The sequence below is a fragment of the Manis javanica genome, chromosome X, assembly GCF_040802235.1.
Source record: "Manis javanica isolate MJ-LG chromosome X, MJ_LKY, whole genome shotgun sequence".
Lineage (NCBI taxonomy): Eukaryota > Metazoa > Chordata > Mammalia > Pholidota > Manidae > Manis > Manis javanica.
In genome coordinates this window covers 128,758,364-128,902,542 of record NC_133174.1, presented here as the reverse complement: position 1 = coordinate 128,902,542, position 144,179 = coordinate 128,758,364, and the positions used below count along the sequence as shown (strand labels likewise).

Sequence of the window (144,179 nt, the reverse complement as noted above, 5' to 3'; positions counted from 1 at the left end):
AAGGAAGTGTCTTTTATTTTCCCATTTTCTTATGTTTTCAAATAGAATCTTTGTAAAACATGTAAACAATACACAGGCCCTTAAAGGAACAACTTGAAGTCTCGCCTGTGCCTAGCCCCGTCCTACTCTCCCGAGACAAGCACTGCCAACGGTTGGGGTTCATGGACGTGGGAACTTTTCTATGGCTATAGAAGAATCAGTTCAATTCAACAAACACTTATTGATCACCTCCTATGTGCTAGACAGTGTTGGGATATTTCAGTGAACAGACCAGACAAAAGCCCCTGCCTTCAGGAAGCTTATTTCTAACTGGTGAGAACATAATAAAGAGTCCACATATATCTATAGGTATTTTACCAAACTGGGATCATACCCATATGTTGATCTCAGCTTGCATTTGAATGTGTTTATTTAACAATGTCATTATGAAATTTTTTGATACACACCAGAGTACAGGAAACATAAGACGCATAATAAAAAATCATTTCATTACATTATTTAAAGAATTTCCTCTCATAGAACACAAAGAGGTTACTGTATCTTTTCAGCAGGAAGAAAGCATTTGCCCAGTTTTGTCTTAGTGGGCTTATAGTTTAAATAAACCCATGAAGAAGCTGGTATGCATTCTTTACACAGTTGTTCACATTGCTTATCTGAATAAGTAGATAAAATTTTATTTAATCTTTTCTTGCTGTATTTCCTTGATACAGACTGGGCTGATTCATACTGAGACCACCTCCAGCTACTCAGGAAATTAGTTAACATTAAAATGAGATTCTAATATATACATTATTTTAAAAGCAGGTCAGTGTTTGTCTGAAATATATGGATGTAAAGAGGCAATGGCTTTAAAATATGATTTCAGTGTCACCATTATTACTTTAATTTCTTGATAGTCAAACGATCTCTTCCTCATTTAGTAAGAAGTGGAAGTTTGACTTTTAAAGAACCTAGTTTTTACTTCCCACCCACCAAAGAGTTCCATGAAAACATTTTCTTCACTGGAAATCAAGTTTTAAAATGAAGTTACATATACACGTCATACATGTGTGCATATATATAATATACACATTTTATGTAAGTTGCTAATGATTTTCTTCATAAAGCTTCTAGACAAAATGGAAAGCTTGTAGATGGTACTGAAATATCAATTTTGAAAAACGTTGAGGCCAGAGGATCTGGTCGTGGTTGAGCTGCCTCTTCAGATACACTCTGACTGGGTTGGCATCAGCTGCTGCCATCAGCCAGGAGGGTTCTTCATATTCAGGGGCACTGGGGTACTCTGTTCATCAAGGCTTCATTTGCACCCTTGTGCTACTGTTAGTGGGAGTATTAGCTGTTCAATACATAATCTGATGGTAAGAAAAACTGTAGGAGTTATTTTAAATAATACTGCCTCTATTTAAGCTGAAATGATGTGATTAGGTATTCTTAGATTCTTTGATGACACTTAAAAATAATATGCATATTTGAGGGACATCTTTGAGTTTGCAGTTGCAAGCCGTATCATGTGATGAGTCACAGAGCAAAGGCAGCAGCCCTGTTTCTTTGCCATTTTGCACTTGTCAGTTTACAGTTTTGCTTCTTTAGTTAACACATTCCAAGGACCATGTGTGTTCTTCTGCCTGCTTAATAAGCTAAAGTGAGTCATTTTAATCAGCTTTACCATTGCGGTTGCTGTATATTTCAAAATTAGATTTCCTGAGTTCAAGAAGAAACAAATAGCCATGGAATAGGTGATCTGGCATTAGTCATATGTCTACATGGATATTGAGAGTTCTGACATTAGTGGGTCATCTTGTCTACTTCTATAGCTTGTGCTTTAAATAGCTGTTCTCAAAAAGCCTGATGTTATCATCAAAATTTAAGAAGAAACTAATGTGAATATTTACCTGTTGCTAAGCTAGTGTGTTTAGAATTGTCTAGTGGTGGCTGTGGCTGTAGTGGTTGGGGGCTGTCATTTTGTCTTTGAGCTCACGTTCCAGCATGTCCCTGCTCATTTGCCCTGTGGGTATTGAATGAGGATGATTTGGATGAATTAAGTAATGCCCCTTTGATTTACATGCCTTTTCCCCAAATTTCTACTGTTAAGAAATAATCTGGAAGATTCAAATTGCGTGTGATGACTTTTTTTTTTCTGTTTTCAGAAGTACCCGAGGAAGCTAATTCTGAAAGATATTTTTTTCATAACAGATAATGTATCATTTTGAAGATGATGCTGATACATTTTTAAAAGTCCTTTTACCCTAGATTTGGAGCTTTGCAAAAAGACTGTGTCAAATTTCTGGATTGGAAATTTTAAAAGACCCATGACTGAGCCACAGAAGTGCTTTAGCCCTGGTGAAGAGTAACAGAAGGCCCCACGCTGCCGTTTCTGCCTCTTCCTATCCATGTCATCTTCTTCACGTGGCATATTGATTTTAAAGATGGAAGAATGAACTTCTAAAACCAGCCATTTTACTTTCAGTACTTCATATTTCCATATTTGTGCACTGTACATGTGCACATAGACACATAAACATTGGTGTCTGCAAAAGTTACAGAAGTGAGTAGTTCCCCTTTATTTGCGGCACGGACAACTATATCTGATCCATGAAAAGGTGAGGGAGCTTGCTCCCTAACTGCTTCCCTCCTTGGAAGCAGGTCAGAGTCCACTGACCTTAGTATGACCTTGAGTCATGACCTGAAACTCATATTGGAAGTGAGTCCCAGGACATAGTTGGCATAGGTTAAGCTAAAAAAAAGTGGTTTTTTTTTTTTCATTTTTTAGACTTCATCTGTTTTGCCAGTTGAATGCTAGATGTTCTTTCTCTGTATGCTCTGGCATCCTGGGCTTCCCACTGTTGGAACCCTTAGCACTCTGGGCTGAACTGCCCCCTGCTCCAGGCCGGTGCTTTAACTGATTTCTTTGTCCCTAGCACAGCACAGGGCCTGGCAGAAGATGGAGTTTCACCAAAGATGAAATATATGAATGATTAGAGTGGCTGATAGATAAATGAAAGACACGTAAAGTCATGTTGAAATGGGGATTCCTGTTTGGTATGCTTGTTCTTTCCTTCCACCCTTCCATTTCTTCCTTCCATTTCCCATCTTCCCCTGGAATCTACTTCGTGCTACTGGGGGTAAAATCATGTCACAGTTCCTTCCTTCAAAGCACAATTGAAAGGTTGAACATCTGAGGCCAGCCAGGTCTGTGGACGTTCTTCCCTGAATTGGAGCCTATCCATTATTACATGCTGTGTAAGTCACTGGTCAACAACACTGAGGACACTGAGTGGGTACCGAGCCACTCAGGCAACACTTCCAAATGTTTGATTTGGCATTACGCGTGTCTTGAACCTGAGTTCCTTTGATCTTTGTAACCGCATCTAACTGGTGTTTTATTTCCATTTTAGACTGTGTCAAGTCACCACATTTGCCCTTCAGTTCTATCAGGGTAAAACTCTTACCTGATATGTTTTCTTTTGGTTCTCACTTAACAGTTTTTAAGGTGGTCTTTCAAAATGAATGCTTCATGAACAAATCTGTGGTAAGAGCTAAGGCCCAAACCAAAACAGACAAATAATGATTATGTTGTCATGCATAGGTGTTTGCTAATGTCAGTTTTTAAAATTGTTGCTTAAGTAGTGGGTATAAAAGATTATCTTACTGTCCTTGAATTTTGCATTTCCCACATTGCAAATGCAGTGGAGGATCTTTTCAAATGTTGATCGGCCATTGCTGTTTCCTCTTCTGTGAAATGCCCGTCTGTGTTTCTTTCCATTTTTCTCTTAGGCAGTTTGCTTTTTTAAAAAAAAAAAAAAGACCTGATTTATAATCTTTTAAATATCCTTGATACTATTTGTTTATCACTTATATGTGTTGCAGATATCTACACCCGGTCTGTGGCTTGTCTCATCATTTTCTTTATGATGTCTATTGATGAAAGAAAAACTTAAATTTAATGTAGCCTAAACTCTCAGTCTTTTCCTTTATGCTTTGTGCTTGTCTGCTGCTTAAACTACCCTGTCCTACCCATGCTCTATACAGATAATCTCCTGTATTTTCTCTGATCTGATACCCCATGCTGTGGGCTTTGAGTCTTCACCAATATGTGACCATTAGAACCTAGGTCTGAGTCACCTGGGAATTGGAGATGCCATGGGGCAACTGCTCTTCTCAGTTGGCTTCTCGCTCGGGATATTTGCCCTTGTAGTGGTTTTGGCCTCTGAGGATTTCCTTGTCTTTTCCTGCCAGCTCAGTCATGCATTTGAAAGGAATTAACTTTCTTCTTCCTGCCATGTTTTTGTGTTTTATAGCAGGAAGGTTTTTCAGGGTTTTTAATCCCCCGGGTGACCAAAAAGGGAGGCTTCTCTGTGTTTTGCAAACTTGAAAGTTCACTTTTTGTATTCAGATGTGATAGCATCCAAGAGTTTTCCTTGTATACAAGACCTGAGATATGGATATGGAACCATGATCTATTTCCTGATTCTTCGCAGATGAAGGAAAAGATGAGAGTGGTATTGTGGCCTGAAGCAGCTGTGACTGGGGAAAGTGAGAATTAACTCTTTGCAGAATCGTAACACTAACCAGTCATTGTCTGTCACTGGCTGAATACTCACTTGTACACTAAACCTTTTAAATTACAATGTTCTTTTGTCTTTATTCTATACAATGGCCAACATTTATGGAGTACTTACCATATACTAGGCAATGTTTCTAGTCTTGGCGTGTATTAACAACTTTACTTATTACAATAACCCTAGGAAATAAGTACTGTCATTTCCCCCCTTTTCCTAATAAAGGATACTGAAGCACAGAGTGTAAGCAGCCTGTCCAAGGCCATACAACTTGGCAAATGGCAGCACTGGAATTGAAATCCAGGCAGTCTGTCTCTGGAGCATGCACTTGGAAATACTATGGTATCACCTCTATAAGAAATATCTACTTGTGTAAAAAAATCAGAATTTCATGTTTTACATCACGAAAAAGAACACCCAAATATAACCACTGTGTTGACTTACTGGTTCTGTGGTTGATTTTTATGCACAATCATTGTGGTTTACCTTTATGCACAGCCTTCATCTTTTTTTTTCTTAACATACATTCCCCAAAGTTGAGCCACTTGTATTTGATTTTCATGATTGAATTCATTTGGATGGAGAAGTAGAAGTTATCCTTTACTCAAATGAACTTTCCTTACAAACACCAATTCTTTCCTTGATTTGTTTTTTGGTAATAGCCTAATTAAGGTATAATTCACATACCATACAATTTACCCATTTCAAGTGTAAAATTCAGTGTTTTCAGTCCATGCACAGATGTATAACTGTTATTGCTATTGGGGGACAGTTCCTCATCCTAAAAGAAATCTTGTCCCCTTCAGCCATCATCTCCCCCCCACCCATTCCTGTAGCCCTGAGCACTCACTAATCTACTCTGTGTCTCTCTATATTTTATATAAATGAAATAATATAATTTGGGGGTTCTTTTCCTTAGCAAAATGTTTTCAAGATCCATCCATGTTGTAGCATGTATCAGTCCTTCATTACTCTTTATTGCCATTGTATGGATACACTCCATTTTGCTTATCCATTCTTCAGCTCATTGGATGTGTTTCCACCCTGTACATTCCTGTACATGTTTTTGTGTAGACATATGTTTTCATTTCTTTTGGGTGTGTACCTAGGAGTAGAATTGCTGGGTCATATGGTAACTCTCTGTTTAAGTGTTTGAGGAATTGCACAGCTGTTTTGCACAGGGGCTGAGTGATTGTACATTCCCATGAGCAGTATATGAGGGTTCTCATCTGTCCACATACTTGCTAACACTTGTTATTGTCCATCTTTTTTTATAGCCATCCCCAAGGTGTGATGTATGTCATTATGGTCTTGATATGCATTTCTATAGTGACTACATGATTTTGGGCATCTTTGTATGTGCTTATTGGCCATTTTTATATTTTCTTTGGAGATTCAGATCCCTTATGTATTTTTAGTTGTGTTGTTTGCCTTTTATATTATTGATTAGTAAGTGTTCTTTATGTATACTAGGTATATATTCCTTAACAGATAAATGATTTGCAATGATATTCTCCCTTTTTCTGTGGATTGCCTTTTCACTTTCTTGTTAGTATTCTTTGAAGCATGAAAGTGTAAATTTTGACAAAGTCTTTTTTCCCTTTGTTGCTTGTGCTTTTGTTGTCATACATATATGAAGGCTTTGCTTAATGCAAGATCATAAAGATTTATTCCTGTACTTTATTTTAAAGGTTTTATTGTTTTAGCTCTTATGTTTCAGTGTTTGATTAATTTTGAGTTAATTTTTGTATATGGTGTAAGGTAGGGGTCTAACTTCATTCTTTTGAATGTAGATATTTTGTTCTATCACCACTTGACAAAAAGACCATTCTTTCCTCATTGAATTGTCTTGTCCTTGTTAAAAATCAGTTGATAATGATGTGTCAGTGTAGTTTTGTCAATTGTAATATGTACCACTCTGGTGGGGGATGTTCACAATGGGAAAAGCTATGCATACATAGGAGCAGGAGTATATGGGAAATCTCTGAACTTCCCTTCAGTTTTGCTGTAAACCTAGAACTGCTAAAAAAAAAAAGTTAAAAAAAGTCTGTGTGATCATTGCAAAAAAAGTGAAAAATGTACCAAAAAGTCAATTTTATGTCTAGTGGAACAAGTGTATTAACATTGAAGTATATTTCCTTGAAGATTTTTTTTTTGTTTTGTTAAATAGATATATTGTTGACATTATCCTGAATAGACAGTTTTGTATTCTGCTTTTTTCATGCCACATTATCCTGTATTTGTATAAGACATCTAAAATGACAAGTCATGAAATCTAATGACATATGTGTACATATATATCTACATACCTCAACTACAAAAAGGCTGGGAATTTATTGTTAAATTAACTTCCTATTTTTCCTTTTTATGGTAATTGAAATGTTCCAAGTTACTTAGTATAGGGTTTTGGATGGAAAAATGAAAGACTGTAAAAAATGTGATAGTAAATCTAAGACACCTCCAGATTTCAGAAATGTTAACATTTGGAAAAAAAAATGAGCATCTTAGAAAAGTACCAAGTTTAATTGGGAGTTTATAACACACAAAAGAGGGACTTTCACTTCCCTTACCTCATTCCCTTCCCGCACATTTTGTTACATAGGTACTTAGAAAGCAACCTGAGTCATAGGGAGCTTCAGTGAATGGCCTGAGGTTTTACCAAGTTGGTAGCTAATTGATTGTAGGATCCACCAGTTTCTCCATCCCTGCCTTTGTGTTGCAGGAGTTGCCTGCTTGGAAAATACCTTTGTGTTTTGTCAGTGATCCTAGATCAGAGGCATTCCAGGAGCCTGCTCTCCTCCTCTGCAGGCCCGCACAGCTGTCTGTACCCTATTTGCCTCTAGTCTTGCTTTCTAGATTTAGCTGGGCTGTTTTGCTCTACCCTCAAACTGCATCAGGCCATACACAGGCCCTTGTTCCTTAACCTCATCCTGCCTTGGTGCCTTGGTCTTTCACTGGGTGCGCCCTCTGTAGCCCCCATCCATGAATTTGAGTCCTAATCAGTTTTCAAGGCCCAGCTCAGATACTAGATCACCGATGGAACTTTCCTTTTACTCACTCTCTCAATTTAGATGTAATAATCTCTCCCCTCTCTGTACCTTATATCGTATATTGCTATTGTAGCACATAACTGTACTGTATGTTATGGCCGGTTGTTATTATGTCATATCTTCTGTTAATTTTTAAGCTGTTTAAGGTGAGAAATGGGTAGATATTTGGTGAATTGAATTACAGTGAGTTGGAAGGAGGCTCTAGCATGTTGTTATCACGAGGATTTAGCAAGAATCTTGGTTTCCGTTTGTTGGTACAGAATTCTACAGGTCTTTTATAACATACGTTTATTACAGAACAAAATACTGCATTGTTTTTTCTCCTGTATTCTAATGGGAATTTTGTGATGGTGCAGAATTACCCTCTTGTTTGTTCTACCTTTTAAAGCATAACACTTGTCAAGACAGCACTTCAGTTTCTTGCATGTGCTAAGTCATAACTCTTTACAGGTGGATACTATGTCCGACATTCATATTGAAAGGGAAAACTCATAGAACCCCAACTGCCTTGCCACAGGATCTAGGACTGGAAATAAAACCTAATTTTAATCTGAGTCCTGCACATCAGCAGTAAGGAACTGTCAAAGAGATGATTGCCTGAGAATCATCATTGTTAAGAATTTCAAGCTGTAAAAATAATGAGGTTTCTTGCAAAAGATTGTTTATAAACATTCTTGATATGATTTGGGATGAAACTCTTCCTGGAAGATAATGGGAGATTATGGAGACATCTAGTAGCTAGGAATTTGAATTTACATTAGAGCTAATTGAGTGTAATCTTCTAAATGCCCATTTTCCTTTACCTGTCTCAAGGCTAGGGAGCCCAATCGATGACACCATAAAAGCTTCTCAGTCTAACAGATTTTTTTTTCTGTTTTGGTATCATTAATCTACAATTACATGAGCAACATTATGTTTACTAGACTCCCCCCATCATCAAGTTCCCCCCACATACCCCTTTACAGTCACTGTCCATCAGTGTAGTAAGATGCTATAAAATCACTACTTGTCTTCTCTGTGTTGTACAGCCCTCCCTGTGCCCCCCACTACACTACATTATGTGTGCTAATCATAATGCCCCTTTCCCCCCTTAGCCCTCCCTTCCCACCCATCCTCCCCAGTCCCTTTCTCTTTGGTAACTGTTAGTCCATTCTTGGGGTCTGTGAGTCTGCTGCTGTTTTGTTCCTTCAGTTTTTGCTTTGTTCTTATACTCCACAGATGAGTGAAATCATTTGATACTTGTCTTTTTCACTGAGCATAATACCCTCTAGCTCCATCTGTGTTGTTGCAAATGGTAGGATTTGTTTTCTTCTTATGGCTGAATAATATTCCATTGTGTATGCCACTACTTAACTTCCTAAATTATCATTTTCCCTACAAGAGTCATTAATAAACTCAGTAGAATTTAAAGTCCTTGCAATGGTAATCACACTCAAATCATGCAGGCATGGACTCTCGGAGGAGTAGGACATGAAAGATCATTTATTACAACCCAATTACATGCTCAGTTGTCCTCCCTAGCCTCCTTGTTACAGGGCTGCTTGGCCTTTGATCAAACGTGATTTTTTTTAAGAATGTCTTTTAATCTGAAAGGAAGATAAAAATCACAATATCAGATGCTGCAATACTGGAATTTAGAAAAAAGTATCTACATGCCTGTAGTATTAAGAATAAAGAAAAGCAAACTATATGACAAGAATTTAGAATGGAATAAAGTTCAAAATAAGAAATATGTGGATTTCTGTTTCTTTGTGTTTCAGCTGGTAAGTTTGACATTTCTAGGAATGTCTGGTTTATTTAATCTTTTGGCTTACAGATGTAGATAGTATTGTTAAATTATTTTTCATTCTGTAGAATCAGTGGTCCTGTCCTGTCTTTCATTTCTGATTTTAGCAATTTGCATCTTCTCCTTTTTTCTTTGTCCATTTAGCTTAGAGTTTCAATTGTGTTAAGGTTTTCACAGAAGGTTTTTTAGCCTTTTCACTGATTTTTCTCTATTGTTTTTCCATTTTCTTTTTATCACTGCTGATCGAAGGCTGTTTGCAATTGGAAAGGCATTTTTCACCTGCAGGAAGTTCTGACTTTTAGAATGAAGTGCTGACTCACATGGAGTCTGTGTAGCTCTTTCTGTTGATGTCTGTTTTTTTCTGTTTGTCTTCTCTTTTTCTCTTTCTCTGAGGGAAAAACCAACCAACTACCCAGCCAACCAAAGGAATACCTGATCAAATAGGTCAGGGAGCCACTGTGGACATGGCCTGCACCCATGGAGTTGCAGTGTGTGTGTGCATATATGCTGGGGGAGTGTTGTAGTATGCTTAACCCCCAATATTTCACAAACTTAATTGAATCGTGAACCCTTACTTTTACCTAGACATTTTTCTACAACTTGGAACAGTGTCTGGGTACATAGTAGGAGCTCAATAAATGCTTGTTTAAAAAAGTGAATGAATGCAAAATAAATCTTCGAAAACTATAAAGGGCAGCCTTGTATCAAGGTGACAAGCATTCTCCATCACTGCAAGTGACAGAGCCAAAGTGGATCAACTGATTGGATGGGTGTACCTTCCACTCTGTGAACCATCCTAAGTATATGATTTATTTGCACACCTTTTTTTTTTTTTAGGACTTCTAAATTCTTTGTATTTGAATTCTGAGCTTGTATCCTTGTTTGTACCACCACCTTTTATATTACAAGAGAAATAGTAGCAATAAGTTTTCAATGTATGGTCAAGGCAGTAAAAGCGTGCGTGTCTCTTGCTTCCTGATCACGTGTATGGAATGAGTGAATTGGCAAGCACTTTTCCTGTCTTTTGTTTTCAGTTTGCGCCCAATTGTGTTTGACTGTACAAGCACATGGGTCTAAAGCAGAGCCCTTATATAAAGAGCTGCTCCGTCAGGGTGTTTTTAGGGTGCTTGTCAGATTACCTATTGAGTTAGTGCCCCTTTTTTGGCTTCCCAACCAGCCCTTGTTGGGTTTGCAAGTAGTCCAAAGTCAGGAGAACACACTCTTCATTTGTGAGTGATTAAGCTTGCCACGTATGTGAATCTGCTCAGCCAGGAACATGTGCTCATGTGGAACTTGATCCAGCTTTGGTGATCCAGGCTTATTTCTCATGCTCTAGAGTAAACGAATCTAGAAGTCAGCAAGAGAAACATGAAAGTTGTATTTGTTCTCTCTTTTATATTTTGGGATGAAACCTGTGTGGAAATTCAAGAGAGTCAGATATGAAGCTGGGTGTAACTCAAGTGTCAGCTTTCTCCAAAGTCAGTACTCTCTCCCTCTGGTCTCAGTGCCAGGCAGGCTTACCTTGTTTTTTATGGCTGCTCGGTGATCTCCCCATGGCTTTTGTTCTTTTCCTGGGTCATCTCTTCTCCCTTCAGTGTGTTTCCAACCTAGAACTTGATCATTTTTTAAAGTAGTAACGTCTTCCCTTTTAACCATTTGTTCATCCTTTCTAGTTAGAATGGAAATGTTATTTTGGTGGCACAGTTGTGGGAGACATATTAAGACAGAAACAGTAGTGTGTTTTTCGTATATCTGTGGATTTTTATCTGATGTTGGATCTCATGGAATGTAAGGGCCTTAGAAAGCATGTGTTCATGTTGCCCTCACTGCTAAAATGGGGGTCCTGAGGTGAGCAGGGTGGGGAGTGCTCCAGATCACAGAGCTATTTGGTAACTGAGCCACCCCTGGGCCCGCATTGTCCCATTCCCAGGCCCTCGGCCTTTTATTTTATGCCCTGATGCCTCTCTTATTACATGAGTGGATTCAAACAATTATAGAGTAAGTGCACGTAGTTTCCGTAGCTTTGTAAGAGCCCGAGTCATGGCAGGAATCAAGCTGCCGAAGTTAGTACTTCTGGATCTGCCATCTGATATGAAATGCATCAATTTACCTTGAAAACATTCCTACTGATCAAAGCAGGGGACAAATTTGGGGCTTATTTTGTAGGAATATTTTAATGCCTAATGCTCTCTCATCTAAATGGTAGAACACATTTGGGCCATTGCCACTTCTGCAGGCCTCTAAGGACAGAGAATTCTAGTCCTATTATCCCGATTCTTGACCTTCCTCCATGTCTCCATACCTAAACATGTTAGTGCACGGCCCATGTTTGTGACTGTCAGAAGCACATTCTTTAATCTGAGGAAACATGCAGTATTAACAAAATGACTGTGTTTGGAACTCTGGATATAAAGACACAAAAGTGTAAATGTGCATGCCTTGGCCTGGGACACAGAGACGTCTTGAGGAATGGATTTCTATGTCCCAACAGATGGCAGGTTTGTAATGGCATGTGTTTGATGACAATGAGTTTGTCAATTTCTTTATGTTTAAAATATGGGCTGTGTATGTGAGGGGTGGGTCATTCTGCAACAGATAGATAGCCTATTCCACTGTCTAGTGTGGCCCCACTGAGAACTTGTTTTTGTAGTGCCCTCAAGCAGGATTGGCTCTGGAAAGCCACATCCATATGGTATGATTTGAGGAACACCAAGAAGGGTAATGTGTCATCACCCTGACACCACTAGAGATTAGGTCTTTGAAAGCCCTTTGTATCAGACAGCAGTGGAAAATGGGGCTTCTATAAGAGATGTGGAACCACAGGCATTAACACCAACAATCCAAAATAGCCTAGTTTGATAACCCATTTTCTTTTAAAAAGTTATCCTTGCTTATAGACCAGAGGCAGGAGGTGGACTTTGATTTTAGTCCCTGTAGAATTCACTAGAATTGAACATTACAAATTAGCACTTAAAATCTGGGACAATGAAAACATATTGAACAATGCATGGGTGTTGTTTCACCTATAATAATGAAAGATGGGTTAATGTGCTACCATTTATTGAGCACCAACCATTATGCCAGTTATTTTGCATTTAGTTGGCACAGCACCCTGTGAGGTAGATGTTATGATGTCCAGTTTACAAGTAAGGAAACTCAAGGTTCAGAGGAGATAAGTAACTTGCACCTGTTTGTACAGCCAATAAATTCAACATGCTGAGATTTGAATCCAGGTCTATCTAACGACACAGTATTCCCTCTCTGACTCTTTTCCCAACTTACAAGATGGGATGGTAATACCTTCCTCAAGATTATTTTAAGGATCCAATAAGATAAAAGAACTGGGAAGCACTTTGTAATAGCTAATAAAGCTTTGCAGAATGAAAGGCGTTATCAGAAATAGAAGACAATCTACTCCAGTGTTTCTATATGACTCTCTACCCTTGAAATAAATCTGGAAGTCCTGGAGTTTGGACCCCTACCCCTGGCTTTCTGGTAATGAGAGTAGTTTATGTCCTGAGCACAGGTTCTGAGCACGAGGATACTAGTCCTACTTACTGGAGAGATTTTCAAGAGTGTGATTTCCTTGCCGTGTAGCTGAGAGGCATAAAGAGGAGCTCAGTGTGTCTGCATGCAGAGCAGCAGGACCCCCCAGAGTTCTTTTCAGCACAGTGAGAAATCTCGTGTCTGTTTCTAGCGGTATTCTAACATGGATGTTGTTTCTTTCCCTTTCTCATCTGTCATAGAAACTGAGCTGCTTCTCCGTGTAAAGGACATCAGTCATTTCTTGATGCAGAATATCGCCTTCTTGTCTGGTAAGCAGACCTTTTCACATATTTAAACCAGATAAATGTATGACTATATTAACAAAGTTAGTTTGGTCCTTATTTTATATGTATATATATAATATAACCAAATACATAAAAATAAATATATAGTATGTATAATTATAAAATATATATATTTTATAATTATACATATTGTAATAATAATATGTGTGTGTATATATATATAGTTTGAGAAGCACTATTTTAATAAATATTTATACATTGTGCATGTAGTTGTTAAACAAATCGACATTTAGAGAATACTTAGAGGTTTTAAATGTGTTTAGATATGTGATTAAAACAATCTTACCACCCTTGTACATTTGATTTCAGCAAGCCTTTAGGAGTCCATGATGGATGAGAATAGAATCTGTCTCCTAGTGGGTGCTGGCTGAGTGACAGGGGAAAACTGAGGAGGTCTTCTTTGAGATTTTCTCTTCCACCATTAGCTCTGAGTGTTTTTTTGCAAAAGCTGTCAAGTCACCCTAATTAAACAGCATGTACTAAGTTTTCTTTTTCTTTTTAGGATTTCACTTATACATGATAAAGTTTACTGTTCTGAAATATGTGTATGTATTTGGATATGTATATGCATTTGTATATATTTTTTAAGATTCTAGTAAAATGCACAATTGACTCTCCTAAGCATTTTTAGGTGTACAGTTCAGTAACATTAAGTACATTCACATTGTTCTGCACCTGTCACCACCACCAATCTCCAGAGCTCTCCATCAATCTCCAGAACACTTCATCTTGTAAAACTAAAACTGTATCCACTGAAAAATAACTCCCCATTCCCTCCTCCCTAGCCCCTAGTAACCACCATTCTGCTCTTTGTCTCAAGGTATTTGACTAGGGACCTCATAGAAGTGGAATCACAGTGTCTTTTTGTGACTGGCTCATTTCACATAGCATAATGTCCTCAAGGTTCATCCATACCATACCACGTGTCAGAATTTCCTTCTTTTTTAAGGCTCAATAATATTCCACATTTTGTTTGTCTGTTCATCTGTTGATGGATACTTGGGTTGCTTCCAACTTTTGGCTATTGCAAATAATGCTGCTCAATAACATACATAATTTTAGAGACATAACTGTAGTAAACCCGTCTTTTTTTTTGTTAAAGTCTCATTGATATACAATCTTATGAAAGTTTCACATGAGCAACATTCTGGTTTCAACATTCACCCATATTATCAAGTCCCCCCACCACCCCATTGCAATCTCTCCCATGGGACAGCTGTCCATCTCACTGTCCATCAGCGTAGTAAGATGCTATACAGACATTACTTGTCTTCTCCGTGTTATACTGCCTTCCCCATGACCTACCTATATTGTGAGTGCTAATTATAGTGCCCCTTAATCCCCTTCTCCCTTTCTCCCCACCCACCCTCCCATACCTCTTCCCTTTGAACCGCTAGCCCCTTCTTCGAGTTTGTGAATCTGCTGCTGTTTTGTTCCCTCAGTTTTGCTTTGTTGTTATACTCCACAAATGAGTGAAATCATTTGGTACTTGTTTTTCTCCACTTGGCTTATTTCACTGAGCGTAATACCCTCTAGCTCCATCCATGTTGTTGCAAATGGTAGGACTTGTTTTCTTCTTATGCTGAGTAATATCCCATTGTGTATATGTACCACCTCTTATTTATCCATTCATCTACTGATGGACACTTAGGTTGCTTCCATATCTTGGCTATTATAAATAGTGCTGCAATACACATAGGGGTGCATATGTCTTTTTGAATCTGAGAAATTATATTCTTTGGGTAAATTCCTAGGAGTGGAATTCCTGGGTCAAATGGAATTTCAATTTTTAGTTTTTTGAGGAACCTCCATATTGCTTCCCACAATGGTAGAACTAGTTTACATTCCCACCAGCAGTGTAGGAAAACCCCTCTCTTTTTGATGTGATCAGATATCTAGGGAAAGTTTTGCTTAAAGATAAGCAAATACTGTTCAGATATTAGAGTGATTTGAACTATACCATTAAATATTATATATTATATTAAATAGATAAGAAAAGTTTAGGAGTATAGGCATTGTTTGCATGAAAATGGATGCCTGTTACATGTTGAGTACAAGAAATGAACAGTATGTTGTTTAATTATTTCTCCTAAAGTGATGCTTAGATGTTCAGTTTACTAACCAGGCATTTAATTTATAATGATCCTAATTGGACACTTCAATCTGGCCTCTGCTTTAATGATTATAATTAATGGTAATTGTGAATTAGTAGAGATTTAATATAGTTTTATGTTTTATATGTAGTGTGTGTGACATACTGTCACTCCTGAGATTCAGAGATTTTACTGAAACTCATAAATGTTTTTCAAATTGTGTTCCAAATAGAATAGACCTCAGGGCTTGTTCTCCCCCGCAGATCCCTTTTCACGATTTCCTTGCTTATCTGCTTTTTGTAGTTTTCAGAATGTTTCTTCATGTGGTTTCTTTTGAAGAAAGGGTTTCTATTGGGAAAAGTGATTCAAACCTCCCAATTTAGAATATAAATCTCTCTTCTTTTCTCACAAATTTACTACCTGGTGCAGTGTTTATAGATACTCAATGGTAATAACAGTTTGTAGGTTAGTCAATGATAATTTACCCTTATAAGAGCCTTGCATTCTTTCCTTTGATAGGTATAGCTTGCCCAAGTGCTAGGCGGTCTGTCCTTGACTAGAGTGCTTACCAGCTTGCTTGGCAAGTCTAAGTTATGCGATATATAGTATATATGTTGCATTATATGCTACATATTATTTATATTGCTAGTTCTACACCAAACCCCATCTAGAGAGGCCCTTTGTTTAATGACTTTGCTAAATCTCTTGGTTCAGAATTGTACAGTTTCTCCTTTGAGTACCTTTAAAGCCTCTTGGGTGGATGCCATCATTCTCCTTGATTATCTTCATCCTACTCTTTAAGTCTAGGAGATGATAAAGTGAAGATTTATCATCATTTGATTTAACACCTTGGACTAGTTTGATTGAAAAGATGATTTGGGAATAGACTCCCCTCAAGTTTCCCTGTAAAGATGAAGGAAGGAATAAATTTGATCTCTTTCTAAGTGCACGAGAGAAGAATATGTATTTGGCTTTTGTTAAATGGAGTGTTTTTTCAATGTCAACGAGGTCATGTTGATTGAGATTGTTTAGATATATACCTGCAGATTCCTGTCTCAAGAGAGGAGTGGTGAAATTTCTGACTCAGATTGTGGATTTGTCTATATCTCCTAGCAGTTCTGTCAGTTTTGTTTCACATATTTTGAAGCTCTGTTATCAGGTACATAGCTTTAGGATTGTTACATCATCTTGATGAAGTTACTACTTTTAATTATCAAATGACCTTACTATGTAGTAATATTCTTGTCTCTGAAATAGACTTTGTCTAAAATCAACTTCCTTTTGACTAATACTAGCATGATGTATCTTTTTCCATCCTTGTCCTTTTAATGCATTTGTACCTTTATGTTTAAAATGTATTTTTGTAGGCATTGTCTAGTTGGGTCTTGATTTTTTTATCCAATTTGATGATCTCTAACTTTAAATTGGGGCATGTAGATCATTTACATTAGTGTGGTTATTCATATGGCTGAGTTGAAATCTACCATGTTAATATTTGTTTTCTATTTGTTCCTTTGGTTCTCTTTTTTCTCCCCTGTACTTCTCTCTTTTGGGCAGTTTTTATCATTCCCCTTTCTCTCCTTGGCCATTGTCATGATTTTATTGCAAATAGAATTGTTTTTTTTTAGTTTGGTATCATTAATCTACAATTACATGAGCAACATTATGTTTACTAGACTCCCCCCATCATCAAGTCCCCACCACATACCCCATTACAGTCACTGTCCATCAGCGTAGTAAGATGCTGTAGAATCACTACTTGTCTTCTCTATGTTGTACAGCCTTCCCCGTGCCCCACCTCCACATTATGTCTGCTATTCATAATGCCCCATTTTCCCCCTTATCCCTCCCTTCCCACCCATCCTCCCCAGTCCCTTTCCCTTTGGTAACTGTTAGTCCATTCTTGGGTTCTGTGAGTCTGCTGCTGTTTTGTTCCTTCAGTTTTTTCTTTGTTCTTATACTCCACAGATGAGTGAAATCATTTGGTACTTGTCTTTCTCGACCTGCCTTATTTCACTGAGCATAATACCCTCTAGCTCCATCCATGTTGTTGCAAATGGTAGGATTTCTTTTCTTCTTATGGCTGAATAATATTCCATTGTATATATGTACCCCCTCTTCTTTATCCATTCATCTACTGATGAACACTTAGGTTGCTTCCATTTCTTGGTGATTGTAAATAGTGCTGTGATAAGCATAGGGGTGCTTATGTCTTTTTCAAACTGGGCTGCTGCATTCTTAGGGTGAATTTGTAGGAGTGGGATTCCTGGGTCAAATGGTATTTCTATTTTGAGTTTTTTGAGAAACCTCCATACTGCTTTCCACAAGGTTGAACTAGTTTACATTCCCACCAGCAGTGTAGGAGGGTTCCCCTTTCTCCACATCCTCACCAACATTTATTGTTGTTTGTCTTTTGGATGGTGGCGATCCTTACTGGTGTGAGGTGATATCTCCTTGTGGTTTTAATTTGCCTTTCTTTGATGATTAGTGATGTGGAGCATCTTTTCATGTGTCTGTTGGCCATCTGAATTTCTTCTTTAGAGAACTGTCTATTCAGCTCCTCTGCCCATTTTTTAATTGGATTATTTGCTTTTTGTTTGTTGAGGTACGTGAGCTCTTTATATATTTTGGATGTCAACCCTTTATAGGATCTGTCATTTATGAATATATTCTCCCATTATGTAGGATACCTTCTTGTTCTGTTGATGGTGCCCTTTGCTGTACAGAAGCTATTCAGCTTGATATAGTCCCACTTGTTCATTTTTGCTTTTGTTTCCCTTGCCCAGGGAGATATGTTCATAAAGAAGTTGCTCATGTTTATATCCAAGAGATTTTTGCCTGTGTGTTTTCCTAAGAGTTTTATGGTTTCATGATTTACATTCAGGTCTTTGATCCATTTCGAATATACTTTTGTGTATGGGGTTAGACAATGATCCAGTTTCATTCTCTTACATGTAGCTGTCCAGTTTTGCCAACACCAGCTGTTGAAGAGGCTGTCATTTCCCCATTGTATGTTCATGGCTCCTTTATCATACATTGATTGACCATATATGCTTAGGTTTATATCTGGACTCTCTATTCTGTTCTGCTGTTCTGTGGGTCTGTTCTTGTGCCAGTACCAAATTGTCTTGATTACTGTGGCTTTGTAGTAGAGCTTGAAGTTGGGAAGCGAGATCCCCTCTGTGTTATTCTTCCTTCTCAGGATTGCTTTGGCTTGAATTTTTTAAATTAAAGTATCATTGGCATACAATCTTATGAAGAAGGTTTCACATGAACAACATTGTGATTTCAACATTCACCCATATTATCAAGTCCTAACCCCTCACCATTGCAGTCGCTGTCAGCGCAGTAAGATGCTATAGAGTTACTACTTGTCTTCTTTGTACTATACTGCCTTCTCTGTGACCTACCTATATTGTGATTGTGAATTATAGTGCCCCTTAATCCCCTACATTGAATATTTTTAATATATCCTTATATATTTATTCACTTAAATTCAGCCAAATATGAATTATGACTAAAAGTCTTAAAAAAATTCTATTAGCAAGTTAAATGTAAAGGACACCCCACAACTTTTCTACTAAAAATAATCCTTCAGCTTCCATTTACAACTAAATATTTATCGAATACCTATTCTGTGCCCAGGTATTAGGCAGCTGTAGGAGGGACCTTAAACATATGTCAGGCTCATCTGTACACTTAGATAACTTTCATTCTCAGTGTTTCTCATCCTCCAGACTGTGCAGAGGGCTGTGGAGTGTGGTGTATACTGAATTTTAACCCACAGAAATTTTATGGTCTTTCTTTGCATTAGCAAGATTCCTATTCCATTGTTCCTGTCACTGCTTATGTTGTTCCTTCCATAGACCCATTAGAGTATCACTTACTTCCTATAGTTTGTCACCTTTATTCTCTTAAGCTCCCTATGACTGTAAGAGGTTGATTATATGAAGGTTTCCACTTGCTTTCAAGTTGTTAATTACCCCTTTTGAGTTTAAGCCCATAGCACTGTTAAAGAAATAGCTATTTCCTAATACCCTTGGTTGGCCAATATGAGGGATCAGCTTTTTTTTCCAACTTGTTATACACATACCTTGACATTTTCTTCTGACTGTATTCACTGATTTTGCCTTCTTGTTCCTTCATTGTTTTTTCATTTAGAAACCATTCTGCCATTTTTTCACTTAGGATCATAGTGCCATTCTGGTTTATGTAGAGATCATCCTTTATAAAAGTTACTTTGGCTCCAAACTGCCTTCTAACATCCCGTCTCAAATCTAAAATCCTTTTTCTTGCATTGTTGCCACATAAATTGTTAATTCAGCTGTTTTTTTTAATACTATTTTAGGAGGTCGGGGGAAGGACAATGCTTGGATCATTACGTTTCCAGAAAATTGTAATTTCAGATGTATACCAGAAGATGTGATAGCAAAAGTGCTGACTTATTTGATGTCAGTTGCGAGGTACAGCATTTCACTACATTTGTTTTCAATTTGTTTTATATCAGAGACCCTTTTGAAGGTAACAAGAGGAAAATGGCTTTTTAGTATGGCTGTTACTGTAATAAATGATCATATGACTCACCGTCAGAGTAGATGAAGGGGAAACTGAATGCTACCTCCTAAATTGCTATAAAAACTATACCAAGGATCTATGAAAACAAAATTAGGGGTCTAGAAGTATTTGTCCCCATGAAGAAAAGCTTAGGTTGAAAATGACGATCATACATAAAGCCTTTAATTTGCCTAACAGGAAATATTACCAGCAAGAGTCCAGACAGCTATTCTTCATTTCGTCTAGGGATAAAATAAGAAGACCGAATATTATGTATGTAAAAAGTGACATGGACTATATTAGGAAGAACTTCTTGATATTAGAAGTCATTTGAGACTAGAGTGCTTTAAAAGAGAAAGTTTCAAATGCTTCCTTAAAGATTTTATTTAGGTTGAAAACAAATTTTTTGAAGGAAACATTTTCCAGTTACTAACTCTGAAGACTAAGAGGGCACATCTAGGATGCTAAAATTGTGAAGAGTCTCATGAATGAAAATCAAATCCCAGAAAACAAAATTTACAGTACACCCCCTAAAGCTTGAAAGTGGTCTTTTTAGGGCAAATACAAATTCTATTATCCATTAAACTGCCTTCCCTCAAGGAGCAGACAAGAGATAAAAACCTGTTTAACTGTATTCTTCTTCTGAATGAAAGGACCATTGGCTCATCATGATGGATTGCCCTGAAAAGTTAAATTTGATGTAATGAATAACAGCTGTCTATAAGGTTTCCCCATACCCAAGGTCTCAGTATTCCAGATTTATTTTAGTGACTTATCTGCATTACACAATCACTTGCCTATTTAAACAATTGACATTGATGCCAAAAAAAAATTCTAAATAGTGAGTAACAGAATATGGAATTAAATTGATTTTCCAATGTGGTGCTTTGTGATAGCTTTCCAAATTTGTCTTCAGATGTTAAATGTATATGAAATAATAAGAAATAAGGACATATTTAGCAAATTTGGTCTAATTACAAAGAAAAACATATTATTTCCTCTTACCTTTCAGGCAAAATGGATCTGACTCCCGGTTTACCCTTATCGTTGATCGACGATTGGATACATGGTTTTCCCTCAAAATCTCTCTCCAAAAAATCTCGGTTAAGTACCAATGCATTCTACAGTAACTTATTATTTTTGTTTCACATTATACTTTATGTGGGAGTATGAATGATTTTGATACAGTTAGAGATAAGAAAAATGGGTGGGATGGTGAAGTGGCTAAGTAGGAAGAAGAGCTGGTATGGGAGGGTGAGGTGAACAGCTCTACCCAAAATCAAGCCTAACGGAGTGGATGAGTAGTTAATAGTTCAAGTTTTGAGCGAGAGGAGACTCATGGTTCCCTACACCTTTCAAAGCATGGTGCTTTTTTAAAAAAATGGAAATAGCTGTGTTGTTGACTTACTGTGTATGGAAAAGTATAAAGTTGACGACAATAGTCAATAATCCAACCATCCAGAAATAATCATTTCCTAACATTTTGATGTGTATGTTTCTAGAATTTATTCTCCTGGGACAGAGTAGGGAAGTGAGTCACCTGCAGTATGACACATCTCCCCTATTGGAATCTAGTCCCCAGATTCCCAAGAACCAGATAGAGGAAATGGTTTCCCTAAAGGAAACAGTATGAGAGATGCAGTCCTGGCCTCAGTCAAGATGATTTTTTACACTATTAGGCTCACCTGAATATAGTGGCATTGTCTGACACTTTTCTTTCATAAAAGAGGGGGGAAGTGAAGAACCCATAAGATTACAGAGCTGGCAAGATTGAGGATGCCCAAGAAGTACCATGGGGCCAGACCAACTTCTTCTATCAGATCAGAGTAACTCTGAATCAATATATTTTTTTCTTCGAGAGTCCAGCATCATAACCATCTGAAATTATTTGTGTCCTGACACAGGAGGCCACTTCCACCAGAGGAATTTGATTTAATTGTGAAGGCAAGACAAAAATGTAGGTTGTTGGATTCTGAGCCAGCATTCCTTTTGCTACACTAACTTGCTAACGAGTGTAGGAAGTATCTTGGGAACCCATCGTAAAAATGAAGGAGATCATTATTCTTTTCAGACCATTATTCCTCATTTCAAGCAAATCAGCAAAGTGTTTATTTTTTTAACAGAGGTATTTGATCACAAGCAATGGAGAGAAGAGTGAACACCACATTGACACAGATACTAAAATAGAATAGCAAAACCTTGACTTTGCATAATACAGTTTTGCTTTTTCAAAAGCATTTACATTTATTAAGTAATGTGATTCTCTTTATTTCCTGATGAAGTACTAAGTGCAGACATCATTATAATTACAATTACATGGATACGCACACTTTGCAAAGGTTTTGTGATGAATCCAGGGTCAAATAGCTAAGTAACAGAAAGAGCTGGAGCAAGAATCGAATTTTCATGAATTCCAATTGGTGTCTTTTCCACCTGCTGCTTTCTGTCATTTTCCAAATGATTTGTAGGTAGACAAATAAATTCAGTGTTCTTAGAAAAAGGTAAACTTCCTTTGGTGAGAGTGAATCTGCTCTCCATATATGATTGAGCCCTAATATATAGTAATGGGGCTAAAAGAATTAAAAGCTATTTACCTTGCTCTGGCCATTTAGGATCAGTCCTTGGACCTGCTGAGCACACTTCAGGATATGACAATAATCATTTTTTTAATACTAAATATAGCATTTGTTACAATAAAACATTTTTTATCCCCAGCCAGCTTCTTTCTTTTGGTCAAAAAATACCTGCTTGGTTAGTTTTCATTTAGTGACTGTTTGGCAGATTGAATCAGTTTTTGTTATTTTTATTAATCAAATAGTTTGCTTGAAACAGAGGTCTTGTTTTTCCTAAAAGAGAAACAATAAGATTTGCTATTGATCCTACTGATTTGGGGTCAGCAGAGCAATAATGCATTTTTTAGGGGGGAGGTGACAGTTCCCTGTTTTCCTAGAGATGTTATCTCAGTGGCAAGTATGAACCAAAGAGCTTAGCACTCAGGGTCCCTTTCTCCTCAGAACTGCCAAATTCATGGTGCAGGGCAGGATGGGGGTATAGGTGGTCATGATATGTAACTAAATATGTAGAGTATTTTAAGTGTTGTTTCTTTTTATCATTTTAAATGTTTCTGCTTGTAGTAAAGTTTCCAAACCCATAGTCAAGAGCACATGAATTATATCTCAACCATTAATTGCCATTGGGTACTGTTTGCAATAAATATAAATATTGAATACAAGCTAATTTCAGGAGCCAAAGTTGGCAGTCAAAAAGCATTTGTGATGAAATTACCATTGTGTAGATAGGTGTAACTGTCTTTAGTATATTATATCAAACAAGTGTCTGTGAAATAATTGTACAATACAGTTTGAAGACATTAGTTTGTAGATTCCAAAATAAGTTATGCATTTAATTTATACTTCATAATTAATGAGAGGAGACAAGATTTTTTTTAGTTATACATTTTGGGGAAATGTTAATTTGGAAGAGAATCCTATCCATGTTAGAAATTTTGCATGGTATGTTCTTTCCAGATTATCATTGGATGAAATCTCACAAACGACTAACCTTTCACAAGGCTTAAACTCAGAACAGAATTTAATTAACAATAACAAAAAAAGCAGCAAGCTGGAATTGAATTTTAAATTACAGACAGATAGGACAAGAATTAAGGTATCAGATATTACTACCTTCACGAAGATTCTTAGCATTCCACCTTAAAACCTCAAACTACGTGGAGGAGAAAGCCAGTTCCCATCAAGCCCCTGAGAGGAGAGTCCTTGTTTTTTCCTTCGTAGCCTCTTAAGACAGGCCTGATCCTCTTGAGCAGTCCAGCGCAAACTAATCCAGGAGGTTCAGTCAGGCTCAGTAATTGGGAGAATGTGTCAACTGAATAACAATGAGCAGCGGGATGGCTCTGTCAGCTGACTAATCGGGGATAGTGGGCTGATTTTTTGCGGAGCTGCCACGGTGGTAATGGAAGCAGCTGTGGTAGCTTTCTTTGATAGAGATTTTGGGCTGCCGCTTTTAAATACTACCTACGAAGCAGCTCAGATTTCATCAATGTTGCACTAACAGTTGGAAAAGAAGAGTGTTACTGTGTATAGGCGAGATGGCAGAAGCAACTCCCCCGAGAGACAAGAGGAGGTTCCGAAGGAATGCGGTAAGGGCTCTGCTTGCAGTCATGGAAAGCCTATTCCCGAGCTCAAGTGCGGAGATGCTGCAGCACAGTGCATAGCACAACCTGCGGAATGGGCCTTTTAAGGATGAATGGAGAGAATGGAGACTCGGCTTTGCGGAGAATGCATTGATGTGATTACTGTGATAGTGGCGTAAGGAAATGTCGGGGAGGAGGGAGAATGTAATTTCAAAATATAATGTGCTCAAGTTTATGAGGAAGCACCATTAGTCATGTTACTTGCTTAAGATTGTATGAACAATTTCTGAATCATTTGGCCCCAAAATAGCTTTAAATCTTTCATTGTATGTCTAACAAAAGGGTCCAGCCTTCCTTCCACCAGGGTCAAGTAGAGTGTGATGCCATGCACTGGTCTGGAGATGACTTCATTAGCGTTCCAGACAGGCAGCCCTTCCTGGGTGTTCCTGTACAAGTGAAAAATTTTAAGGGCAAAGGATTTGAAATCCTTCTGATTTCAGTTTTTCTCCAAATTCAAACTTTAAAGATGCCAAATTCTAGCCTGTTGACAGCTCCATTTTTTTTTTAAGGAAAAAAAAGTGACTCCATTTTCTTTATAGGCTAGAAATCAGAAATCTCTCCTTTCAGATTCGTTTCAAACACTTTTCTAACTAGGATTTTTCCTTTCTTGGCTCACTTTTATACTAAATTCCCAGAAAATTTCTAAAGTGATATTTAGATGTATTTTGGAGAAATCTGAAATAACACTAGCTAATTTAATGACTAACTGGCCACCTGTAAGGCTTTAAATGCCACTCTTTTTCTTTAAAAATGTAAGACAATGTTTTTGATGTTAGGATTTAAAATATAATACTTGCTCATTAAAAAAATTGAGATGACACACAAAAAAATTCAAGAAAGTAAAAATCAGCCTTAGGAAAAGATGGCATTTGGAATCAGAAGTAATGTTAGGGAGTAAACCAGTAAGAATTTTATTGTTGTTGACAGTTAACATGACTAGGTGAGTAAATGATTTATTTCCTGATAAAGCTCTAGGCACAGAATGGCAATTTAAAAAATTAGTTTAGATAGGAATCTTTTTATTTTGACAAAATTGTATCTTCAGCCCTACATATGATTTTGTATTATGGATATAATAGCTTCAGACTTTATTTATTAAGGTATCATTGATATACAATCTTATGCTCGGATTTCACACGAGCAGCATTGTGGTTACTACACTCCCCGTATTATCAAGTCCCCACCACATACCCCATTACAGTCACTGTTCATCACCTTAGTAAGATGTTGTAGAGTCATTACTTGTCTTCTCTGTGCTATACTGCCTTCCCTGTGACCACCCCCCCATATTATATGTGCTAATCATAATGCCCCTTAATTCCCTTATCCCTCCCTTCCCACAAACACTCCCCAGTCCCTTTCCCTATGGTAAATGTTTGTCCATTCTTGGGTTCTGTGATTCTGCTGCTGTTTTGTTCCTTCAGTTTTTCTTTGTTCTTATACTCCACATATGAGTGAAATCATTTGGTACTTGTCTTTCTCTGGCTGGCTTATTTCACTGAGCATAATACCCTCTAGCTCCATCCATGTTGTTACAAATGGTAGGATTTGTTTTCTTCTTATGGCTGAATAATATTCCATTGTGTATATGTACCACATCTTCTATATCCATGCATCTACTGATGGACACTTAGGTTGCTTCCATTTCTTGGCTATTGTAAACAAGGGGTGCATCTGTCTTTTTCAAACTGGGCTGCTGCATTCTTAGGGTAAATTCCTAGAAGTGGAATTCCTGGTTCAAATGGTATTTCTATTTTGAGCATTTTGAGGAACCTCCATACTGCTTTCCACAAGGATTGAACTAATTTACATTCTTACCAGCAGTGTAGGAGGGTTCCTCTTTCTCCACAACTTTGCCAACATTTGTTATTGTTTGTCTTTTGGATGGTAGCGATCCTTACTGGTGTGAGGTGATATCTCCTTGTGGTTTTAATTTACATTTCTCTGATGATTAGCAATGTGGAGCATCTTTTCATGTGCCGGTTGGCCATCTGAATTTCTTCTTTAGAAAACTCTCTATTCAGCTCCTCTGCCCATTTTTTAATTGGATTATTTGCTTTTTGTTTGTTGAGGTACGTGAGCTCTTTATATATTTTGGATGTCAACCCTTTATTGGATCTGTCATTTATGAGTATATTCTCCATACTGTAGGGTACCTTTTTGTTCTATTGATGGTGTCCTTTGCTGTACAGCTTGATATAGTCCCACTTGTTCATTTTTGCTTTTGTTTCCCTTGCCCGGGGAGATATGTTCATGAAGAAGTTGCTCATGTTTATGTCCATGAGATTTTTGCCTATGTTTTCTTCTAGGAGTTTTATGGTTTCATGACTTACATTCAGGCCTTTGATCCATTTCAAATTTACTTTTGTGTATGGGGTTAGACAGTGATCCAGTTTCATTCTCTTACATGTAGCTGTCCAGTTTTGCCAGCACCATCTGTTGAGGAGACTGTCATTTCCCCATTGTATGTCCATGGCTCCTTTATCGTATATTAATTGGGCATATATGTTTGGGTTAATGTCTGGAGTCTCTATTCTGTTCCACTGGTCTGTGGCTCTGTTCTTGTGCCAGTACCAAATTGTCTTGATTACTGTGGCTTTGTAGTAGAGCTTCAATTTGGGGAGCGAGATCCCCCCCACTTTATTCTTCCTTCTCAGGATTGCGTTGACTATTCGGGGACTTGGACGGTTCCATATGAATTTTAGAACTATTTGTTCCAGTTCATTGAAGAATGCTGTTGGTAGGTTGATAGGGATTGCATCGAATCTGTATATTGCTTTGGGCAGGATGGCCATTTTGACGATATTAATTCTTCCTAGCCAGGAGCATGGGATGAGTTTCCATTTGTTAGTGTTCCCTTTAATTTCTCTTAAGAGTGTCTTATAGTTTTCAGGGTATAGGTCTTTCACTTTCTTGGTTAGGTTTATTCCTAGGTATTTTATTCTTTTTGATGCTATTGTGAATGGAATTGTTTTCCTGATTTCTCTTTCTATTAGGTCATTGTTAGTGTATAGGAAAGCCACAAATTTCTGTGTATTAATTTTGTATCCTGCAACTTTGCTGTATTCTGATATTAGTTCTAGTAGTTTTGGAGTGGATTCTTTAGGGTTTTTTATTTCCAATCTCATGTCATCTGCAAATAGTGACAGTTTGACTTCTTCTTTATCTATCTGGATTCCTTGTATTTCTTTGTTTTGTCTGATTGCTGTGGCTAGGACCTCCAGTACTATGTTGAATAACAGTTGGGAGAGTGGCCATCCCCTGTCTTGTTCCCGACCTTAGGGGAAAAGCTTTCAGCTTCTCACTATTCAGTATGATGTTGGCTGTGGGTTTTGTCATGTATTCCCTTTATTATGTTGAGGTACTTGCCCTCTATACCCATTTTGTTGAGAGTTTTTATCATGAATGGATGTTGAATTTTGTTGAATGCTTTTTCAGCATCTATGTAAATGATCATGTGATTTTTGTCCTTCTTTTTGTTGATGTGGTGGATGATGTTGATGGATTTTTTAATGTTGTACCATCCTTGCATCCTTGTGATGAATCCCACTTGATCATGGTGCATGATCCTCTTGATGTATTTTTGAATTCGGTTTGCTAATATTTTGTTGAGTATTTTTGCATATATGTTCATCAGGGTTATTGGTCTGTAATTATCTTCGTTTGTGGTGTCTTTGCCTGGTGTTGGTGTTAGAGTGATGCTGGTTTCATAGAATGAGTTTGGAAGTATTCCCTCCTCTTCTATTTTTTGGAAAACTTTAAGGAGGATGGGTATTATGTCTTCTCTATATGTCTGATAAAATTCAGCGGTAAATCCATCTGCCCCGGGGGTTTTGTTCTTGGGTAGTTTTTTGATTGCCGCTTCAATTTCATTGTTGGTAATTGGTCTGTTTAGATTTTGTGTTTCTTTCTTGGTCAGTCTTGGAATGTTGTATTTTTCTAGGAGTTGTCCATTTCTTCTAGGTTTTCCAGCTTGTTAGCATACAGATTTTCATAGTATTCTCTAATAATTTTTTGTATTTCTGTGTGGTCTGTTGTGATTTTTCCTTTCACATTTCTGATTCTGTTTATGTGTGTAGATTCTCTTTTTCTCTTAATAAATCTGGCAAGGGGTTTATCTATTTTGTTTATTTTCTCAAAGAACCAGCTCTTGGTTTCATTGATTTTTTTCTATTGTTTTATTCTTCTCAATTTTATTTATTTTTTCTCTGATCTTTATTACGTCCCTCCTTCTGCTCACTTTTGGCCTCAGTTGTTCTTCTTTTTCTAGTTTCAATAATTGTGACCTGAGAGTATTCATTTGGGATTGTTCTTCCTTCTTTAAATAGGCCTGGATTGCTATATACTTTCCTCTTAAAACTGCCTTTTCTACGTCCCACAGAATTTGGGGCTTTGTGCTTTTTGTGTCATTTGTCTCCATATATTGCTTGATCTCTATTTTAATTTGGTCATTGATCCATTGGTTATGTAGGAGCATGTTGTTAAGCCTCCATGTGTTTGTCAGCCTTTTTGCTTTCTTTGTACGATATATTTCTAGTTGTATACCTTTGTGATCTGAGAAGTTGGTTGGTAGAATTTCAATCTTTTAAAATTTACTGAGGTTCTTTTTGTGGACTAGTATGTGGTCTATTCTGGAAATGTTCCATGTGCACTTGAGAAGAATTTGTGTTTTGCTGCTTTTGGGTGTACAGTTCTGTAGATGTCTATTGGGTCCTTCTGTTCTAGTGTGTTGTTCAATGCCTCTGTGTCCTTACTTATTTTCTGTCTGGTGGATCTGTCCTTTGGAGTGAGTGGTGTGTTGAAGGCTCCTAAAATGAATGCATTGCATTCTATTTCCTCCTTTAATTCTGTTAGTATTTGTTTCACATATGTCAGTGAAACATATGTGAAGCCAAGCTGAAGGAGCTCTCAACCTACAAGGAAGGAAGGGCACATTCATAACTATTATGAAAGAACTTCTAGCTGGTGGGGAAAGCTCCTGTCTTGGGTGCATATATGTTTATAATTGTTATATCCTCTTGTTGGACTGAGCCCTTTATCATTATGTAATGTCCTTCTTTATCTATTGTTCTTTCTTTGTTCTGAAGTCTATTTTGCCTGATACAAGTACTGCAACACCTGCTTTTTTCTCCCTATTGTTTGCATGAAGTATCTTTTTGCATCGCTTCACTTTTAGTCTGTGTATGTCTTTGTTTTTCAGGTGAGTCTCTTGTAAGCAGCATGTAGATGGGTCTTGCTTTTTTATCCATTCTATTACTCTGTGTCTTCTGATTGGTGCTCTCAGTACATTTACATTTAGGGTGATTATCAATAGATATGTACTTATTGCCATTGCAGGCTTTGGATTTGTGTTTGCCAAATGTTCAAGGGCAGGTTCTTTACTGTCTAGCAGTCTACCTTATCTCACTTATTATGCTATGATAACCACAGTCTGATGATTTTTTCCCCTCCCTTCTTTTTCTTTCTTCTCTACTCTTTATTTGTTAGGTGTCATATTCTGTAGTCTTTGTGTATCCCTTGACTGACTTTGTGGGTAGCTGATTTAATTTAGCATTTGGTTAGAATTTAATTGGTTTACTTCCTTTACTGTGGTTTTATTTTCTGTGGTGACAGCTATTTAGCCTTAGGCACACTTCCATCTAGATCAGTCCCTTTAAATACCCTGTATAAATGGTTTGTGGGAGGCAAATTCCCTCAACTCTTGCTTATCTGAGAATTGTTTCATCCCTCCTCTAAATTTAAATGAATCTTTCTGGGTGGAGTATTCTTCGTTTGAGGCCCTTCTTTTTCATTGCATTGAATATATCATGCCACTTCCTTTTGGCATGTAAGCTTTTTGCTGAGAAGTCTGTTGATAGCTTGATGGGTTTTCCTATGTAGGTGATCTTTTTCCTCTCTCTGGCTGCTTTTAATACTCTGTTATTGTCCTTGATCTTTTCCATTTTAATTATTTTATGTTTTGGTGTTGTACTCCTGGGGTCCCTTGTGTTGGGAAATCGGTGGACTTCCATGGTCTGAGAGAGTATTTCCTTCCCCAAATAGGGGAAGTTTTCAGCAATTGTTTCTTCAAAGACGTTTTCTATCCCTTTTTCTCTTTCTTCTTCTGGCACCCCTATAATGTGAATTTTTTCTGTTTGGATTGGTCACACAGTTCTCTTTAATATTCTTTCATTCCTAGAGATCCTTTTTTCTGTCTGTGCCTCAGCTTCTCTGTATTCCTGTTCTCTCATTTCTATTCCATTTACAGTCTCCTCTACCTCATCAAATCTGCCTTTAAGTCCCTCCATTGTTTGTTTCATTTCTGGTATCTCCCTCCTGAATTTGTCTCTTAACTCTTGAGTATTTTTCAGTAGCTCCATTAACATACTTATGACTTTTATTTTGAATTCTCTTTCTTGAATATTTGTGATTTCAACCTCACCGAGCCCTCTTTCTGGTGTTTGAGGGATTTTGTATTGAACAAGGTTCTTCTGCCTTTTCATAGTCCTGGAGTGATGGGAGTGGTTGCAAGCGAGCAGCGTGGGTGTCAGCTCTGAGGATGAAGTCCCTTTCTGCTTCCCAGTCATAGTTCCTGTCTCCACTATCTGTTGGTTAACTGCACAGAGGGAAAAAACTGTGGGTTGATCCCCAGGCTCCCGTGGGTGGGGCGGCCCTCAGGATGGCCTAGAGGTATGGCAGGGTTCACAGATGTGCTGTGCAGTAATCTGCCATGAGGACAAAGCCCTTTCATGCTTCCCAATCACCATGCTTGTCTCCACTGTCTTGGCCGGTTTGCCGTGCACAGGGAGAAGTCTCTGCATTAAGCTGTGCACGTGCACTAGGTGGTGCTGCCTTCTGGCTGGTCTGCAGCAATGGTGCGGACAGTGGGTTTGTGCCCAGGTACTGGCAGTGAGGAGGGAGCAGCAGGCTGCTTATTGTGGTGGGGGACCTAGGGGCTGCATTGCCAACCAGAGGAATGGAGCCTGTCATTTCAGACTTTTAACAAACGGCGAATTCATGGTATGCAAGAAATGCCTCAGTATGTGCTTTGCAGTATCGGGTGCGACTAAATGTGCGACTGACATTAGTACTTTCACTATCAATAGGAACTGACTTAAGCTTTCAGAAAGTTCCTAATTCCTTTAGACAGAGATCTTTTCTCAGTGCCAAACTTAGTTTCATCCACGTACATGTGCATTAATATACACACAGATAAATATGGCACACAAGTACTCACTGAGTAGGCATATCTGCGACTGTGCTACATACCATCCAGGTTACAAAGGCAAATATGGATTGGCTACCAAGCTGAAGGAGCTCTCAACCTACAAGGAAGGAAGGGCACATTCATAACTATTATGAAAGAACTTCTAGCTGGTGGGGAAAGCTTCCTAAAGAAGATGACATTTGTTTGGACCTTAAGAAAGAGCTTGGGTTTCTGGTACCTTTCTTTGTTTCTTTCCTCCATTTTTCTGTTAAATGAGTTACTTTAACTGGAGCCTAAGAACAGATAGCTTGCAATGAAATTGATTGGATGAAGTCCAAAGCTCAGAAGTATAATGGAAGACATATTCGTTCTGCTTACATGGATAGGGCTTGAGCAGAGTGAAAATGTGAAACTTAACTGGTGATACAGTGGTTTCACATTGAAGGATCTCTAGTGTTGGGCTGATTCTGGAAGCTATGATAGCTAATGCAGTAGGTTTAAAGTCCAAAGAGAGGATTAAGCTGGCTACTTGGTGGAAATTACAATGACTGTCACCAAGTGAGAGGAAGGGGAGGAGAATAGATTGAAGACAAGAAGTGCAAACCATGGCAAGGAGTGTTGCCTAGGACCATCCTCTCCCTGATGTCACTTGGCACATTGTTTTGTGATCTGTGGAGTAACTCATGCTCTCTTTACTCTTTAAGGGATGGGTATAGAGGAAGAGTATGGAAGGAGCTCATGGCATTGGAAACTGTTCTTGATAGTTTGATATCATGATGTTTTTCCCAGTATATTGTAAAGAGATAGTTCAGACCTTATCATAGTTGATCACATGCCAAAAATTCAACATTATGATATTAGATTATAATAGTTTTTGTTCATTAGACTCTATGGTGCTAAATTTTTCCCAACAATTTGTTTTGACTGTTAATATTTGTCCCATTTTGTAGGTCGAGTCATTCCTAAGCAGCAAGTCTGAGTGTGCTTTCAGTCTATGCATTGTTAAGTATCCGTCCTGAAGAGGGTCAGGTGTACTGGAAGGATCTTGCCTTTAGGATGCAGATAAGCCTGGGTGCCCCTGCTCTGGGGCAGGTTGCTACACCACCTTATGCTTTAGTTTGGCCATCTGTAAAAAAGACCCTAACACCTACTGCCCTGCAATATTACGAAGACCTAATAGGGTAATCTATATAAAAAGCCTGGCACTAACATAACAGGCTTTCAGTCAAGGGTTCCCTCTTATTGTTACTGCACTTTTTTTTCTCTACAGATTAAAAAAAGAAAAGCTATAGGATTATAAATCACTTTATATTCAGTACAAATTGATAGTAGCCAAAAATTTATGTTGTATAAGCCACTTTAAACATTTTTAAAGAAATAACTAGAATATCTGAAAAGCACAGGGTGTGTGAATTTCATCTTAGACACCACACAAAAGAATATTCCAGCCTTTAGTAGTAGGGTCTTGACTCAAGTTTATGCCTTTTCTTGTTACTATCGTAAGGCCATACAACTGGACCATCTGAGGGTATGCATGAGGAGAAGGGAGTAAATCTCTTCCTTAGTGGGAAAGGTGAGAGATAACTACTTCTGTGCCCATTAACTTGAATAACAGTAAGAGCTGCCACAGTGCACTGGGAGTGGGGGGTGTGCACACTGATTGGAGAAATAAATGTCTCTGAGCCCTATCAAGGTGGGCAGCATAGTCATTTTCCCTGAGGTGCCTTTAAGCAGTTTCATGTCGGAGCTCCAAAAAAAGTGCCTGGAAGAAGCTAATGTCAGTGCTATTTCCTCTGTCATGCTTTTTTTTTTCTGTAAAAAGTAAAAAAAGTAAACACAGCTTACCTTTGCCCACATCCCTTTGCTTTTTTGACAGGTTCTTAAAAGCGATTTATAGTTTTCAAATCTAGGGTTTGATGTTGGAGAAGATAGAAACTGTGCTTTTTCATGTTTACATAACCAGACAGATTAGAGAGCCTTAAGCAGCATAGCAAAGAATTTAGAAAAGTATTATCCCCAAACCAAAATAGAAAAGCTCAGCTGAGGTTTTTTTTGTTCTGTAAGATACATGCATTCAATGCTGTTCATGATACGTGGCATGCTGTTGGTCCTTCATTTAAGTACTGGCTTTAAAATGGATTATCTTGAGACTTTTGGTTATAGAAATACCTGTATATAGAGAAGAAGCGAAGAAGCCCTCTCTCTCTCTATATGTACGTTTGCAAGCAAACACGTGCAAACTGATCTTAAATCCATATGAACTTGCAGGTTAAAATTTGTCAAGGGTGCTTTGTTCCCTCCAGGTTCTCATAGCCAGCGATCCCAGGGAGAAAAGTGTTCATATTATTGATATTGGCCCATGTTCAGATAAAGGAAGCTTCAGTTCAGAGGTTGCAAACTGGTAGTCCATAGATGTGTTTTGTTCAGACCATACGTTTTAACAAACTTTCCATTTGTTTCCACTCTCTCAAAATCGTGAGGTTTCACACACAAATCTGGATTTCTGGCTTCTTTGAGAAATTACAGATTTGGCAGCCCTGGACCCACCTTCCCACATGACAACATTAAGTTGGAACTGACTAGTGAGTCACACTCTGCCCCCCTATGCCTTCCATTTCACCACAGTCCCCGCCATTTTCTCTTACTCCTTGTCATCTAGGAAGAGTGTAAATTGCTGTTTCTAGCTCATTCAGGCTTTTAATTTAATTAAACCCTACCTATACCATGCATTTATATTATCACCCTGACACGTGGTAGGCATTCATGTTTCTTCCCTTTGCTTTAGGTTTACACTCTTGAACTTTAACCTGATCTTTGAACTATCTTTGCTATGCTTGTCTAAATTCCTCCTATTGCTCTCTCTTCTCTCCATTAAGAGTTTTTTAGAGGAAGGAAAGCTGAAATGAAAAAACATATATTTGTTTTATTTTTTAATTACAGCTTGTTTAAAAGTCTGGCTTGGTGGGGCCAGGAAGAGGTGGGGGCCAAAAAAAAAAAGAGTCAGGCTCTGCAGTCAGGTGAATCTGGGTTTTAATTCTACCACTCAACAAGCTGGAAGTTCTTGAAAAATTACTTAACCTCATCAAACCTCAGTATATTAGTTCTGTACTGCTGTTGTAATGAATTAGCACAAGAGTAGGGCTCAAACATCACGAATGTATTCTATTACAGTTCTGGACTTGAGAAGTCCAAAATGAGTCTCACTGGGCTAAAAGGAAGGTGTCAGCAGGGCTGTGTTCCTTCCGGAACCTCTACAGGAGACTTGGGTTCCCAGACTTTTCCATCTTATAGAAGCTTCCCACGTTCCTTGGCTCATGGCCCTGCATCACTCTGCCCTCTGCTTCTGTTCTCACATCTTCTCTGACTCTCCTGCCTTCCTCTTTGTCTACTAAGGATCCTGTGATTATACTGTTCCTGCCCTGATAAGCCACGAACATGGCTGATAAGCCCTCCCTCTCAAGATCATTAACTTAATCATATTTACAAAGTCCCTTTTGCCTGGTAAGGTAGTATACTTACAGGTTCCAGGGCTTAGGATGTGGACATTTTTGAGGAGTCATTATGCTGTTGCTTGCACTCAGTTTCTCCTGTTGTGAAATGAGGTTAAAAATAGAACATGTTGCATGTAAAGTACTTAGCACAATGTCATAATAATGCTCATGATGAGCATAATTCTTATAATAGGCGCTCAATAAAACACGACACTTCCATCCACGGGCTAACTAGCTAATCTCCTTTCCCTACCTTAAGGCTTTGAGAGGTCCTGAATATATATATATACATGTATGTGTGCGTGCGTGTGTGTGTTGTGTGTATACACTTTTTTTTTGCTAGAGAGAAATTATGAAAAGTAGTCATTCATGTTAGGTGGTGGCTTCATTATAATCAGGTAGTATGACAAGCAACTATTTGGGTTTAGGATAAGTGAACGGCCCTGGGGTTGAAAAATCAAATATATCTGATTCATGCATGAGATTTAATGGGTATGAGGGATAGAAACTATACATAGTCTGAACTGTATGATTTCATTTTCTAAACAAAATAACTGACCAGTCAAATGAATTATTTGAATGCCAATTGTTTAGTAGTTGTATAGCTATTGCTTACAAGTCCAAATGGCTGTAAAATTTGAGAGTAGCTGTTTACAGAAGCTATGTGTTCTGGGAAGATTTGCGTGGTAGCTCAATAAAGATCCTAAAATTACCCTATAAATGCAAAACATTGTAAATCTAATTATGCAGGCAATGAATGAAGTTTCCATCCTTGATAGTGAATTTTGTTTAAAAATACAAACTTTTGTGAACTTGTTGTAACAAAGGGATCACTAAGCATTTTAAAGGAATTAGAGAAAGGAGAATGTGTGTAAAATAACCAGAAAGTTTTACATAAGAATGATCTGATTCGAATGTAGAATATCTTTAGAAGCATTTTATACAGCTGTCAATGTTTTGGATAAACCACTTTATCAAATAGAGGCAATTACTGATTCAGTAACAGCCAACATAAAATCCCTGACTTACGAGCAGCTGAACTGGCTTCCCTGTGGACTTTGTGGTCAGTGACTCTACTTCTTTCTCCTTTCTCCTTTGTTCCTTGATGTGTGATCAGCTCACCCTGATCCTGCCTTCTGGGATGCCCTTGCTCTCCTGGGAACGAACGGCGGGGGAGAGACCAGGGCCTTATCCCAGGCAGAGGTGCCACATGGCCTTCTCTCTTCCCATAGCATCCTCCCCGACCCGCTGTCCCCACAATTTTGGAGATTGGTGAGCATTCCAGGCTCTAAGTTGGTTAGCCCTAGGGTCTTGCATCTAGAGGTTTCCTATGAAGTACCAGAGAATATGACATTAAGGAAAGTCAGACAGAAAAGATGAGACCAAACCAACCTAGGATCCATGGAAGAAGAAAAGCAATTTTGCTTTAAGGATTGGCAACAGTGTGGTGCTGTCAGTTTCATCCCCAAGTGAGGAGAGGGAAGGGCTTAACTCCTCCTAAAGGGAATGAGGAAGAAACAGATTCAGTGATCTTAATCTACACATAGTAGGTCCAGAGTTTTCTCAAGCCCGTCAGCCCCCTTAAGCAGCCATATTCATATCCTGACAGCTTTCTTCCTAAACCTGCTTGTCCTTTGGTCCAAGAATCCAAGGTAAATTTAAAACACTGTCTTATTATTGTTTTAGAGTTTGCAAAGGTACTTTAGTATTCATTATTTTTTTAAATTCTTGCAGCAACTGGGGGGAGTTTGTATCATGCTTAGCATAGCATAAAATATCCATTATGTACATAATAGAATAGATAATGTATACACTGTTACTGCCCTGATAAGCCACGATCATTAGGAATCCCCGGCTCACCTTCTGCTTCTCTATACATGATGGCTTTTGCTCTTTGAAATGAGCTTTCTCTAGCTGCAGAGCACCCCCAAAGTATCCTTCTCTCAGCACTAGGGTGAGAAATCCTAGGGCAGAACTTCAAGAGTCCTACTTGCATTAAAATTTCATCCCACTACTAATCATTGTGTGTTGGGAGGGCGTGGTCACATAGAAAAATAACAGTTCTCATTTGGAACCAATATTCAGCATAATAAGAGGCTGTCTTAGTCCATTCGGGCTGCTATAACAGAATACCAGAGACTGGGTGGCTTATAAACAACAGAAATTTATTCATCACAGTTCCAGAGGCTGGAAGTATAAGATCAAGGTGCTGGCAGATTCGGTGTCTGGTGAGAGCCTGCCTCCTGGTTCATGCCCCGCTCTTTCCCTGTGCCCTCCTGTGGCAGGAGGGTGAGGCCATCCTGGGTCTCCTGTGCAGGCAGCCTTCACTCTCATGGGCCATTCACCTCACCTCTTAATACCATGACACTGGGGATTAGTTTCAGCATATGAATTTGGGAGGAGGGACCTAAACATTAAGTGTATAGCAGAGGCGAAGAAGTTTCTCATGAAGGGAGAGGGCAGCACAGACACGGCCGCCTGGGGTCCTAGGAGTTGGATAACCATCCCAATTCATGTCTCCTTACAACTGTTTAATTTATGGATTGAATTTTGTGCTCTTTTCTTTTACCCATCTGTGAGGCTTACCACTATCACCCTCCGTCCTCGTTCCCTTGCTCTGGTTCTCATTGCCACTTAACTGTTGTGTTTTGTCACCGTCTCAGATTGAATTTTAAAAATCCCCAGTTTTAAATGTCATTTCCCCAAGAGTCTAAGTCTTGCACCTCAGTGAAGGTTTCTCTTAATTTTTAATAGGCTTTATTTTTTAGAGCAGGTTTAGGTTCACAGCAAGTTGAGCAGGAATTGTAGAGTTCCTGTATATCCCTGTCCTCACAATATCTTATTAATTTTTGTATCATGGTCTTATTCAATTATCAATATTTCAACATGCCTGAAAGATGATTGTATTTGAAACATTTCTGACATATTTTGCTTTCATATGCTTTAATTTACTGTTTTGAGGCTGACGACTCTCATCCCTACATTCCCAGTCAAGACTTCCTTCCCTCCTTACTTGTACATACATTTCTCTGATAGGCATCATCTGGATGGCTTGCTGATCCTTCCAGCCAGCATTTCCAGAATGGGAATCAGTATCTTATCCCCCTCCTTAAAAATCTGCCTTTTTTATGTTTCCTGTTCCTATGTCAATGAGGGTTGTGCACACCTCGTTACTCCAGCCAGAAATCTGGAGATTGATTGTCTTGGGTGAGTCCCTTCTTTCTCCCCAGACTCATTCAATTGCCATGTCTTGCAGATTGTACCTCCTAAGTTCTACCCTCATCGTTGCTATTGGTTCTCCAGTAAAGAACTCAGTATCCCTGGCTTGGTTTACTGTACCAGCCTCCTAGCTCATCTGTCTGCTCTCACTCTTGTCCAAATCCAGTCCTTTCCCAAAGCTAGAGTGATTCTTCCAAAATGCAAATCTGATTGTCTTGCTCTGTACTTAAAACCTCTTAGAGTTTCCCCTTGCCTCCAGGAAGAAAACCCCTTTTTTCCCCTGAGGTCTTTCCTGAGCTGGCACCTGCACCATCACCCCTCTACACCCAACCAGCTGTGTTTTCCTCTAGCTTTCCTGGCTGGGACCTCCTGAAGGGGCGGGGTAGTATAGGGTTTAAGAGTACTGACTCAGGTGCACAGTAAGGCTTCACCAGCTGGGGCACATTATACTTAACTCTCTGAGCCTCTATTTGTAAAAGAAGATAGCCTAACTATTCATGGGATTATTATGAAGAGGGGCTGTGATAATATTCACAAAGTATTTGGCACAGAGTAAGCCTTTGCTATGTGGCAGTTTATTATTAGTATCAGGTCATGTTATTCCTATGCTCATTAATTTTGCATTGTGCTTGTCATAGCTTGCATTCTTTCAATTAGCAATTACGTCCTGACCACCTATGATGTGCCAGTATTCTAGAAGCTGGGGAAACATTGGTACCCCAGAATGATATTCTGATCCAATTAATTTCTCTTTATGCTTCCAGACCTTTTTGACTTTCCTAGGTCTAGGATGCTCTGTGCTCCCACTTCCCGTGTATTCCTTTGTTTCACTTAACAGTTTCCGGTGCTGTGGGGGAAATGGAAATTGCTATGGCCAGGAGGACCCTCACCTGACCCTAAACTACTTGATGATATAATTGGCCTCCTGCTAGGCTAATAATGCTTCCAGGCCTGTTAGCAGTGAGCTATTACTGACTGAGTCCCTATATAAAGAGCTCCGCTCAGTTCTCTGAACAGAGGCAGAGATGGAGGTAGATTACGGGCCTGCAGACTGCTGGATACAGATGTGATTCTAGTGCTCGACCTACTGCCAGGAGAATAAAGCCGGGTATAAACCCTTTTATCCCAAGAACTTTCCATTGTCATTTCTTGGTCTCACCGAATCCATGGTGAACTTGCCTGGGGCTAAAACCCTCAGGCAAGACAGGTGCTGAAGACTTAATGATTGCTGGTGAACTCTACCATTAGACTGTCATTTTCTTGCAAACCAGGTAGGGGCTATATTTTATTAATTTGTGTACACTGAATTGTGTAACAGTGCCTGATGATCATTCACTTAAATACATGGAGTGGACACATAAAAGATAATCAGTGGGTGTTGCTTGGATAAAAATAAGTGTGATTCCATAACATAATTTTCTTCCACTGTTCAGTGCAAGTACACAGTTTTTCAGCTTGCTTTGGCTGTTAGGGCTGTCTTAGGAACCTGCCTCCCAATTCTGTTTTACAGGGAATAAATGCAATTTGAATACAAATCACTAACTTTCAAATAAAGCGTTAGAGTATATTTCTTTGTAACTTGGGATTTACTTTAGTGTGAGAAAATTCCTGGCCATGAGCAAGAATCTGACCTGATGACCTTACATTAGTTATATTTGTTTCCACGGCTTTAGATTTTATCAATATCCATTTTTAAAGTTTTGTCCTTTCAGTGGCTTTTATGACCTTAAAATCTGTTTCCTTTAATTACATATTTTGTGATATGTGCTTAGTTGAGTTTATGTTATGACAATTTTTTTCTTTCTTTCCTGTGTTCTTTCTTTCCACAGGCTTCCTTCCCTGGGAACTTGCACTTGGTTTTGGTTCTGCGTCCTACCGGTTTTCTTCAACGAACTTTCACAGACATTGGATTTCGACGTAGTCAGGAAGATTTCATGCTCAAATTACCGGTAAGAGTATATTATTGAATGCTTTGTGTCTTTTATTCTCATGAAGACTTCGCACCATGCTGTTGATGTTTTACATGTGTTCATGAAGCACTTAAAAGAACATATATATTTGTCTTCCGAAAATGTAAATCTGAAATCATAAAAGTCTTTGGCTTCTAATGTTAAAATAAAGGAACAGATTAACTTTGTAACAAAACAATTCCATCTGAAAAAGATATTTGTTGTGTGTGTGTGTGTGTGTGTGTGTGTGTATAAAATCAGGATGTTTTATTTTTAGAAAAAGAGTGTTCATTTACATATTTCAGCTCCCATGAACTTACATCCTGAGCTAGTTTAGAGTACACTTTCTTTTTTTTAAAAGATATTTTTATACTTCTTTAGGGTTAGGAGTAGAGTGCTCATAAACTTCAATGCTTTTGCAAAGATCATTCCCTCCTGATAAAGTATAACTTACTACATAAAACCCTTTTACTTAGTTGTACGTGTAACATTGTTTCAAAAGGTTGACTATAAACAGTGCAAAATTTTAGATAAAGGAGAATGAGATGTCTGGGTTTCTGCAGAGATAAATTTTGCTTTACAGAGAAATCTTTTTAAAGTGAAAGCTGTTATTACCCAAAGAAGGAAGTGCATACATGTGTGTGGGGATGTATAGGAGAGAATTGTTAAGAACCATTTTGAAAAGATAATTTTCTAAGTGAATGCTGAAGTTCATAATATAGTTGAATGGAGGGATGCCACAAAGGGCAGTTAACAATATCTGTCTTATTTCTTTTAAAGGTTGTTATGCTGAGCTCAGTTAGTGATTTGCGGACATACGTTGATGACAAGCAGTTAACCCCCGAGTTAGGCGGCACCTTGCAGTACTGCCACAGTGAATGGATCATCTTCAGAAATGTATGTTTCTTTTGCCCTTACTGTAGAGCCTGTAGTTCATGTTAGCCTTTAAGTCTATTTTGGACTGCTTTTCCTCTTTGGTAAAAACTGATTTCTGGGGCTTGTATTTTTCAAAAAACATACATAATTCAACATGTTGATTTTCTTTGATAGGAAATATCTAGAAATGGTGAAGAGTCAATGAGGATGGCAATTGAAGGGGAGGTCTAGGGAATAAGGAGATCATTCCCTGCTGACCTCCACCTGTGGCCATGTAGTAACTTGAAGAAACAAAGGGTTTGGGTTCAAGTCCTAGCACTGCTACATAACCCTGTGCAAGTTGTATCACCTCTGTGAACTTGTTTCCCCATTTGTGAAATAGGAATAATAATACTTTACCTCACAGGGGAATTGGGAAGATTAAATGAGATAACAAATGTAAGATGTTTGACACAGTGCCTGGCATTTGGCAAGCCCTTGAAAAATGCAGGTAATAGTATTAATCTCATCATCCTAGTGATGCTTCTGAGGCAGTTAAATTATATCAAGGATTCTTTCTATTCTAGAAATTCACAAATAGGCAAGGGCCCTGAACCTCACAGGTGGAAGCTTGTGGTATCAGAATCTTTCCTCCAAAGCCCAGAGATCACAGAATGCTTCTGCAGGAGATGATCCTTAAGTAAACAAGGATTCTATTTTCCTCATCCTTGTTCTTTATTCAGCAGTCTTAGTCATTCATATGAAAGTATATTGGCAAAATTAGCAGTGGCTAGCCTTTAATAACCTACAAAGCTACAAACAAGAGAGCAGATACCTTGAGCTACATGGTAAACAGAGGGTTCATGTGGTCTGTACATGTTGTTCTTCTTTCTATGAGTTACTGGTTTTGTAAACAAAATAGCACAAATTTACTTGACATTTTAGAGCAACAGTTTGGCATTCCAGCTTCAAATCTGCAAGAATGCCTGAAATGAACTGTATGATTAATTTTTCCCCCATCACCTTAGTCAGTGACCTTGTTTGGAAAACTGTATGTTGTTATCATAAAAGATAATAAAGAACTATAAAGTGGCTTTATTCTCATCTGTCTTTGGAAGTAAAGGTATTATAAAACAATTTCATGGTTGCATAGTTAGATTCATGATAACCCTATGTTTTTAAAGGGCATAAAACAAATTACTCAGTACATGGCACCTTTAAGAAAGAGTTTTCATCAGTGTCCAAGAAATAAGATTAGGAATTTACATAAAAGACATTCAAGAAGACATTTCCCCTCACTTAGTCTCTTAAGTGGGTTATTGCCAAGGCCAGTGCCAACCTTCTTTAGCAGAGGGGAGGTCATAGTAGATGTATTTGTTGTCATACTTGAGTACAAGTAAATACAATTACTGATCCAGGTATTGATATGCTGGCAGAATTTCCATGGAATTAAAAGAATCACTGGTTCTCTGCAGGCTATAGAGAATTTTGCCCTTACAGTGAAAGAAATGGCTCAAATGTTACAGTCCTTTGGAGCTGAAATTGCTGAGACAGAACTACCAGATGATATTCCTTCAACAGAAGAAATTCTCGCAGTTCGTGCTGAAAGGTATCACCTGTTAAAGGTATGTCTGATAGAGTGGACAGATAAGAGTTTTGCATTATCTTGTCTTCTTTAGAGAGGTGTTCAGTGAATCCATTTCACACTGATAGGTCGGTAGGGAGACAAATGATATATTTATGTATTATACAGCATACAAAAAATAATACAGGAGAAGAATGTCCTGGATACAGTGAATCTAAGTGTCCTCTTTGTAAATGGTGCATTCTCCTGAGAAGGTGTGTATTTGTAGATAGGATAGTCTGTAATAATGCTCTAGAATAAGGAGTCCATGGTCATTTTTGTTACCATGAATTCCTTATCTTTTGGAAGGGCTCTCTCTTTGGAAGCAGCAGTGAGAATCAAGAGGCAGATTGGCATTCTAGTTTAACATCCAGCACAGGTACAACATGAAGTGGAGAGCTTGATGGGGAGTCAGAAGACCTGGCTCCTTGTCCCACTTCTGCCATTCACTAGCATTATGATTGAGGCCACCATTGCTGAACTGATCACAAGCTTGGTTTTCCAAAGAGTACTAGTTCTTGATGTTTCCAACAATCGACCACAGATGGAAGGTGATTTTGATCTCCCACACAGTCGTCTGGATTGTTGGGTCGTGAGAGATACTGAGTCACAATTCAGACAATGAACAAAATACTTCTAGGTTCCCTTTCTCTGCAAATTTAAGAGTGACCTGAATAAGCATTAGGCATCCCTGTGTAACTCAGGTCTTTCGTGTGCTAATACACATGCTGAGGGTACCGATAGGTACAAACTCTAGGTAGAGATGACATTTTTAAATTAAGAAGAAGAGAGAAACAAATTTTGAATCATAATCTAAAAACAAAACTCTGTTCAAGGAAAGAAAGCTCTGTCCCTCACAAGGTGTATGATTGGGTAATTTGCTTACCCTCTGTGTGTTTCAGTTTCCTTGTGTGTACCATGAGGTGGCGATGCTGATGGTACATGCATACCTTGTAGGGCAATCTTGAGGATGAAATGAAGTATGTGATGTATTTATAACAGTGTTTGGCCCATAATTGGCACTTCCTAAATATTAGCTGTTACGTTTATGTTCTTATTCATGTTGGTGGTGGCGTCATGGAACCTATTCCTGGACAAATACTTGTGCACCCAAGTTGTGCTTAAAATTTCAGAGGGCCCTTGGATCTCTTGAAGAAAGTCATAGATCACTCATAGATGCCTTAAAGAATCTAGTGTCCAAGGTTAAGACCTTCTGAATAGAAGCATATGCTTCATGGTGGATTACTTAATCCAAATGTGAACTAATGTAATACTTCAGGTAAGCAGTGATTGGTAACAGTCCAGGACTACTAGGAAGGCATCTAACTGTATTTGAATATACATTAAATATTATTTGTAACTGTATACTTTCTAGTGTCATAGTATTTAGTATGCTACTCTTGCTTTATTGGAGCGCATTAAAAATATTAGTGTACTAGAATAAAATAAATTAGAACTTTCTGCCAGGATGAGAAGAAGGCTGTAGATGGAACATTGGGTACTTCTGCCTGTAAGGATCTTAGAAAAATAGTGATTACAATATCCATCTTAACAGGCAATGACTATTCTAGAACTGCTGTTCCTATTCTGCATGCTGTAGGTGTATGCTGCCTTCTCTTGAAGTCATTCAAATTAGGTTACTAGTAGGCTGATATATTCTATTGTGCCTTTGTACAGAATAATATTACAACTATAACTGAAGAAGGAAAACTTCTGCTTACAAATCTGGAAGCATCTGACACTGAAGAAGCTGTCAGTTCAGGAGTTGAACATTTTGAACAAATAAACAGTGACTGGCACACCATTAATAAGTGAGTACTCTCTGTTGGTTTAGGATTCCTTATTTTATACTTTTGAGAGGGAATTAGACTTTTTTTGCTGCAGTCTGTTAAGTGTGGAAGTATTCCTGGACCTCTGAGTTGTCTCACAGAGATTAGCTTGTAGAAGAGTTTCTAGAAAGACATTGATGGTCTCTAGCCGGGCCAAGTGTCAATAGGGCTATGACTGCTTATAATTCTTAATGTCCAGACCAAGTTTATGTACATACCTACAAAGCAAGCTGTTGTTGTAAAGGAATTCTGTGATTTTTTTTTTTTGTTAAGATTGCTGTCTCAATTACATGATATGGAAACAGCTTTTGATAGATTCTGGGAAAAACACCAAGTAAAAATGGAGCAGTATCTGCAACTATGGAAATTTGAGCAGAATTTTCACAAGGTCAGTTAAAACATTCCTTTGTACATTTCTTTTCATTATGTTAGAGGTTCTTACTCTTGGGAAATGATATTAAAGACCAAGATCTGGATACCAGGTTTGCTGATTGCTACTGAAGAGTCTAGGATCATTCATGATTGAGCTAGGGAATATATATGCAAGTATATATACACATGCATACTTCCATAAACCTTCACATATATATGCCTGCACATCATATTTTATAAATCACAAACACTGTTATCTAGGATATTAAGTTTTAATAGATTATAATCAATTTTTGTGAGTAAAATAACTGAAAATATTTTCCATATGTGCAATTTTCCCATATTGATGTCCTTATTTAATAGTGTTTCCTGCAAAACTTTATTATTAAGAGAAATTGCTTAGTAATTTGTATGCTTTTAAGATTTACTTTTTCCTATTTTTAGCTTGTGAGTGAAATTGAACTTCTGTTAAACCAACAAGCAGAGTTAGCAGATTTAACGGGAAATATAGTTGAAGTAAAACAAAAAATAAAAAAGTTGGAAAACATAGATGACAGTTCTCAGGTAAGATTACATTTCAGATGTTCACTGTATTTATAGAGTAGAATAGTTACATTTTGACGGTTTTCAGTAGTGTAAATACTCATTATCTTTAATCTCTCATAGCAGCAATCTATATAATTGGTTGAATAATACTGGTCTCTCTTCCGTTTTGTTCCATGTGGGGCCAGAGGTCACAATGCAGAAATGTGTACTTGTAATGGGAGACTTCTGAGATAATGGTGTGAACTATTTTAGGCACACCTGTAGGAATAAGAACCTACATCATTTTGCAGGAGCTCAAAAAATGTCCATCAGGAATGCTACTTGATACTTGGAAATGAGGGTAATAAACAAGAGCATAATTCCTTAAACGCCCATCATTTGATACTTGGAGTCAAACCAAACATGGATTCCATTCATACAGAGATCTACTTAGTTTTACTAGCTGTGTGACATTGGGAAAATTGATTAAATTTTCTAAGCCTCAGTGTCTTCATTTATGAATTGGGGGTGAGATAACCTACTTCGCAGAGTGATTGGGAGGATTCGTTTAGATGTAGGTAAAACACTCAGCACAGTACCTGAGATGTGTGATATATAGTAAATGGTCAAAAGGAGCCAGCTGTCATTATTCTGCTCTCAGAGCTTGAACTCTTGGCTTTAACAAACTGGCTTTACTCTCCTGTCTTGTAGGTGAGAGCAAGACCATTGTTTTTAAGGTGTGTTCTCAGCAAACACATAGGTTGAATGGATACACCACAGGCTTCTAAAAACAAACATTGAGAGGTAGCAGTTGTGATGACCAGTTCTGGAGTTATGTGTGTAGATCTTTGTGACTGTGGGGCAATTTACAAATCTCCATTAGAACAGTAGAAAGAGAAGGCACACTGGCTTGGGAAACTAGGGGGCTTTGCCTTTTTTGTCTGTTTATTATTTTGTTTAGTTTTTACGTTTTTTTTTGTTTTAATTGTGTCAAAAAACACTCAAAGTTTTACCACTTCGGCCATTTTTAAATGTATAGTTCAATAGTTTTAACTGTAGTAATACTGTTGTTGAACAGATTGCCAGAACTTTTTCATCTTGCAAAACTGAAACTCCATACCTACAAAACAACAACTCTGTCTGTTAATTCTGGTTTTCCATCTAGCTAGATAGGCTAGTAACTTCATTTTTCTGGGTTTTATTGTTTTGTTTCGTTTTGTTTTGTTTCTTAATCTGGATAAATATTCCTTGGACTCCTACCATGTTACACTCACCATCCTGGCTTGGGGGGGAGGGGCAGGTGGTGTCATGAGTTGATAGATTGGAGGCAAGAGCATAGATCCTTGCTGACTTGGAGGCCATGTGGTGTTCACCGCAGCTAAGGGCTCAGAAGATGACAACTCTAAAGACCTTTCCAAAGCTGAGATGATGGGAAATCTAGCAGCTTTCATTTGGCTGGTGTGCCCCTCATTTGATAATATGTAAGTTCTGTTCTAAATCTGTACATACCAGGAGATGCAAATCTTATCCACATTCTGTGTGGGCTGGTTAATTTTCTGTTTCTGGTACCAGAAATGGTGAGCTTCTGATGACATCCCTGCCATAGCTAATTGCTGTAACTATAAGCTTTTTTACAGCCTATAGAAGTATGATATTAAATCATATTGTTGGCACTGTGTCTCCCTTGCTCCACCAATTTGCTTCTTAATTACTTTCTATTTCCTTCCTCTGTTCCAACAGAGATCATGCAGTTACTGTTTTCCTTCTTTGTTAAAATCAGGATCTGTTAGCAAAGACCCAGTTTGTGATATCACACGGCCACAAACTTACAGCAGATCACCATTATGCACTTGATTTGATCTGCCAGCAGTGCCATGAGCTACGTTACTTTTCTGATACATTGGTTAATGAGATCAAAGCCAGACGGATACACCTCAGCAGGACCTTCAAAATGCATCAATTCCTACAGCAGGTAATGTCATGGGACATAATGTATTTCTGAAAAAGAAGATACATTTTTTTCCTGGGTCCTTCTCAGAGGGTATATCAGGGTCTGAGATAGCTTTGGAATTGAACTTAGAAGAAGTTGAAGGATTGAGTTTGATTATATTTGATTACATGTACTTAACCAGCTGCCTCTGTAGAATTTGGGCCACTATTCTGAGTACTGAGATCGAGGTTGTGGTGGCTTCCTTTCTATTTTGGGTACATCTCTGAGTCCGCCCCTCTGCTGACAGTTTGCACTCAGAATGCTTTTAGAATAGAAGCCCTGGGGGCATTTTGCTAAAGCCTGAAACTCCTTTGACATTTCATAGTTATAGCAATAAAAAATTAAACAGTGACTGGAAAATATTCCTCCATCTGTGAGTCTGACCCCTTTCAGAATTAGGCAGTGAAGAGAAGACCTGGACTTGGCAGCAGAATTTAAAATAGTGGCCTCTCTCGCGTGCATCCTACCTGAGCATGAGCATTTTAAGCTGTCTGTCGCCTTCTCTGGCAAGGAAGCCTTTTATCCTATATTGTACTTGGTATTTTGATAGTTTCATGTTTCAGTTATTGATTTGGGGAAAATAGCATGCAGCCGAAGTGTTAGTTTCTAGAAAATGGTCGGATTCCTGATGCCGAATGAACTCCTTGTTATACAGTTAAATGCAGTGCTTCCCAGTCTTGGCTGAGCATCAGAAATACCTGTGGAGCTCTGTTAAAATAGAAAGGCCTGGCTTCTGGCTCAGAGCTACTAAATCAGAATTTCTGGGGCACAGAACCCATAGGTTTCTATTTTGATTAAACAGCTTTGAAAGCGACTCATAGAAGCCAAGGCTGGTGAACACTCTTAAGGGACAAAACGCATTTCCTCTTTATTCATTCATGGTGTGTGTGTGTGTGTCCATCTATGTGTCTGTGTGTGTGACTGACTCCCTTGTCAGGCTCAGCAGTGCTGTGATGAAGGAGAATATGTTCTAGCTACTCAGGAAGTAGATACATTTCAGTCTAAAGAAGATGCTGAGAAAGCCCTCAAAGACGTTGAAAATTTTATTGAAATGGCCCTGCCCTTCACAAATTATGATCCTGAAGCTCTGCAGTATGAATTTGGTATAATTTTATCTCCTGAACTCAAGGTAAGAGGCTTTTTAAAAATCAAATAGACAAATTTTAAAAACCTATAATTGTAGTAGAATTGGTTAAAGTGTTACCAGTTTACAGCTAACTTTATGTCAAGTTGCAATTATGCCATTCTCTTAAGGAGTAGGGGTGATATTAGTGCCACACTCAAGCATCAAAGAATCCACAGGCTTTCGCTTGCTGGGCCATGAAGAGTGATTCCCTTTTTGAGCTCTGACTCCATTATTTTTAAACTCTTTTCACATACAAGAAGCTCTCACATACATTTCCTTGTACTTCTTTGGAGAAGGCCCAGAGCCATCCTAGGGGAATATTGGGCCCACGGCAAGAGCCCTCTACCCCCATGTCTTTCCTTTGTAAGGCAGTGACCACCAACAGATGCTCTGTGGACACAGAATTGGCTTCCCTACACGGTGTGATTAACGGAGGGAGAAAGGCAGGTTCTGGCGGCTTGGGCACAGGGAACAAGCAGAAGGTGGTAGTAACAGGGTGGAGAGCTGTGGGTTACCTCAGCACCACCCTGCTTAGAGGTGTCCTGAGATACTCTCCATGTTGTAGTTGAGAGCATTTGTGATGCTGTGTGCTGCTGCTAGGCTGTGTAGTTGACTCTAAGTTTGGAGCATCATCTAAGTTCATGCTTAGCTGCACATCTCAGGGGTGCCCCGGAGAATCAGGAAATATGGCTGTGGCAATAACCCAGTGATTCTCTGGAAGCAGCCAACCTGAACTCTAAACTGCCTCCAGTCGTCTGGGAGGGCAGCTACCCATCTGTGGCTCTGAGAAGCCTATTACCCCATGGAGAACTATAGCACATCTTGCAGGCTAACACACAACAAACTACCAGGACATTGCATAACTTGGCGGTTTTCTCCTGCTTACCAAGCCTTCTTTTCTCACCATTATCCCTTTCAGCCAATGAAGGGTAAATCACTTTATGCAGTGACCTATTTCATGACTGCTTGATAAATTTCTTCTTCGAGTTGTTTTGCTTGAGATCTTCTGGTTTTAGAATCGTGTGAAGATAATACATTAATCTGTTTCCCATTACTTTCTTAAATTTCTTATAGTTATATTTTAAGCTCTAAATTAATTTCTTGATTGTCTGAGTCTGAGAAACATAATAGGATTTGTAATGACCCCATTGCAGAAAATATTTCATAGAATTCTTATGCAACCTGCAGCTTCAGATGAGGAGTGTACAACTCAAGCTCGGAAATATGCAAAGTATGTTAGAGAACCAACAAGGTGGTTTCAGGAAACTGACAGATAAGCATGTGAGGCCAGTCCAGTTTGTGGCACCTGATTCTAGCAATTTGATCCAATCCAGAGCACCACGCTTCTCACCTCAACATGGTACAGTATCTTACATTAACCTTTCTGTCTCTTGCTGTTGGGTACTTTTTGCTCTTGATGTAAAACTAAATTCTTCAATGTGGGTAAAGTGATGTTTCATTTAAGCATCTTTGGCCTTGCTTAAATTATATTGTACAAGGCAGGAGTCATGGTTGGGCTTATGGTACAGCAGTAAAACATAATAGTAGTACAGTATAGTACAGGATGGTGCACACCTGGACTACAGTATAGTACAGGGTGGTGCACACCTGGACTGAAGAGTTCAGCTTTGCAATGAGGGTGAACATTTTACCAGGATCCAATTCACTCTTTTCTTTAGCAGGTGGAAACTGGTACACACCTGCAGGCATTGGGCATATTGCAGTGCCCACATAGACATATTTACTACTCACCTGTATTATCGAGTGGTTTGCTCTTACTAGCTTCTAGTAAGTGAATGGCTTAGCTAATAGAATGAATTGCCTTTTCTAAGTAGATAGAGGTAAGCAGAATAATTTTGTTAGGAATTGTTACCCAGTCCATTTTCTCATTTCAATCTTCATAGACTAGTTTTAACCATGTAATACATGTTTTCTTTTCTACATTCTGTGGGATAAAATAATTACCCTCACTGTGGTGGTAGACTAAGCTGGAAATACAATGACCCTGCCGGCCAAGTCTCCCTTGAGCTACCTCTGGGACCTCTTAGGGGAGAGTGAGTTGGCCTTTGCGGCCCTAAGGTAGCTGAATGGGTAAACATGGGACTAAATTCAGTCCCTCTGATCTGAGAGCATCAGAGACCTCATTAATGTATAGGTAATGCTTTGAAATTCAGAGAAAGTTTGAACAGGCATAATGAGCATAAAAATCCAGTTTAGCCTCAGCATGGATCAGATTAAAGAGCGGTGATGAAAGCAGGTGACTGGGCTAAGACGATAAGAAGTTTACACAGTTCATAGTTACTAAATATAAAAGTGCACTCAGAGATAAAACTGTGAACAAACAATGTCATAAATGAGTAGTAGTGACAAAGGAGATACTGGGAAAAAGAGTAAAAAGAACAAAAATAACCCAGTAAGGGGATAAAAACCAACAGCTATGAAGAGAAATATAGAATAGGTTGATATTCCTAAACAGAATACAGACCTCAGATTTCTGGCTCCATTTACTGGCTGTGTGATCTTGGGCAGTTCTCTCAACTGCTTTTAGCCTCAGTTTCCTTGTCTGTAAAATAGGGGCACTAATACCTACTCAATTCAAATGGTTGTTGTGAAGGTAAAGGGAAAAAATGTAGACTATAAGAAGTGCCCCATAAACTAGACCATCCCTTTCCCTTCTTGCTTTTTATAGTCCTCTCAAAGCTCATGTCCTCAGAAGGGGTTCTGGAAGGGCACACCTTGGACTGAGGAACAGGGTTCTGAAGAGACTGCCCAAGACCCACTCAAGGCCTTAGTTATGAAGAAGTACATCTTACACATCTTGCTTGTGTTGTTTCATTTTTGACTCTGATGTTCTGCTTTAACAGCATTACACTTTTTTTCCACAGTGGGCATCGGATGCACTTTCTTTCAAGCATGTACAGTTTTTACAAAAGGTACCCCTCTTTATTACTTTTCGTCAGGATGTTTGCGGAGTGTGTGCACATGTGAAAAACCAGTTTGGCATCTAAAACCAGCAGCATCTCATTATTGCATCTTGTAATCACTCCCTTGGTTTTTCTTCATTATAACCATCCAGTATTCTTTGAGTATTAAACTTACCTTGGGAAATTGCTTTATAGAAAGTAGATTATGCTTCCAAACTCAAATTTGTTTTTCATCAGATCACTGCTCATAAAATAGAAATGAGAAAAACAATTGGCAATGTTAACATAAAGCAAGCTTTCATTCATTTTCGAGGCTTTTGTGTCGCCCACTATAAAACTCTTTGGTGGGAGCAGCTTGGACTTCACTTTAAGACTGCCTAATGTATTTGCGAGGAAGAAGGCAGCTTCCTGAATAAATGACATGGATGGATAAATGATTTTATGGATTATCCATCCTGGTTTATAAATTAAATCAAAGCATTATTTATGCTACAAACATTGTTCATCTTGCCTCATTGTTCTGTGAGTAATGGGGCTCATCACAATCAGTTCCAAAGAATTCTTTGAGACTTTTCATTGTTAAGCCAAATATATAAGATTTGATCAAATCATAGTGTAGGTGTTAATTTTTCATAAAATAAGTCAAACTGTGTTTTTTTTTGGTTGTTTTTGTTTTATTATTTTTATTAATTTGCATCAAGTAGAATCCTGTACCTAGCACAGTACCTGACACTTAGCCAGGTGGAATAAAAATTTGTTCAATTAACATTTATTACAGAGGGAAGTTATGGAAGAACATCGTCTGTGAGGGCTCAAATGTGGTTTGAAATGTGAGCTGCTAAACCTATAACCTATAGCTCTAGTCTGGATCTTTCTCTTAAACTGCAGACTTGTGTTTACAGTTGGCCTCTCTGAATTTCCTATAGGCCACTCAGACTCAGCCCACCCCAAACCGATCACATATGTCCCGCATCCTTCTTCTCTTCCTGTGCTCCTCATCTCGGTGAATGGTGCTGTGATTTCCCCACTCACCTGAGCCTGCAACCTTGGCTTCCCATTCTCACTCATGCCCTACCTCTAATCAGTCAAAACCCCACTCTGCTCCATTCCCACTTCTGTCCCTCACCCCACTTCCCTAATCGAAGCTCAGTCGTCTGTTGCCTCAACAGCCGCAGCAGTCTCCCTGTCTCCCTGCTTTCCCTTCTCAAATGCCCCAAGTTGGCTCGCCTTTTGGACTTGACATCCTGTTCTCCCTCTGCAACACTATTCCTTTTCCTCTTCCTTGTCCTTTTGCTACTTCCTACTCCATCGGATTTCCTGTCTATAGGCTACTTCCTTCAGGTAAGGTTTTCCTTCTTGCCTCTTCTCTTCTTCTCCTCCCCCAGTTGGGTTAGGTGTTCAGGCTACGTGATAACAAACCCCTGTTCGTTTTTTCTCAGCTTTAGTGGAATTGCCTGTTTTCAGTCTCTTGCTAAACTATAAGCTATGTAAGGGCAGGAACTGTATGCAATTCATGTTTGTATCCCCAGCAGCAAACAGAGCTTAGCATATAGTATAGGTGTAGAGTAATTTAATATATATTTACATTGCTAAAAGAATGAATTCCTCTACCTTGCTTTTCAGGAAAAGATGCTGTCTTCATAAGTTGGGCATACAGTCCTTTCTCATCTCTTAATGTATTTGTAAAGAATTCATTAGTAAAGCTCCCTAGTCACCTTTATAAATGAGTTTGTATTTAAAGGGGCAGACATTAGCCACTATGGAAAGCAGTATGAGGGTTCCTCAGACAACTAAAAATAGAAATACCATATGACCCTGCACTTCTAGGAATGTATCCAGAGAAAACAAAATCCCTGATTCAAAAAGATACATGCACCCCTATGTTTACTGCTGCACTATTTACAATAGCCAAGATATGAAAGTAATCAAAGAGTCCATCAACAGATGAATGGATAAAGAAGAGGTGCTATATATATATACACACATGAGTGTGTGTGTGTGTGTAATGGAATATTATTCAGCCACAAAAAAGTAGGAAATCCTTCCATTTGCAACAACGTGAATGGGCCTACAGGGTATTCTGGTCAGTGAAATAAACCCTGCAGAGAAAGACAAGTGCCATAAGATTGCACTTACATGTGGAATCTAAAAAGAAAACAAAACAGAAATAGGCTCATAAACACTGAGAAGAGACTGGTAGTTCCCATGGGGGAGTGTTTGGGGTGGGGGGATGGGTGAAATAGGTGAAGGGGATGAAGAGGCAAAAAAATCTCAATCATGATGTAAAGTGGGCATGGGGATGAAAATACAGCATAGAGAATATAATCAATAATGGTGTAATATCTTTCTGTGTTGACAGACAGTAACTACACTAGTTGGGGTGAGCATTTAATAATGTAGATAGCTGTCAAATCACTATGCCGTATACTTGGAACCAACATATGGTAGATCAACTAACTAGACTTTAATAAAAAAACTAAAAAACATAAAGTGGCAGACATCAGTATTTTTTGAGAAATTGATTTTACATGGTAACTAATTGCCATTAAGTAGAACTTATATTTATATAAATATGTTATTATAAATATAAAGTTTATACTTTTAAATAAATGAAATGAAGTATAAAATTTAGAGAATGGAACAACATAGCCTTTCTCTGAATGTGTCTTGTAATGGCTCCTGCCAAGGAGGAAAGGACAACAACATGTTTCCTTCATGGCAAGAAAGATCCATGTAGCCTGTGTGGGTGACAGCCTTCTCAGCAGACCTGAGCATTAGGAATTTCAGTGATCTAGTCTTTGGCTGTACCATATCCCAGGATTTGTAGGGACATCTAGATTCTGTGCTTAATAGTATAGGAGTTCACCCTTTGTAAACTAAACAGAAAGAAAAAGATTAAACAGGAAGAATGGAAATATTAAAGCTTAGAATTTTGATGGAGTTGTTTTTGTTTTGTTTTAGCATTTCAACATGCTTCAGAAATGTTTTATATGATGATTAGAAACATGTATTCTGATGTGGACTATATGGATATAAATACCACTTCTGTTTCTTGGACAACCTATTCATTTTACTTATCTATAAAATGGGGATAGAATCTCTTAGGGATGATATAACGATTAAAAGAAATGCATGTTGATGAAAACCCAAAGTTTCTGTGATGAATGCCCTTATACTGTTCACCATGTAAGAATTTATTCACTATGTAAGAATTCGTTCACTATGTAAGAACTTGTTCATTATGCTTCAGAAGATTGGAGACTGACGAGAATTAGGCTTGAGATGGATTAATGATTGTACATTGAGCGTTGACCCCCCTATACTGAATTTTATTGTTGTTAACAACCATTTGATCATAAATATGAGAGATGCCCTCTCAAAAAAAAAAAAAAAAAGAGAAATGCATGTGAGTAGACTCACAGGCGCTGAGAAGTGACTAGTGGTTATCATGGTGGAGGAGCTGGGGTGGGTGGGGAGGGTGAGGGGGATAAAGGGGCACAAAATTCTCAATCATAATATGAGTTGGTCACTGGGATAGTAATACACCATGGAGAATACAGTCAATGACTGCAACATTTTCCTATGTTGACAGTCAGTAATCTCACTAGAGGGGGTGAGGATTTAATAATATGGGTAACTGTTGAACCTGTGTTGTGTATTTGAAGCCAGTATAAGACTGTATATCAATGATACTTAAATAAGAAAAAAAGACAAAAGTTTAAAAAATGCATGCATTGGGCTTAGAACAGTGCCTAGCCTGTAATAAGTGCCAAATAAATGTTAGATGCTAAAACTTCTAAATTTAGATTGTTTTTCAAAACTTTTTGATCCAGTCAATCAGTGAGCTACTATCTAATTAAATGTGTATGCGTCAGAATGAACATTACATCTGCAAATGGTCATGAGTACTAACACCTCGCTTCATGCTTGCTCAGCACTCAAGCAGATGTTTGAAGAGAGAGAATGGGTGAATATGAACCAAAATCATGCTCAACAAGAAGTTGAGATCATATAGATAAGTTGAACCCATCAACTGTTGTGTGTAGTGTGATTTAAACATGCTAACATAAACATTGGAATGTTAATATCTAATTACGTAATAAACATGAGTGTATTTTTATTAATAGTGTTGATTTTAATTCTGCTTTGAAATTCTTCTTTCATATTTTTCTACCAGGGAGGAAGATTTGGAGACAAAATCGGAGCAACTTGGAAGTAAATATTAAATAATTCAAAATTGGCTTTATTGCTGTAGTTGCAAAATTGATATGGAGGCTTAAACCAGATTTTAAGTTCACTAAGCCAGTACTGTATGTTTGAAAGCCTATTATATCTAAAAGAAAAAGCTGTGTTGCGTTGTGTCTAATTGCTGTACTGGCATATCCCCAGATGTATAAACAGTTTCTCAAGCTTTGGCTCAAATTCAGAATATTTTCTATAGAATATCTCAAATAAGTTCCAACTTCTCTTTCCTCCGAACCCACCTCAATAAACCTAAGGAAGTATTGCACCTTTCTACAAAAGGAGATTTCTTTCATGAGTATTCTCACCCTGCAAACAGGAAGCATGGTCAAAGGACAGGTTCTAATGGCCCATACTCTGGGGTCAAGAAAAAGACACTATTCATTTCTTAACCTATGTAAGATTGCTTCTCAGTTATCCATGATATTCTGGTATTTGCAGAGTAGTCCATCATAAATGGAGGACCCTATCCTTTTTTTGTGTGTTGTTGATGGTAAATAAGAACAAGAACATATCTCCAGGGGGCAGTATAGCAGTGATAGAGATTGTACAGCTATACTGCCTGGCTTTAATCCCAGCTCCATCACTTATTGGCTGTATAACCTTGGGTAAGTTCTTTGAAACTCACTTTGCATATCTATAAAATGGGGATAATAACAGAACATCCTCATCATGGAGTTAGTGTAAAAATAAAATGATCTAATATTTGTAAAATACTTTGAATAATGTGTGGCATATGGCAGGGTTCTAAATGTTTTACACAATTATTACCAGACTAGTGAAAGGCATATAGTGATAGACCATGCCTGGCTATCATGATGTCCAACTTCTGTATTCAAAAGGGAAACAGGCTGAATGGAACTTCCCATAGTCTTACATGTCTATTCATTCTAGTTTCAACTCATGATACCTTAACATTCCTTTATGTGGATTTATTCATTTATATATTGCTAGGGACAGGATAGGAGGCTGTGACTCTGTACATTTTCTTGGTGAGATTTCTTCTGGTCAACCCAGCACCAAAATCCACACATTCTTTCAATTCAAGACAATTTACACACTCCTGAGCATGTGAAAGTATAAATTTATGTTTCAAAACTTCCCAAACTTGTATGTCAGAAACCTCTTAGGACTAAATGGTACATACCTATCTGATCAGTGGGGTATGCATGTTTTCAGTCTTAATTACAGTATTAAAATGATAATGGTGCATTCAGCAGACAGAAGAAATCAAAGCAAACCCTTAGAAAGGGAGCAAGAAAATGGTGGCCAACCTTGGCCTTAACTCTCTGTCATCACATATTAGGTATGTGCCCTTGGCCCTGGTGCTAAAGCCTATCTGAGCCTCAGTTTTCCACCAGAAATATGGTAATATGCCATTGTTTGCTAAACAGCTGTGAAGATTAGCTGTAATGATCCATTATAGATTTGTTAAGAAAATGATTTGTTAATCACGTAGGACTGTGCCTGCACAATATAGAAAGTAGTAAATGTTTCTTCCTTTCTACATGTATTTGTAATAGGTAGATCATATTTCAGATGGCCACTGCACCTATTGTGGTGAGCATTTAGTAATGTATGTAATTGTCAAATCACTATGTTGTACATCTGAAACCAATATAATATTGTATGTCAACTGTATTTCAATTTAAAAAACCCACAGCACAAAGTAGAATATTTTTTAGCCAATGGTTATTTTGGGCTCTAGTTGTTACAAAGTAATGCTATATTTACTTGGCAGAATTTTCACAAGCTCAGCTGTCCAATACAGCCAGAATGCTTGGAATATACTTCAAATGCTTCTGAGGAGCAAATAACCATCACAAATCCCATGTAGTTTTGAGATAGTGGTCATTCCACAAGTCCTGTAGTGTCAGCAAAAAAAGACAGTGGTGTAGGATCAGAGAGGTCACTTGTAGCAACAACTGATACATGGCAGGGAGAAGAGACAGAAAGAATAGACAGTTCTGCATTTATTAGCCCAAGAGTGTATCATTAGGTTTTATCTCATCATTCATGCTCATAATGTTGCCACTGAGTCATTAGAAGGGTCAATGATGATGTGTGTCCCTGATCAAAGAATTCAAGGATTCATGTAATATTTCCTAGAAAGGTTTAAATTAAAAATCATTAAGGTTAAAACTGTTATTGTTCTTCCTTCAATGAGTAAACTTTAGTTATCTGGAAAGTTAGCTTTCTATGAATTTACCTCATTTCTCAAAAGTGCCAAATAAATGCAACATTGCTTAATGTATAAAATAAATTCTAATTAGTATCATAACATCTGTCCTCTTAGGCAACTCAAATCACATTGTTTACTAGTATATACCAAAGGTTTTCTGAAAAAAAATAATTATCATAGTATTATTTTTCCACTTATCTACATAGTTAGAACCTTGAGAAAACTTAATTTGAACTAGATTTTGTTAAAGAAGAAATCTATCTCTTACCTATGTAGATGCTAAGTTAACTTTTATTTTCATCATTTCAGATTGAAGTGATACGTGGTTGTCAGGAGAAGAGGATTTCTGATCCATCCACCAGTTTGGGCAATGACAATAGCTTGGCTGTTTTAAAGAAGTATCTTATTCATTAATACACATTCATATAGCATCTACCAATAGGAGTCTGATTCAGTGTTCAAGTTGAATGTGTTTGTGATTTTGAATTCACAGAATGGGGTTTTTCTGGGTGTGATGAAAACAGCATGAGGTGAGGTGTCGGAAGCCCTGGACGTTAGGCCAGGCCAGCCTGTGCCCTGTTTGTGTAACCTGAGGAAAATAAACTAGACTTTTCCAGAATCTTAGTCTCCTCCTGTGCAATAGAGGTGAAAGTGAGTGAGACAGTGTTTCAAAAACGACAAAGGATTTTGTACATCTACAGTGTTACTTTGTAGATGTTCATGATCATTTTTTTGGTTTACTTTTATAATATCTTAATTTTGTTCACCTCTAGAATATTATCCAAATATTCTAGAGGTTAATCTCCTCACCTTTTACATTTTGTATCATAGAGTTGTAAGTAGCCAGTATTCTAGAGCAAGTTGTGTGGAGATATATATTCAAAGGATGTTAATGCTTAAAAATGTAAAAACAAAACAGAGACCAAAGGTAGAAGATTTGGAAGAAGTCTGGTTAGTTTTCCTCAAGTTCCGTAGGCGGAGCTCAGTTGGCCAGGCCTGCATCGAGGGCTTCTAACAGCTCATCTCCTGTGCTTTCATCACACCCACTAGAAGGTCACCCATACTGAGGAGTGAGGAAAAAATATGATGTCATTTTAAATATGATGTCAATTGGAAATCACATGGGAAGGAAAATGTATTCTATTTTAAAGAGACAGTAAACAAAGTCAATGAGGAACTTAAGAAATCCACTTCATGTTTTGGAAAATTTCAGACATTACTGGGAGAAGGGAAAAATTGTGTCTAAAATGCCAATACCATTTTTTTGTGAGAGAGAGAGAAAGAAGGAATGATAGCTCAGAAACTGTGCTGTCCAAAAAAAAAAAATACTCCCTAGATTTTTAGGAATAGATTTATGAGTTTTTAGTAAATTGATTATTAAGCTTAGTGAGTTAGAAATTAAGTGGCTTTTATTCATTTAAAAATAACTCCTCAGACCTCCCCTCCCCCTTCTTTTAAGTATATTTTAAAGAGTCTTGTGGGTGGCACTTATTCTAGAAACCATAGAATTGATTTTCTATTTTGATGATAAAACCAAAACCATTGGTAGTTCCTATGCATTCACAATTTTTACCTTAAGACAATTTATAGTGATAATAATAGAAACATTGCATTGCAGTTCTAAAGCAATAAGTAACTGACCAATACTGTCCTTGCATTTCAGCTGCGTCCTCACTGAGCTGATACAGACAGAGAGGGTGTATGTTTTAGAGCTGTACACCGTTTTGCTGGTAAGTGACTCAAATTATATTTTCCCATCTTTTCCTGAATGCTCTCCTGCTACATTCATTTCAGAGCAGTCTTCTCTTCCTGTCACCTTCCTTGATTGTCACATCACAGCTGGAGGTATTTCTCTGGTTGTCTGAGGCTGCATGTTTGTTAAATGTGCATATTCAGGTTTTCCCTAAGTAATGAGAATAGTGGGTTCAGACTTTATTATGGAAGAGATAAGCTATTCTCTGAGGGGTACCCCTGATTGTTAGACTTATTCCCAGGGTGCTTTTTAAAGATTGTGGTATCAAGAAGTAAAAATGGGAGAAAAACATTTTTTTGATACAAGTGACTTAATATTAATTTGGTCTGAAAAGGCTTAAATACTTATTATCAGTTTATGGAGAAGCTAATGACCTGAGATATCATTTTACATTTCTGTGCCTCTTTTGTATTCTGTATCCTACACAGCAAGCCACCCTGAAGGCCAACAGGGCTATACCCATTCAGTAGAAAACCTTGATTTCCTTGTCCTGCTTTCTAAAAAGTAAAACTCCAAAAAAGAATGGATATATTTGAGAACTAGATTTGTATGTGAAAATTATAAGCAGCTTCCTCCACTAATCCCTTATACATTCTGCTGTGTCCATACCTTTGGTGGCCCAATCAAATGTTAATGTGAATGTTTTTTTAATTGAATAAATGTATTTATTTTGGGTAGGGTTATAGAGCGGAGATGAATAATCCAGAGATGTTTGATCTTATGCCACCTCTCCTGAGAAGTAAAAGGGATGTTCTCTTTGGAAATATGGCAGAAATATATGAATTCCATAACAAGTATGTAATTGCTGAATTGAACTTTCTTTTTCATGATATTTAAAAGACTATTGACCAGTTTACTATATTTCCTGTAAAATTATATATTTTTTTCTCTGAAATTCTCACAGCATTTTCCTGAGCAGTCTGGAAAATTGCGTTGGTGCTCCAGAAGGAGTGGGACCTTGTTTCTTGGAAAGGGTTAGTTAATTATTATTTAAAAAATAAATATGGCCCACTGAAACAACAGCTCATTTGAAGAACAGATTTAGAGACCAAGTAGGTATTGTTTTTTATGTCCTTATGTTTTTGAAGGAGACACATCACTCCAGCAGGTATTTAATACTAAACCAAGTTGTGTTACAGAAACCGATGGCAACAAACTACCCAGAGCAGGCAAATGGCCATTGTTTTCTGTGGTATCAAATGCTTCAATAGCTCAGTTTGTAACCCCTGACCCCTGGGTGATCCCAGGAGTCCAGGAACTATCCTGGCAGTGAAGATGTGAGAGTTACGATCATCTTGGCACAACCATTCTTGGCTTGGTTAATTTTTAGCCTGAGAGATGCTTTGGCATTCCCCTCTAACACATGTAAAGTCTTAGAATCAAATGTAGTCTGGCTTTCAGACACCAAGGCATCTATCATAGGATCTTTGCAAAACAGAGAGCTGTTTTTTATTCCATGAGATCAATCAGGGAGGCTCATTTCTCTATGTCCTAGGAGTATACTTAGTACAATTGACTTCTTAGCCTTTGTTATCATATGCTCCTCCATTAGAATTTTCTCTCAGAGTGTTCCCTGCTTATCTAGCTCCTTCTCTTCCTGAAAGAGCAGTTCTGTCTTGATCTGAGAGTCAATTTTGTAAAGGTGATAATTGAAAGCTTCTAAATAGATAGCTTACCTTAGAAAGTGTTACAGAGTGAGAAGATAATAAGGTTGAGAAAGAACTGTGTGCCATTACCTTTCCCAACATTTCCTAACTTTAAACATGGTTAACTGATAGCAACACCAGTCTCCTATTCCTTTGGACTCCTGTAGTAGTTCATGTCTGTGCTACTCATTGGGGATTTTAGTTTTACTGTACATCTTATGAATTATCTAAGTAGATGGAAAACTCTTTGAGGTAGGGTCCACATCCTATATATCTTTGTGTTTTTCATAAAATTAGCAGAGTTCTTGGTAACCAGTATTGGTGTAATAAATGCCTATTGATATTGTTCATTCATTCAGTAGTCATCTACTGACCCCCTACCATGTACTAGCACTATGCTGGGCAATGTGGATACCAAGCCTAAGACTATTCACATAGAAAAACAGGGAAAAACCATTGTGTACAGTGTGAGTTGTGCTGTATTAGAGATACATGCATTAGGATAAAGGATCCTACGGAAGCCAAGAAGAAGGGCATCTTACATAGACTGGAGGTGTGAATGAGTGCTCTGCAGAAGAGATGACTCATGAGGTGGATGTTAGAGAGTAAGTAGGAGGTAGCTCAGTAGATGAGGGTCAAAGAAAGACAATTCCAAGGCGAGAGAATAGCACGGGCAGATGCCTAGCAGGGTTCTGGTACAATGATGATGTCTCAGTGATGAATTTAGGATCACGGAAGTTAGCTACAATTCATTCACTAGGGAACTGAGAGATTAATAGCATAGGGACAGCATGTTTCTTGGCACTCCTAGTTACGAAAACTTAGTCTGTTTTTATAGTTCAGTCAGGGAAGGCTTTTTTCCCTCTGTCAGACTTGGTAAGTGGAAGTCATGAAATTACTTGGATTATTATGTGTCTCTCTACTCAGTCTGATGGTCATGCTCTCCTTGGACTACAAAGAGGGCTCCTGACCAGCTGCCAGTGTGGCAGATTCTTAGGCCACATTCCCTGTAACACTTGGTCACACTCGCTCTTGTTCAGCCTTTCTTGATAAGAAAAGTACATCTTTACAAATTGGTAATACATTTGTATTTGCTTTTTATCACAGAAAGATGATTTTCAGATGTATGCAATATATTGTCAGAATAAACCCAGATCAGAGGCAATTTGGAAGAAGTTTTCAGAATGTGCCTTTTTCCAGGTATAGTAATTATTACGGTATTGGAAATACTCTTTTTGGAAGATACTGGGATATTTCTTATTTGTAAATTCATTTTCTGCTGTAAGTAAGTTATATATAATATAGATAAAAGAGCAGTTCAACCCTCTCCAAAACACACCCATACACATGCACACATACTCATGCATCCAAACACATAAATGCTGCTCTCCTAAGGCAACCATTTCCAGCTCCTGTAGCTGCTTTTTTTTGGTATTTACCTCCATATCTCCAAATAACATGCTTACATTGCTATTTCCCTCCATGGAAGATAAGAATTTAGCTCTCTTGCACTGCCCTTGCCCCACTACCACATGCACACACATAACTTCTTTTCCCCCAAATCATCCAACATAGTTATGTCATAACTTTTAGTAGATTGCTGTACAGTACTAAACTATTATGGCTATGTAGTTTCTATGCTCAGATGAATCATGTAGTATATAAGATGGTTACATTTCCTTCCCTTCTGTTTTTTTTTGCAATTGTCTTTTCTACTGCCTCAATTTTCTAGGTATTTACCCCTGTCATACCCCAAACTCTCCCAGTAATGAAAGTCACGTAAATCGCTTCTCAGTACATTTAAACACATTCTATTTCCTCTAAATTTCATCTTGAATGAGCCTCTTCTGGATTCTTCTGATCTAGATTCACTAGGCCTATCATGCAGCTGTTATGTTTGGATCTTGGTGAATACCAGTTTTGGGAATCTGTTCACCTGTCTCTAGTATAGGCTCTCCTGTTTCCTAAGTGCCATATCTTTTCCTTTCTTGTTTTACTCACATATTTGGTAGAACATGTCCTTCCGTAGTTTTACTGGCAAAGTGTACAGGGTAGGTAAACAGTTTTGCAAGCTTACATGTCTTTAGTCTATTGTAACATTTGATTGCCAGATTGGCTGGGTATAGAATTCTATGTAAAAAATAATTTTCCTCTGAATTTTAGACATGCTTACTTTATTGCCTTTTGGCTTTCAGTATTGCTGTTGAGAAATTTGATGCCATTTTGAATTTTGTTCCTTTGCAGACATGACTTAATTTTTATCCCCTCTCTGAAGGCTTATGGGAACATCTTTTAGCCTTAGGGTTCTGAAATTTCACAGTGTTGTGCCGTGATGTTGGTATTCTTGCCGTCTATTCTGCTAATTTTGTAGTGATCTCTTTGAATTTGGAACCTCTTGTCCAACTTTAGTTGGATTTTTTTCTTTGATTTTTTTTCCACATAGTTTTCTCCATTCTATTTTTCTGGAATTTCTATTGTCCAGATGTTGGATATTCTGGATAGTGCTCTAATTTATCTTTTCTATTTTCTGGTTCTTCGTCTTCTTGCTCTATTTTCTGCAATTTATCTTCCAGTCCTTCAATTGAAGGCTTCGTTTCTGCCATTGTGTTTTTAACTATGAAGAGCCTCTACCCTTTTTTGTTCTCTCAATGTTTCAGTAGAACCCTATATTATTTCATGAATTCATTATCTTCATTTAGCAATAGGAGGTACTAATAACAGATTTTCCTTATCAAATGGTTCACTCCTCCCTGCATAATTTCTGTTATCTTCAGATTGCTTTTCTTTTTTCTTCTTCTTCATTTTGTTCCTGTCCCTCAGATACTCATCTCAAATGTCTGCTGTTACTTGTTTGTCCACTTACCTTAGGAGTAAGAACTGAAAAGCTCAAGAGAAGCTTCCTGAGCATATGTGTGTTTACTGACCATGGTTCTGACCTTTGGATGATTTGTCTCCAGCTATTTCCTTCTGTGGGTATATCTTTACCCCCTTTCTCTATAGGTCATTTCATTCAGGCTGGTCAGATCCCTAATCTGCTATCTGGTAAATAAGGATCTGGCCGCCAGGGTTCTAATAGCCAAGTTTGAGGGGGAAGGCTGAGAGTCTCCAAGTTACTACATGAACAGTCAAGTAATTTCTTTGCTTTCTGTATAGTACTGTGTCTCAACTGAACCTGGTATTCCCTAGTCCAAAGGCTTTCTGTTTTGCTCTTTCAGATAAACATCCATTCTTCTAGAGGGAAGGAGAGGCTGCCCTTCAGTTATGCACAGTGGATGGCTTATTGCTTCTTTCTCTTCTTTGGGTTTTTATGCTCACTTATTATTGTTCTTATTTTTGCTAGCAGCTTTATAGAGATGTAATTAAAATACTCGAATTCACCCTTTTTTATTAAGGTGAATTCACCCTTTTAAAGTTTACAATTAAGTAGTTTTACTATATTCACATTGTTGTGCAGGTATCACCACAACTCAGTTTTTGAACATTTTCTTCAGTCTCAGACCTGCATAAAAGACCCCTACCTTTTAGCAGTCACCTCCTTCCCCCAATCCCCGCAGCCCTCTACAATCATTAAGCTACTTTCTGTCTCTATAGATTTGCCTGTTCTGAACATTTCATATAAATGTAGTCATAAAATATGTGATATTTTGTGTTCACCTTCTTTCACTTGGCATGTTTTCATAATCCATGCATGTTAAAGCACATATCAGTTCTTCATTCCATTTTATGGCCAAAAAATATTCCATTTTATGGGTATTTGATATTTTATTTACCCATTCAGCAGTTAATGGATATTTGGGTTGTTTCCACCTCTTGTATACAAATTTTTGAGTGGATGTGTATTTTCATTTCTCTTGGCTCTATGCCTGGGTATGAAATTCTGGGTCATGTGGTAACTCTTAACTTTTTGAAGAACTGTTGGGTTGTTTTCTAAAGTTACTGCAACATTCTACATTCCTACCAGATGTGTATGAGGGTCCTGATTGCTCTACACCCTCAACAACACTTATTAGTGTCTAATTGTCTTCAAACAGACTTTCAACAGCTACAGTTTCTGAAGCCCCGCCTTCATCTCCCCCTTTCAGAGGTATCTGATGTCTGTAATTCTGGAGTCTGTACGGAGTGGAGGGGAAAGGTGTTCTGTAACATACACTGAGTTGTTCCTTGGCTTTTTCCCTCTGTTAACTTGAGATTCACTTTCTCTGGTGTGTTCAGTTGTTTACCACATGCCAGTTGGGTTTCTAGGTATATCTTCTCCTGCTCTCTTTGTCCTCTCTACTTTTTATATTTCATCCCAACCAGCCCCATCTTGCCCTAATTATAGTCCCTATAATGTTCCCAGGGCCTAAAGTCATGACTTTATATTTATAGTGGCAGTGAGCCAATAATCATCTGAAATATAGCACCACTTGATGAGGGCTATATTTTTTCCTGTGATGTTAAAAAAAACTCTACTCACACCCAGTCCGATTTATATTCAGCACAGCCTATTCCTTTTCTGGGCCTCAGCCTATGTTGCTGAGCCTTTTGTTAATTTTCTTGGATGTACTGAAGCACTTCGTAGTCATGTTCATCTATGGTCATTTCATTGCTTCCTCACCTTTTAAGCATTCCACACCAATGTGAATTTATATGTAAAAGCATAGTAGTCTTTGAAGTTTTGGAATTTTCTACCTCCTATAGCCTTGAAATAATATTATTGTAGTTTTTCAAATATACTGCCTCTTATAATTTCAACACCATATGTAACTGATTCTTCTAGTCACTTGGCCTTGAGATGTATGAAACCTGTAGGCATGGGCTCTAATTAGTCAGCACTTGGCATTTTCACAAGCATATCTCTTAATTTAAATTTATTGAAAATTGTATTTTAATGACAGGAATGTCGAAGAAAACTAAAACACAGACTTGGTCTGGATACCTATTTAGTCAAACCAGTGCAACGACTCACTAAATATCAGTTGCTGTTGAAGGTAATTACATGAAGCATTTGTTTCTTTCTTTACTTACTTCTTTGGGTCAGATGCAGCAAAGCCATTAAGAAAGAAGTAGCTGGCTAGGAAGCACTAGAAAAAGGCCGACTGAGTGACCAAGGAGGCTGGATTTAGCAGTAGAATCAATTCAGTGATCTCCTTCTGTTCACTGTGGTTATGCATGTGCCAGAGGCATGGATGGAAAGCTGAGAATATCTGGAGCCCTTTAGTTCCATGCAAGTTACATTGATATGTGTATATTTATTACAGAACTTCTACTGTTGTCAAGAAGGACTAAACAAATAATTTTTGTAGTTTTGAGACTGTATTTTATATGAGCCTTTTCAGTGAAAAGTGAAGACCGCACACCCTCTCATGTAATGTGAAAGGATTACTAAAATATTGTTTCAAGGATAAATAAATACAACACAGCTTGTTTTAAAGTATATTTGTATGACATTCAATGGTATGTGCATAATGAATAAAACAAACTCTTACATGTAGAGGACCAAAAAATGTGTAATTGCTTTAAAAATTAATCTCTAGTGTGTCCTAATAGCTATTGCTCTTCAGTTCCACAAGCACTGAATGCCTTTTGCTTTATACTATGTAGTCACTATTCCATTTCTTCCTCAATTTTGACATTGTTATTTAAATATAATATTAATGTGGCGAATAGCATATGAAAGCAATGACACAAAAATGACATTATCTTTGGATTCCTTTTTGAAATTATATTAGGGCAAAAATTATACATTTTCTCCAGCTCTTGATACCTGCCTAAATACCAAGTTTAATGCTTGACTTCTAATTGCAGGAGCTATTGAAATATAGCAAAGACTGCAAAGGATCTGATGAATTAAACAAGGCACTTGACACAATGCAGGATTTACTGAAGTCAGTTAATGACTCTATGCATCAGACTGCAATACATGGCTATATTGTAAGTAGATGTTAATGATTCTTGCAGTTTTAGGGGGTAAGCATGTTAACATTCCCTTTTGCCTCTCCTGGAACCAATTGAGAAATAAGAAGTAAGAGGCAGACAAATGGAGATCCAAATGTCAATATTACTGATAATGCTAAGTGGAGAATTGGCTTCAGATCAGTAGTCAAATGGATTTGGGACATTCCCCATGTCCCTAATCGCCTGTGCTCAAGTCCAGACCTTGGGAGATCCTGTTTGAAGGAATGTTTAGGTCTTCTAAGGAGATATATTGTCCTAGAATTGCTGCTCACCCTCGTCCAGGATAGATGACTGAAGAAAGAAATTTAAATCTTTAGAGTTAGCTCTACCCTATGGGGAAATTTGGATTGGTACATGTCATTTGCCAGTCAGGATCAAGGACAGGATGGTAGGAAAGTTACCCTAGTCTGAAATATGTCCACGTGGAGATACCAGGGAAAAGAAGGTGTCTTACATCTTCCACTCCACAGTAATTTTGTACCTATGTGACACATGGCGTGTTTTAATGTAAAAAGTTGTGATGAATAAAATTTTAAAAACCATGAAATTATGCTTCAGGGTTTTGATAGCTTAAGCTGAACACTATAATGTTAATGTGAGAGATCTGTATGTAGCTATGCCTTGTACAAATGACTTTGAGTTTTCCATCCTAGGGAAACTTAAACGAACTGGGCAAGATGATAATTCAAGGTGCATTCAGCGTTTGGAATGGACACAAGAAAGGTGCTACAAAAATGAAGGATTTTGCTAGATTCAAACCAATGCAGCGGCACATTTTCTTGTATGAAAAAGCCGTTATTTTTTGTAAGAGGCATGTTGAAAGCGGAGAAGGCTCTACCAGATACCCTTCATACAATTTTAAGCACTGTTTGAAAGTAAGAAAATTTGAATTGTTTAATGTAATATTGTTTCATATATATATATATTCATGTTATACAGTTTTCAAAATGAGTAGGTTTTATACTTTAATTGCACATGCCTTTGTTTAAATAAAATCTTTTTTTTTACTGAGGTATAATTGACATGTAACATATTAGTTTCAGATGTACATAATGGTTCAGTATTTATATACATTGCAAAGTTATCGCCATAATGTCTAGTTAACATCCATCACCATACATAGTTACAAATGTTTTTCCTTGTGATGAGGACTTTAAAGATCTACTGTCTTAGCAACTTTCAAAATGCAGCAAAGTATCATTAACTATAGTCACCCGTATACATTATATCCACAGGACTTAATTTATTTTATAACTAAAGGTTTATGCCCTTTGACCCCCTTCACCCATTTCGTCCCCCCCGCCCACCCGCAAACAGGAGGAGAAGTCTTACGTAGAAGTCAGGTAAAGGAGAACTTTTGAAACAAGAGGGTGGGAGTGCAGAGGTTTTGGCTTTCCTCCTCTCTCTCCAATCACAGGCAGTCCCTGTGAGGGCTCCCTACTGTCCTGCAGAGTGTAGTTTGAAGTGATGGGAAGTGACTCGGGCTCCCCTGTGAGTATTCTCTTACCAGTCAATGGTACTGGGTAGAGTTCTTGGGCTTGGAAGTAAGAAGCCTTTATTGTACAGAAGAGACAAAGAGGAAAGAGTTTTCTTCCTTTTCCTCCATGTAATTTATTTTTCTTTTTTGATTGAGGTATAGTTGTTGGTTTCAGGTGTACAAGATAATGATTCAACAGTTGCATACATTCTAAATGTTTGCCACGATAAGTATAGTCACCAGCTGTCACCATACAAAGTTATTGCAATATTATTGACTGTATTCCCTATTCTGTACTTTTATCCCCATGATTTATTTACTTTATAGTGGAAGTTTGTTCGTCTTTTATCTCCTTTATGTATTTCACCTGTCCCCTCACCCACCTCTCCTGTGGCAACTACCAGTTTGTTCTCTGTGCATGAGTCTATTTCTATTTTGTTTGTTTGTTTTGTTTTTTAGATTCCACACATAAGTGAAATCAGATGGTGTTTGTCTTTCTGTGTCTGAGTTCAGTGAGCATAATGCCCTCTGGGCCATCCATGTTGTTGTAGATGACAAGGTTTCATTTTCTTTGATGGCTGAGTATCTGCAGTGTAATTTAAAAATGGGTAACTTTTGTCCTTAGCATATACCCACTTTCCTTTTTGTATCCCTCCTCCATTCCCTGGGAGTTCAACTCCATCTGTAGCTGAATCCTGCACACACTTCCCCTGTCCTATCCTTTAATGTTACTTTTTTTCTCTCCTATCACCCAGACAGGTATTCTGTCCTAACACTAGTTTGCTATTCAAATGAGAACAGTATTGTTTGAGGAAGTCACTGGCAGTCCAGCGATCCTCCCAGCTGGTTTTGACATTTGACAAGAGGAATTTCCAATTCACAAGAGTCTGTAACTGGGGACTGATATTTTGTACACCTGATTATTTTATCTTTCAGATTTTAAATTTTAGACAGAATGTAGCATTTGCTACAGAAAACTTGGAAAGTAGAGAAAATGATTACCTTGATTCCCCAGCCACTATCGCCCAAGTCCTTCTTCAGGGGTATGTTCTTTGGCAGTTGTCATCAGCTTGAGAATGGAGGAAAATTTAACTGCAGTACCAAAGAGGACAGCCAGTGTTTCCAGAGATAGGCCTGAGGGGTTTGTGTCAGGAGGCTACCAGATAAGGAGGCCTTGCTTTTGGTTGTTCCCAGAGGGTTAACCCTCCCATCTACCCAGGGTTAGGTCTCTGACTTCTTCCTGCTCTCTACTTTCCCTGCATCACTTCCGAACTCAAAGCAGTGTCATAACTTGTTAAAACTCTCAACTGTTCTCATAAAAAATGCACAGTGGCTCTTTGATATTAGTAACCCCTTTCCACATCCCCCAAATCTCCATTGGTCCATTATGTCTCCAATACACATTGGTTGGGAACCCAGAATTTGTAATTGACCTCAGAAAGGGTCCAGATCTCTTGCCATCTGCATACATAATCGTGGGAAAGGTACTTTACCTTCATAGGCATGTTGGACCCAAATCCACTTGGTTCACTTTTTATTTATGGAGTGACCTAGTTAGTACCTAATGTACTATTTCTGGTTTGTATTGATTTTTTTTAACCTTTAATTCATCACAATGATGAGCATACTGACAGAATATTTCTCAAGTATATTAGAGTATGGAGGGACTGATATTAAGTAACCAAGTTACAAGAATTCGAAGTACAGTGGTAACCATGGAGACAGAAGATGGGATAGATGCAAGAAACATTTCTGTAGACGGTAGACAGAAGGGGTTGTTGACTTAGTAAATACCTGAAATAAATAATTCCTGACATTTGAAGGAAAAAAAGCCTGGTTTTTCTTTGATTCCCCAATAATGCCTAGTATCCTTAATAAGAGATTAGTTAGTGATGCCTGCAAAGATTTAGACAAGAATTATTAGGAAAATGGTGATGCCACAGACAGAAAGGTAGAAGTTCTGCTATTTCTTAAGACCCACTCTGCTTAGTTCCTACTTCTTACCTATTAACAAGATTCCAGGGTTAAATCATGGCTAGCAGTACTGGTCAGTGTGTAACATAACAATTTGGGTTCTAGTTTTAATGTCTTCTCCATGCTAGAGAGGATCAGTGCAGGAACTCTCTACTGCTGAGCCATTTCCCTCTCACTTTCCATTACTGTTGTCTTGACTTCAGCATACCAAGCTGGAATTCCATGGCCTGATAATTGTACAGTTGTGTGTTATTATCTTAAGTCAGCTGCTTCTATGCTTAGGAAAGACTCTAAGGTCACAGTTAGTCAGATGGAGAGATTTGAGTTCTTCAGATTCTTCAGTTCATGCATTTATTATCAACATCTATTTTATTTAAATTTAACAGACATTCACTGAGTGCTTACTGTTTGCTAGAAATTGTTCTACATGTTTAGAAATATCAATGTTAATCCACATAGCAACTTTATATGGAGTAAGAACTATTATTGAGCCCATATGAGAGATGGCAAAGCCAAGTTCCAAGAGCACATAGCTAATAAGTGGTTCAGCACAGATTCAAACCCAAGTAGATGGCTCCAGAGTTCATGCTCATAATCACTGCACTGCGATGGAAGGCCTTGTTTTTGTTCGCTCATTCTTTCATTCCTTTCGTCATTTCTTTCTGTCCCATTCTCCACACTTAACCTCTTTATCCCTGGAGCCACCACCCTCATTTATTCACTGTATAGCCTTCAGTTTGTGTGTTCTTGGTAAGTGTATACTAATGTTCTATGCACATCTAGTTTTAATTTATATAAGTTGTATTGTTATAATTCTCATTTTTTTCTTTTTTTGATCTCAGAGACTGTTTTTGAAGTATAGCCATATCACTGTTTTATACCCAATGTCTGCTTAACCTCTTTATGGCAATTCAGCCTAGCTACATTGTTTTATTAATGTGATTCAAGAACAATTGTTAACTAATAATAACACAAGAAGTAACTAAACTCTACCCCAGAGATATAAATGAAAGTCTTAAGATTGGTAGTTATTGGTTATAACCCCAGAGTTCTTGACCCAGTAGGTGATTTTGAACAAGGTAGTTGACATTTTCACACTACTCTGATGTCAGAAAACTAGGTTGAAAGTTGGGGCCTTGAACACTTGACACAGGAGATATCTTCAGATAAAATGCTTTATAATAAAGGAAATACATTCATAGCTACCAGGAACCATCAATGAAAATATGAAAGATAAGGCAGGGACCACAGTTAGGGTATAACTCTAGAATCAGATTTGTTATTAAATACATGTTACTTATTATATAACATGCTATATAACTATATTCATGTAGTCAGACCTATACCTCTGCCTCTTGATTCTAAAACTGAGTAAATTTTCACAACATAATAAGCATTTAATAACTACAGTAAAAACCTTTCAATAAAACCTTTATGTTTTGTTATTTGCAAAAATATATACAACCCACAAATTACAAATGGATTGCAATCCAGTGGATTGTTTGTAAATAAATAATTTGAAACTGAGAACAATATTATCTGGTAGATACATCTGGATAGAATTCCAGGTTAACCCCAAAAAGTTCATTTAATCTATAATGATGTGCTGTTATACATATGCAATGAAAAATCACAAAAGTCTTGCAGTTCAAATAAGGGAATGCTCAGAAAGCAAACTCATACTTAAGAAAGCTCATTATATGATCTAAGCATTTAATTCATGCCATTTAATCCTTTTATCAGCTCTATGAAATGAGTCATCTTTTCATGTTATAGTTGAGGGAACTACTTCAGAAAGTGTAAGCAACTTGCAGGAAGACACATAGCTAGTTAGTGGTAGAGATGGACTTGCAGCCCAAGCCTCTCAGACCCCAAGTCCATGGGCTTTCCGTCTTACCATACTGTTAAGACAAAGCCACGTGTTGAAACAAAAACAATTTTAAATAGAGATTGAATATGAGATTATTATTCATCTTAAATTCTGATGTTTGCATAAAAGTAGGTTAGAGTGGATGAGTAGAAAAAATAAAGATATTTTTGGAGATTCTGAAAGTAACTTCTGACTACATTCAGTGTAGACGTCACAGGCTCTTTCCTTAATATGTTTCATTTAATTTTAAAGCATAATCCCTTTTTCTTGATGGGGATTTACACTAGAACTGCTTTTAATGCTTATCAGCTCTAATCAAGGTCATTGATGGGACTCGTAAATGTAACAGAGATGCTCCTTTAGATAATGAGGCAGGAGGTGAAAGATAAGACACACGGGGACTAAGGAAGAACATGTGTCCAAGGGAGGGAAGTTGCTCAGAATGAAATTAAGCAAGATATCAGCACAGAATGAAAGAAAGCGGAAGAGTTTGCTTTGTGCAATCATGTGGAGAGGGAGAAAAACTGTGGTTAGGAAGGGATATTGTGTGTAAGAACTTCACTGGCTACAAGAAGATATCACTCTCCCATGACAGATTATTTCTTTCCTAGAGAGGCTGAGAGGTTGGTGGAAATAAAGGATATTTCCCCACTCCAGAAACTGGATGTTTATAACTTGTAAGGCTTGTATAAATAGTAATTTGTAAGGTTAATTTGTCTGGCAAATAATTTAAAAAACAACCATTTAAACTAATATTGGATGACCTTTTTCACTGATGTTTAATTACTTCGGTGTTTGACACAATAATTTGTTTTAATAGTATACAGCTAATTTATAACCATTCCGTCTTAGATGGACTACTTGGATGTTCAGATATATAACATTTGTTTCAATCACTGGACACATGTAATCTGGACTGAAAGTGCATAGTGAAATGAAAACATATGAATACATAGGTCTATGATTATATTTATTATTTCATATTCTTTGAATGTAAAATGTGTATTTTGCCCAAGTGAGAAATTCTGTTTCATTTAGAATATGGTGGGGGCAGATTTAATGTAATTTCGTGTTCCAAATAAAATGCTCATGAAAATGTTAACTTACATATTGCAGATGGATGAAGTTGGAGTCACTGAATATGTAAAAGGAGATGACCGCAAGTTTGAGATCTGGTATGCTGGGAAGGAAGAACTTTATATCATCCAGGTTGGTTATTTAAAAATTATTCTAGAAACTGTAACCTGCATGAAGATACAAAAGTCTGAATTTGCAAACAAAAATAATTTTGGCTACATTACAAAAACTCTTAATCCTTTCTTGGAGGTCGCTTAAATGTTAATTACTGTTCTAGGTGATGTAGTTGAACATTGTTTCAGTAGCGCATGTTTTCTTAGTTAAGATATGCCTGTGGTACTTTCTACAGCTTTAAGTGTTCACTGCGCTAGGACACTTATCCAACAATAGCTGATAGCCAAGAACTTGGCAGATGCTTCTCTGTCCCCATCAAGTTTCCGGAGTTCCTAGAGTAACAGATTTACAAGAGTTTTGAGTTCCTCCTGTGCTTGACATTCAGAGAATTCCTAATCATGAGACACAGTGATGTGATGATGATTCAGATTTGATCATTGTTTCTAAAGAATATGGTGAAAGATCCCACCAGATGTACTATAAGGTCCAGCCTATTTCAGGAAAGGTGAGAGAAATGAGCACATTTCAAGAGGATATTGTCATTTCAATAAGTATTTGTATCATGACTTGTGACAGGTGAATGTGCTGTTACCTATTGAACATGCTCCGTGTTTTTTCTGTTTTGGTTCCACACTAGGTGATTACAATTCAAGAAATACATTTTCTTGGTTTGATCTAGTTGTAAGAATTCTTGCTGTATTTTAACGAACTTGTCTTCCAAGTAATGAGAGGATATTTAAGGACACTTTTATGTTGTCATCTGTTATCAAGATTACTCTGCAATAGACTATCTTTTCAGAAATAGTAAAACTTGTTTTTTTTTACCAAAATCAAACATAAAAACACTTATATTTTCAAGAGAACTCTTTTACAAAGAAAAAAAAGATTGTATTTCATATTTTCTCTGAGCATTATTATTTAAGGACAATTTCAAAGTGGTTTTGACTATTCATCTAATCTGATGCCTGCTTACTTGCTTCTTAACAGTGTGAAGAATCAAAATGTTAGAGTTTGAAAATGATGGTTTAGGATATAGATCTTGTTTGATATTATTAATCATATTTGTTTTGTTATAAATCATCCTTTTTAAAAGGAAACATGTCTTCTCCTCTCCACTTCTAAAAATCTTTAGGCTCCAAATACCAATGTGAAGATGACATGGGTAAAAGAAATAAGAATTATTTTGTTGAAGCAACAAGAACTTAAGACAGGTAAATTCAAGCACTTCTTCAGAACAAGATAAATTAAGCTGTGAATTCAGCTTTCTTCAGAACAAGAAGTACAGTAATGGTGTATTGACTCAGATTTTGTTGTAATTTTTACAGGGAATGTGGCTGATATTTATTTTATCCTACTTATAATGAAAGGGTTTATTAAACTCAGTAGTAGGAGATCAAGATTCAGGGGTTGTTTAAATTGATTTGGACAATGAACTTTACACTAGAAAATGAAATCTAGTTCTTGAAAAGCAGTTGGAAAGTACTATAGCAAACTGACTCTTAATTCTAAGCCCTTCCCCTGAGGTAACTCTGCTTGGGACCTTAAGTAATCAGTGCTTAATAATTGGTATTTGGGTAGTTCTAGTAATAAATTTTAATTTATTGAATAAAATATTGCACGGTTCAGTCTTTTGCTGTATTTCAAATTCCAACTGGCTTTGTCTCTGGTTATTTCAACTCTGAAGGTTCACTCTAATGGGAATGTGTGTGTGTGTGTGTGTGTGTGTGTGTATGTGTGTGTGTATCTGTGTACGTGTCACATGAGAAAGTCATTAATCTTCAAGGAAGTAAGAAGTGTGGCTCCCAAATGATGCTTACATAAGCTTTGTTTTATTTCACAGTCAAGGAAGAAAAGCAACATAATCAGTTAACAAAGCAGAATAAGCATTCTTCTCAGCAGAATGATGAGTAAGCAATTTTTCTTTTAAGAACTATCACTCCTGCAATCTTCTATTTTCCATACATAACAGGAAAGAATGTAATTACAACGTCTCAGTTAAAAACTACCTATCCTTTTAGCAATAACTCCTCCAATCCCATAAACACATCATTTTCTCAGTTCTGTCCTTACAGTTGGAGCCTGATAGTCTTTAATAGTTAACCCATTGTTTCCCTTGATGTTAAAAGTAATGTGATAGTTTGGGCTAATTTTTAAACACAATTACAAGTGCTTTGCTCTCAGTATATCCTGGGGGGAGTTGCATGTAGGCTGACAGTAGAAGGGGCTGCACTTGTGGCTTTGTCTTCAAAATATTTTCTTCACCTTTGATTTGATTGGTGAAAGAGAGTTCTAAGTATGATGAAGGACTGGCAGCCACTGCTCACCCACAGCTTTGTGGTCTCTTGATGGAGACCACTTGATGATGACTTGGCCTCTCTTCTACATAGTTACAGAGGAGGTATGGATCCTGGGAGGGAACTGTGCCTGGATACGTCCATGAAGTCTTTGAGGAAGGCAGCAGTCCTAAATGATAGTGTGCTGCTGGTTTAGAGATGCTGTCTTCGTATTCTGCCTCTACAAATCCTAAAAGGTGGAGATTCTATAGAACCTTTGCATATATGCAGAAGGGATCCCTAAAGTGATTCCAAGGTGTCGGCATAGAAATTCACTATGCAGATGTTAAGGATCATGTAATGCTTTCTTAAAAATACTCTTTTTCTGTTTGTTTCACATTGTATTTCAGAGGTAGCTAAAATCAGGTACAAAGTGTGTTGGTTCATCTGGGGCTTTAGGAGAGGCACTTAAAAGTCACAATGGAAGTCTCTATCTTCCAGGGTCACCATACTCAATGTTTTGTCATCTATTATGGAGTTAAAGTCTTTAGATTTCATGCAGTAGTTGGCCTTTTGGTAGCTGATATAATACAAAAGTATTAATCAGATTAAGGTTTCATCATCATTTATATACACGTTACCTAATTCATTAAGGTTAAAAGTTCATAGAGCAACAGTATTTTTTTTATGTTTTGTTCCAACTTTATTGAGAGTTGACAATTTAAAACTGTATGTTTGAAGAGTACAACTTGATAATTTGATATATGTATACATTTTGAAATATTCACCACAATCAAGCCAATGAACACATCCATTGCCTCATGTAGTTATCCTTTCTTACATGTGTGGAGAGAATATCGAAGATATACCTCTTAGGTGATTTCAAGAATATACAATACACAACAGTCATTTTAAACAATATACTTTCTTTGAGTCCAGAAGAGGAGTGGTTTTTCCTTGCATATTAAAGAAAGACCTTGCTGGCTTGGATCCTAGGATTTATGCTTCTATATGCTTTGAACTACTATCACACAGACTTACGTAAGGGGGGAAATCTGTTTTGTTTGAATGGATTCTCAGAGTATGTTCTTAACGTACATTAGTGGAAGAAATAACATTTTAGATTTTTTCTTATTTGATTGTACAAAAGCTCACTTATTTTCACATATTTACTATTTCAGAAAGCAACAGGGAGCTTTTATAGGTACCAAGGAAACTGAATCAGAACACAGCCGCACCATGGTGGAGGTCGGTGAGGTAGGCGTGTCAGTTCAGGCAGTAGACACAGGTATGTGTAGTGGTTATCTACAGCTAAGATTCATGGTTGTGCAAATCTTTTTCTTCCATTTTTAATTTGCCTAATCTACCTATCTGTTATCTTGTACAAAGAAAACAAAATTAGCCCATATTTATAAGGCTCTTTTGTCTTGTAAGGAAGGCAAATTCTTTGGCTCCTGAATCAAAAACTCTGTAAGATCCCACCATGTGTAAGGGAGCAAGTTCTCCGCGTGATTCTTCCCGATGCTAGGAACCCCTGCTGTGCAGAATACAAAAACAAGTAAAACACTGACCCTGGCTTCAGGGAATTCACACTTAATGGTGAATAGGTTTAATGAATACAGAAGAGTCATTTACAGGTGGAATATTTGTCTTTCTTTCGTAAATTGTGCCGGCTAAGCCAATTTCCACAATTTATTTAATTCAACAAATATAACATAGCCTATGTGCCAGAAATTGTGCAAACTGTTGGGTACACACTTTTTAAGTAAGAGACACTCAGCTGCTATCCCCATGGAACCAGGAAAATAGAAAGATAACTCAATGAGCAATTAAAATTAAATGTGGTAAGTGTTGTAACAGGGTTGTATAAGGTGCTGTAGAAGTATCCAGCAGACTCATGTAAGTACCTCTGGGACCAACAACATACACATTCTTGGAGAAATGCCTTAAAGAGTACCTGATATTCAATATTTAAATATGATAGTTCTTAATCTGGAAGAGGCCTCTCTACTCGTTGGAGAGAAGCACATAAGGACAACCTCGCTCAGCTTACAGTTATCATTTAAAGGTCACTTTCCTCAGGTCATCTGTGCTGTGAACCCCCAACAGTCAGCAAAGAACAATACCTTCATTTGTCACATGAGGAAACCAAGTCAGAGAAAGTTCACATGACTTTTCCAAGGTTACATGAATAGTTTAGTGTGGCCAAGATGAGAGGCTGTTAATTCCCTGCCTACACTAGATTGCTTAATCCATAGCAGTTCAATATATTGTATTAATTAAGCACCTCTTACATTCAAGGCTCTTATGAGACATATAATGTATAAACACATAGTCTCTGCCTACTAAGAGAGATAAGACAAGTCAAAAATGATAATGTTCTCTCAACAAAATAGGTATAGAAGCTATGTACCTCAACATAATAAAGGCCCACAGCTAACATCATAGTCAATGGCAAAAAGCTAAAAGCTTTTCCTTTGAGATCAAGAACAATACAAGGATGTCCACCCTCACCATTTTTATTCAACATCATACTGGAGGTCCTAGCCACAGCAGTCAGACAACACAAAAAACATAAAAGGCTTCCACATTGGTAAGGAACAAGTTAAACTGTCACTGTTTGCAGATGACATGATATTGTACATAAAGAATTCCAAAGAATCCACAAAAAAACTATTAGAACTAATGATTGGATTCAGCAAAGTTGCAGGGTGTAACATTGATACACAAAAATCTGTTGCATTCCTATATGCTATGAATGACCTAGTAGAAAGAGAAATCAGGAAAACAATTCCATTTACACCTGCACCAAAAAGGAGAAAATACCTATAAATAAACCTAATAAACAAGGTTTTCAAAAAGACCTGTATTCTGAAAACTATATGACACTGATGAGAAAAATTAAAGATGGAAATAAATGGAAATCTATCCCATACTCATAGTTGGAAGAATTAATATTGTCAAAATGACCATCCTGCTGAAATTAATTTGCATATTCAATGCAATCTCTATCAAAATTCCAACAGCATTTTTTTTCAAATAAACTATACTAATACTTCTAAAAATCATATAGAAGCACAGAAGACCCTAAATAGCCAAACCAATCCTGAGAAAGAAGAGCCAAGCTGGATGATTACACTTCCTGACTTCAAGCTCTATTACAAAGCTATAGTAAGCAAAACAGTATGGTACTGGCACAAGAACATACCCATAGATCAATGCAACAGAACAGAGGGCTCAGAAATAAACCCACATATATATAGTTAATTAATATATGATAAAAGAGCCATGAATACAGCATGGGGAAAAGACAGTCTCTTCAATAATTGTTGGGAAAACTGGACAGCTACATCCAAGAGAATGAAACTGGTTTACTGTCTAACGCCATACACAAAGGTAAACTTGAAATGCATCAAAGACCTGAATGTAAGTCATGAAACCATAAAACTCTTGGAAGAAAACATAGCAAAAATCTCTTGAATAGAAACATGAGGAATTTTTCCTGAATGCATCTCCTTGGGCAAGGGAAACAAAATAAAATTTGAACAAGTGGGGATACATCAAACTACTAAAAAGCTTCTGTACAGCAAAGGAGACCATCAGCAGAACAAAAAGGCATCCTACAGTATGGGAGAATATTTTTGTAAATTATTTATCCAATAAGGAATTAACATCCAAAATATATAAAGAACTCGTATGCCTCAACACCAAAAAAACAAATAACCTGACTAAAAAATGGGTGGAAGACCTGAACAGACATTTCTCCAAAGAAGAAATACTCATGGCCAACAGGAACATGAAAAGATGCTGCACATTGCTATCATCACAGAAATGCAAAACAGAACCACAGTGAGGTATCACTTCACACCTATTAGGATGGCCACTAACCAAAAGACAAGAAACAACAAATGCTGGCAAGGGTATGGAGAAAAAGGAGCCCTCCTACACTTTTGGTGGGAATTTAAATTGGTACAATTGCTGTGGAAAGCAGTCTGGAGGTTTCTCAAAAATAGAAATACCATTTGATCTCATAGTCCCACTATTAGGAATTTACCCCAAAAAAACAAGATCCCTGATTTGAAAAGACATATGCACCCTTATGTTTTTTTGTTTTTTTTTTAAAGTCTAATTTATCAATTTTATTTCTTTCAGGGATCTTGCTTTTGGTGTTTTATTAAAAATGCATAGCCAAATTCAAGGTCCCCTAGACTTTTCCCTATGTTATCTTCTAGATGTTTTAAAGTTCTGCATTTTACATTTAGGTCTATGACCCATTCTGAGTTAATTTTTGTGAAAGGTAAAAGTCTGTGTCTAGATTTCTTTTTTTATTTTTGGCATGTGGATGTCCATTTGTTCTAGCACCATTTGTTGAAAAGACTACCCTCTCTCCATTGAATCATCTTTGCCTCTTTGTCAAAGATCAGTTGATTACATTTGTGTGAATCTATTTCTGAGCTCTCTGTTCTGTTCAGTTAGTCTATTAATCTGTTCTTTTACTAATATTATGTTGTTTTGATTACTGTAGCTTTATAGAAAGTTTTGAAGTTGGGTAGTGTCAGTCCTCTGACTTTGTTCTTCTTCAGGTTTGTGTTGGCTACTCTGGTCTTTTGCCTTTCCATACAATTTTTTTTTCCTTTTTATTTTTTATTTTGGTATCATTAATCTACAATTACAGAAAGAACATTATGTTTACTAGGTTCCCCCCTTCACCAAGTCCCCCCCACATACCCCTTCACAGTCACTGTCCATCTGTGTAGTAAGATGCTGTAAAATCACTACTTGTCTTCTCTGTGTTGCACAGACCTCCCCGTGCCCCCCATTCACAATACATGCTAATCATAATGCCCTCTTTCTTTTTCCTCGCCCTTATCCCTCCCTTCCCACCCATCATCCCCAGTCCCTTTCCCTTTAGTAACTATTAGTCCATTCTTGGGTCTGTGATTCTGCTGCTGTTTTGTGCCTTCAGTTTTCCTTTGTTCTTATACTCCACATATGAGTGAAATCATTTGGCACTTGTCCTTCTCCACTTGGCTTATTTCACTGAGAATAATACCCTCTAGCTCCATCCATGTTGTTGCGAATGGTAGGATCTGTTTTCTTCTTATGGCTGCGAAATATTCCATTATGTATATGTACCACATCTTCTTTATCCATTCATCTACTGACGGACGTTTAGGTTGCTTCCATATCTTGGCTATTGTAAAAACTGCAGCAATAAACATAGGGGTGCATCTGTCTTTTTCAAACTGGAGTGCTGCATTCTTAGGGTAAATTTCCAGAAGTGAAATTCCTGGGTCAAATGGTATTTCTATTTAGAGCATTATGAGGAACCTCCATACTGCTTTCCACAATGGTTGAACTACTTTACATTCCCACCAACAGTGTACAAGGGTTTCCCTTTCTCTACAACCTCGCCAACATTTGTTGTTGTTTGTCTTTTCGATGATGGTGATCCTTACTGGTGTGAGGTGATATCTCATTGTGGTTTTAATTTGCATTTCTCTGATGATTAGCGATGTGGAGCATCTTTTCATGTGCCTGTTGGCCATCTGAATTTCTTCTTTAGAGAACTGTCTATTCAGCTCCTCTGCCCATTTTTTAATTGGATTATTTGCTTTTTGTTTGTTGAGGCATGTGGGCTCTTTATATATTTTGGATGTCAATCCTTTATCGGATCTGTCATTTATGAATATGTTGTTCCATACTGTAGGATACCTTTTTGTTCTATTGATGGTGTCCTTTGCTGTACAGAAGCTTTTTAGCTTGATATAGTCCCACTTGTTCATTTTTGCCTTTGTTTCCCTTGCCCAGGGAGATATGTTCATGAAGAAGTCACTCATGTCTATGCCCATGAGATTTTTGCCTATGTTTTTTTATAAGAGTTTTATGGTTTCATGACTTACATTCAGGTCTTTGATCCATTTGGAGTTTACTTTTGTGTATGGGGATAGACAGTGATCCAGTTTCATTCTCTTACATGTAGCTGTCCAGTTTTGCCAGCACCATCTGTTGAGGAGACTGTCATTTCCCCATTGTATGTCCATGGCTCCTTTATCATATATTAATTGGCCATATATGTTTGGGTTAATGTCTGGAGTCTCTATTCTGTTCCACTGGTCTGTGGCTCTGTTCTTGTGCCAGTACCAAATTGTCTTGATTACTGTGGCTTTGTAGTAGAGCTTCAATTTGGGGAGCGAGACCTCCCCCACTTTATTCTTCCTTCTCAGGATTGTGTTGACTATTCGGGGACTTTGATGGTTCCATATGAATTTTTGAACTATTTGTTCCAGTTCATTGAAGAATGCTGTTGGTAATTTGATAGGGATTGCATTGAATCTGTATATTTCTTTGGCAGGATGGCCATTTTGATTATATTAATTCTTCCTAGCCAGGAGCATGGGATGAGTTTCCATTGTTAGTGACCACTTTAATTTCTCTTAAGAGTGTCTCATAGTTTTCAGGGCATAGGTCTTTCACTTCCTTGGTTAGGTTTATTCCTAGGTATTTTATTCTTTTTGATGCTATTGTGAATGGAATTGTTTTCCTGATTTCTCTTTCTATTAGTTCATTGTTAGTGTATAGGAAAGCTACAGATTTCTGTGTGTTAATTTTGTATCCTGCAACTTTGCTGAATTCTGATATTAGTTCTAGTAGTTTTGCAGTGGAGTCTTAGGGTTTTTTATGTACAATATCATGTCATCTGCAAATAGTGACAGTTTGACTTCTTCTTTACCAATCTGGATTCCTTGTATTTCTTTGTTTTGTCTGATTGCCATGGCTAGGACCTCCAGTACCACGTTGGATAACAGTGGGGAGAGTGGGCATCCCTGTCTTGTTCCCGATCTCAGAGGAAAAGGTTTCAGCCTCTCGCTGTTCAGTATGATGTTAGCTGTGGATTGATCATATATGGCCTTTATTATGTTGAGGTACTTGCTCTCTATGACCATTTTGTTGAGAGTTTTTATCATGAATGGATGTTGAATTTTGTCGAATGCTTTTTCAGCCTCTGTGGAGATCATCATGTGGTTTTTGTCCTTTTTGTTGATTTGGTGGTTGATGTTGCTGGATTTTTGAATGTTGTATCATCCTTGCATCCCTGGGATGAGTTCCACTTGGTCATGGCATATGATCCTCTTGAGGTATTTTTGAATTCGGTTTGCTAATATTTTGTTGAGTATTTTTGCATCTATATTCATCAGGGATATGGTCTGTAGTTTTCTTTTTTGGTGGAGTCTTTGCCTGGTTTTGGTATTAGGGTGATGTTGGCTTCATAGAATGAGTTTGGGAGTATTCCCTCCTCTTCTATTTTTTGGAAAACTTTAAGGAGAATGGGTGTTATATCTTCTCTATATGTTTGATAAAATTCTGAGGTAAATCCATCTGGCCCGGGGGTTTTGTTCTTGGGTAGTTATTAGATTACTGATACAATTTCATTGCTGTTAATTGGTCTGTTTAGATTTTCTGTTTCTTTCTGGGTCAGTCTTGGAAGGTTGTATTTTTCTAAGAAGTTGTCCATTTCTCCTAGGTTTTCCAGCTTGTTAGCATATAGGTTTTCATAGTATTCTCTAATAATTCTTTGTATTTCTGTGGGGTCCGTCGTGATTTTTCCTTTCTTGTTTCTGATTCTGTTGATGTGTGTTGATTCTCTTTTTCTCTTAATAAGTCTGGCTAGAGGCTTATCTAGTTTGTTTATTTTCTCGTAGAACCAGCTCTTGGTTTCATTGATTTTTTCTATTGTTTTATTCTTCTCAATTTTATTTATTTCTTCTGTGATCTTTATTATGTCCCTCCATCTGCTGACCGTAGGCCTCATTTGTTCTTCTTTTTCAGTTTCGATAATTGTGACATTAGACTATTCATTTGGGATTGTTCTTCCTTCTTTAAATATTCCTGGATCACTATATACTTTCCTCTTAAGACTGCTTTTGCTGTGATCCACAGAATTTGGGGCATTGTGTTGTTGTCATTTGTTTCCATAATTCCTTGATCTCTTTATTAATTTGTTCATTGATCCATTGATTATTTAGGAGCATATTGTTAAGCCTCCATGTGTTTGTGAGCCTTTTTGTTTTCTTTGTAGAATTTATTTCTAGTTTTATACCTTTGTGGTCTGAAAAGTTGTGTGGTAGGATTTCAATCTTTTGGAATTTACTGAGGTTCTTTTTGTGGCCTAGTATGTGGTCTATTCTGGAGAATGTTCCATGTGCACTTGAGAAGAATGTGTATCCTGTTGCTTTTGGATGTAGAGTTCTATAGATGTCTATTAGGTCCATCTGTTCTAGCGTGTTGTTCAGTGCCTTTGTGTCCTTACTTATTTTCTGTCTGGTGGATCTGTCCTTTGGAGTGAGTGGTGTGTTGAAGTCTCCCAAAATGAATGCATTGCATTCTATTTCCTCCTTTAATTCTGTTAGTATTTGTTTCACATATGTCGGTGCTCCTGTATTGGGTGCATATATGTTTATAGTGGTTATATCCTCTTGTTGGACTGAGCCCTTTATCATTATGTAATGTCCTTCTTTATCTCTGGTTGCTTTCTTTATTTCGAAGTCTATTTTGTCTGATACTAGTATTGTGACACCTGCTTTTTTCTCTCTTTTGCATGAAGTATCTTTCTCCATCCCTTGACTTTTAATCTGTGCATGTCTTTGGGTTTGAGGTGAGTCTCTTGTAAGCAGCATATAGATGGGTCTTGCTTTTTTATCCATTCTATTATTCTGTGTCTTTTGATTGGTGCATTCAGTCTATTTACATTTAGGGTGATTATTGAAAGGTATGTACTTATTGCCATTGCAAGCTTTAAGTTTGTGGTTACGAAAGGTTGAAGGTTAGCTTCTTTACTATCTTACTGTCTATCTTAACTCACTTATTGAGCTATTATAAACACGGTCTGATGATTCTTTATTTCTCTCCCTTCTTATTCCTCTTCCTCCATTCTTCATATGTTGGGTGTTTTGTTCTGTGCTCTTTTTAGGAGTGCTCCCATCTAGAGCACTCCCTGTAAGATGCCCTGTAGAGGTGGTTTGTGGGAGGCAAGTTCCCTCAACTTTTGCTTGTCTGGTAATTGTTTCATCCCTCCTTCATATTTAAATGATAATCGTGCTGGATACAGTATCCTTGGTTCAAGGCCCTTCTGTTTCATTTCATTAAATATATCATGCCATTCTCTTCTGGCCTGTAAGGTTTCTGTTGAGAAGTCTGATGATAGCCTGATGGGTTTTCCTTTGTAGGTGACCTTTTTACTCTCTCTGGCTGCCTTTAATACTCTTTCCCTGTCTTTCATCTTTGCCATTTTAATTTTTATGTGTTTTGGTGTTGACCTCTTTGGATCCCATTTCTCGGGAGTTCTGTGTGCCTCCGTAGTCTGAGCAACTATTTCCTCCCCCAGTTTGGGGAAATTCTCAGCAATTATTTCTTCAAAGACACTTTCCATCCCTTTTTCTCTCTCTTCTTCCTCTGGTACTCCTATAATGCGGATATTGTTCCTTTTGGATTGGTCACACAGTTCTCTTAATATTGTTTCATTCCTGGAGATCCTTTTATCTCTCTCTGCATCAGCTTCTATGCGTTCCTGTTCTCTGGTTTCTTTTCCATCAATGGCCTCTTGCATCTTATCCATTCTGCTTATAAATCCTTCCAGAGTTTGTTTCACTTCTGTAATCTCCCTCTGGAGATATGTGATCTCTCTCCAGACGTCTGTAATCTCCCTCCGGACTTCATCCCTTAGCTCTTGCATATTTCTCTGCAGCTCTGTCAGCATGTTTATGATTTTTATTTTGAATTCCTTTTCAGGGAGACTGGTTAGGTCTGCCTCTGTAGATCCTTTCTCAGGTGTAACTATCTTGATCTGGACCAGAAATTTTTGCCTTTTCATGGTGATAGCAGTGGCTGTAGGCAGGTTGTGGGTGTGTCAGCTGGGAGAGGAAAGTCCTTTCCTGCTTGCTGGATGCCTTGCCCTTCTCTGCTGCCTGTGACGGCTACCTGCACTCCTGGAGCAGCCACTGGGTTAATCTCCTAAGCTGCTTTGAGTGGGGTGTCTGTCAGAGTAGCACGGAGCCCTATGGGGATTGGCAGGCACGCCAGGTGCACTCCTCCATGCTAGCGGCGACCCTGCTGGGCAGCTGTGTGGCAGCAGCGGCCTTTGGGTCTTGCCCAGGCGGCTGTGTGTTGGGCTGGGATTCCGGTTGGCTCCTGGGAGCGCACCTGCTCCCTCTGGCTCTGTTGCTGGTGCACGCGGGGCTTTTCCGCACAGGCTTCTACCAGACTCTGGCTTTACTGCCTCCGGTGCATGCGAGATGTGCCCTGGCTGTTCGGTCGCACCACTGCATGCTAGCCCTGCGGCACACGGATCTGCTCTTGGTTCCTTCTAGCGCTTCTGCCCACGGCGCACGCTCCCACTTTCCTGCTACTGGTCCCATGTGTTGGGGTCCGCTCCAGTTGGAGGAACGACTGGCAGACTGCCTAGTCCTGTGAGGGGCTTCAGAGCTGCAGTGCCTCCATTTAGGGCACTTAAGTTTCCCCGGTACTCCCAGCTGCTGGGACAACTCCGTCCAGCTAAGGGTTCCCTGTCTCTTTAAGACTTGCAGAAAGCACTTGCTTTTCTTTTGTCTCAGTGGTGCCATTTGCCGGTACCTGCCCCCAGGTTTTGCTTTTCCGTTTATCTAATATCCAGCACCCCGTGCACCTTGTGTCTGCATTCCTGGTGCGGATTTCTAGAGCTGGTTGTTTAGCAGTCCTGGGCTTTCACTCCCTCCCTGTTCTGACTCCTTTCTTCCTGCTGGGTTTTGGGGTGGGGGAGCATTCGGGTCCTGCCTGGCCATAGCTTGTATCTTACCCCCTTCATGTGATGCTGAGTTCTCACAGATGTAGATGTATCCTGGCTGTTGTACTGCATCCACTGGTGTCTCTTTTAGGAATAGTTGTATTTATTGTATTTTCATAAGTATATATGGTTTGGGGAGGAGATTTCCTCTGAACTACTCATGCCGCCATCTTCCCGTGATCTGCACCCTTATGTTTTTTGTTACACTATTTGCAACAGCCAAGGTATGGAAGCAACCTAAGTGTCTATCAGTAGATGAATGGATAAAGAAGGTTTGTTAAATATACACAATGGAATATCATGATTCAGCCACTAAAAGAAAATCCTGCCATTTGCAACAACATTGATGTATCTAGAGGCTATTATGCTCAATGAAATAAGCCAGGCAGAGAAAGACAAATACCATATGATTTCACTTATTTGTGGAATCTAAAAACAAAGCATAACAGAATGAACAAAACAGCAGTAGAGTTATACACACTGAGAAGTGACTGGTGGTTACCATAGGGGAGAGGTTGTGGTGCGTGGGAAGGGTGGGGGGATAAAGGGGCACAAAAATTCTCAATCATAATATAAGTAGGTCACAGGGATGGTAGTACAGCATGGAGAATATAACCAATGATTTTGTAACATCTTCCTATGTACACAGACAGTAACTGCACTAGTGGGGATGAAGATTTAATAATATGGGTAACTGTTGAACCACTCTGTTGTATACTTAAAACCAATATAAGATTGTATATGAATGATACTTCAATAAAAAAAGGAATGTTCTACATAGAATGTTATAAATGCTACTTGAGTGTGATGAATAAAGATGGTACAGAAAAAATTTTTGGAAGAGATTACTTTTCTAAGAAGGGGTAGATACTGTATTCTCTGGAATGTTATTTATCTTAATATTATTTTTAGTAACACTCCTACCAACTCCAACTTGAAACTACCCCCCGAAAAAAGTGAAAGAGGCATATGACATTCCAGGCCCTGTCTGAAATACCAGAAATTCCAAAAGAGTACAATCTAATAGGAGGTTTTAGTATACAAAGATACTGTTCTTGTACCATTGCACGTTACAGCCTTGATTATTTCAGTTAGTTTTCCTTTACCCTTTGTGGTGCTGTGCTGGACCACCACCATTAAGTAACTGCCACCCTCTATGTTGTTCTTGTAGTTGGGACTGAGATGCCACCACCTTTAGAAATCTCTGAAGCAACTGAGGAATGGCTAAGCAACAATTTCTACTCTTCTTATGATGACAATGAAGGAGATGAAAAGCCCCTAATGGTTAGTAATGACCTACAAAAATAAATACAAATGCTTGGGGCAGTTTTACTGATGAAATAGGTGTGGCACATAGGGGCAATCTTCTGTCAATATCCTTGAGTTCATGGGGTACATTCTGTGGCCAAAAGATGTGAAACAAGTTTTATTGTGAATTTTCAGTAAGCACTTTTCCCTGTAAGTACAACTCGTTTGAGCTATATGTGGAGCTTCTATCGAAGTTAATGAGATAGTCATTCCAGTCTCTACATACTGACCAGTTTTATCTTTAATTGAATTTCACCACCTGTTTCAATCTAGGCATGTGAGATAAAACCAGGCAGGTCAACAAAGGCAGGTCAAATATACTTTAAAAATCGATTTAGATTCCAGATTGGAAGATGCAGGAAATAAATGTTACACATTAAAAACCATAAAATAATGTCTAAAGAATATAATTTAGTGGGCTGTCAAAAAATGTGCTAATGATACCAAATCTCAGCGTATTAGAACAAGGGGGAACCCCACAAAACTAAAAGAGGGTGCTTTAGGTAAAAGTGTTGTGTAAAAGAAATAATTTTATGATGTTATTATTAGGATCCTAGTGGACTTTCAGAGAGGAGTTGGGACAGTTTCGGGTCTATCTCCACTTTTCTGAAGTCACCAGCGTGGAGGGTGGTAATGATGCTTTGTAGTGGACAGTTCCTTGGTGCCCTTCAGAGGAACAAATTCAATTTGGCAAATCTAATTTGGAGTAAGGGAGTGATGGTGTGGAAAATTACAAAGCACAACAGCATGAACTCTAAAATGCCGTCTTTTCAAAAGTAACAATATTCTTTCTGCGAATAATACCACGACCATAACACATATTTGTATGACAGTTTACAGTTTACAAAGTGATTTCACATTATAATATTTATAGTATTAGTGATGGAATGGGCAGGCTTTATCACCTGTGATTGACAATAGTTTACATCTGTTGATATTTACCATATTATAAACTAAAACGGAGAAATAGAGAATTACTTATTCATAATTTAAAAATGTTAATCAACCCATTACAAGTTTACATAAATAACATTTTTATTAAAAATTTACCTTTTCAAGCAAAAAAGTAAGTGGAAAGAGTGGCATTTTAAATATTTTTGTAAATCTCTAATATCTGACTTCAGAAGACACAGCTAGATTCTCCTACCTGCTTTTGTATTCATTCTCTTGTGCTGTCACACATCGGGTAGTCTCCAGAAAAATCTACTGTATATTTGTGAAAGGATGAGAGTGAAAAGGGCAAATAATGTTTTAGTGTAGGTTTGACTCTTGCAGACTTTTGAACTTCAAATGGTCAGCCTCCCAAACTTCGAGAACTGCAGGTTTAGATTCTTAGTAAAAAGATCTTCTATATCCTTAATTCATATTATCTGAGGATGGGAAAAGTAGTTGCCAGATGCGAACAAAGTCAGGAGAAACCAATTTGGGTTCAGCATTTGCTGTAGATGCTCTATGAAGGAATTGTCAAGAATGTTAGTCTTCAATAAGCATTTTTCTGGCTATGTCGTCAGAAAATACAGCAAGTATGCCAAATTAATGAATGCTTTAATTACAGAAGAGGGGAATGCCGAAAAACCTGCTAGTTCTCTTCTCCCAGCAATTCCCGGAGTTGAGCTACTAAGGAAAACATACAAAAGCAATACGGTGCATTCCATCCTCACCCTCATCAAAAAAACCCCAAAATAAACAACAAACAGGTTGAAAAGAGCCGCTCTTGTACTCCCACTTTACCAAGTCAAAAATCTCAGAAATAAAGGGAGCTGCTTCCCTTGTAGAGGCCCGTATTGGGATGGTCTTCTATTACGATGAAGCTACTATGTTACATGGCCAGTAGCTCTTTTCCTGAGTGCTCCTCAGCCCATTTGATAAAATTGCTGCTCAGAAGATGTTCAACCCAAGTGACGTGGGTATTGTTTTCAGGTTAATTCCTTTGGACATGCAAGAAATCAGCACCACATAATTCTTTTCTTTCATTAAAATTTTTTTTATTATGTTACTCATTTTAAAATCATGTAAGTGTGTAAGACCTTGTGCTAGAAAAAACTTATCTCAGAATAGTTTTGGATTTGAGAATTTTTATTTCTTCTCTGTCTACTTTCTAACAAGATGCTGTCCGTGTGCCTTGGATTATGTAGTTTATTAATGAGTCAACTTAAAAATATAGCTATAAAAAAAAGATTAAGATGAAGTAAAGCACAGCATTATGATTTAATATGCTTTTATTGGACCCAGAGCTTTTGTGCCCATTATTTTTACCTGTGCAAAGTGATATGAAGCCCAGAAAGCCTTTGGGGACATTAGTAAATGCCTTTGTTCAGCACCACTGCCTTTTGTATGTGCCAAGATAAATTTTTCATAAGCATAGTTTACAAATAACAGTATTTGAAAATTATTTTTGTGCTTGTTTTTTTTTTTTTTGCCCCTGGAATTGTGCTTGTAACTCATGTGACTTAAATTAGTTGTGTTCTTTTATTTTCTGTGTAGTTCATGCTGTAATTCTCTTTTGACAAATTAAAATGAATTCTTCAGGTTAAGTGAACATGTGTCCTGCTTTTTTTTTTCAATCACAAAGTGCTCCATGTTTACTTGTCCCTGCAAAGCTATCGCATTGACCACTGAAGTAAATAGTGAGTGTTCTGTGTCCCTGAGCATGCAGTTGTGCAAATGGCTTTGTGCTCAAGTTTGTGATGTAATTTTTCAAAACAACCTTCCAGTCTGCAGGCAGATATAAAGCCCTAGCAGATTACAGAAAGAGAGGCTCAGAAGACCTCCGGATTAGAAGTGGAGCTGTCATTCAGCTTCTCCACGAGAAGGCTGATGGTCAACGGTAGGTGCCTGTGGTCACCTCCCCCCGGGGCATCTGGGTATCTAATCGAAAGTTCTGCTTTCCTTGCATCTTTGACATAATGCTCTCAAGAAGCAAAAATATCACATTTCTTATCAGTGTTTTATCTCCATTGCTTCAGCCTTGCCCATATAGGTCGCTGAAAGTAATGTTAATTGGTGAGTGAAGGATGCTTTGAAAGAATGAGATGCTGTGAGTGTGCCTGCTCTCTTGTGGTTACCTTTTGTTCAGACGTTTCAGCTGATACAACTGGCTTTGTAATAACTACAGATCACATGCCATTTGGTCACTCAAGCCATTCACTAACTCATCACATATTTAATTAATGCCTACTAAGTGCCTGGGACCATGCATAGCTACTTTACACCATAGTTTTTACTCAGTTCTAAGAGCATGTTATTTCCTATGGAAGGTCCTGTTACACACACACACACACACACACACACACACACACACACACACACACACAAAACCTGTGTCTGCGCCCAAGACTTAATGTGTGCAGGTAGTGTAAAGCAGTGAGAACTAATGTTCCTTTTTATTAGCTCAACCCTTATCAAATATAAAATAAGGCCTTTTAGTTTCATCGTTCTGTCCTTAAGCATTTGACTTCATATAGCATCAGTTTCAGAGATGGTTCTGCCAAATATGCGGTTGAATTAGAAAGAACTCAAAGCAGGAAGGAAATGTTTGCAAGAGGACTGAATGAAGCTTCCAGAAGTCTTCTGGAAATTTTATGTGAAATAATTTTGTCTTCACTGTGTCAATAATTTTAACTGAAATGCCACATTGACTGTGTAGTCTGACCCCAAAGTTCTGAGAAGATACACATGAGGGTGAAAATTAATGGTGGGTCATTAAAGTAATAACCATTTTTGCAAGTTACCTCAGTCCTTTGAAGGTTGCTCACTAGACAGGACAGTGTCGTGAAGGTCTTTGAGTGCATACAATAGCTTTGTGAAAATTTGAGCTGCAATGCAATGTATTTTTCTATTACCTTATATTACCATTGTTGTCTACTAACTCACTTATTATTTAGGTTGGTGAAAAATCTAAACAGAAGAAAAGAAGGTCTGAGTCCAGGGAACAGTTTGCAGATTTTAATTGGTGACTCTAGGTTTTGGAATGGCAAAGTTACAAGTATAATATGAACAGGCTGTGTACTATTTGTTTAAAGTCTAAAATTTTAAAAACTTCACCGAATTTGCAGTTGGCATAAGGTAAGAACCTCTCCCTCTCTGCACTTATAAATAAAGTTGCAAGCATATATATGTGTGTGTAATATATATATATATATATATATATATACATATATATACACATGTTTAAATTAAGGTATCATTGATATGCAACATTGTGGTTTCAACATTCACCCATATTATCAAGCCCTCACCCCACCTACTGCAGTCACTGTCCATCAGCGTAGTAAACTGCTATAGTAGTGACTTGTCTTCTCTGTGCTGTACTGCCTTCCCTGTGACCTGCCTATATTGTGATTGCAAGCATATTAGCTAGGATTTAACTTTTTCCTTTAATAGTTTTAAATTAGTGAATAAAGATTTTTTAAATATGTTAATCTTTTCCCAATAAGGTTGATAGGTTTGAGAGTTTCAGATACTGCAGTACCTTGTAAGAGATCCTTCGGAGCTAAATACTGATGATATGCTTTTAAGGTACAAGCCTCACTGTCCAAAAGTGTTTGATCAGTGTGTTTGTACTCGGTTCTAAGAGCATGTTATTTCATTATGATATGTCCCGTTACACACACACACACACATATACAACCTGTGTCTGTGCCCGACTTAATGCATGCAGGTAGTGTAAAGCAATGAGAACTAATGTTTCTTTCTGTTAGTTCAACCCTTAGTACATAAAATATCTATGTACAAATGAGTATCCTTGTAGATTATTCCCCTGTGATACTGAGCTATATATAACAAAACAGCATAAAAAAAAGAAAAACTCATGGGCAAGATTATTATTAAATGCACATATTTCTTTTGACTTTCTAGTTTTGGACTTGTATTGGAATTCCAAATAATGGTACATTGTGTTTAAATGAATCTAATAGACCGGGAGTATCAACTTACTGGATTCCAAATTTCATTATGATGTCTAACAAAACCTAGTGTTGATAGCACTAAATATTGTTACTTGGTTACATGGGAAATCCACAAATAGAGTTTCTTCTTGTTTGTTTAGTATTTTTTTTCTACTCTAAATCTGGGTCACCTTTCAGAAATTTTCTGCACTAAGTATTGAATTAGTGAATTATTTAGATGATTAGCAGTCTGAAGAGTCTGATATACCAACAACCTGAACTAATTGACATTTATTTAAAATCTATACCCAACAACTGCAGAATACACCATTATTTTTAAGTACACATGGAACATTTTATGAAGACAGATGATATGCTATGTCATAAAGTAAGTTCCAATAAATTTCAGAAGATTGGGATCATATTAAGTCTCAAAAGATATATCAGAAATTGACAATCCCTAAATACTTGGATATTAAATGGCATGGATCTAAATAACGGGACAAAGAAGAAAGCAAAAGAGAAATTAGTTATTTCAAATTGGATGTTTAAATACTTGGATTACACACTTAAAATTCAGTGTACTTCACCATATTAACATAATGAAGGGGAAAATTACATAATCATTTCAACAGATACAGGAAAGCACTTGACAAAACTCATTACTCATTCATGATAAAAACTCTCAACCAGCTAGGAATAAACGTTATTTCCTCAATCTGATAATTTCCTCAATCCATACTCTTGTGAAAAATCACAGCTAACATACTTAATGGTGAAATATTGGAAGTTTTTCCCCCAATATTTGGAGTAAGCCAAGGATATTCACTCTCACCGTTTCTATTCAGCATTATACTGGAAGTCCTTGCTAATATCATAACTCCGGATAGAGAGATAAACAAAACAAAAAAAAGATGCACCAGTGTCATGCTTAGCAGATCATGTGTATGTACAAAACTATTAGGAATCTATACACAAAAAACCCCATTAGGTGTAAATGAATTTTACAAGGCCATAGTATACAAAGCCATTATATAAAAGTGAATTGTAATTCTATATCCTAGCAAGGAAGAATTGAAAAAATGAAATTTCAAAAAACAACACTTTATATTACTAATAGAAAACATAAACAGGAATAAATCTAAAAACAGATGTATATGGCTTCTATACTGAAAACCCCAAGTCACTGCTGAGATATATCTAAGATGATCTGATAACACGAGATATATACCATGTTCAAGGATTAGGGATCTCAGTGTTGTTAAGAATTCCATTGTCCCCAAATTAATCCATAGGGTTGATGCAATCAAAAGCTCAGCAGGCCTTTTTAGAAAAAAATAAAGACAGATTTATGCTAAATGTACATGGAAAGGCAAAAAATCAAGAACCTCAAAAATCTGGAAGACTTACATACCTGATTTCAAAACTTTCTATAAGGCTACAGTAATGAATACAGTGTAGTAGTGTTGGTATAAGTGTAGTAAAACAGTTCACAAACAGACACCTTCAAAAGCCAAATAGTTTGTAATGAATCACATTTCCCCCTAATTAACTGATTCCATCTTACACTGAAAAGTTAACATGGCCTGCTTTCTGCCAACTGTTTTATGCTTTTTTAAATCGTTAATTAGAGAGAGAAAAGAAATGCACAAGTCTCTTAAAATACAAGCTCAAAGAACTATTAAACACAAATCACTTTTTATGAAGCAATTAAGCCAATAAAGCTGTGAAATAACAGTGCAGTGTATGTACTAAAAATAATGGCCTTTTTTGTGCTCCGGTCTCCAAGATCACAAATTGAAAACACCAGGACTATATATCTAACTTCCACATAATACTGACATTTGTATTCAATGTTAGGAAGACAGTAGATTTTTCATAACTTTCATCATTTTAAATACAGCACCAGATGTCCTCATACATAGTTCAGAACAAAGTTAATTATGTTAAATTTGAGCAAACTATAATGCAGGACATGTAAAAATTACATATTTGATTATTTTAATTTGAAATTCCATTACTGTAACTAATCATATGATTCAGGACATATTACTGGTAACCCTTTAAAGAGTGCATGACAAAATGACTTCAATCTACTTTGGGCCTGCTTTTCAGGCAGTGAAGGGCTGACTACATATCTGTTAACATATATACACTTTAATTTGGAAAAAAAATCCCATTCTTTTCTAGGCATTTTTATTTTCTACCATCAGTACATTGTTTCAATATCTTTCTTTTTTTTGCAGTGCCATTGGGGGAGTTGAAGTGTAACATGTTAGAATATCATCATCATTGAAAGCATTTATTACTCTCAGTGCAGCATGCTACTAGATAGGGGACAAGGTCCCTTTGGTCCTAGTTCTTCAGAAAGTTCTGGCTTAAGATATTTTTTAAATGTACATAACTTTAAAATAAATTACATGCCTTTATCGAATTGACAAACTAATACTTACCCATGTGGTATCAAGTGGTCTTAATTGCTATCTGCTCTCAGATTACATTGCATAGAGCAAAGTAGGATATTGTGACCTATAAAAATAAATTGTAATGTGTGTCAATTAGTGGATTAGGAAATTATGATTGACCACATATGCACTGTCAACAGCATTGAGGTTTAAAATATTAGAGTACCTTATTTGAAATTTCACAAATAGAATATAAAGGTCCCTCTGATACATGTTTAACATGTTTCATATTATCTACATGCACAATCTACACGTATCTAATTCATACAGTATTTGAAAAATCTGGTAGAAGTAGATATGGATTCTGTTTATTTGCCTTCCTGTGAAGTTATGCCATTCATAAAATAGATGCCTTTAATAATTATGTAACAGATTAACGACTTTCACATTAAAATAAACAACCAAAAGACATAACCTTGATTTATGATGGACCTTTTGAATTCTCACATTTAGTGTTAGAAGTCATAGCACAGACAACATTTTTGGCCTTAAAAGTCACATGAGTGTTAACATTTTTTATTATTTTGTAGATGCTGCTCTGAGTAACACAAAGAAACTAATTTCCCCTTGAAATAAAGGAAAACAAGTAGACTTTTAAAATAAGATTTCCTTTGGAGGTGTGAACTAGGTTCTATTTCTTATAAGTGTTACAGATAAACAGTACCAAGAGTCAGAATGATCCCATGCTGCCCATGATATTCACAGCATTTCCTTAAGACTGAGATGGACTTCGTCATTCAGTTTGTCTCATTCTTGCAAGAAGCCTTCTTCACACCTTCCATGCCCCCAGACAAAACATGCAGTTACTTCTTTTTTCCAAGGAGGGTTCTTTATGGAATGCCTCCAGAATCCACCCACAAACCAGGCAATCAATTATTTTGAGCATTTACAGGCAAAAATCTTCACCTGTAACCAAACAAAACAAAAATCCCAAGAGAGAAGAGAGAGAACCAGAGCTTTTAAACCCTTTGTTAATTGACAATTTAATTTATTATTTGTTATCTCTGACTACAATGTACCAAAGGGATATGTATTTAGGGTTAGAGCCATCTGGTGGTGCTAAAAAGATCCAAAGCAAAAATCCTGTAGTTGGGACATGCTGAAGTTTACATTTTATGCATTGGAATTTAGACACATGTGGCACACCTTTAATAAATATTTATATTTGCACAAGAGTTTTTCCTGTAACAAAGCTCTATTTCCCTGGTGTCTTTAGTTGCTTTTGTATTTTCTAGGAAAATCTGTTCTAGTTAAGGTCTTCTTAAGTTATATTGTGTTTCTTCCTAGGGTTTTTCTTTGATAATACATGTATAGAAGTCTTTTTAAAAAATATGTAAATAGTATGATCACTTGTTTTAGAGCACAGGGCTAGTTGTTGCATGCAGTGCTAAAGTCATGCTTGGAGAATTTTATGTTACAGACCACTGAAGACAATGGTTTGAAATCACCTTTTGAACCATGGATTGTGAGTTTTACTATCAGGTTGGCATATTAGGTGCATGTTGTTTTTTAATGGTTCATTTTGCAATGAACAGTTAACACAATAACTATATAATACATAAATAATTTATTCTTTAAATAGGTTTGTGTATTATGTTAAGATCATGGTGTCTACCAGTGGTATCATTTGACAGAACAATTTGTATGACAAACCAGTTGTATTTTATTCAAAGTTACCAGCAAATTATAAATCTTCTAATGTTCAACTGGTGAAATTTTTGATGGTTGATTTGTAACTCAGTTTTGAAAATGTCCAAATCTTTGATATTTCACTTAATGGTTTTGGAACAATAATAATAACAAAATGAAATTAAAATGCATTTCCTTTGTGTGCTGATGCTGTGGTTAGAAGACAGAATTAGGAGATAAAAGTTTTGAATAATGATGTTCCTCTGCACCAAACATTTTAATTTCATGGTATTACATCAGAGATTTTAATCATTTAAGACAATACTGAGTACTGTAGATTCTAACATGCAATTATAATCTTTTTATGTTTTAATCACTGTACAATGGATGCTATATTTGTATATGTAACTGCTGTATTAATTTTAGTGGGCTATAAAAGTATGTTACTATAAAGCAATAATTTCCATTTAAGTCTTCAAAATTTAATTACATTGTAAATATACTTACAATGTAAATGTACTTGTGTTAATTCCACATTAAAAATATCCAACCTTAAGTTCATTCATATATTTTTTTCAGTTTAGCATAGTATCAGTTACATATTAAAAGCTCCTTTCCTCTCATTTAGTAGTGATACACTAAAGGCACCGTAAGTATTGTGTGTTAAATGTTTACCTTCAGATTTGTCATAAAGTTGTAACAGGTGAAACAATGAGAATTAGCTCAATGATAGACAATACAGTAGAGCATAGAAGTGAACCCAGAAACAAAGTCTTACATATATGTAATTTGCTATAATGATGGATGTAGCCTGTGGGGAAATAAGGGGCGGACTGTTTAATAAGTGATGCTAGGAAAATTGGCCAAAAGAATGTTTACCTTCAGGCTTGCTTCATGATACTCTGAGAGACAGAGATCTACCCAGAACTAGGGCAAAACGTTTTGATCAAAAAGTTCCTTCACCCATATCATCAGGATCGCAATAGATGAGGTTTCAGGGTTAGATAGCCATGTTTATGAGTGGATATTTTCACAACTGAAAAAATTTGCTTCCGTATAATGGACCTCAAGGAAAGCTGGAAAGGTTCTCAATGCCTGCAGTTGTTGTCTGCCCCATTGCTTGCTTTTGCAAAGGTATCTTTTTAGGTGGGTTTGCCAGACTTAATTCTTCTGCAGTCCATTAGGGAGCTAGAATTTGTGCCTTTAATATACTGGTGGAGGCAGGGGATGGGGGCAAGAAATGATCACATTGGTCTGAATGATTCTTTTTTTTAAGGAACAGACTGCTTCAGATGTCTTAATGAGCCTCCCATCACAGGATCAACTATTTCTTTTGCTTTTTTTGAGCCCTTTGGAGGAAGCACCATGAGTGAAGCAGTTAATCAACAAGTTTATCCATCTCCAAAGAACTCCTAGACAATTAAAATCTATCTTCAAGTTTTCATTCATTTGGAATAAATGTTATTGTTGACATTTCAAAAATTAAATACCAGTGCCACAATGCAGAGTATGTTGTTGTTAAAAAAGCCACTCTGACATCTGGGCTATAATATTTCCTTAAGAAGAGACAAAATCTTAGAGTATATTTTCAAAAGTGTCAGGGAGTATAAGAAATGCTCCAGTTGAAGAGAAAGTAGGTCAATGATTTTGTTTGAGGGTTAGTCAGAAATCAATTCAATGTCATTGAACAGATTTTCTCTGAGAAAAATGGTTATTATTAGGAGGTATTAGAACCTAGGAATCCACTTCCCTTAGAGCAGTAGACTCTAGAGTGCTTAGAGAATCAAGTCTTAGGTGATTAATTGTCAAGTCAAATCATTTTTATTACAGTACACTTCCTACACTGATCTGGAATGGTCATTTTGCAGTTGGTGTTATGGGGACTGCCCAAGGACAGCAAAATGCTTAGGAACAAACTGGTATTAAAGACAAAACCTGAACTCATATTGTTCAAAAGGAAATTTGTAGAAGTTTTATTTATTTATACAACAGGCTTTATTAAAAATGTGTTTCCTTTTTAGTTCAAAATGTGTTTTAATAATTAAAACTCATGGTATATTTAAATTTTAAGCTCTCCCTTGCAGTTGGTGATGGCGTACCTAATATTTGTTGATCATCTCATTTTCACATGTACGATTTAGCACACTAAATTCTGAGGAGATAGTTCACATATGTCCACCAAATAAGATGAATAATATATATTGAGAACAGCCAATGAAGTTGGACTTTGTGAGGTTGTTGTCCTTAAGCCAAAGGACTTTCCTTAAACCTATGCCAAAATAAAATGGAAACCATTTCAAAGATATATTTTATCTAAGTATTTGTGAGATAGAATAACTCAATTCCTATCAAAACAACAAGAAATAAAGCCACACTGGAGAATAAATTAAAATATCATAATGGAGCAGAAGAGGAAAGCAGAAAAGTCAAAAAGATTTGAAGCATGAAAAGACCTCAGTGTACTAAGGATTCTTTTAGTTAATAGTTTTTCATCTCAGTTTGATAGTGAATGCACATTTTTACATGGCAAACTATGAGAAATCACGTGAGAACAAATAAAATGTCGGTAACAAAGTGAACTGTAACTTTCAACTGTAATTAAAAGTGACGTAAAAAGGGAAAAATCCTGGTGGATGTTTTGAAATCTAATATTGGAAGCTAAAATGATCTCTTTACTGACCCTGGGGAGAACACAGGGCTATACTTACACATCTACAGCTAGTTTCAAACTACCTGAAATCAATGCACAACAGCCATTTTACATGTGAGTTTTATAGTTTAAAAATCGGTATTTCTAATCATACCAAGTGTTGGGAATGACGCAAAGCAAGAAGAACTCTTACACAATGCTACAGAGGTCATAAATTGTTACAATCCTTTGGTGAGCAATTTACTAATACCAAGTAAAGCTGAAGCGGATACTGTACAGCTTAGCAATTCCACTCCTCAGTATCTGCCCCTGAGAAACACTCACACATGTTCAAGGAGACATATGACAGAACGTTTATAGCAGTATTGTTTGGAAGAATAAGAAATTTGGAGACAACGTGAATGACCATGAATTGAAGAAGAGATAGCTAGATTGTGGACTATCATACAATAAAATACTATATAGAAGTTAAAATGAATGATCTAGAGCTACACCTGTCAACATCCATGAATCTTAGAGAAAACTAATTGCAGGATTGATATAATATGATCACATTTGTATAAAGCTTTAAAATATTCAAAACAATGTGTGCTTGTTTTGACAGCTTACAGTAAAAGTGTATGGATATGCCAGATAAAGATGAACACCAAAATAAGAATTGTAGCTGCCTCTGAAGATGGGGAGAGAGAAAGGAATGTATGGGTGCTCATACTTGGGAGTTCACAATATTACTCTCTATGCATTTTTATATGTCTGAAACATTTCACACTGAGTAAAAAATTTTGCTCATTTTAATTCAGTACCAGAAAAGTGGAATACAATGTCTTATCCCCTGATGATTGAAATGTAGTGAAACTCTGCATAAAATTTACCTTCCATACATCCCTGTGGGAATTAAAAATCTTACTGAAAAGAATAGTCAAGAAATCTTTTCCAGTCTTTATAAATATCTTGCAAATTACCATGAACTAACATACCAGCAAAAGCTACCATAGAATAAACCTTAGATGACTTCACAATGTGTGTGTTCTGTAGGAGAAATATTTGATTTAAGAAGTATTTTACTTTACAACAAAAAATAACTTTTGCCATCTGAGAACAACTTTAAAGGTCTTATTTTTAAATATTTCTAGCTCAGGAACATTCTGCTTCCCTAAACAACTTTTATATTTTAATTTACGGTGTGTTTAGTGCTCAGCATAACAATAATTGAGTAGCAGGGCTGTAGAAATGATGAATTTTTAGTCAAATAATTAGAATGTATCTATTGGAATGTTGACAAATGTTAAACCACTGGGTCTCTTTCTAAAAAACAAAACCAAACATATCTGTAGCATTTGTCAATATCTATGGTGTAAAATACCCCTAATGTGGTGGATTTCAAAGTACTGACATAAAGTTAATGAACTAAGAATTGAAAGAGATGTGCAAAATTGGCATTTGTGCGTTGATATAACCAAGTTCCAGCACATCACTGATTTCGTCTTATAAAGCAGATAGAGTGCTAAACACATAGGGAGTGTTCAGCAAAATTCCTTATTAGAGTGTGCGAAGATTTCTGGGTTATAACCCACCATTAGGTAATAGGTAGCTGTTCTTTTAGCATCTCTGTAACCCAGATTTATGTTTTCTAAACTAAAGAAGCAGAGATTCTGATCTTAAGCATGAACATCAAGGCCTAGACACAGAGCATATGGAAGAGAGTATGGACAATGAAAAATATGGGAGGCTTATTGGAGGAAATTAAATCCTATGGACAAGAATAACAGTTTGATTCTGACATAAAACTTCAACATCAAAATGAAAGCCCCGAGCTGACCCTATAAGAACAAGGTACAACAACAAAATACCTACTAAATGAGGATACAAAGCACAAAGAGGTAAATACAGCTGGAGAACGAACACAAAGCAATGTTGACAGGAGAGGAAAAGGCCAGGGCTATAACCATAGTCTTCTAGGCTAATCTTTTTTACTTTTCCTGGAAATGAGTGATAACTCCTCTTTATATCCTCAGAAAGAAATGAATGTAGGAGGTCTTTCTGTATTGCCTGTCTCCCTTTCTATGGTATGTTCGCTTATGTAGGATAACTATCTTATTCTTACCTTAGATGACTGAGTTTGGCCCTAATCTGGTTAGTAATGGCTTTTCTCTTTCTATTTCATTCATATGTTAGTTTATTGGTTTAACGGGAATGCACTGAGTTTTGCAGAGACTTGCATTCTTGATTTGGCTTCTTTTAGAGCTGAGTTTTAGTATCATGAAAGTGCATGCCTTTTTGTGACATATTCCAAGAGGAAAATAGATTTTTATGTATAGATCTTCACTAAGGCATGTAATGTGTAAATCATGGGACCCCTTTATCTTTATGAGGTCAGCACTTAAGCCACTTCATGGTTATTGATCTGGAGAAGGTATATACTACAGCATTTCTGAAATTTTAAAAGAGTAACAGCATCTGCGAAATTTACTATGTTGGCAAATTTTTATACATTAGGATCTAATATTTAACATTACAGAGAGCGACCTTTTGAAAGGAAGTCTTTGAAATCAGAGATATCCCTGGGCCTATTTCTATCCTTACATCCTAGAGGTTGACTCTCCTACCAGAGTGAAATGATCTGGCCAGGAATTCACAATTCTGTCGTTCTGTGAGGGTGTGGACAGAACGTCATGGCTCTGTTCCAGAAGCCATGCCTGTTTATATACAAGACAGGGTCTGCTGGCTGTTCCTACCTTCTGAAGCCTTTACCGATACTAGAGGTTGAGATTACCTCTGGAAATCACAAGGCAAGCCGTAGCCCCAAGGGCAGGCTGACAGAGGTCTGCCTGGAAAGCCCTGTCAGAGAAAGTGAGTCGAGTGGTCTGTGTACCTGGATTGGTTGAAAGGGCAGGGGTTCCCCCAGTCTTGCCTGCTGTGACTTCTGCAGCAGCCTCTGTAGCTTGCAGAACATGCTGATTTTTGTGGCTTTAACCATGAGATTTCTAGATAGCAGAAGCTTCAGATTCAAAAAGAGCCCTGATCCTGAGTGCTTTGCTCAGACAGGCCTGTCAGCAGCTGAAGTTGGCTTCCTGGTCACCCTCAGCTGTGTTGCGCTATTAACATCCCAGCTGCAGTGGGCCTTCAACGTCCGCCTTCATCCCTCAGACCCCCTTTGGAGATCACCTGCTATCTCGGTGTGTCGCATGTGGCTCAGGCAGCCCAACTGCAACAATGGTCCTAGAATGATGATGCGCCAGATGACCCTGATGACCTTGCTCTGGAGGTCAGATGTCACAGCTGGGCTAAACGCCAGACACCAGCACCCCAGGTTCATTGCATGTGTATTGCCTAAGTGCCTGCTCTGAGTCCAGGACTGCAGCTCCAATGTGTAATTTGACTGCCACTCTACCTTCCAGCAGAAACTGCTGGTCTTAATTTGGTCACCTGTTTGTCATTTAGAACATCACTAGGAAGAATTGTAGGTAGTTTTCAGTCCCAGGTTCACTGAGAGGATTGCCACTAACACAGAATGCCCCAGCAGTCCTAAAAACACAGACAGTGCTCCAAATGAAGGCACTATGCTGTCATAGTATGGAGTAGGAGACCTGAGTTCTAGTCCTGGTTCTGCTAGTGTGTTACTTTGGGCATTATCTCAGCCTCACTGTCTTTATCTGTTGAACAGGTAGATTGGTTTGGTGGGCTGATGTCTAAGGGCCCTTGCAGATCTGACATTCTTGGATTGTAAGCATTCAGAGGCAGTTTAGAAACTAAGCAGTTTTGTGAGCTGGTATGTCATGATTCAGGAGAGTAGGGGAGCAAATCCTTTCTTTTCCCCTTGGCAGAGAAAGTTGGACCATATTTTGTTCCTGTCATCATAAAGCAACTAATAGTCAAAACAAAAACAAAAACAAAAACAATCCTACTTAAACAGCAAGTTAAAATGACTACACTGCATTAACATACTTTTCTTCACTCAGCAAGAGTTCTATTTAATCTGTCACTTCCAATATCGCAGCAGCATGCTTCAGCCCATTTAGGCTAAGTAGCTACAGTGACTTTGAAAGCACTAATGATTCTTCTTTGGCCTCAGCAAATGCCCTAGGTGGGATCTAGCTAGAGCCTGGCAGTGAAGCCGCTAGCTCTTAGGTAGGCGTGTTTAGTGGTGGCGACATGCTGCAGGTGGCTCACAGTGAATTATTTTCAAGCTCATGGGAAAAGGAAAGTGGTCCGGAGATTTATGGGCCCAGGAGCTCCTCCCTCTGCCACAGGGAAGACCACACCCCCACAGCTGCCTTTGTAAGGGGTGGTCTCCATGGCAACAAGGCCAGAGTGGTTCACTTTTACCAAATGCAGAGCACTGGGGCTACAGACCTTTCGTCATTGCAATTTGAAATAACGTCACTATGCGTGGATTAGTAACATCCTTAAACCTAAGGCCGACAATTATAATGGCTCCTCTCTTCTTCCCGCCTTTACCCAACAATAGCAGAGCTGATTTCTTTTGTTTGTTCTGGAAACCTCCATCCCACTCGTTCTTTTTATTTAATATGGCCTCCTCTCATGATCCTCAGTGCAAGATTAATTCCTACTCTGTAACAAACATAGGTTCAGATTCAGCTACCATTAACTGAGCATCTACTGTATAGTACTGTAGTAGGTACTGACAGAGCAATTTGCATACATTTAGTTAACTCACAAAATATATAAATATGGATTCAAATTTAATGAACTCTGTTGGTGTTTGGCACACAGCAATCACTCCCTGAATATTTGTTGAATAAAGGAATGAAAGAACATGAAATCACAGACTATCAAGGTCAACAAGGGCCTTTGGAGAGCATCCTATCAAATTCTCTCATTGTACAAATGGAGAAATGAGGGCCCAAAATGTGGAGTGACTTATCCAAGCCCATATTCACAGCTATTTAAACTCAGTTCTGTCCCAGGTGGATACAGACCCCCATCCTCTGCAGGACACAGCACACACTGGGTCATATGAAAGCCAGGTGATAGCGAGCAGCAAGTCTCTGATGTGTCATGTTGCTCTCAGACACATTCTTCTGAGTTCTGCTGAATGTAGTGTTTGGGATCCTTCTCTGTGAATGATTCAACATGGAATTTTTTTTGAGAAATTTAAAAACACATTTATTGATATTTATGTTTGAAAGACTAAACAGGTATTAACTAGAATAACTTGAAATAAATCAGCAAGAGTGAGGCCTGGCCGGGGTGAAGTGAGGACAGGAGAAAACAGCAGCTTGATGGGGTTCAAGTGATCCCCAACATGATTTTGTCAGAAGTCCCATAATCAAATGCAGGGTGACCAATTCACATCAACCAAATTCACAAAAAACTGAGGTATGATTCAGAACACCAGCTTATTAACTGATAGAGGGAAATAGTCTAACAGATTGAGGTACATGTGTTGGTTGGTCAGCAACCTCTAGAAAATGCAATATAGGAGAACTAATTATAATTTTTAAAAAGTTGCTTGGTGACCATGAAGCCAGAAAAAGGGAAGTGAGTGGCTCACTGGAATGCCTCATGTCTGTGAGCCTGGCACACCCTTCTTCTTCCTTGAAGACTCTGCTAGTTCTAGATTACAAACACTGTTCTCCTCTTTGTGTTAACAACTTTTCAGATGGAGGATGACACAAATGGTTTGATGGCAACTTTCTTAGTTGCAATGACATGCCAATTTGCCTTCATGGAACCATCTCTAGTCAGACCCCTACAACAACACAATCACAAGTGCTTAGGAAACTATTCTGATGGTCATTCCTTCCATTATGTGTAAATTTTAATAACTTGATTCTCTAAGAGGAACTTTTGCCCCCAGTTCTCAGGCACCTTACTTCACCCCTATGCTCTGAAAAGCAAGTACAAGAGCAAACCGAACGCAAGCGTGGGTTTGACGGCCCTGTCTAACTGTGCAGTGGTAAAACAGCACAATGCTTCCCCTGCCTCCTATAATGCCTGTGTAGGGAAAAGAGGGGAGAGGGAGAAAGAAAGGGATTAGCTGATTTGGAAATTAGGAGTTGGGCAAGATTACGGATGCAGGACTAAGGGTACAGAAAAAGAAGTAATGTTGCTGTTAAGTTTTAGCCTGTCAGCTGCTTCTCTGTTCTTTCCTAAGTGTGATGCTGGCCTTGTGATGGACTAGACCAAATATCCTGCACAGAGATTTAATAAATCTTGATGTTTTGGTGGGAGAGGTAAGAAAGATCTGGAACATGGAATGCTGCTGAGGAAGAATCAGGGAGTTGCCCCAGTGCATAAAGTGTTTGATGGGCAGGATGAACTTAATTGTAGAATCCTGTCAAGGGCTGGACTTGCAGGAATGGACAGTTTCCTACCACAGTATGTATCTCCAATGATTACATTTTCTGATCTATTTATTCTAGTAAAATATGAATTCTAGATAGACTTCACCCCAGAAAGAGAAAAAGCAGTATTCCTATAACGTATATAGTCAAATCTAAAGAGATGGGAAAGTGATTAGTTGGTAAAGGACCTTGTCCGTTTTTAATCCCCAAAACATCAACCTTGGCAATACCTTTTTCTTTTAAGTGAGCTTTGTTTTTTCCTTAATCCAGTTGACATACCTGGATACCTTGGTATATACGCCATATTTTCCTTTCATTGCACACTCTTCGCCCCAGCTAATAATTCCAGTTAAGAAACTGGTGCCTTCCACTTCAGTAACATGGGGACCCCCACTATCTCCTTGGCATGAATCTTTACCTCCCTCATGGAAGCCGGCACAGAACATGTTATTATAGATGGTGAACTTTGTGGACCGAAGGCATGTGGCACGGTCAATAAGTGGAACTTTAAGGTACTGCAGAATGGAAGCTGATCTTCCTCTGTTGAAAACTTTCCCCCAACCACTAACATAGCCAAATCCAAATTTGAGGAAGATGTTCGTGTATTCCCTGTCTGCAATGCAAATAGGTGTTACATAGCTGTTAAGTGATAAGGGTTTGTCCAGTTCCAGAAGGGCAATGTCATGGCTGTACTTATTAATAGTTGCATTGTAGCTGTGGTGAGGAATAGCACGAATCACATTTCGCTTTTGCTCTGTATCTTCTGTCTCCTCAGTGTTATGTTCACCTGTTGAAAAGAAATTTCTTTTTCAGTCACAGTCTTTTGCAAAAAAGAAACTCATTTTCCAAGTGTCCACCTAGCATCACTTACTTAACTGGCAGCTTATTCATCCATTGAAAATAAATTTCTCTTCAGTCACAAATAGTCTTTCACATAAAGAAGCAGATTCCCCAAGTGTGCACTTGGCATCGCTGAATTAACTGGCAGCCAAGTGTCAAAACTAATTGCTATGATTTTGGTGAAATACAATGAAGGTCAATGCATGCTTTTCAGACCAAAAATCAATCTAGGCCCATTGTGGAGATGGTTCTCTTCACCCATGTCTTCCATTGTTCACAGTAGGTGATAATCTACTTCTCATGAATTACCTGAGACTTCCCAATTTCAAGTATTCTGGCCTCTTTTTTCAAGCACAGATAATACATTCATTTGGTCATTCATTTGAATGTTAGCTGAAGGCCCACTATAGGTTGTGCCAAGCACCAGAGGTACAAAGATTAGTGATATGATACAACTTTTGAGAAGGTCTAGTCTGGTGGGAAAATGAACACATCAGTAAGTAATTGTACCCCACTGAGATGAGTGCTAAAAAGCACCCCAAAAGAAGTATGGGGGGCTTGGAGGATGAAGCAAGTTAGGTTTTGGGAATATGGCCCTTCTACCACTAGACCAAAGATCTTATTAGACCTTAGGAAAATATGATACACCAGTCATATAGAAAATCCACTAATATTGCCGATCACTATTCTTTTTTATTTATTTACCTGCAACAATGGTAATGTTAACACCAGGTTCGATACAGTGGGCTGCAGTTACAACCCATTTTTCATTAATGATGGAACCTCCACAGAACGCACCATTTTTCCCACTCAGAAGGACCTGTGGAAACAAAATTATGAAGCTTACTACAGAATATATTGGATCCAGAAGAAAATAAATGTGGGTGCTGTTTATAGGAATGAGTAAAAAGTTGGCTTCTAGGTGCTGGCAGAACTAGAGTGTTTCTGGAGTGTCAGCTTTGAGGATGAGTAAGTGTCTCTGGAGCACAATCAAAAAAGGCATTTCTGTAATTATCTTGAAGAGAATGTGCAGTGAGAGCCAGGGGAGGTCTGGATGGGGCAGAGAGGAGGGACGGGCTTCTATTGGTGATTTGGGGCCACTGGATGCCTTTTCCAGGTGAGTCAGATTCTCTGATGGCATGAGCTGCTTCATGGGGATATGGCAGGCACATTTAGAAGTGCACAGACTTGACTCAAGATCAATAATTCTTGAGTCTCCTGTCCCTGCATGAGGAGATTTCATTGCTACAGGTCATTTGAAAGAGCAAAAGTACTGATTTTTCCAGGTCTTTTGAAGCCTTTCCAAACTGGAATAATATGAAACGAGACCTCCGGCCTCCATAAGGACTGTGTTTCTGGCCACCCAGGCAGTGAGAGCCAGCAGGACTCAGGCATTCCTCCCTCCTCCCCTAACTGTATTCGACACTTCTTGGCTGGATCTGGAAGAAGCCTTTGCCCTAAAAGGTCTATTTTGCTTGATTTTTGGGTCAAGTGGACAAAGGTTTGGGCACTGCTCTGATCCTGGGCATTATTAGATAAGAGGTCATTACATTCCGTCATGTGTACATTCATTGTATAACCAGAGTGGACAATGAACATTTTTGCACCTGAATGTCTAGATCGACTTGGAGAATTTCACTTCCAGTGTATGCAAGGGCCTTGATCCCCCTCTTCAGGAAGAAAGCTGAGAAGTGTGAACACTAGAGGGCACACTCAACATTTGGTAAACCCTTTGTGGGCGCCACTAGCTCTTGTCAATCGATGATACCCTTTCACTAAAGCACACATGGCCCCAAGGCGTAAACCTACTCACAAACTAGGGAAAGGGGGCGGTCAATCCCTGGAAGTATGGACCTGAGAATGTCCTTCGGTCATGTTCTCGTGAAGATTCTTTTTGTTCTGGATTCAATTTACTGAACACCTACTAAGTCCTACACACTGACGCTCTAGTCTCCGTACCTGGAGACCTACGGGGCTGGCTTACTGAAATCTGCTGAGCCCCTTTTCCATACTCTCACTTCCTCATCCTAGCTGTTGCTTTTCGTTTTGAAAAGTAGTAAAAATATAGGAAAACTCACATAATAATATAATTGAAGAGGGTACCCATCACTGAGATGTAATAATCTTAATTATTTCGAACATTTATTGATTGCTTACTATGGGCTAATCATTTGCTAAGTGTTTTATGTTCACTTAATACAACACTTTGTGGAGTGATACTAATACATATATTTACAGATAAGCAAACTGAAGTTCAGATATGTACGTTAACTCCCATAAGGATAGCTAGTGGTGAAGCTACGAAGTGAACTCGAATCTGCCTGGCTTTGGAATCTATGCTTCAAAAGACCCAGTATTTCTCCAAGTGTGATCAGTGGACCAACTGCAGAAGAATTACCAGGGATGCTTATAAAATGCAGACCTTGTGATCCACCCAGACTTAATCAGAATATTTGGTGGATGGGACTGGAGGAAATGATCTCTAGAGTAGCCTTAGGTATAATTATATTTGAGAAATTTTGTTTCAGAATTTCCAAGGCTTGGTGATCTTTCTATTGTAAAAGTGCTCACCCTTGGCAGAGCTAGCGGCTACCTAATTTGTGGGGCTCAGTGCAAAATGGAAATGTGGGGTCCCTTGTTCAAAAGCCAGGGGAAAAAATGCCATTGAAGATACTAAAATACACTACTTTTTCTTCTGTGGTCTCGCACACCCAATCATGGTGTTCTTGGTTTACCGTTTGATGTCATGGTTCCTCAGGCATGGGGGATCTTTGCTGGGAGTGGGCAGATACTCACGGGTGCCCAGGGGCAGCCCCCTGCAATTGAGCATAAAGGCACCCTTCAGCTGCCAGGTCCCCTGTCTTGCCAGTCATGTACTCATGTGCTGAAATCCTGTGCCCCAGCAGGGAAAGGGTAAGTCATTCTTCCCTTCCCACTAGATCACTGCAGCAATCAACAATGCAGGGGCGATTCCCAAGGGATGGCAATTTCCCTGCCAGGATGTGCTTAGCACTCGGAAGGGAGGTGGGCAAGAGGCTCACCCCACCATTCACACTCCAGTTGTGCTGTGACACATTTCTGGGCCTGAGATGCCATGTGGCCATGCACCCTCCCAAAATGGCATAGAGCATATGCCCCTAACCTCAACCCTCCCTGTCCCTGTGCAGAAGGAGAATGACAATGGTAGCTGTTAGGGATGAGGAGGGAAAGTATGCCAGTGTGCCACGGGGTGGAGTGTGGCAGTGGCCACTGGGCAGGTGAGAGGAGGGGCAGGCAGGTCTGGCCAAGGCACCAGGGGACAGGGGAGTGGAAGGTCAAGAATCCATCCCTGGAAGTCATGAGAGGCGGGGATGCAGGGATTTGGTGGTTCCAAGTCCCCAGGGCATGCACACTCCATTGTCTCATTGACTTGAGGTACAAAACACAAATGTAAAGCAGACACCAAAAGCAGGAACCTCCTGAATGTAGGGCCCTGTGCCAGTGTCCTGGTCACAAGCCCATGAAGCTGGCCCTGACCCCAAGTGCATTTCATCACCAAGAAAATTTAGGCAACACTTCTATACTGGCCCTAATGTTACAACTGAATACATCTGTTTGAGTTACTGGAGTTAAGAATTCACAAGTGATGATAGAATGGTGCTTCTCCTGTGTAGTCCAGGTGAACTTGATCTCTCTCAGCTTAGTGGACTAGTTAGGCCAGTCTGAAAGATATCCCCAGCCCTTGGGCATAGAGACTGTGATGTAGCTATTCTGACTCCTGCCAAAGACTTGCTGCCTGAAGCTTCTATTCCTTCCTGGTGAATGGCTGAGATATATGGTTGTGTTCTTTTAAGCTTGAAGAGCATTTCTTGCCAATCCCTGACTGGCCTTAGAAATTTTAGCAGACATCTTTACCCAGATAAAGCCCTAAAATATATTTGCATTTAAAGATATTACAAGCGACTTGGTTTCAGAGTGTTTGCTTGGCTACTGCAGGATCACAGCTATTTAAATATCAGCTATTTAAATATCAGCTATTGGGGATGATCTGTCTGCTGGGCCAAGGACAAGTTTTCGTAAGATATCACTTTGGAGAATGATAGGAAAAATAGGAAAACATATGTTGTAAGCAAGGCTTCCAAGTTCTGATCTGTCAAACACTGTCATGTTTGTCATATCCTAACAGGAACCTGTTTTCTCTCTTTCAGACATACACACAGATGCACACCAAACAGCCACATGCAGCTACAAAACGCACATTCACACGTCTGTTCTACTGCTCTTCATTGGCAATGCTAGCCCCAGGGTCATAGCTCTTACCTTGTTTTCCTCACCTATTAACTGGAACCTGGCCTTTCCCTGTGATTTGAGTAAAGTCTTCATCTCCCTACCTAGCCACCTCCACCTTTACAATAACATTTTTTAAATGTTAACATACATTTTTTTCTCATAAAAAGCAAAACCATTTCTGCCTTATGTACAGCTTGTTATGCCCACAGGTGTGACGTGCCCAGCCCTTGGCACTACTTCATTTTTCTGGGCATAAGGGGATGCTCAGTTCTGAATTGTTAGCTAATCATTGAAATAGATTTCATTAAACCATCCTAGAGAATAACAGTTTAAATGTTCTGTCCAAAATAGTTTTGTGGGGCTAGATGAGATTCCTTATGTCATGTTTTTATTTCTCCTAATTGGAACTTTATCATCTGAGCTAAGAAAAATAGAGGGTTATCTTTTCCAGGTGAAACTATGTCTATAGTCTTAGGACCATCATATAACATCTTACTCCCAATCTTCCCCCAACCCCACTCTGCAAAAGAAAGTTCTATTTCTTATGTATGGCAACTGTTGGCCATGGGGGTGTATCCTAATTGAATAGAAAGGATTGGGTCTGTGTAAGTAGCTGCACAGGTGAGCTCAGGTACCTGTAAAGTTAGTTTCAGGCCAAAGCTGAGGAAAGCTGAGAATGAGGAAATTGTTAAGACAATTTAAAGATCGTTTAAGCCAAGAATAGAATAAGGACTAGAAAAACCACTTCTCAGGACATATCTTGCTGGTTAAAATGGTTAAATATTAGCAATTGCATGAGATACAATCTAATGTAAAGGATGAGGAAAACTTAACCACCTGGCTTCCATTGTGTTCTGTTTTTTCAGTCTTGTAGAATGTTTTTCAAATTATTGAATGTAGAATAAATGTGGTTAATACAGAAACGAGGTCAATGATAAACAGAAAATAGAAAGAAGGCCAGGTACTTCACATACAGGGCCAGACAGATCCCAACGCAAAGTGGAGGAGGTGTAAGTTTCTGCATGCTCAGAATTGTCCTTGGCTGGTAGGGCATGGGACCAAACCCAAACTAGATATTTACAAAGGCCAAGCATGCGGTTGATTCTTCACTCACTCACTTTGAGGCTGTTGATGAAGGTGGTCTAATAGTACAGGTGTTGCAATTTCCCTTTTTTTCTGTAATGTTCAAAAATTTTCACTGTTTCCCTATGTAGCTGTAGGAAATTCAGGATTCGGTTTAGTTTCTACTCCTCTAAGGATATAGTGACTCTAGGAAATATCCTTTCTGTTCCTATATAGTGCACTTAACCTTCTAGTTTCCTCTCTCCCACTTGAAGTGCCCCTGCAGAGTCCCTCCGTTTTTTCCCCCCAGTTCTCAAGGGGCTCTAAGACCACTGCTGGCCATCTGGAGAGAGAATGAATGAAACTGGCCTGGCGCCCCCTTCCGCCCCTCTCTCAGGTCGTCCTTCAAGGTAATGTGGGATCAGAAGTCAGGCGAGCCCACCGAGCCTTTGGCTTTGCGGGTGGGCGAGGCTAGCACGCCCACGGGGGCGGAGGCGGAGAAGGAAGTGCCACGAGTAAGCTCGGCTCTTTGCAGCCGGGCTCCAGTCTAGAAACTGAGGTCAAGGCACTGGAAGAAGGGAGGAATGAAAGCCCTAGAAGGTGAATCTCCCTCCTTAGGATCTCTCTGCTGGACGTGGTCGCAGCATTCCCCCAGCCTGCTCTGATCTCCCACCAGGTTTACCAGTGCTGTCCACGCCCTCCCAGGATGGGGTTATCAGAGGGGAGCTGTCCCCAATGACAGAACAGCCCTTCACGTCCACAAACGTTTGTTCAACCAACGTTTCCTCCCAAAGCTGCCCAGGCCAGGTAAGCGACCCTGTGGTCGGCAAGGGCTTTCTTAACCGGGGCCAGAATCTGCCTTCTTGCCTGTAACTTTCCACAAAGAAAAAGTTGGTTTTCCCCTCTCCTCTGTGGCCCTTTAGCTCTTGCAAACGGCTCATTTAAGCCTTCTTTAACAGATGTAGACGTTTCCAGTTCGTCCAAATTGTTCATTACTCTAGATGAACATAAATTCCCTGTTTTACTGGTGGGATTTGTTCACCTCCTCTTAGGAAGCATTGGCATTTGGAATCAATCCTTTTTAGGTGACATTGCTGAACAGTACTTAACAGTTCAGAGATTACTGTTTGGGCCATTGAAATCCCAGCTGCTGCTTGCTGTCTCTTGATGCCTTGGCTACAGTCAAATCAGGTGTCCCCCACCCTGCAGATTAATGGTGGTGCGTTGGAGCTCATCCACAATCGAGAAATTCTGATGCGTTTCATTTTCTGTTTTATCTTTGTCTAGAAGTGACTTTTGTACACTCAGTTTATCTCATATTTTTGAAAGCCAATAACCTGTCTTGAGAAACTGGGTGGAGGTAGGTGTGGAGAGACAGTTCTCCGGTGAGGAGGGAAATGAATAGGTAAGGCAGGATTACCTTCCTCAAGTATCCTAGAAAGTAGCTCAGCTCTTCGCTTTTGGTAAAGACTAAACCCTAGTTTTTTTGTAGTTGGGGAATCAGTCATCTGACTTCATATGGGTGAAATAAGGGGTGACTGTGCGTGTGCATGTGTGCACACATGTGGATGAGTGATCACGAACATTCCACATCTTAGCCAGGCTTGATGGGAAAGAGATGACAGGTACACTGACTGTAAGTGTGCAGTGAGGACATGGCAAGCTTTGAAATGTTATGTATCATTTATATCTTCTTCCTCATGGTACAACTGCAACCGTCTAATAGTTTCTTCTGCTTAAAAAAAAGTAGTTTGCTAGACTTAGTGAAATTTCTGTCCAGAAAGACTTGCATTGTTAAAATATTGGCAAGCCTCTGGTTTAAAGGGGGTTGGTGGAGAATAGATTATGTGGCTACATAGAACCTTTGTAAGACCTCCCTTTTTTTTCTTTAGCTCTCATTTCATTTCTGAGATGACAAGAGGATGATTCTAAGCCCACAAGGGGACAATGCTAAGCTCACAATGTGTGCATCCTGGGATTTTGTTTTAATCCGGGTTTTTTTTTTAAAGGGAAGCCATCTTCTTAGCTAAGAAAAACACCCGGGTTTCTGGATCCTCCTCTCTAGGCACTGCTTTATGCCCCAGAAGCCCAAGGGAGATAATTATAAAGTAGGGTCTTTTGTACAAACCACCTTATCCATGTAAATTGGATACATAATGAATGAAATGCACAAGAACCCAAATAGTAAAATTAGATAGAATTACATACACGTATGTTGAATAGAATGAATATGTAATTAGAGTGGCTGAATCCAAGAGGGCTTTGTTGAAGGAAAGGTCAATGGAGAAGATTAATCTTATGAACAGTCATGAAGGAGAGTAAAGATGTGGATGAATGAAGGAAAGGGTCATGATGGGTGAGGGAAGTAGCACTGGTAGAATGCTTAAGTAGGGGACAGGGGTGTAAAGAAACGCACGGTATATTTTAATGGCTGTAAGATCAAGTTAAACAAATATCATTAAAAGAAGAGCAAAGGTGAAAGAAAGGACAACAAAAAGTCTGGTTTTGATGGTCTGCCACCCTTCCTGAACATTCTCGACAATGTGCTGATCCCTAGCTCCCAGGTGTATGTTCAATGTCTGATGCCCATTCTATTGGATAATGGCAGTCAGTCTGAAGAATCCTGGATAGGTACATAGCTGGTCTCAGAAAAGTGCACTGGTGTTAAACCTGGGGCCATCTGCCTGACCCTGGCTTAAATTGTTACCTGTTAGGTGACTGAAAAGTCTTTAACGTATTGGTCTCTGTTGGCAGAAGTCTCTAACCTCAGTAGAGAAAGTATTTTAGAGTGAAGCATCCCGGAAGTTACTACAGAGCTCAGATGATTGTTGCTACTAGGGACTTTTTAATTAGATTAAAATGTTTCAGGTGCTGTCTAGGAACTTTCTGCAATGATGGAAACATCCTTTCTCTGCTGTCCAGTATAGTAGCCATTAGCCACACATGGCTATTGTGTACTTGAAATGTGGCAGGTCTGCCCGAGAAAATGAATTTTTCATTTTCTTTAATGGTACTTAATTTAAATTTAAAAAGCCAGATGTGGTTAGTCATTACCTTACTGGACAGCAGAGCTTTGGGGAAGGACCAGCCGGACTCCTTGCCTCTGGGGCCTACTCCTCTTGAATCACTTCTGCTTTCGCTGTGGGCTCTGTTACAACCAGATTGTGCTACAGTCTGGCGATTGGTTGTTACCGCAAAAATATGCACATGTGATTCTCCTGTGAGTTGTCTGCAGATCACACCTGGAGAAATGTCAGACTAGGTACCATGAGTCCACTGTTTGGTGTTTTGGACCCCAGCTTCTATAACAAGTTTGGTTTGTTTGGACCAGGGGGTTTCAAATGTAGTGTGCCTTAGAATTACTTGAAGGGTTTGTTAGCACATGGACTGCTGGTCTCCATCCCCAGAGATTCTGATTCAGTAGGTCTGGGGTGTAGCATGAAAAACTGCATTCCTAACAAGTTCCCAGATGGTTCAGATTCTACTACACTTTGAGAACCATGGCCTTGGACCAAGCCCTTATCTCATACTCTGGTTCCAGTAACCCAGTTCCTGCCTTGACCTTCCTACTCGAGTCCTTTCTGAAATCCCTTTGAAATCCTTCAATTTCTCTGGAGTGAAAGACTCACCAGTTCTCCCAGGGGCTGAAGCTTAAATACTGCCCTGAACCCTAGTACCTGTGACCCCACTTGCAGACCTCCCTATTGCTTGTCTGGAATCCTCCTATGCTATTTCCTTGATGCCAGACTCCTTGACCTTGTATGTAAGCCGTCCTGGACTTCTCTTTCACCAGCTCCGCACCTTTGGGGGCTTCCTCTAATTGCTTAGTGCTGAAACTTGCCTGAACGCTTTGCTCACCCCAGTAGGTCTAGCCCCAGCCTCCCATCTGGCCTGCCCCTTGCCCACAGGGCTCCAGTTTTGACACATCATCAGTATAGAGTACCTGCCAAGGGAATTGACCTGGTTTGGCGTCTTCTCCACCAACAACTCGAGAGAGGTCATTAAATATTTGGGTGCTTTCCGTGATGTTATCCAAAATTGTTTCAGCTTCGGTAGAATTTTCATAGTCCATATTAGAAAAAATAGTCTCAGCACGTGTGAGCTTCATAGTAGTGTGTGAGACAGAAACTCTTCCACATGGAAATGGCACTAGAAAAATGGAAAAAAAATTAGTATTCTGATATTTCTCATAGAAAGCTGCATGTGTATTGCAAAAATCATGAGGCCCATCTTTGTCAATTCTGAGAAGCAGGCCCATCAAGATATTTTAAAAAATTATTCAATGAATATGGTCTCAAACTAAAAGGTAAACTGCATTATTTTCATGGAAAGTTTTCAAAACCTTCATGAAAGGAACATTTGACTCAGGAGTCCATCATCTTTATGGAAATTGAATAGGTGTACCAGAATAAAATTTTGTAAGAACACTTTTACAAAGTCAAATGACTTTCTGTTTAGTTTCTTTACTAGAAAGTCTTACTCATAAGTCCTATCCCTGAATGGAAGTCTGGTAATTGGTGCCATGCAACTTGAACTTTAGAATTAGGTAAGTGGGACTTCTGTTGTTTATTGTTAACAGAATTTTTTTTGTCGACTAGAAATCCTTCTAAGATTCCAAAGTGGGTTTTAAATATCTGTTGGGGGAAGAGATCATTGTGATTTAATTACCTGGTTGTCAATTATTAACCAAATAAATTATATTTATCACAGCCACATCCTCCTGGGAACTGGCCCTCCTTTTACCTTGGGTTGGTTTATTTCCTAAAGAAAAGAAATCATCTACTGATACACGGGGGACAACCAGAATGGGAATTTGTAGTCAGGCAAAGTCACTTCACATTTTATTTTCACTTCTCACTTTCCTCTGAGCCACATTCCTTATAACAGACATTTCTATAGCAGACATGCTGTGGCAAAGTATCATGAAGACAGCATGTGGTTGAGAAAACAGGAAATTAGTTCAAAATACTTATATATAAATATAAATCATCAACAATGGCTAGAGAAAAGGGACCAGTACTATTGAAAGGCAGAAAGGCTTATTTTAGGCTTGACCTACTTATTCTACTAAAGCTAAGGCTGTATTCAAATATAACACTTAATAGTTGGAGGTTGTTCTCAATTCTTTTTCTTCTCTCTTATAGAAGGATTTGGCTACTGTGCCATCTCTCTACACTGGAAGTTAGGTTCTGAAGGTCAAAAATACAAATATTCTCCTCCAAGGTAGGCTAGCTTTGAAGCAGCATATGTGAAGAACCAGGTGGAAAGAGGCAGACAGGCTCTTGAACAGAGACTTCATTTTAGTTGCAGCATGTGTGCTCTTGGCTTCTGGTCCTTTCTTCAATTCCTTCTGCTGGGTGCATTACTGAGATAGGTATCGAACCCAGTTATAGAGGAATGGTACATGATTTAATATACTAATATAAGATATCAGGCTCTAGAAGTGCAAAATAAATTATATCTAGTTTACCTTGAAAAGTCTTCTCATTTATCAAATATAATTGATCCTATAGAACCTAGGTTGTTTTTTTATCAATATTTCTATTGTTTTCATTTTCACAGAAGAGCAGTTTAAGTGTGGAGTGGAGATGTGCTGAATATACTAGTCAACTGTCAACATGGTGGCATGGTTGGCATGACTGGGAAACATTGCTTTGTACCCTGCTGGTATAGATTGACTGTGCTGATCAGCCTGGGCACAAGTTAAAACTGCTGGCTGTTGGAACTATTGTGATGTCAAGCGTGTGAACTTAGTCTGAGAACCAAGAATAGGAAATAACTTTCTTAGAGGAAACCAGTCATACCCTGACAGAATCATGCTTAAAACACCATCCTTGTCCTAGAAGACTATTGGTCAATCATTTACATATCTTTTACGTTAATAGTGTTACCGCATTAATTTGACTTGATGAATTATGAATATGAATACAGAAATCACAAATCAATTGCTTCATGGTATAAAAGTGTGATGAAAAGAGAATGAAAACAATTACACAATTTCTATTTAAAATGATGATGAATTTGGAGAATTAATTTGTCCAGGTGAGGCTATACTAATCTTTTCTATGATTTCAAAAGGGAGTAGAAACAAGTAGGGATTAAGTTAAATAGGCAAGTTAAAATGCTGAAGGGTCAAGTATAGATTTGGGGACTGTATCTGCCAGACTTGGAAAAAAAAGTTATTTAGATTTTGACCTGCTGGTTCACAGGACTTTTGGTCTTCTGCAAGTCGGTATCCTGTAGTACAGGAACAAATCACCTTGTTTACAGCACCCTTTTTACAAAACTGCTTGCATCTGCCATTCTTAATGTTGCATGTTGCATCTGAAAGTGAGATTAACAGTAATAGCATCAGTTAACATGCACATCTAAAAAGTACATAAAGCCATGGACTCCAGTACAGGTCAGATATAAACTGGGGCATTCATGGAGAGATGCTTGGGAGCCTTGAGCTAAGAATAGAAAGAAAGATAAAATAAAATTATTAGGCACAAAAAGGTGGCAGCAATATATTTGATTTGGCATAAACTGAAGGTTTGGATATTCTGCTTTCACTAAATCATGGACTGCAACTAAAAAAACATGTTTATTACAGTATACCATATATTCAGAAAAGTACCCAAAACTTAAGTATGAATTTTCACAATGAGAATGTGCCTGGTTAAACACTAAACAGATCAATACATAGGACATTAGCAATACCCCTGAAACTGTCCTAATGCCCCCTTCCAATCACTACACCCTTCGTCCTTTCCAAAGTTACCTTTACCCCAACTTATAACAGCGAATTAGTTTTGCCTTTCCATGAACTTTATAGCAATGGAAGCTCACAATATGTGCTCTTCTGTGTCTTTCATTTAACATTCTGTCTGTGAGGTCACCCATGGTGTTTCATATAGCAGTAATTAATTTACATGCTGCGTAGTATTCCAGTGTCTGTAAGGGTTACTTCCTTTATTCATCTAGTGTCCTGCTGATGACTGAGCTGTGTTTCCAGTTTGGGGCTCTCATGTCTAATGCTGTAATAGATGTTCTTGTACACAGCTTTTGGTAACGCATGCATGCATACTTACTGATACACACTTATAAGTGCAATTAACTGGATCAGATGTTCAGGTTCAGTAGATACTGCTAGATAGTTTTCTGAAATAATCGAATGAATTTAAATTCCCACCATCAGTGTGTGAGAGTTCCAGGTATTGGACATATGTATTGCAGACATCTTCTACCCCGTGACTTGCCTTTTTACCCTCAGTAGTCTGTTTTGCTGAATAGAGGTTCATAGTTTTAATCCAATTTATCAGAGCAAACTTGAGGCTGGCTGCGGTAAGTTTGAACACAAGAGCACGAAGTCAGATCCTTTCAGGCAAAGACTCTATGTGCTGGTGATGGTAAGCATTCCAGCGGCCCACATTTTGTTTACTCTCCTATACAATCTCCCTTATTAATATAAATTCTCTTTCTTTGTGTCTTGTATTGCTTTTTGTTTTGGGTTCTGTTTCATTTGATATTAAGATTGCTTTGCCAGTTGCTTTTTGTTAGCACTTACCTGAAAAATCTTTTTACGTCCCTTTATTTTAGCCTCCTGGAGTAATTTTATTTTGGGTGTGTCTTTTGTTAACAGCATACAGTGAGATTTTTAACTCTAGACTGAAAAATTGTCATGAACCACAATTCATGTTAATTGTGATTCCTGATATATTTGGCTTATTCCTGCCATCTTTTTCTGTGTTTTTCTATTTAACTGTGCTTTTCCTTTGTTTCTCATATGTAGTCTCAAAAACAGGAGGTCTCATGGTTCAGGGCTTGACTAGCTGAGACCTGCTGAGTTAAGTGAAACTAACTCTGCCTTTAGGCCTATTTCTGCCTCTAGAGCAGCGCAGGAACACAGTGAGTAGAAGGCACCTTCCCCCTTACCTACATGCTCAAGCACAGTACAGTTTTAATAGAGATGCTTACTCGTCAATGTAGTTGGAACATGGAAAGTTTGAAAATGAGTGACTGTTTTAGAACCTCCCACGCACTACCCTAGTTCCTCTCGGCCTCAGTGGTGGCTTGCCAGCCCTTGGCTAATCAGCTGTGCATGGACCTCCACTGACCTCCTAGGCTGAACTTTTGACCATTGGGTGGCAAATTCTGAAGGACAAATTCTACCACCTCTTCTCTGCCCCACAGATGGACTATCTTGAGGCCAGTTCATATGGCTTCTTGGAAAACAGTGCCAGGGGGTCAAGCAGTTGGTTACAGATGAGGGGTGATGGCTCATTCCGTTATTAGTTCTCCTTTCCTCACTGCCTCCCTAACTCTTACTCCTAGGATTTCACACCCTGATAAATAGGTTTGAGTCACAGACTTTTTTGTGTGTGGAAGAATCCAGGCTAACAGAGTGGCTATATGGCTTTGGGGTATATTAGGAATTTTTGATCCACAGATCTAAATTTTCAAATTATACTTTACATAAGCTAGCACAGATGAATATAATAATTAGCCCATGTTCCTTAATGATACTTGGGGAAATCAGGGGAGGCAAATCAACTGTTGCCAGGTAGACAAAGGAACCATCCTGAGCTTTAATATTTGCTCCCAATCCACCAAGTGCATGACCCAAAAAGGCGGTACTTCGTCCTTTTTATTTATTTATTTTTAAAGGACCTTTCTCCTCACTAATGGTGATTTTCATGTTACTAGCTGTCATTTTGTTGCCACAAAGCAGTACTGAAGTGTTCAGCCAAATCAAATACTACCTGTAGAAAGTGTTCAGTCAATATGAGATTATGATAAATTAACAGAGGTAGGTGGTAGGTGCTGCCGGTTTGGTCCCGGGCATGTGCAGCAGGAAGAAGTAAGCTCAGTGTGCTTTTCCCAATTCTGAGTCTGTTCTTGGCTAAGTAACTAGACCTCTCCTTCATTTGCATCATTTGTCATTGCTCTTGATGGCCCAGAATATTTCTGCTGCTGTTAATCTCTGGCTTGGTTTGTACATGCAGTGGGAAATATTGCCATTCAGTTAGCTGTCTTTTGCCCTCGGATAAAGAACTTAAAATTCTACCAATAGAATATATCACAAAGAATTCCAGTGGAGAGGTCTGTGTTCCAGGATCTCAGGGGCGGCCACTCTGGTATTCATCCATCATGTATTGAGTACTTAGATGTCAGGCACTGTGTTGGGTATGGGTTTCTCTCTGGTCCTGAGGCAGGTCTCAGTGCCTCGAATATCTGTGGAAAAACATCTCAAAGCATCCGTTCTTCTACCTTCATGTTAGCACAAACAGTCCTTTCTAACTTCCCTCATGCCCACTACAGCAGTTACCATGTTCTGTTTTATTTTACTCTGCCTTCATCTTCCCCGATACATTCACCTTGGAAACCAAACCTTGGACAAAGATGTTTTGTTTAACAAGTTTATGCAAAATATGTTGTTATTCAGCCAAGTGCAAGATTTTTCTTCTCCACCCTACAGAAATGCACAGTAAATAAGACAAGTGTCTGTGACTGTTAGCAAAATGAAAGAAAAAAACGTGTTCGTGTGTGCTTGTGATTTTTTGATTTCCATCCTGGCTTCCCGGAGAGAAATGCCTCTTGTACTCTTTAGAAGGGGTTGGAATGGCCGAATTCTTACAGTCCTGGATCTACTTGAGAAGGACTCATGTGAAGTGTAGCTGGGGACACAACAGTGGCCTTTATTCTAGCGAAAGGAACACAATAGCCAATTAATCATTTTTCTTCTAACTAGAACGCATGCCCTGAATGTTTGCACCCCTCGGGACAGGAGCCTGATGAACGTGGGACCAGGAAAACAAGATTTTAATGTGGAAATCTCCCTGCCTTTTTCCAAGGCAGGCTGAGGCAAGAGCCTTGGGGCCCAGACACTCCATAAACTATGCTTGCTAACAACTTTTGAGATCACTCTTTAGTTCAGCTTGAAGCAACAGTTTACAAAGGAATTGTATGTGCTTTGGCTATTGCTTTTCTCTAATGGCTGAGATAAAGAGCTTTCCGAGGGAGAATTCCCACTTTGTTTCTGAACTAACTGAACTGAAAGGACTTTTCTAAACTTTGATCAGATGGGCTGGGGGAGATCAACACCCGCTAGAGGCCAGGTATGCAGGGCACCGCAGAGCCCCGACCAACGACCAACGTGAAACCTGGGCAACCCAGAGGGCGGACAGAGTGCCAGTTGTAGACTTAGCACTTTCGCTGTGTGGACTGTAGCCTCACGCGTGTAGCAAAACCTGTTAGGAAGTTTTGCGCTTGTACTTACATTCCTCAGGGCTATTCTGTCTTTATTTTTTAAAGTAAAGACATTTAGGAATATTTAATGCTAAACACTATTTTCAGTTACACTTGACTACAGTGTGCCCCTCATTCTCAACTGAGACTAATTCAGTTATTCATTCCCTCAGCTCCAATAGTTACATTATTTAAGTTGATAACAAGTAAGTACTCCAGAAAGTTCTGCAGGCTTCCATAATGACAGGATCAACTTTATCTAGGTAAATCTGAATTTGAAATTACAGCCTTTCAGATGCAAGTTGCACTTCAGAGATGTTGAATGAATTAATACACCCACAGTGAAGGTAACCCAGGCCCTGGTTTGTCCCCACACGGGGGAATCTGAGGGGATGGGAGTCCAAGCCAGGTGTACCAGTTCATCCACGTGCATTCACTCTTTCTTTTAAAATGTTTTTGCCCTGCCACCTTCTTCTTTTTTTTTTTTTTTTTATCTTTTAGGTCTCAGTGGAAGATCAGTGGGTTTCTCTTTAGTACTGAAAAGATTTCTGAACAGTACTGAAGGTGAATTTTTTTCCTTTCTCACTAGGACACATGCAGCTAAGTTTCATTTTGTTTTATGCTTTTTTCATCTCTGTGTCAGGTGATTGCTCTACTGCCATAATAATTGAGTCCTGCTAATTTTTGATTCTTTGCCCTTAGGCATGTAGCCTGTGGTGTTCAATTCTTTAGAATTGCACCTCTATTCTTCTGCAGTTTCAGAGCAGGGAAAAGGATCCATCATTAGCACTGTGTGCTTCTCCCAGTCACAATACCAGTAATGCTGCACCCAGAGGTAGCAAAGAAGTAGATGAAGGACTTTGTGTTTACTGCTCCAATTGCTAAAATCCCAGAAAAATATATTCTAGGCTATGAGAAGAAAAGATGCACAACGATCCTAGATTGCTGCATAACTCTTTGAACATAAGCAATGTAGTCAAATTCAAGAATGAGCTCTGATTTTTGTCAACAAATTTAACATGTGAAGTAGTTCACATGTGTGGAGGAAGAATTGGCCTTGCCATACCCTATTCTGTATTTAGTTGACTTCCACTGCCTGTGTTGATAACAGTTTAGTCATGAGTTCAGTGTTCTTACATTTTGTGGATAGTAGCAGGAAGCATGAGTTTTGGTCAGACAAACTGAAGTCTAAGTCTTGGCTCAACCATTTACTGATTCTGTGATTTTGAGCTGTTTGAGCTATAGTTTTCTCATATGGACAGAATAGGGATAACAATGGTACTGGCCACATGTGGTTGTATTGATGATTGATAAGTGAGCGGAATATCATTACCACCCACTTAATGTTAGCTACCAAATATTATTATTGCTCTTGGTGTAGTTTCTTGAACTCATCCTGGTAACTATGACTACAGATAAAATGAATGTTTATAGTCTTTGAAAGTATATTTTTACATAGTACAGTATCATTCAGTCTTTAGAAAGAGGGAAATCCTGTCCTATGTAACAGCATGCATGGATGGACCTCGAGGCCATTACACTAAATGAAATAAGCCAGTCAGAGGACAAGAAGGACCGCATGATGCCCCTTATAAGAGCTGGCCAAAATTGTCAAACACATAGAAGCAGAGAATACAGTTGTGCTTGCTGGGATAGCGGAGGGGAAAATGGGGAGTTTCTGTTTAGTGGGTAAAAAGTTTCAGTTATGCAAGATGACAATGTTCTAGACATCTGCTGTACAACATAGTGCATAGAGTTAATAATATTGTCTGTACACTTCAAAATGTATTGATAGATCTCATGTGTTCATTACCACAATAAAATGTGTGTTTTTAAGAGAAAATTGTGATACATAAATATTGCATTTTTCAGTTTCATCTGAACCATGAATAATCCAAAAATAGTCGCTTACCTAATTCACAGTTCTTCCCTTCATATCCAGCTTGACACCAACATTCATAGGAATTAATGTCATCCTTGCACATGCCACCATTTAAACATGGACTGGATTCACACTGATCTCCATCTTTGAGATAGGTTACGGAGTTGAATTAGCAGGAAAACAGTTTAAAATGCCCAGTCCTTCCTACGCAAACTCACGGGGAGGGGAGTCAGATTTTTAGGATCAGAGCAGAACTGCTGACCTGGAAACCAGTTGCTTAGGGGATGCACCTGTCTTCCTGAGTTTCTAATAGCAACCTAAAGGTTCTTAGGCTAGCTCTGTCCTAGGAAATTGCTCTGAGGGAGGCACATGCGTAGTTTATGCAGCCCAAGGGAAGAGGAAGAAAACATCTGAGATAGAAATGTACTACATGAACTAGGGTGAGGTGGGTTTTCAATCCTTCCTTACAGAATGATGGCAGAGTTTGTTCTAAATCACATCACATCACTTCAACAACTATTGTCTATATGTCACAGGTGGCCTGCTCCATTGCACGTCTTGCAAAACAAACTGAGCTACATAACATATGGTTTTCCACTCCAGGAACTGGCAGCCCAGGCATGGAGCAAATGCATCTGCTTCCTTGTGTTATCATTTAACTTTTAAGTGTAGTATGCAGTGATGGTTCAGAACAATAGAAAAGATGCCAGAGGCATCTTGTACTGCCTAAAGAGATTGTACTATCTGTAAGTTAGATCCCAAATGGTGTAAGTAAAGTCAGAAATGACTTTCAGTACAAAGAATTAAAAAAGAAAAGGTTCTGAAAATGTGCTTTCTGTGTAGAGAGGCTGTGTTTCCTTTTTTACCTTACCTGAAGTTTCTACATTTGCAGAGTTCTTGAGAGCCTTTGAAGACACCGCGCTAAGAAAACAGGAGGGAGGAAGGAATAGATAAGAAGGGAAGGGTCAGAATGAAAAGGAAACCTTTAAGTCTGGTTTCTTAGACCTCTGCCTTAATCCATGCTTCCTCAGGAAGCTTCAGGAGAAAGGGAGGAGAACAAGAAGGGAGACTGATAGGCACTTTGAGCTTAGAGAAATCGCCCTGCAGGAAAAATGGGAGCGAGATCAGCAAGACTGAATGTATGAGAAACAAAAGAGGAAGAGATAAAGATGTCTTAAGAATAAAAGAATGAGAGAAATGGAGCAATTAAAGAGAAATGTCTAATTATCCATCATGCTGAATGGATAAAGAAGATGTGATCCATATACATAATGGGATATTATTTAGCCATAAAAAGAAAAGAAATCATGCCATTTACAACAGCATGCATGGATCTAGAGGGTATTATGCTCAGTGAAGTAAGTGAGGTGGAGAAAGACAAATACCAAATGATCTCACTCATTTGTGGAGTATAAAACAAAGCAAAACAGAAGGAACAAAATAGCAGTAGACCCATAGACACTGAGAAGTGACTAGAGGTTACTATGTGGGAGAGGTTGGGGTGGGTAAGATGGAGAGGGCGAGGGGGATAAAGGGGCACAAAAATTCTCAATCATGATATAAGTTGGTCACGGGTATGGTAGTACAGCATGGAGAATATAGTCAATGATTCTGTAATATCTTTCTATATGGATAGATAGTCACCACACTAGAGGGGGTGAGGATTTAATAGTATGGGTAACTGTTGAACCACTGTTGTATGTTTGAAACCAACATAAGATTGCATATCAACAATACTTCAATAAAAAATAATTATACATCATGCTTTAGAGCAAAACTCCCTGACGTCTAGTATGTAGATCCCTGTAGCATGTTTGCCCTGCTATCTGTGAGTAACACAAATCCAGGTCCCACTGACTAAGGCCTAAAATCCCTTTCTCAGAAACAGTTCCTCTTTGGAAAATCTGCTTGCTGTAAAAATTAGGCCTTGTCCCCTTTGCCCCTTGATCCAGTGTGCTTTTGCACAGATACACCAATTTGTTCCAGCCTTATGAAAACAAAATATGTTATCTCTGGTTCATGATTATTGATGTTAAGAACTGGTCTAAAAAATGAGCTACATTTGCACTTTATATTATAGACCAACGGGTCTGAATTATTTAGGATGTTTCACTGAAAGGGTCTGGGCTTGCAGCCAGCTACACAGCAGCTCATTTGCTGAGACATATCTTTAAAACGAGGGTCACTTTATCCTGCATTTAGTGCTTCTTTGGGCATTTGTGTGTACTTTGGGCTGAGACAAAGCCACAAATAGTAAGGGTCAAAGATGACAAGGGACCAGACTGTGCCAAGTGAGAGATTCCTGTTTAAGGCTGCTCGATTGTTGTTTAATGAATAACGGTATATAGATTTGAAGGCCCGGAGGCATAATAGTGAAAGCAAGGGGGTGGGCATTGGAGAACTTGGTTCTCTTCTAGGCTCTGTGACCCCCCAGCTGGGTGACCTTTGGCAAGTCTTTTAATCTCCCTAAGCCTCAGTTTCCTCCTTTGTAAAATGAGGTGGTTAATGCTTTGATCACAGGGCTGGTGTGAGGATTAAATATGACAGGCATTCTGTAAGCTGTTAAGTGCTTGACAGATGCTAGTTAATGTGGTTGGACGCTATTTCTTCTTCAGCTGAGCTCTTTACATGGTGAGCAGATGGTGAGAACAGGGCAGGATGAGGACCTGAGTCCCTGCAGCGGGTGAAAGCAAGAACAGAGAAATAGCATAGGCTATTTGGGGCAGTCAGGGATCTTGGCTGCAAGTGAAAGGAGGCAGCTATTTTCTTTTTTGTTCTTGCTTTGTTTTTTTTTTTTTTTTTTTTCCGGTAGACAAAGCAGTAGTGACAGAATCATGCCCTTGATGTTTCTGAGAGATCTTTACCTGACATATGTAAGCAACTCAGCCTGTGACCCAGAAAGCAGGGGCCCAACTTCAAAATGTGGTGCGTCAGAGGTACTGACTGACCCCTGCTAGGGGGTGGGAGGTCAGGTGGAGGGGTGGGCAGTGAAGAGGTCATAGGAGTTTAAATACAGCCACGAATACTTTTTGGGGAAGAGTAGAAATTGATTTGTCTTGAAAAAATGTGTCACAAGACTCAAAGTTTTAAATATAGTAGAAATAGAGAATAAAAAGACTTGTTTGGACTACCTGTAGGGGAATACCTTGGTAGAGATTTGGCATGGTAGCATTCATTACTAAAAAGGCAAGGCAGATAAAGCAGGTGTCGTGGAGCGGATCTCTCCTTCCCTCATGATTTAAAGACACGTGGAGAAATGATGAGTTAGGAGAGTATCAACAAATCCAATAGTGTCTCCAGGATAGAACTGGATCTCACATTGCTGGAGCTCAGAGAAATTGCCATCCGGGTTAGCTTCTGTCTGTGCCGATGGCCTCAGATAAGTTCACCTGGGAAGCTCACACTGCCTCAAAGTCCTGCTACTGGATTTTAGATTAGTTTTGAAACTTGTCATTGAAGTTTTGAGTCAATCCAACAAATATTGACTCAGTGCTTCTGTACCAGATACTGTTTGAGGTAGTAGGAATACACCAATAAACAAAACAACTGGATACCCCTGCCAACGTGAAGCTTGCATTCTAGTGAGGTGGGAAAAATAAATAAGAAATAGTATAAGTAAGAACATTAAGTAAGACCTCAGATGGTGGAAAGTGCTGTGGGAAATAATAGAGCAGGATGCAGAGTTTAGAGTGATGGGGTTATGATCAGGGCAGGCAGGGGGTGGCAGATTGAAGTATTAATAGATAATCAAGGTAGGCTTCAGTGAAGTGGTGATGTTTAGGCAAAGACCTGAAAGAGGTGGGGGAATGAGCCTAGGGGGAGCTGGCAGAAGGGCATTCCTCCTTAAAGGGACAGCCAGATCAAAGACTCTGTGTTCTTAGAGTGCGCGAGGAGCAGTGGGAGGCCTGGATGGTGGGGCCTAGGGTGTGAGGAGGACTGCAGTAGGAGAGGAGGGTAGAGGGGCCATGGGGAGCAAGGGGAAGGCAATATATGGAGGGCCTCATAGGCCTTTAGAAGGAGGAGGACCTTCAAGCAATAACACTGACGTCAGTTGGCATTCTCTGATTCTCTACTGAGGATTGCGAACTCTTAGTCCCCAGATGCACTCATCTCAGCTTCTTCCTTCCAGCTGTCTGGGGTGGAACCATGCTCTTTTTGAAGCCCTAGGGAGGAGTGAACTTATCTGCCAGCTGATGTCTCCTACACTGGCATAAATGTGTAGTATATCACCATTCAGTCTTGGGTAAAAGAGTTGGACTTATTTTTCTGAACCCCTTTGACAGAGTTTAATATATCATCTATTTATACAGAGAAAAAACATAATTCTCAAATGTTTCATATACCAGCTAGAGTATAAAATGAATTGCTTACCAACATATTGCTTCCAAAATTCAGTCTATAAAGAAAAAGAGGACAAGTTAAAGGTAGTATTTAAGAGGTTTTGGATTTGATGCTTTCTCTTTTATAGCATTTGTAACACACACATATGTAGAGGTAGTTGAACATTCCAAAGAGAAGTTTTTGGGTAGTTTTTTTTTGGTTATTCTATTCTTTGTTCTACATCTGAAGGGTGTTATGTGGAAATACTCACAGTTTTTTCAGTGTTTTCAAAAACTTCTCGTGCTTCTTCAAAACTACACTTTTCTTCTATACATTCTCTCTCAAGGTTCCCTTGAATGAACTCTTCCAATTTACCTGAATTATACCTTTTCAGACGACTCAGAATTTGGGTGGCATTTTCACGATCGAGAAAAACTGAAATTTAAAAGAATTATTCTTTAGCTTTAGAAAAAAGATAACATGCTGAAAATTAAACACATCTCTTAAGAAAGGCTTTGTTTTTAATCCAAGCAATCCCAAAGCCAATTTATCTTTGGGGCATGGAGCCAAAATCTGTTACATTCTCATGGTACTGTACACACGTGGAGATTTGGGAGTTAAAATTCAGTTTTATTTTTAGTCAAGAGAGCTCTAGTCATAAAAGGTCAGATGTTTAATTGTATTTGAATTTTCGGTGGATGAAAAAGAAAGTTCTCAAATAAGCAGTTAGCTTCACACCTTGTCATCATTTGAAAATAGCTAATTGCAGATCTCTGCAAGGTGATCCATCACCCTGGTCGGGCTGTGTTTTCAGAATGCAGTTGCCCGATGACTTTGCAACAAATTTCTCTTGGAAGAGCAGAAGTCTAATTGTGGTCCACCTGCAACTGTAACGGTCTATCACTAGTTGTTAATGAAAATCACTGCATTCATTTTTTTTTATCATCAGACTCATACCACCTTCAGTTGGGCTTTGCCATAGGAATTGCAGTGATGTAAGTCTTCCTGTGGGATTCAGGATGTGGTTTATTTTAGCTATGCCTGCCTGCCCCATTAGGGATGCTCCTGAACTCTAATTGAATTCCCTCCTTCTCTCCCTCTCTCCAATCTCAGTCTCTCTCTGTCTTTCTCTGTGTGTGTGCCCCTCTCTACAGATACATACATATATATTACTATATATCTTCTGTTTACATATATCATAATATTTATGCATATGTATTCTTAACAGGAACTCAAGAAATTGCCTGGAGTTGTTTCAAGAGACTATCTGATACCATCTCAACAGGACCAGATGCTTAGAAGATAAACTTTCTAGAGCATTTTGGGACTGCTTTCTCACTAACAACCCCCTACCCGCCCCCCAAAAGAAAGAAAGGAAAAGAAGCAAACTATATTCTCTTATTTAAATTGCAGGTGTTCACTTTATGGAGATTTCTAGTCCCTTGACAACCTTGCTTATCACTTTCTCTGCATGTCCCCTTGGGCTTCACTTTTTTTCTGAGTTTAGCTTAGATTGTTTCTCTTCAGCTCTTCACTTGGCACCTTTCTCTGTTCCCTTCCCCCTGTCTTCAGTGCAGCAGTAAGTGCCCTGCATCCCAGCCGCTGGATCCATGCAGCTGTCTGCCACCCTTCTTCCCTTCCGAGGCACCTGAGCACAGCAGGAGGAAATCACCAAGCTGCAGATAGATGCCAGCACGTATTGATACCTCCCAGCCTCTACCAGGCCCTTCCCTTCATTTAGCAATTCATTTGCTTGGCCCTGGGCAGTCCTACAATAGCATCTATATCTGCCTTCACTTACAGATCCGCCCAGTGGAAAAGCGGGGGTTTGGAGCTCTCAGGCACACCTGGATTGAATCCCATGTCTACCACCCACTGGCTGTGAGACCTTAGGCAAGTCACATAATCTCTGCAGGTACGTTTGTCAAATGTAAAGTGGCTATAGCAGGAGTGTAATAAGATACCTACCTTAGTGTTTAAAGAATCAGTGAGATAATACATGTAGGCTGGTAGATGTTGCTTATCTCTCTTCCTGCTCTTGTGCTCGCCTGCCTAGCTAATTTTCTCAATTCCCTTTAGCTTGTCAATGCACTTTTCTGTAGCTCTTTCCCTTCTTTACTCCCATCCATGCAGGATCAGCAATGACCTCCTGAAGGGTAACGATGAGTTTATGTATTTCCTGACTGTTCTGAAACATTTCTAATTGTCGATCTCTCCCTTTTCAGGCCCCTCTTTCCATGAAATCACTGTATCCTGGTTCTCCTCTTTGTTCTAACTCTTGTTAATTCATCTCCTACTTGAATCAATTCATTTGCCTTCTTCTGCCCACCTCTTAAATGTTCAGAGTTCTCCCAGGCCCCTCAGCTTGGGAGAACTGTTCCCTGCCTCAGCCTAGGGCTGGGACTGGGGTGAGGGGAACAAAGCATCTAGTGCACAGAATGTAAGGAGGCGCTCGCTCTCACTGTGTGCAAGTACCTGTGAGTCTGGCCTGCTGCACCCTAGTCCAATCCTGACTCTTTCAACATAATTTTTCTGCATGCTCACTACTGCCAGGGACTGTACCAGGTGCCACAGTATCCAGGCTTACTCCCTGCATCCTCACGCACACATGCTTGTAACCACTGTTTCTACAACACTGAGTTCCAGATATTCATCTCTAGTCAGATACATCTTCCGAATTCCAGAGCATCTTTCCAGCTCCCTAACTGCATGTTGTAAGGCAGCTAACAAGAGCTGATGTGTTCTTTAATGCTTCTGATGTGCTGGACACTGGGCTGAGGGTTTTGCAGCCATTATTTTATTCCATGCTCACAGTCCCATCAGGTAGGTACTGTCATCTCATTTTGTAAATGAGAAGAATGGAGGTTCAGAGAGGTTAAGTCATTTGCTCCAGGTCACGTACTCAAGTATCAGAGCCAGGATTTAGACTTTGGCAGTCAGACTACATTATTCCATGCTCTTAGGCACCACACTGTGCCCTGTAATCACATCAAATGCCCAAGACATACTCTGTACACTTCCTCTAAACCTGTGCCCCTTTCGTACCCAGATGATTAAGTCATGTCACTCTGGCCTCCTGCATGGCACTGGAATTTGTTTCCCTCTTCTCTATACAGCTGACATTCAGGTTCAGGCCCTCATGCCTTTCCTGGATGATTATAATGTAATATCTTCAAGGTTGGTCTCCCTCCGTCTTGCCACCCCTTCCTCAGACGGTTCATGAGAATGTTGCCAGGCGGCGCATCCTAAGTCAGCCATTAGTGGTGTGCATGTTCACACTCCTCACAGCTCCACGGTGTGTCCTGCTGTCCAGACTCCCTAGTTTAGGGTCTTCATTATCGGGTGACCAGGCCTGCCTTGCTGTTCTGCCTCACTTGTTCCACTCAGCATGCAGAGCATACCGAATCCCTGACAGACCTCACATTCTTTGTGGGTTTGGAGCTTTGCCATGGACTGAGTAGTAGTCCATGGTGTGTTTTGTACCACAGTTTGACAGTTCACCTACTGAGGGACATTTTGATTGTTTCCAGATTTTGCTATTGCAGTAATGTCTAAATAATTAAATAATTATTTCAGGAAATAATTTTTAAAATTAAACAATTTTAATAATGTAGGTCTTATGAATTGTCTATCCTCTGCATAGCATGCCCTAGATAGACATGTAAGGAGTGTGAAAGATGCTCATCTTTTAAGACCCAGCTCAAAATAGTCTCTCAGGTGTTTCCCAATTAACAATTGCTTTATGTTCCTTCAGCATCTGGGACACATTTTACCGTATTATGTTTGAAATCTCTCACTTGACCTCGTGGTTCTTTAGGTCAAAGAGGGAGTCTGTGTTATCCCACCGTCCCTAGTACCCTGCCACAATACCTGGCACCCTAGTAACTCTGGTTTATAAAGTTGTGTGAAGTAGGTGGCCCAAAGCTGTCATTCATTCATTCATTCATTCTTAATGAAAGATAGCTTTGTTTCATACACTTTCAAAACTGAGTTGGTTTCACAGAACAGTTTTGATTTCAAAACCCCAAGTAGATGCAACAATGCCTAAGGGGCAGCAGCCATGAAAATGCAGCATCTCAGTAAATCATTCCTAGAAATTGCTTTTAGAAGCCACTGACAGTTTAACAGCAGAAGAGAGAGCTGCATTAACACTGTCCATCCTTAGGGAAATTCCCCTGGCTCTCCCCTCAGGGGCCCATTATCTCTGACTACAGTGACTCCAGAATCACACTGCCTTTCTCCTCAGTTTTGTCTGAGGGTCATATATTTAACCTCCCTTCAGGTTTATATCTTCTAGTCATTATTTCCCCAACTCTGAAATTCTAGTCCCTCTGTTTTTCCTTGGTATCTATCCTTTATCCAACATCTGAGGTGTTCAAGGGGGCAGCAACCCTCTTAAAACCTGCATCATCATACCACTTATTTTGAAAGAAGAACTTGAATCTTTTGTCCTCCCAGATGTTATACTGATGAGCTATGTGTAAAGACTTAGCTTTATGTCCTACTTTGTGAGTTTTCCAGCTAAATTTCTTTATTCCTTGACTGTACCCACTTTGCTTGTTTGATTTTAACCTTTGCATTTTTAAGCCATTATTTCTGCATTTCAGTCTGACATCATGTCTGGAGTGGGAGCCACAGGGCCAGTCTCTGCTTTCTGGGGATGCTTAGGGTTGGCACCCCTGATCCTGGCACTGTCAGCTACTAGCTTTTATTATAGTAGGTTGACAAGTAAGTGTGATAAATGCTTCCTGTGAGAACATTCTCTTTGTCTATATCGGGTAGCTCCCTCCCTGTGTGCCTGCCTTTGGGGAGTGCGTAAAGTCACTGACGTTGTGAAAAGACCAAGTAGCGTACTTTAATTGCATTAGCTTAGTTCCTGTTCTTTACATCAGTTCTTGGACTTTGTTCTCCCAAGCACTCAAGTATTTCCCCGTGTGTTACCTCTGAGATTTTTAGAATCAGAGGCAAAATAATTTTTTCCTAATTCATGAAAATCTTTAGTGATAAATAACTCACTAAGGAAAAGTTTGCCTTTTAAATTAAACTTTAAATTGAAGATATATAATGTTATGGATTATTACAATTAGATGTATATCTCATATGGTTCTAAGATTTTTGGAAACATCATAGATGTTTAAATCATACTTCTTGTGTAAATAAAACCATTGTTTGTGGCTTTAATGTTTCCCAGTTTGATTTCCAAGTGGTGAGTAAAGAAACCCAAAATGACAGTTAATTTTTTCTCCATATTCTGCTGTTTCCTTGTTAAAACATGTTCCTACTTTTGTTTTTTTTAACCGAGGAGATGACCATTTCCTAGGAGGAATTACATTGTCAAATCATAAGTCCAACAGTGTCTATTAAGAAAAGCACTATAAGCATTGCAATTCTATTTAGTTTTAAAAGTGAAGAAGACAGCTACCAGAGAGGCAGTGCTTCACAGCACTCATGCTACTAGAATCTTAAATGTCACTGTCAAGTCCTGTAATCGTTATTTAGTGAAGAAGACGGCACCAGACATTTCTATATCTAAAAGACAAGCATACTTAATGTATCTCGAAAAAGGAAACAAACCTGTACATTCAGCACTGAGTAGATATCCTAAAAGGCAGATGGTGAGGAGACCCGGTGATTCTGCCATGATCATGCTCAGGCACCGCATAACCTCTGCTAGTTTGTGCAAATAGCAAGATTGACCAATTGTTCCAAAGTACAGGCTGCACTGTATTTGCTTCTGGGAAACAATGTCCATCTCCCTCAGTGGGTCTTTGGGCTATTTCCAATGGCCTTTTGGGTTAAGTGAAGAGAGCAGGCAGTGGCTATCATTAAGCTTCACCTCTGATCCCATGGGCGTCTGCTGCTGTGGCTGATTTGAGACCGAAGCAGGAAGTGACCTGTCATGACAACAGGGGGAGGTATAATGGCTCCAGTTACTTTGGCAGCAGAATTCGTCAGTGGGATCCGTCTTACCCTTGTCAGGGAGCGCTAATGTCATACGGTTTAAAGGTAAAGAGATGGAAAGAACAAAGCCGTTTAGTCACCCACGTTGAAACACCACCAGTGCTCATGTACCTTGACTCACCTGGTGGATCCTCTATGTTTCTGCTCATAGTGAGGAATTTGTGAACTTTGTTGTGCCTTTCTCAGAACATGTGTATATGTATGCATATAGGTTTATATATTTTGTATATAAAATGTCTGACTATTATATAATACTTCATATTAATATATTATGTCACTTCACATATAATGTAAAAACTCATGACAGTATACCAATATTTACCTGCCATTCTTTGTGCTGTTGTGATACATTTTATTTTCACATGTTGTAAACCCTATCTTACATTATTATTACTCCTGCTTTAAGCAGTCAATAATATTTCAAAGGAATTTAAAAGTGGAGAAAAATATTTTCTGTTTAGCCATATTTGCCATTATGATAGTCTTCATTTTTTCATATAGATCCAGGTTTCAGTCCGTTACAATTTTTCATCACTCTGAAGAATTTTCTTTAATTTTAGTAGTGTAGGTCTTACAAATTTTCTCAGTTTTTATTTATTTGAAAATGTCTCCATTTTACTTTCATATTTAAAATTGTAATTTGACTGTATATACAATTCTAGGTTGACAGTTACTCCCAATGTTTACATCTTATATAAATAGAGTATATCAAAACCAAGTGATGGACATCAGTATAAGGTTTGTGCATAATTCTAAGTGATTTTATCACATGTAGCTTTATGTAACCACCACTACAATCAATATACAGAACAATGCTATCATCACAAAGATCTCCTTCTTGCTATTATTATATAATCACACTCACCTCTCGCCTCCCAATTATTCCTAATCCCTGGCAGTAATAATCTGTTTCAGTCTGTATAATGAGAATGTTGTATAAATGGAATCATAAAGTATGTGACCTTGTAAGACTGGCTTTTTTCATGCAGTCAGCGCCTTTGAGATCCGTCTGGGTTGCTGCAGGTGTCAATGGTTAATTCCTTCTCATTGCTGAGTAGTAGTCCATGGTGTGTTTTGTACCACAGTTGAACAGTTCACCTACTGAGGGACATTTTGATTCTTTCCAGGTTTTGCTATTGCAGTAATGTCTATGAACATTTCACAGGCAGGTTTCTGTGTGGACATAACTTAAATTCTCTGGAGTAAATGCCTAGGAATGCAATTTCTGGATCATATGGTAGTTGAGTGTTTAGTTTTTAAATAAACTGCCAAACTATTTTCTAAAACGGTGGGAACACTTTACATTCCCACCAGCAATAGATGGATGGGTGATCCAGTTTTTCTGAATCCTTACAAGCATTTGGTATTGTCACTGTGTTTTAATTTTAGATATTCTGGTATGTATGTAGTGATAATTCATTGTGTTTTAATTTGTATTTCCCTAATGACTAATAATGTTGACCACCTTATAATATACTTATTAACCATCTGTATATCCTTGTCAGTGACATGTCTGTTCATGTCTTCTGCCTATTTTCCTATTAGACTGATATTTTATTGTTGAAACTTAAGAGTTCTTTATTGTAGAGATGAGTCCTTTTGTCAGATATGTGGTTTGTAAATATTATCTTTGTAGCTTATCTTCTTATCCTCTTAACTGCGTCTTTCACAGAGCCAGAGTTTTTAATTTTGATGTACCCCTCATACCCTTAATGTCTCATTTAGTATTCTTCTACTAACACTCATCCTGAAGCTTTTCCCATTAAAAAAGTGTTTATAGTTTTTAAAGTTTAGGTTTATGCTGTGCTCCATTTTGTGTTAATATTTGTGTGAAGTATGAGGTTTGGGTTGAGCTTCATTTTTGTTTTGTTTGCCTATGGATGTCTGCTTCCTGCAGTACCATTTGTTAAAAAGACTTCTGATGAATTGCTTGTGCAATTTTTTTCACAAATCAGTTTGGTATATTGTTTTGAGTAAACGTCTAGGTTCTCTGTTCCATTGATGTTATGTGTTTCTCCCTCTGCCGGGACCTCACCGTTTTGATTATTATAGCTATATAGTAAGCCTTTATATCAGGCAGATTGATTCCTTCCACTTTAATATTCTGTGGCAAGGCCTTTTTAATTATTCTAGGGCTTATAACTTTCCATATGAATTTTAAAATAATCTTATCTCTAGTTACTGAAAACTGCTGCTGGGGAGTTTTGATAAGAGTGTACATTAAACTTGAATGTAAATTTGGAAGAATTGCCATCTTGGCCTACTACATTGGTTTCCTATCCATGGACATGGCATTGACATATATGTCTCTTTGCTTATTTAGGTCTTAGGTTTCTGTCATCAGGGTTTTGTCATTTTCAGCATGGAGCTGAAATGTTTTGGTAGCTGTAGACCTAAATATTTCACTTTCTTTGGAGTAATTGTAAATACTATTGCATTTTTAATTTGTTTTTGTGTATTCATTACTAGTAAGTTGGAAGGCAGTTGATTTTTGTGCATTGATTTTGTATCTTCTGATATTGACAAAATTACTTCTTAGTTCCAGTTTTTCTTTCTTTTTATAGATTACTTGAGGTTTTTTATGAAGTTTGCAATTTCATGTTATCTACAAATAGGTATAGTTTTACTTACTCATTTCCAATCTGTTTGCCTTTATATTTTTTGCATACTGTAGTTGCTAGAACTTCCAGTACTATGCTGAATCATAGTTTTGAGATAAAAAAAATCCTTACCTTATTCCTGATCTTAGTGGGGAAAGCATTCAGTCTTTCTACAGTAAGTATGATGTTGGATGTAGAGTTTTCATAGATATTCTTTATTGAGTTGAGCTAATATCCTCTTTCTTGACTTGCCAAGTATTTGTATCATGAGTGGTTACTGGATTTTTGTCATGTTTTTCCTCTGTCAATTGATATGATCATAGGATTTTTCCTTCTATTGAAGCTTCTTGATAATGTGGATTACATTGATTAATTATTGAATGTTGAACTTCATACCTAGAAAAATCCCACTTGGTCATGTTACATACGTTTTTATACATTGTTAGAATTAGTTGTCTCTGTTGAGAATTTTTGCCTGTAATTTTATAAATGGTATTGGTCTTCAGTTTTCTTTTTTGTGCTATTTTTCTCTAATTTTGGTATATGGTAATAATGGCCTCCTAAAATGAGTTGGGGAATGATCCCTCATCTTGTATTTTCTGGAACAGTTTACATAAAGTTGGTATTAATTCTTTATATATTTGGTAGAATTCTCTAGTGAAGTATGGGCCTGGAGATTTCATTTTGGGGAGCTTTTTAATTGCAAATTCTATTTCCTTCAAGGCTATTCAGATTATCTACTTCATTTTATTTGAGGTTTGCTGGTTTGTTGTTTTCAAGGAATTTGTCGGTTGCTTCCAAATTGGTGAATTTATGAGCATAAAGTTGTTTGTAGTATTGCCTTATTATATTTGATGGTTGCAGGATCTGTAGTAATAGCCTCTGTTTCATTCCTGATATTGGTAACTTCCTTTCTTTTTGTCTTGTTAGTGTTGTTAGAAGTTTGTCAATTTTATTGATTTTTCTGAAGAACCCCATTTTTCCCCATAAACTTTCCCTGTTGTTTTGCTATTAATTTCTTTGGTTTTTACTCTGATATTTATTATTTCTTTCCTTCTGCTTGCTTCAATATTGTCTTTCTCTTCTTGTTCTGCTTTTTTGAGGTAAGAACATAGATTATTGATCTGATATTTTTCCTCATTCTAATATCATTACTGCTATAAAGTCTTTTCTTGGCACTGTAGCCTACAAAATTGATATGTCATATTTTTATTTCTATTTAGTTTGGGGTATTGCTTGATTTCCCTTGAGACCTCCTATTTGACACATGGCTTATTTAAAGGTAGTTGTTTAATTTTCATGTGTTTACATGTTTTCCTTTTTTTGTTATTGATTTCTAGTTTGATTCCATTATTGTTAGAGAATGCACTGTGTATGATTTCAATTCTTTTAAATATGCTGATGTTTGTTTTATGGCCCAGAATGTGACCTGGCTCATTAAAAAAAGTGTATTCAGCTCTTGTTGGGCAGAGTGTTCTATTTCTATTAATTAGATCCTGGTGGTTGTGTTGTTCAGGTCTTCTTTGTTGCTAATTTTCTAACAGTTCTATCAGTTGCTGAGAAGGAGGGGAGTGTCGAAGCCCCCAACTATAATTTTGAGTTACCCTATTTCTGCTTTGAGTACTACCAGTTTTAGCTTCATGTGTGTTCTGAGGCTTTGGTTTTTGGTGTGACACATTTAGGATTCTTATGATTCCGTGGCAGATTGATCTTTTGAGCATTGTATTTCATCACCTCCAGTTTTTTTCTTTGCTCTAATGTTTTTTTTTATCTGATATACAGCCACTCCTGCTTCTTTTATTATTCATAATTGAATGACATATATTTTCTTCTCTAATCCTATGTTGTTGAGTTTGAAGTATGTTTCTTGTAAACAGCAACAAGTTGAGTCATGTTTTTTTTATTAAGGTATCACTAATATACACTCTTATGAAGGTTTCACAAGAAAAACAATGTGGTTACTATATTCACCCATATTATTGAGTGCCCCTCCCCATACCCCATTGCAGTCACTGTCCATCAGTGTAGTAAGATGCCACAGAGTCTCTATTTGTCTTCTCTGAGCTACACTGTCTTCCCTGTGACCCCACACACACCATGTGCACCACTCATGATACCCCATAATCCCTTTCTCCCTCCCTCCCCCACCCCTCCCCTTGGGTAGCCACTAGTCCCTTCTCAGAGTCTGTGAGTTTGCTGCTGTTTCGTTCCTTCAGTTTTGCTTTGTTGTTACACTCCACAAATGAGTGAAATTATTTGGTACTTCTCTTTCTCTGCCTGGCTTATTTCACTGAGCATAATGTCCTCCAGCTCCATCCATGTTGTTGCAAAAGGTAGGAATTGTTTCTTTCTTATGACTGATTAGTATTCCATTGTGTATATGTACCACATCTTCTTTATCCATTCATCTACTAATGGACACTTAGGTTGCTTCCATTTCTTGGCTATTATAAATAGTGCTGCAATAAACATAGGGGTGCATATGTCTTTTTGAATCTGAGATATTGCTTTCTTCAGGTAAATTCCTAGGAGTGGAATTCCTGGGTCAAATGGTATTTTGACTTTTTGTTTTATGAGGAACCTCCATATTGCTTTCCACAGTGGTTGAACTAATTTACATTCCCACCAGGAGTGTAGGAGGGTTCCCCTTTCTCCACATCCTCGCCAGCATTTGGTGTTCCTAGTCTTTCGATGTTGGCCATCCTTACTGGTGTGAGATGATATCTCATTGTGGTTTTAATTTGCATTTCTCTGATAATTAGTGATGTGGAACATCTTTTCATGTGCCTGTTTATGAAAATTTTGTACTGATTAACAAATATGATTCATAAAACTCATGAGGAAAAGGATAGTCTGGTGAATAGGTCCACATCTCTGCTCCTTCCATTGCTTCATCTTTCTATCCAGTTCTCTCTTTGATCATTTGCTTCTCTTTGAAGAACTTCCTTTAGCCATTTTTTAAGGATACGTCTGCTCACAACAAATTCTTCCTGTTTTCCTGTCTGAAAATGCCTTCATTTCCCTCTTCAATCCTGAAGGATAGTTTCACTGGATACAGAATTTGCAGTTGACAGGTTTTTTCCCCCAGTACTTGAAAAATGCTGGCCACTTCTTTCTGGCCTCAATGGTTTCAGATGAGACACCTGTCATTCAAATTGGTCCTCCTCCACAGGTAAGGTGTCAAATTTCTCTGGACGTTGTCAAGATTTTTTTCTTTGTCTTTAGTTTTCAAAAGTTTGGATGTGTTTTGGCATGGATTCCTTTGGCTTTATACTGTTTGGGGTTCACTCAGCTTCTTGAATCTGTAAGTTTGTGTCTTATGCCAAAATTGGGAAAATTCCATCTGTTGTATCTTTATCCCACCTTCTTTCTCCTCTCCATCTGGAATTCTGGTGACACAAATGTTCATCTATTTTATTGTCCTGCAGGTTTCTGAGTCTCTCATCATTTATATTAGCTTTTATTTTTTCTCCTTTCAAGTAAATTCTGTTAATTCATTGTTGTTTGGTGAGTTCTGTTGAGCTCTCTGAGTTCACCCAGTCTATCCTCTGTCATTGCCACTCTGCTATTTATACCATCCAGCGAGTCTTTTTAAAAATAACTTCTACATTTTTGCTGAGATTTTCTACTTTTTAAATTTTTTTCTAGATAATTGATTGTCTGTAGTTGATTGTTGAAACTTTTATTCATAATGGCTGCTTTAATATCCTTCTCAGATAATTCCAACATCTGATTCATTTTAGTGTTCCTATCACTTTATTGTCTTTTCTCATTCAAATTGTGATTTTCCTGGTTCTTAGTATGATGAGTGGCTTACAATTGTCACTGGACAGTTTGTCAATTATGTTAGTACATCCTGGGTCCTATTTAGCAGGCATTCACTCTGTTAGACCTAGCACACAGGTCATGGCCTATTTTTCTGGCCCGTAATTCCAATTCCAATTTAATTTTCAGATCTGTTGTAGTGTTATTTTGGTAATTAAAATTTCAAGTCAGGTGACATTATGATGTGAAGATTATGTGGGTGGGTCTAATCCAATCAGGTATGTCCTTTAAAAGAAGAGATTTTTCTCTGTTGGTAGTATAAGGACAGAGACATCAAAGAGACTCAAAGTACATGACAGATTTGATGAAGCATTGGTATCTTTGAAGATCAGGGTGAATTGGAATGTGGAAGGACTGAAGAGTGGTCTCTAGTCACTGAGAGGCTTTCTTCACTGAGAGGCAGCAAGAAATCAGAGATTTCAGTCTTCTAGCCAAGTGGAATTTAATTCTCTTGCCAACCTTAATGAGTCTGCAAGTGGATCATTGCCCAGAGCTTCCCAAATAGGAATTTAGTTGGTTGGCACCTTGACTTTGGGCTTGTGAGATCCTAAACTTGAGATCTCTTGTACTTATGTTTACTGAAGTGTGATATAATAAAGGGGTATTGATTTAAGCCACTAAGTTTGTGGCAATTTATGTGACATTAGAAAACTAACACTCCATCATTAGTGTTTCATTTGTGCTCAACATTGCTTTCTCCCTGAAATTCTTTTTGAACTATTTATAACCCTGGGAGGGTTAACATATACCCCTGAGAACATTAACTTGAATTTATTAAAGTTTTATAGTTTAAGTTTCTATGTTTCAGTCTATGATACATATTGAATAAATTTTGTATATGAAATGAGGTTAATATTTGAGGTTAATTATTTTTTCTTTATGAATATGGATTTCCCCAGCAATATTGATTGATCTGACTGTCCTTTCTCCCTTCTATTTCCTTGCTACCTTTTTAAAAAATCAATTGGCTCTGTGTATGTTAGTTTGTGACTGAACTCACTATTCTTTTCAGTTTGTGTATATTTTAATATATACATATAGGAATATATTATATAATTGTGTTTCTTAAATTTTAAAATTAGGTACCATCACTTTAAAATTCATTTTTATTACAATGTACATATGTAGTCTAATACTTGTAATTGCTGCCTGGTGTGCACTGACCACATTTTCCCTAATTCTGTCCCAGTGATTGACATGTCGACTGCATAAAACACCTTGCTTCCACAGATACTGCCACAATGGACACTTTTTTATGAGTACCCTTATGGAATAATGTGATCATTTACTTGGGATATATATCAGGAGCAGAATGTCTGGGTCCTAAGGTATTCATAGTCCTGATTTGTCTAAGCACTGCCGTACTGTTCTCCAGATTGGCTGTGTCAATCTATACTCCCACTAGCAGTGCATATAGATTTCTGTACTGTACATCCATGCCAGTTTTTGGCCTTATTCTCCTTCATAAGTTTTTATAGTTTAAAACAGGTAAATGCTGTCTTACTATTTTACTTGATGTATGCCTTATTACTATGCGTTGGAACATGTCCCTGTATGCTTTTTAGACTTTTGGATTTCCTCTTCTGTAAATTGCCTGCTTATACCATTGGTCCATTTTTCCACTGGGATTGTTAATTGCAAATCTTTCCTTGAATGGTCTAGATATCGTCCGTTATCAGTTAGACATTGCAAATAATGTTTCCCATTCTGTTGTGTCAACTAACATCATCTGTGATTTTCTTACACTTTATTGAATAGAGGCCCTCAATTCGAATCATTAAATTCATCATTTTTTGCTTTTATAATCTGTTTTAAAGTTTTGTTTGAAAAATACTTCCTGCCTCTAGATCATAAAGATATTCTCTTACATTTTTAATAATAACGTTATAGCTTTATTTTTTACATCTAAATTTTAATCTGATCTATAATCTAAGTCTAAAAGTTGATAACAGGGTTGATGACAGTATGAGAAAAGAGTTTGTAGAGTATAGAGTTCTGGAGGTCATTTATACCTTATCTGAAACCTCAGAAATGCATTCCTTTTTACACAGAAATTAAGGAGGTAATTATGAACGCACAAAGATTTCACTCAAAAGATAGTGTTGGCAGTTGTTATAATAGTGAAATATTGAAAATAGCCCAAATGTCCAATAATAGGAACTATGGTAACAAACAATGGAATATTGAACTGTTAACATGATATAGTTTGCTACAATAGCCAAAACAATAGAGGGTTGCTGTTCAATGAATATAAAGTTTCAGTTATACTTGATAAATAAGTTCTAGAGTTGTGCTGTACATTATTATGGCTACAATTAAAAATAAATAGGTAGATAGATAGAAGAAAAAAGTTGGAAGACTATGCTTCCTGACTTTAAATAAACTTATTACAAAGGTATAGTAATGAAGAAAATGTAAAATTGGCATAAGGATAGGCAAATTGTATTAGTTTCCTATTATTGCGGTAACAAATTGCCACAAACTTGGCTTAAAATAAAAAAATTTATTATGTTATACTTTTGGGGGTCAGAAGTTCAAAATTTGTCTCACTGGGCTAAAGTCATGGTGTTGTCAGAACCGGTTGTTTCTGGGAGCTCAGAGAAGGCAATCATTTCCCTGTCTTTTTCAGTTTCTAGAGGCCACCTGTATTTCTGGCTCACAGCCCCTTCCTTGCATTACTCCAACCTCTTGTTTCAATTGTCGTATCTCCTACTGACTGTGATCCTATTGTCTCTTATAAGGATCCTTGTAATTATATTAGGCTCACTAGATAATCCTGGAAAATCTTCCCATATCAAGAAACTTAGCCTAGTCATATCTGCAAAGTACCCTTTCTCATGTAAGGTAACACATTCATTGTTTCTGAGTTTAGGATGTAGGCATATTTGGGAGGACTAATATTCAGGCGATCAGTGGATTAGAATTGAGAGCCTATAGATAAATCCTCAAATTTATGGTCATTGGTTTTGACAAAAGTTATCAATACAATTCAGTGGGGCGAGGAACAGTCTTTTCAACAAGTGGTACTGGGACAATTGGATTTCCACACGTAAAAGAATGAAGTTGAATCCCTATCTCATACCATATATAAAAATTAACTTAAAAATGGATCATAGAACTAAACCTATAACTCTTAGAAGAAAACATAGGTATAAATCATGATCTTGGATTAGGCCGTGGTTTCTTAGAAATGACTCAAGCAACCTGGGAAAAATTGAGAAATTGAATCTCATCAAAATTAAGACTTCTGTGCATCAAAAGACACTACTAAGAGTGAAGTACAACCCACAGGAGAAGCACTTTTCAAATTATATATTTGATATGGGACTTTTTTAAAAGAACATGTAAAAAATTCTTACAACTCAACTAAGAAAACACAAATAACTC

The 144,179-nt window shown here is 38.2% G+C and overlaps 2 protein-coding genes across 2 annotated transcripts; one reads left to right on the top strand and one right to left on the bottom strand.

The window, feature by feature from the left end:
• Positions 1 to 23,649: 23,649 nt before the first annotated feature.
• On the top strand, positions 23,650 to 90,388 carry MCF2 (MCF.2 cell line derived transforming sequence). The gene is made up of 26 exons (XM_073227673.1): positions 23,650 to 24,049; positions 39,829 to 39,948; positions 40,729 to 40,845; positions 42,279 to 42,428; positions 44,105 to 44,238; positions 44,530 to 44,644; positions 45,073 to 45,192; positions 46,934 to 47,125; positions 48,081 to 48,272; positions 49,458 to 49,629; positions 51,155 to 51,202; positions 55,371 to 55,408; positions 57,927 to 58,015; positions 59,281 to 59,347; positions 60,049 to 60,164; positions 60,275 to 60,344; positions 62,124 to 62,216; positions 65,894 to 65,986; positions 66,804 to 66,929; positions 67,607 to 67,828; positions 73,391 to 73,483; positions 74,598 to 74,676; positions 75,306 to 75,372; positions 76,920 to 77,026; positions 87,729 to 87,841; positions 89,421 to 90,388. Exons 1-26 carry the CDS (start codon positions 23,999 to 24,001, stop codon positions 89,484 to 89,486), a joined length of 2,850 nt encoding a protein of 949 aa, XP_073083774.1. The 5' UTR covers positions 23,650 to 23,998; the 3' UTR covers positions 89,487 to 90,388.
• A 14,209-nt stretch (positions 90,389 to 104,597) lies between these two features.
• On the bottom strand, positions 104,598 to 134,224 carry F9 (coagulation factor IX). Its single transcript, XM_017644608.3, has 8 exons — positions 133,981 to 134,224; positions 128,678 to 128,841; positions 128,458 to 128,482; positions 124,117 to 124,230; positions 118,170 to 118,298; positions 115,918 to 116,123; positions 107,349 to 107,463; positions 104,598 to 106,590 (listed from the first exon to the last, which is right to left on the bottom strand). The coding sequence occupies exons 1-8, from the start codon at positions 134,156 to 134,158 to the stop codon at positions 106,043 to 106,045; spliced, it is 1,479 nt and encodes a 492-aa protein (XP_017500097.3). The 5' UTR covers positions 134,159 to 134,224; the 3' UTR covers positions 104,598 to 106,042.
• Between the last annotated feature and the right edge of the window lie 9,955 nt (positions 134,225 to 144,179).

What these genes read in the sequence shown, in the direction of transcription:
- MCF2 (XM_073227673.1), top strand. Translation starts at nt 23,999, where the DNA reads ATGGCAGAAGCAACTCCCCCGAGAGACAAGAGGAGGTTCCGAAGGAAT. An exon ending in ATTTTAAGCACTGTTTGAAA is followed by an intron (nt 67,829 to 73,390) that starts GTAAGAAAATTT and finishes TACATATTGCAG; the next exon opens with ATGGATGAAGTTGGAGTCAC. An exon ending in GAGATGAAAAGCCCCTAATG is followed by an intron (nt 87,842 to 89,420) that starts GTTAGTAATGAC and finishes CTTTAATTACAG; the next exon opens with AAGAGGGGAATGCCGAAAAA.
- F9 (XM_017644608.3), bottom strand. Translation starts at nt 134,158, where the DNA reads ATGGACATTGTTTCCCAGAAGCAAATACAGTGCAGCCTGTACTTTGGA. An exon ending in ATTTTGGAAGCAATATGTTG is followed by an intron (nt 124,231 to 128,457) that starts GTAAGCAATTCA and finishes CCTATCTCAAAG; the next exon opens with ATGGAGATCAGTGTGAATCC. An exon ending in CAGGTCAATTCCCTTGGCAG is followed by an intron (nt 107,464 to 115,917) that starts GTACTCTATACT and finishes TTGTTTCCACAG; the next exon opens with GTCCTTCTGAGTGGGAAAAA.